This window comes from Panthera leo, chromosome B1 (assembly GCF_018350215.1).
Source record: "Panthera leo isolate Ple1 chromosome B1, P.leo_Ple1_pat1.1, whole genome shotgun sequence".
Lineage (NCBI taxonomy): Eukaryota > Metazoa > Chordata > Mammalia > Carnivora > Felidae > Panthera > Panthera leo.
The window spans coordinates 8203779-8347957 of NC_056682.1; the positions used below are offsets into that span (position 1 = coordinate 8203779).

The window sequence follows — 144179 nt, forward strand, 5'->3', positions numbered from 1 at the left end:
GAGAGGAACAGAGATACCGCATGAGTGGCAGAGGGGCAGAGAGAGAGGGATTCACAGAACCCGAAGCAGGATCCAGGCTCCGAGCTGTCAGCACAGACCCTGACGTGGGGCTCAAACTCACGAGCTGTGAGATCATGACCTGAGCCAAAGTAAGACACTTAACCGACTGAGACCCCCAGGTGCCCTTCCCCCACTTTTTTTTTTTTTTAGAAAAGCTTGTTTTTAAACAATGTGTCAGCCACATAGTTTTATTTAAGGAAGTGTGATGATAATCTCAAATTCCTACTGAATTTAAATATGTAAGTTTGAATAGAAGGAAGATGAAGTTTTAAAAACATTAAGTATAGGTATAGCTGCCTTAAAATGATGAAAAAAATCCACGACTTGAACAGCACGCTACAAATATGGTCAGAAAGTCTTCTAAAGTAGTGTTGAATATACAGGAAACATTTTTAAAAGTATTTATGAAATTATTTCTGGTTGAGACCATTTCCAATTCTTAGGCAGCTAGTTATCATTTGATGGATTTCAAAGAAGTTCTTAATGGCATTTCATCGTCGTGGCTATCGAATGAAAGGCGTGATTGCTGTCTGTGTGGACAGTCGTGTCTTTCAAGCCTGATGTGTCATCAGCCCTGGTGGGCGAGCCCCAGGGTAGCATCTGAGTGTTTTAGCGTGTGTACTTCCAGATCATGTAGATGCCGGGTCCTGATGGTGCGGGCCCCATACCTGATGAGAGCCGATCACCAGAACTCCAGATGGCTCCAACGTTCAGAGTCATCTGTGCTGCAATGGCTTGGCCTGGATAAAAGACAGTGTATGGGCACCTGATTGAGGTTTGCACATGGTGCCCGGGGAGCGTTCCTTTCTGCCTTCTTCGGGAAAGTTACTTGTTTTTTGTTTTTTTTCAAGATAATTACCCTTTGCAACATTTGAAAGAAATTTTCCAGAGTCTCCCTGTGTGACCACCTTTGGTAAGAAATCAGGAAGAACGATGCTGTCGGCTGTCTAAATTAGTTAGCATTGAAGAAATAGAGGCAGAAGGAGAGGAGTTTTCACGTATAATTTCTTAGACAAAACATTTTTAAATGATCGTTCTCTTGATGTGGTCACTGGTTTCAAAGAACAGGGCTTTCTCAACATTTTAAGAAGACTTTAAAAAACATTAAAAACTTTTTTTCCTCTTTGTGGGGTCATTAATCTCAAGAATGGGGCTTCCTTGAACTTCTTAAAAACATTCTCTGTGTGTTTTCCCCCCTTTGCATGTAGTTTAGTACAAACTTTGCAGCTTCAGAGGTGAGATTTGATACACCATTTTCACCCAGCTCTGTCCTTCCACAGAGTAAGAAGTTGAGACTCTGAGGGTTTTGGTGATTTGCTCAGGGGCACAGCAGAAAAGTCAAGATTAAAAAACTGGTGCATAATTCCCGATCCCCTACTCCTTCCACTGTTGTATGCTCTTTAGAGCCGATGAGTTGTGAGCAATTTTTTTGTGAAACTTGGGTTTAAAAAAAATGTCTTCAAGCCGTCAGTCCTCATTTGCCGTTCCACCCATTAACAGATAATTATTCCCCACTTGAAAAATATTCTTAATATACACTAAAACTTCCAACATGAACAGAGAAACTGGGAATTATGTTATAAAACATGTCACTGACTTCCTTCGATTGTTCTCTGGGTGTACTCTGTGCCTTCCTCAGATACTATATTGGATTTATTTAGAACTTTCTAGAATCCATCTCTATAAAAATCAGTTAACACTATTCTGTAGCGAGTGAAATAACTTTTTTTTTTTTTTTTTTTTAATGTCCTTCTCATTTGCGGTTCAAGAGGTAAAGTCCCTAAACATCCTTTGAAAAGTCTGCCAGTGAAAGCTCAGATCTGGGTGGGACAGTGTGGTCACAAAGGTAAGGTGAGGGCAACAGACCCTTGTTCGGCTCTCTGCCCAGCACCTACTGGGTTGGGGAACATGCGAAGTTACCCAAGTAAGGAGTCGCATGCTTTGGGCAGCAAGCTATACAAGGCTGTAGTATAAGCTCTCTCACCTGCTGTGTCTGCCTCACCTGATCGGAGCAGGGACCCCGGAAGAGATGAGAGAAAAGCGTGTGACCCTTTCTCCTTGTGTTTAAGCGCATTCTGGGTAGGCCAGTGAATGCTGCTTACGGTCACCCCTCAAACTTCTGGTGTGAGTTATATGCATGTGGCAGACAAAGGTTATTTTTAGAAAGTCTAATCACGGATCGATTTCTCTCAAGCAGCTAGCAAATTAAAACCCCCTTCCAAAAAAATATCTGGAAGCTAAATGTTACACAACCGCTTTTTTTTTTCCTGAAGTTTTTTATTTTTACATAATCTCTACAGCCAACATGGGGCTTGAACTTACAACCCTGAGATCAAGAGTCACATGCTCTGCTGACTGAGCCAGCCAGGCCCATTAGTCTTTTAAACTGAGAATACAGTATTTAGTTTCTAGACATAAAATTCTATGTATAAACTCTTTAGATTTGAATGTATCAAGTATCCCGGCAAGCTTCCAGTATTTTCTCATCGTTATCCTTGAGATTTGGCTGGGCTGGTATCTTGAGGCTCCTGGAGAGTTTACATTCTCACTGTAATTTTGTTTCAGCGTTTTGTTGAATCATGCTTGCTAACATTCTAAGGAACTCTAAAATCTCTAGTCTAAACTGGCACCACAAAATCTCAATTATTATAATTTAGTGACGTGAGATTTTTATCATCCACATAAAATTGTTTGCAAGTATCTCTGGCAGTATATTGTTTCTGCTCATGTTATTTTAAATTTTGACCAAAATTATTACATCTCCAGGGACAAATTAAGTGTTATTTTTCTGGCATGCTTCATGATTTAAGTTTTGGTCTAGTGATTTCTTTTGGCTTAGCCATATATTCTGAGAAACTAATTGTCAACACATACTTGAGATTTTTTTAAAGCTGATAGTGGTCGTTGTATCAGGTTCTCATATTCTTTATGTGGCCTCGGGGTTAATTTGAAACCTAGAATACACTTTCCCCCCTAAATTAGCTAAAAAATCAATACATTTTAAATGTATCAAAACTAAAAACGATTAACCAGATTGCCATAACATTACATAATGTTTGTTTGCTTACATTCTTGGCTCAAATGCGATGAAAAATGATTGAAGTGAATCTCTGCTGAATTTCACAGACGGTGACGATTTTACGCACTAGGGACCGTCTCATCAGGTGGAAAGATATTATTTATTACTCCACTTTTCCTTTGGTAAAATCATCCCTGAATTTGTGCTTGTGGAGAAATCTTCATAAAACTATAGCTTTTGTCAAATGTAAGCATTTTTTCTTTGGTATTTTTACTATCCTCATTTTCTGCTGTTCACATGTTTGAAAATACCCTAGACCTTGGCTGGAACTTTGAATGTACAGCACATGTATTTTCTGCCTGAAGACTTCAGCCGTCCTCACAAATAAACAGGAAGATGGTCATAAATGTATAATGAGAGAATTTCAGAAGATCATCTTCCCCTAATACAGGAAGAGTCTTAATTTATAAATGAGATGTTAAAGTTATGCACAGCACGTAAGTGGAATTCTGTAAACACTATGGACAACATTATTTTAGAAGTCAGTACTCAAAACACTGAGGGCATGTCTAAGGCATCAGTCTGTTTAAATATTTTTCAAGAAAGCAAATTATTTTATGGCAAAACACAAGTACTACTATTTTGAGCAGTCGCCTACACCATTTAAAGATGTTCTCGTTAAACTTGCAAGGTTTAAGAGACTTATCTTCATATAACTATAGAATTTTCTTCTCCTTTCAGGACTAATTATTTTTATGTATTGCTGTAGCTATGTCATACCAGGAAATAATCCTGTCTATATGCAAACTACTCATCTGGTTACATTTATGTAGCCAAAATATTTGTTCCTAGAGAAAAGCATCTTAGCATAATGCCTTTTTAAAAACGATGGTGCGCCTGGGTGGCTGAGTCAGTTGAGCGTCCGACTTCGGCCCAGGTCATGATCTCACGGTTCGTGAGTTCAAGCCCCGCATCAGCTCTGTTCTGACAGCTCAGAGTCCGGAGCCTGCTTCGGATTCTGTGTCTCCCTCTGTCTCTGTCTCAAAAATAAACATTAAAAAAAAATTTTTTTTAAATGAAATAAACACTTCAATTCTGTTACGAAAATGTTTCCTTTTTAACACAGAAGAGCATTTAAACATGATCTCCAGTGTATTTTAAACGTGCTAGATAGGAGCATTTCTGCTTACACAAAGTGTTTGAGCTGGTCAGAAGAAGTCAAATATCTGGGAAGGATTCTTTTTGAGTGAAATATTTTAAAGCCATTTTAATACATACTGAGGGATATTAAATCACATGAAGAGTCTGAATGAATCATCCCAGTGCACGGCATAACTTTCATCTCGGGGACATACTAAGCAGACGAACTAATACTATGTTCCGTATTGACTCGCTTGGTTATAAATTCAAAAGTGTCACGTGCTACAGTATTTATAATTATTAAATATATTGAGATGAATTTAAATAAAATGGAATAGCAAATGTTGTCTCTCTGAAACTTTGTTTTCTAGAATCACGCTTTTTCAGAGTCATCAAAATCTGACGTCTGGTTAGAGGAAAGGAAAAAGGGCAGGGGGAGGTGCACGTTTTCATATCATCAAGTTTTGCTCATCATGTAAGATAGTAATGGACTGAACTTACCAGTTTATAATACAGCTTTCGTTTTATTTTAAACATATTTGGCATGATATAAAAATATTGATCACAGTGAGCTTTACCAATTGTTATTGCTAGAAAAATGAATGCAGAAACAATCTTTTTAGTGGAAATAAATTATATAGTCATTATTATTTTTTTTTTTTTTTAAATCACAAGAGAAAAACCTCAGCTGTTTGGTCCTTGGTAGAAAACCAGTCATTGAAAAGAGGTCTTTTGCGGGTGAGCTCCAGTCCATTTCTGTAAAGCTGTGCACACAGTCCAGAGAACCCTGACTTGTCTTGGTCCACATGGTCCCACAAAGGTCGCTCTGTTCACGGACAGTTCTAGCGTGGCAACACGGTCTTCCGAGATCGCCAGGTGACAAGTTGGAAAAGAGCGCAGCCTTAGTTCACGTGTGGTCTTTTCCAGTACGAAGGGACACAGCGACACACTTCCTCACTAAATGTAAGTCCTTGTTCACAAGGCTTCAGTCGATTCGTACACGGTCTTCTGTAACAACTAGGAAAACAGAGAGGAAAGCGTTTGTGTTGACGACCAACGCAACGGATTCACGATGCTACAAACGCAGTTGTTTTTCTGCATTTAAAACGAGAACAAAGTTACTCATGTGATCATAGACCTGTTCTTAGGTTTCTGTCTGTCTGAAGTTCGAGGCTGAGAATTAGAAAACCGAGGAGGACCGCAAAAGCCTAAAACCAGCGCTGCTGCTCGAACAGATGTGAGGGGGAGGTGATGTGAGCACTGGTTCTTTTGAAGTGTCCTCTGCTTTGTGGATGAAAGGAGCATAAAAGAGAGACCGGGAAAGTGAGTGTTGAAGTTCTGCAGATAGAGTGTGAGCCCAGAGGCGTGGCGGAGTCCCCAGGAGTCTGGGTGCTTGTGTGGAACCCAGACTTGGAAGGGATGACCGTGCGCCCCAGTGGGGAGCCCCGCCCTCCCTTTGTTTCTCTCCACCCGGCAGGCAGCTGGCTGTGCCACGGGGTCCCTGTCCCTCTCCGCCTGGGCTCCAGGGGAGAAGGTGGTCTGGGGGAGGGGGAGAGGGACGGTGCTTCCCTGGGCCCCCCTCTCTTCCCACCCTGGACTTCCAGTGGGGAAAGGACAGATGCTCCAAAGGCCCTATTGCTCCAGTGAACGGGAGCTGCCTTTGAAGAAGCTTGGGGGGTGTGAGACATGTCCAGTGCAAGAAGGGGATGGGCGTCCAGGGCGTAAGGCAGCGTGGCCTGGCCGGGAGATCAAAAGCACGCTACAGAGACCCTGCACGTGTGAGCTGGAAGTGTCATTTCTTGTGCTCCGGAAAACATACCTAGTTCAAGTGTTACTTTTTTTTTCTCCTCTAAGTGCAAATGCATTATGGTTGGACTACTGGTATTCCTTTACTAAAAAGATGCAATTCTCAATGATCAATGGAAGCTGATGATTAAGGCAGTGGACAAAAAATATATACTCTGCCCCTCTCCGACACTTTTGGAATACCTATTAAGAAATGAGTGTCCACATTTTCAAAATATTATATATTTTTGCTTCGATGTATACATATACACCTGGAAGTATATCCTTAGAAAAATGAACACAGTGTTTCAGTAAACAGAAAGTCTTCATGAAACAACATATACTATTAGGAGAATTACAAAGATCGAAATCTTTTTCTTAGGTTAATATAAGAATTCTGTAGACAAGTATGGTGGCTGGTTTAGTCTTATGGAAACATAAGATCAGGCTTTCCAAGTATAGTAGGGTCCCTTAGAAGGGTTCACTGTGCAAAATGGTTAATAATCTGTAGTAAGACTTAGTATATACAATATTCTGCCTTTTTTGAAGTATCCTTCTGGGAGGCATACACCCAGATAAAATTGGGATACAGTTGTTGCTCAAGATATTCTAAAAAGGAAACACAAGATCCCTATAAGATACTCTGACACAGTAATGGAAGAAAACAATGTCATCCATGAGATACCTAGATTCACTGAAGTTCCTTTATGCAGCACCTAAAATGTTAGTGTGGACAGATCATCGGCGACATAAATTAGAACAGGAACACAAGCCTCACGAGCATCAAAAAGATGGAAATTTTACTTACTGGGAAAAGTAGTAAACATTGATGTAGGTAGGAAATTGTAAATACATGAAATTGAATTTTTTAAACATGTTTGTTTATTTTGAGAGAGTGAGAGAGAGAGAGAGAGAGGAATGAATGAATCCCTAGCAGGCTCAGAGAGAGAGAGAGAGAGAGAGAGAGAGAGAGAATGAATCCCTAGTCCCTGGCAGGCTCCAGGCTGTCAGCACAGAGCCTGACATGGGACTCGATCTTAAGAACCATGAGATCACGACTGGAGCTGAGATCAAGAGTCGGACGCCTAACCGACGTAGCCACCCAAGAGTCTCCCCCAACCCCTCAATTTAAGTTTTAAGTCATGTGAGTGCTCGTCTGTTGCAAGGGCATTATTGCCATCTCTAAAGAGTGTGCCGGAAGAAGAGAAGCCAGTGTTGGTGATGACAAACCGACGGTCTGAGAGCTGAAAGGGCAGCGAGGAGAGTGAAACGTTATGTCAGCCAGGACAAAGAGGGGAGCTTCGAGAAAAAGTACACAAAGGACAGGTTACACGAACACCGACGTGTCCACTGAATTTGGCAGTGGAGTCTACGGATACCTTCCATAGAACTTTCTCATGGAATGCCAGGGCGTAACCTCGGTTACAGCTGGTTAAATATGTGACAGATGCAAGAGGCGAACACAATTGCCAAGTGCCTAGGTCTTGGCGCAAGTTCGAAGAGGACCGAGCTTCGCTGCTAACATACGCTCGGCATCCCAGTAAGATGCTAATGAGATGTAAGTCCGGGAACGCTCATAAGCTGAGGGGAAAGAAAAGTAGTTGACGACGTCAAAAGTATGGGAGAGAGAAGGCCTGTCTGGCGGAGCAAGGTTGAAGAAAATGCCGGAGGCACCGATCTGGCTAAAATGCAGACCACCTCGCCCTCAGGTTAAAGAGGAAGCAGCTCAACCCTGGAAGGGTCTGAGTCCAACGGTCTCATTTTCTTTTTCTTGGTGGAAAAGGGGGCAGAATCCACGTTTCAGGAATGAGTCTTGAATAATCTTGAGCGATATATTGATTTATTTCTCTAACTCCACTATTCAGCTTAACTGTCATTCTTTCTCGATACAACTCTACAATTAGTGGCACTATCCTGTCCTTTGAATATGTTGCATAGACGTTTCTGCACTGAGGACAGGTGTCCGGCCTTATGATGGCATCATAATTTTTGGTGGGGGCAGTTGAGTGTTGTTCGGATGTTCCAGAAACGCTCGTCAAGGGACTGTCCCGCGCCTCTGTCTCCCTACCACTATGACAGCCTCAGCCTCTGGGACAAGGATTAGCGCGTGTTCGGAGCTTGGATCTGGTTTGGGTTCCCAGGGCTCCTGTCTTGTTTTTCTCAGGAGTAAACAGGGTCTCAGCGAAGTTTAACCTTGGTTAGAAAATAACAGAATTCGCCTCCCAGAACTTAACTGGTCTCATTCTAAAAAGCAACTGCTCTTTTGGTTGAGAAAAACTATTCTCAGTAAGACAAGTGAATACGATTTATGAAGATTTCTTACCTGCATGTTTGATGTTGAAATTTCTTTCCTTTTAAGAAGCATTTCTGTGAATTTTCTGTACACTCACAGGCACATTTTCCAGGGTTTAGGGGCTGACTTCTTGGACAGGTTCTTTTACATACGCACTGGCACGTGTTTTCATCAAATTCTCTGTTGGCCCCACATGAGTTGGGTAAAAGTTTGTTTTTACAGACACACTGGCATGAGTTTCTGTCTAGTTCTTTGTGGGGTCCACAGCTGGAAGGCCGGAGCCCCCCTCTGCAGACACACTGACACGTCTCTTCATCAAGCTCCTTGTTGGGTCCACAGATGTCATGGGATCCATCTGTAGAGTCTAGACAAATACAGTCAGACATCTTTACTATACTTTACTTAGCACCAGGTGTGGTGGGAAACAATTAAAAGCATTTAAAAGTGTCTTCGTGTGTTTCATTGAAGGGTTGTGCACAAACATGGGTATGTTCCTTTACAAGGAAACTCAAAATAATCCCACTGCCAAGTAGAAAGTGGCCTGTTTTGTAGTCACTTATTTCAGAGCAAGATGATCTGAATACCATACATGTGCTTTTAATATTAACGTATTTGTTGACCAAAATAGAGACCCTTGGCAGTTAGTCTTTAAAACATCATTCTGCTTACCTTCCCCAGAATTAGAAGGAAAAATAAAATCTTGCTGAGCCAGGCACCTGCACAGGTGATCATTCCAGATGTAGTTTGTGGGGCAAGTCTTGTTTGCAGCCTGGCACCTTGGGGAGAGAGAGACACACACAAATTAATAGTCTAACTGGTACGCAGAAGGGATCGTCTCTATTCTTACCGACGTATCACAAAGCCAATGCATGCTTGTGAAAAAGCTTTACCATGACAGAAGGATGAAGCGAAATGTGAATATTCCTTCTCAGACTACCCTCCTCACCCCCATGTGCGGCCAAATTCTAAGCCCAGCGGGGACCACTCTCGGTGGTGTGGTCTTATATCGCTTCCAGACTTTTATTGGGTTAAGGCAAGTGCATTTACTTGTATAATCACATAGTGGTTTAGCTTGTGTACAAATGGAATAAGCCTCTTCTATCACTCTGGAATTTCTTTCTTCCACTAAACAATATATTGTGGATATCTTCATAGGTTACATCATCATGTGCTGTTACATCCACTGTTTAGTGGTGACACAGCAGTCCATCAAATGGATGTGCTATGAATCTCCGATCGGTAGCTAATGAAATTGCTTCCTACTTTTGGCTTTTTCAAATAATTCGATAGGACACATCTTCATACATTTACGTTTACTGACCTTTCTTTTTTTAATTTTATTTTTTAACGTCTATTCAGTTTCGAGAGAAAGAGACAGAGTGTGAGTGGGGGAGGGGCAGAGAGAGAGGGAGACACAGAATCCCAAGCAGGCTCCAGGCTCTGAGCTGTCAGCGCGGAGCCCGACGCAGGACTTGAACTCACGGACTGTGAGATCATGACCTGAGCTGAAGTCAGATGCTCAACCAACTGAGCCACCCAGGTGCCCCTTTCCTGATGTTTCTGAAATACAGATACCTATAACTATAAAGTGTCCGTTAATACAAATTTCCACTCTACACTCCACCAGGAAGCCATCGAAGTCTTGTTAATGCTGCTGTTCTAGGTTTTCCTCCCTCTCTCTTTCCTTTTCTTCTATTCTCATTATTTCGGTAAAAGTTATGAACATACGGGCTTCAGTCAAGTACACCAAGCACTCTTTTGCTGCAGCTGTCCCACTGTTGGCTAACTGGGCCACCTTCATGTTGACGCCTGTATGAAATGAGCCCTCTAGTTTGAAGCTTCTCTGGCATGAACAGATGTCACAAGCTCATCTTGCCCATTTCCCCCCTACCCCCAGAATCAGCCATTCTTTCAAGGGGCCCTAATGCTGCTTATTGGAAAATGGCATTTGGGATTAGGTTCGTTCAGTGACATCAGGTTACACTGACCTTTGCGGGGCACAGCACTAGAAAATGCGTGTATATCCCATAGAATGTCTCTGTAGGTAATGTTTACCCAATAGAAGGATTCTTGGCTCCTAATATCCTAACTTAGAGTGTATATAAATCTCTTACTACCTAATTGTTCAGCTGAGGTTGGTGCAGGGGAAATAATTATACAATTATATCTTCCACACTCAGTATCGTGAACGACAGGTGATAGGAGAGTGTTGGGTTACATTCCAAACTGTTAGAACATAACATCATCTTCACAGGGCCACTGAGTGTAAACAAACAGGACATGTGCTTTGGATGGTGCTAAGAAAAGTTTCAGAGGCCTACTGTGTGATGAGGTAATGACACATCTTTCGTTAAAAGACAGCCTGATGTCTTGAACAGCACCACAGAAAGGAATTTTTGAAGTGTAAGCACATCTATATTTTGCAACCACTTTTTCCTGGACAACCACTTCTGAGAATTTATGGGAACTCTCCCACCCAGCAGTCTCTACAGGAGCCCCAAGACCCGCAAAATCTCTATTGGTTCCATTCAGTATGATTGTTTCCCTAAAACACCTTCCCCACAGCACTGCGAATGGCAATGACTGTCTTACCCTTACCCCTCCTTCCTTGTGCCTTTCTTCAAGGGTCATGTCTCCAGCTTGAGGAAAAACCATCTGTGATGGAAAGTTTTCTTGAATTTTATTTTCAAGAAATAAAATTTCTTGAATTTGTAACAAGTCTTTGAACGCTGTGTGCTATCTGCTTTCCCGTCTCATAAGCTAATTAATTTCTCATTCAGCATGCAAATAATCCAAGTAACCACATATAAAGCAACTGTGTGTTAACAACTATGATAACTGCTGGATGATCAAGGGAACAGCGTTTGAGCATTTTAGATCCTATCAAGATAGGATGTTCCTTTTCCTACAGATAGTTAAGTTATTTTGTAGGGGATTAGTTATGTTTGGGGTTTCCCTACAATACTTTATAGTTCTTCCCATTTAAAGCAATAAAAGATACGTTTGCAATGTATATTTTTGGAAATAGGTTATTGATTTTAAGTAAAAGATACGTGTACATATCTTTAGGAAAAAACAAACAGTCACAGAGCTATGTCCAAATACAATGTAACATTACTGGGGTTTTAAATGTACTCCTTTGACTTCATGCTAATAACTTCCATTAAAATCTTTGTTACTAACAATCTTTATATTTTCTAAAGTATATATAAGAATATACTTGCCTTATATGCTACATGCCTTTTTATAATTTTATTTTTTGAAACATTTATGTGATTTCAGTTAAAATTATGAGCAAATATATATTCAGAGGATTCATTCTGACCCACGTCCTAAGCATGCTGATACTTTTTGTTGCTTTTTGTTTTCAGTGTTTCTTTCTGTAAATAAAGGAAAAGTACGTACGCATGTATATCTTTTCCTCCATTCTCTTACACAGAAGACAGCCTCTCTTACATGCTGTTCCAAACCTTGCTTTTCTTGTGAACAATATCCCCTGGGGAACATTGTACTTTCCCGATAATTTTACATATTCCCAAGAACAAGTCTCTACCTACCACATATTTTTGTCATTAGAATTTTCTTGGTTAATCATAAACCATTGTTCCACATAACATTTAGACAGTATCAATTTTCTAAAACAATATCGTTTTTTTCCTTTATCTCCTTTCCAAAGTGTTAGTACCCTTCCATCAAATAAGATGCAGCTCTGTTTAGTTACAGAATAATAACACCTAATCCTGGCTGAATGAGCTTAGATTACTCTTCTGTAAGTGAAGAGAAGTCCATTTTGGCTGTATTGCCCTACTCTTGACATATACGTGAGTTAAGTAACACACTCCCATGTTGGTATCAGGAGGGCACGGCGCTGTGGTGGTTGCAGTAGAAGGGAATTTTCATTTTGCCAATATGTGATGTATACTGCCATTACCGAAACCCAGCATTCTCCCAGCTGTTAGCTGTAATCCACCAGTGGATCACAAATCAATTATAAGGGATGGGAAATGCATTCTTAATGTAAAAGAATGACATATAATAAAATACTACTAGAATGCACGCATAAAGATGGTTTCTGCAATTATATGCCACTTATATATATGCATATATATTTGTAATATATGCAATATGCATATATAAACATGTATATATAAATATGCATGTACACACCCTCACACATACAACCTTCCCCCCTCTGCCACATGTGTATATGTGAATATGGTAGCAATGTCAAATGCGTTCTTTTTTTACTTATAGTAGTTGATAAACACGTGACTAAGCTATTTATTTTTTATGGAAAGAAGTATCCAGAGATCTAGAGATCCCCATCACTAGCCAAGTGAGACTGGTCAGTAATGGGTTCTTCAACTGCAGGAGCGTGTGCTAACGTATCCGTGCTGAACTTTCAGTAGGTATACAAGATTGTGCACCCTAAATAGATACGAAAATAAAACATTTCCTGTTTCCCATGAAGTGAGGAAAAAAGTAGAGTTTTCTAATATTTCACATTCTTAAAAATATAAGTTCAAAAATATGGACCACGTATAGAAACCAATGTAGAAATGTATTTCTGAAAATGTCATAACAAGGTATCTACTGTCTAGTTTTACAGAACGGTTTCATATAATCTGGCTACGCTAGCCATTTTGACTCTGCACATTCATGTTGAGTAAAAATATAGTCTTCAGAATAACAATTTCAATTATGTTACCTGAAGTGTTTTTGCTAAAGTAAACTTGATATTAGTAATTATGCTTTGCTAAAGGTGAGCTAAATATTTTAAGTTCTAATATTCTTAAAACTTAAATTTCTAGAAAAATGACTTTAGAAGCTTTGCCAAAAATAAGTAGCTCCTACTTTTCAATGTTAACCTATTTTAATGTTGAAATTTGAAATCCTGCTAGATACCATTTAATTAAAGAAACATGTATCTGCATAGAATACATTTTCATAATTATTAAATGAGGATCCCTACTCTAAAAGTGAATGGCAAGTTGTTAGCATTTAAAGCTTCTCATGTGAGAAAAAAGGAGACACGATTTCCAAAGTATTATTTTAGAATGAAAGAAAATGTTTTTACTGTGGATAGAGGGGTGAGCACAATTTACTTATTTTCTCCATATCTTAATCTCCAAAGCATTTTTATTCTATTGAGATATTTCTTCAAGTTCTGCACATTGATGTGTGTAAACACATTAAAACGTTTAAATAAATTAGTTATTTTGTACATTGTATTTATGATTCCAGGGCACATTTTGTCTCCAAAGCCAACGCTTATGCCATTACTTGTAAAGTAAATCTTGGTGGAAAATCACATGTAAATAAATGAACTTGCCTACTTTTCCTTTCCCCCCGTACACATAACCATAGCCCCGTTTATATTTATGCAGGTAAAAGACGCTTTTCTTAAAAATTCTTTCATTACTTCACTTCACTGGTTTGGTAGCTACTGCTAGTTAAGAGCAGAGAACAAAAATGTAAGGGGATGTGTGTTACAGAATAATGGATTTAATGATCAAAATGGTTCTTATGTTGCCGTTGATCTCTCTCTTGAAATTTTCAAGGACGGATATGTCCTGTGCATACTGGATGAGTTACTGGCTCTTGTGCCTGGGCCACTGCAGCGGACTGTTTTGTGCAAACTGTTGTTTGGGTTCTTTCAACTTCTCTACTTTTTGCCCCTTGAGTTTTTATATACTTGGAAATCTCCTGACCCCCCAAATCCGTATTTAAGGAATGCTGACACATTACCATCTTTTGTTTGGCATTAGTGAGAAGTGAGCTGAATGTATTTCGTAATATATCTCTATGTGAGAAACAATGAACAGCGTCTTGATTTGTATTAAACTACTACTGATCTACTTGACCAAATATCTCTTAAAATATTTCATAGATCATTCAAGATGAGTGTTAACATTAATTGAATACACATTCAACTTGTGGCACTCAATGGCTTTTTGAAATAGCACATTGTCTCTGTGACATGAACTGTGCTATTAATCAAGTACTCTGATTGGCATCTATGTTTGTAAGGTGTCTTCACAACAATGCAACTGATTAAAATTCTGATGAAAGTGTGGTACGTGTAATACAGTTGTGTTCCTTAAGTAGCAATCCTGCCTTAAATCTTATTCAATGTGAAGTGTGATCCAGTAATATTCGTTTGAAAGCATGTGCTGTGGGCTCTCCTACATTTCTTCTGAGCTCTTGATATCATCCAATGAGCTAGCCAATAATATGCTCTGTACTCCATTAAGAAAACACAGAGGGGGCACTCTGACCACGTTAATACTTTGGATAAATACCCAAATACAGGTTTGGTTCCCTAAGTGCCAACTGTTGCTGTCATCTGAACTTCACCCGCTATGATTAGCAATCACTCAGACCTGTAATTATATTTTGAAAGCATATCCACCCAGACCCTCCCAAGATTGCTGTCAGAGTAGCAGCTGCAAGGGCAACTCTTTTCTTTCACTCTCAGAGCCACACAACTCTGGGGAAAAGACTGCAACAGTTTGATTTCCAAAGACTGAATTGTGTTGGTCTTGAGTTCTTTATGCATGGCCCTTGATTACACTTGACTATCTGATGCAAGGTATTAATAATAGGGGAATCTAGGGAATAAGGGTATGGAGTAGATGGGAATTCTTTATACCTTTTTCTCAGTTTTTCTATAAGCCTAAAACTTCTTAAAAAAAAAAAAAAGGCTGTGCTTTCACCTGTTATCGTTCAGAAGACAGAAAGCAGACAGTCCAAAGGTGGGTGCACAGGTCAGCACGGTTAGCTTCCTGTTAGAAAAAATATCCTCCAAGGCCTGGAGACTCTTACCTGAGTTCCATGGCTAAATGGATTCATGTTAATCAGTGCTCATTTGAAGGGGTTAGACAATATTTAGATAATAACGAGTTTTGTAAAAAGAAAAAAAGGATGAGCAGACCTACGAATTAAGGTTTCAGAAATAACTGCATATGATCAGGAGAGTTTTAAACCTATCAAGAGGGGATTTTTCAGGGAAGGACACAGATGCATGTTTTAAAATAGTGGGAAAGTTTCTGGCCAACTGGAGCAAGACTTCGTGTCCCAGTTTCACTGGCAGATGTATTGTTTCTGCATTTCTGTTCTGATGCAGTTTACTAACTGCATCGTGCTACTCTATCTCTATTTTTGGTAAAGCAAGAATGGAATGCATGATCTTGAAATGAAAAGGAAAGAAATAATTAAAAGGAGAAAATCAAAGCCTAATGGATATTCAAGCTTCTAAGCATTCAGACTGAGGATCTGTTATAGATTAATGAAGACACTGAGCCCTCAAGTTCTACATCAAAGGTTGCCAGGGCGATAAATTTGCTCTGTTCCTTGGAGAAGAGAGTCGTTCTCACACGAATGAAATTTTCCTTAATAAGCCCGGGTAACTCTAACTTCTTAGAGGCAAATATGTTTTATTTTGTGTCTTAGTAAACAATGTTGACAACTTCGTAAAAGAAATGAAAACCAGTAAACAAATAAAAATGAATGAGCCTTCAAGCTAGAGTTTTCCATTTTCTCTTTTTTCACCCCTTCTTTTCCTCTGTTACCACATCATGGCTCTCCCCCAAAGACTGGCAGAACCTCTTTATCAGGTTGAAATCATACATATTTCTATTTCGTATTCATTAAAATCCAAGGTACCCTGGCTGTGCTGAGCATGCTCTTGTCACTCCCCTACCAAAAAACTCCGCATGCTCCCCAATACCTCCACAGGAAGGGTGAAACTCTCTAGGCTGGTACCCAAAGCTTCCTAAGCACAGCCTTAGCACTGCCTTCTTAATTGAATCTCCGATGGCCTTCTTCCATTAACACGCAATCCTCGTCGATTCAATTCTCATGGATTTATTGTCCCCAGAATGTGCTATTTCCTTTAGGAACCCTTTAGAAACATTGTCAGTGATAACCAATTAACCAATGAATTTACCACTGGGTAGAATTCATTTCATGGCACTTATGTTTCAGATGTGACATCTCTCTCCTTTGATTTTACTCTCTTCCTAGTATGTAGCATATTGCTTCCCTATAGTCTGTATCGTAGAATAAACATGAATATTCATTCACTCACTCATTCATTCATTCATCCATACAATGGAATACTACACAGGTATTTAATGAACAAAGGGGGCCTAGAGACCTCAAAATGATTACATCTCTAAAACATCATGTTCAGAGAAAAAAGTACTGTCACCATTTTAACATATTTTAAGCAAAGCCGTACTATACATTCTTTTGTCTTATAAAAATGGAAGAGCATGAATGAGGATACAATTTTCAATCAGTGGTTACCTCTGGCAAGGAAGGGTGCTGAATGGTGACCATGGCTTTGGGTTGTTGTCTTGAGTGAGTATGACAGAATTGGGGTGGAGGGATATGTCGTTTTTGCATTTTTTTTGTTCTTTCCTATATGTTTGAAGGGTTTTTTTTTTGTTTTGTTTTTAATGTGAAGAAGTTAAAAATGTAGTCATGACTGCATCCCCAAAGGAATGGATTGACTCCAAATTTAGTCTGAATCTCTGGTTTGCCACTCTTGAGTTGTGTGATGTTGGGGCAAATGACCTAATCCCCCTGATTCAATTTCTCATATGTAACTGGGAATTCCACTCCCTTGTTTCTTCTTCCTCCTTCTCAAAGTGGTTGTGCAAGATAGGGTATTAATAAGTGTTATCTCCGTTTCATGTCCTTCAGATAAGGGAGTCCATCACAGTAACTCATGAGCTTTTTCTAAGACTTGATCTTCTGACCACTTCTTTGTTCCTTGAATTCTTGTTTGGCTTTTGCAATATCCTTTGGATTCTGTAATAACTAGTTTTGAATCCCTGATTTTTCTGACTATTCTCAGTCTCTGCACAGACTATTATTTCTCCCAGTTTCTTAGATATTGGTATTCTGCATAGTGCCAGCTGCTGCTGCTTTTTTTACTGTCTCTATTTTCCTCGGTTGGGCTCATCTCTTCCAACGCTCTATCAGCTTCATGCTGGCAGTGGCCACCTTAGCGCCCTCCCAGCACCAGATCCTACCGCCTTGCAAACATTTCTCTTTGATTTCTTAGAGATGCCACTCTTCCTGTGAACACGTGTTCCCTGTCTTGGTGAATACTGTCCATGCACTGCACCCTCAACTTCTGCCTCTGTTCTCCTGTACATGCCATTCCCAAGTCGTGACTTTCTCAAAATTGTCTCTTCATCTCTTTTCTTTCCATCCCCATTTCCGCCGCCTTGGTTCCTACCCTTGTTGCTTCTCTATGAGACTATTTCAGAAGCTTCTTCTCCAGTTTTTCCACCTCTTGTTTTGGGACTCAGTATACCTACTATGGTGCTATCCATGTTTTTTCTATTATTACACTGCCATCCAGATATTCTTTCTGTAATATGCAATGTAAATATCACGGGTCATACATGTATCTCTTAATGGCTCCTGAGAGACTTGAAGACAAAGTCCATCCTTGGCATGGCAGATGCAGTTCTCTGTACCTCTGCAGACGCGGGCATCTTGTGTGTGACGGGAGGGATGCAGCCCGCGTTCTTCCTCTGCCTCAGCAGCTCATGTCCCGTGGGCATCTTTCTGACTCACGGGATTTCTCTAGAGGAGTGAGCCTGTCTACCTTCCTCTCTCTCTAACCTACCATAATAGCAATACCAAGTAGATACACAATAAGTGTTTGATGAATGACTCAATAAAGCAGAGCACAGTGTACATTTATGTACTTATTATATTAGGAATACTTGTGTTTGTACTCTGGCACAGAGCGGTTTTAGTTAAGGAATTATCCATTTTTTAAAATATCCCTCATCTAGGATGGTGTGACACACATGTAAGACTCAAATATCTCATGAATGGATATTTCATGAATGGATATTTTTACTTCTATCAAGTAAAAAAAAAAAAATCTCTGGCATCACTTCTTAATTACAAATGATTCCCTCCATACCTCCATAGAAAGAGACCCTCCATGTAAGGGGCCATGGGAATCCATGGGGTTCAAGCTGAAGGAAAATATAGGAGGAAGTAATTGGAAGGAAAGAAAATAATCTATGAGAACATCAACATGAATATTGATATCTAACCACTTCTAGAGAGAATATCTTCTACCTCTGGACTTTCTGACGTATCTTGGTATTGATATTGAAGCTTGAAAGTTGTTGGGGTTTTTTTGTTTTTGTTTTTTTAAATACTATAAGATACTGGGGGAGAGGATGGGCTTAAGAGATGAAAAGACTTGAATCTGTATTTTTTTTCTGGCACTTTTCTTAGCTGTTCAGCTTTGTTATGTGCTGATTAACACTTCTAATACTCCGTTTTTCCATTTGTAGAATGTCTGTAAAAATAGCAGCCCAAGTTTATTGAATGCTCACCGTCAGGCATCAGGCACTATGCCAAGACCGGGCAGGTGTCACTGAGTATAAATGTCACTGCATCCCTATGTGTTGGATGTTGTCCTCTTCCTTCTCCTTATTACTCTTATTCTATTTCACTCTTCTACAATATCGGACTAATGAAATGTCACTGAAGAGGTTAATTGTGAGGATTAGGTTATAAATGTGACACTGCATTTTTGAATGTAACATTTGAATTTATGTTTCGTACATGAAGAAAATGAATCACAAAAAGTTGACCGAAGGTAGCGAAACTCACAGCAGAAAATGAGTTTTGTAATTGGGAAGCTGCTTGCAGTGTGCACTATTCCCCCCTGTGCTCTGTGGTGTGGACCATCCATGCGGCCACCTAGCAGGATTAGGATGAGCATGTGGCGGTATGTGGCAGGTGCCTGGTGCATGGTAACGTTTTGTAAAATCATAATGGTGATAATTGTACAGACAGAACACGTGTCGTCCCTCCCTGACTGTGCGCATGCTCGGATCCTCCCTCCTTGAATCCGCGCATGCTCAGATCGTCCCTCCCTGACTGCGCACATGCTGTGAGGTCAGAATCAGCCAAGCCCGTGTCTATCCTCCCTCACACTACCTTGGAGGGTTCTTGGCCGGTTTTAGAGACTCAATAGTTTTTTATGGACAACTCACTTTATGAAAGATTCATTTATTGGGGCGCCTGGGTGGCTCAGTCGGTTAAGCAGCCGACTTTGGCTCAGGTCATGATCTCACGGTCCGTGGGTTCGAGCCCCGCGTCAGGCTCTGTGCTGAAAGCTCAGAGCCTGGAGCCTGTTTCAGATTCTGTGTCTCCCTCTCTCTGACCCTCCCCCATTCATGCTCTGTCTCTCTCTGTCTCAAAAATAAATAAATGTTAAAAAAAAAAAAAAAAGATTCATTTATTTACTGAATTATACTTCTTCATAAATAACCTGGAACAAATGGTCTGCTACTCATTTAATCTCCTAATAATGGGACTTGAGCACCATGCACCTGAGAAAGGCAAGTCTTGTCTTTGTCCCAACAGTGGTTGGTAAGAGCGCAGGGGTTGGGCAGAGCTGGGGCCACTGCTGGAAAATTTCGAACTCTATACAAATGAGGGCTGGGAGGCCCTCCGTGCTGGGGAATCTTGAGAATCTTAAAATATTTGACTTTGTTATCATGAAGATTTTAAGAAATCTACCATTTTAAACCTACGTGAATTTCAAAATTATAGTTAATAAAATAGGTCTGTTGCTTTTGGCTTTTCAAAACTCTTATTTTGTTGAGAAGTAAGGGGCATATGATAAAATGCTTGTATTTTAAGTTCATTTTTTTACACATGTAGGTACCCATGTAACTATTACCATAATCAAAATATGGAACATGTTTATCACCCCAAAGTTTCCTTTTGCTCCTTCCAGTCAATCCCCACCACCTATATCTTGAGGCAACTCCCAAAATGCTTTCTCTCAGTCTAGGTTCTATTTGTCTCCTTTAGGGTTCATGTAAATTGAATCATATAACATGTAGTTTTTAGTCTAGCTTGTCTTACTCAGCTTGATGTTCTGAGACCCATTCATGGTGGGTGTGTCAACAGTTCATTTGTATTATATTGCTCAGTAATGTTCCACTGTATGGATATACCACGGTTTGCTTATGCATTCACCTTTGATGGGTATTTGGGTTGTTTCTAGTTATTGGCTAATGAAGCTTCTGTGGACATTCATGTGCAAGTTATTGTGTGCAAATATGTTTTTAGATGACTTATGGATGATATCAGAAGTGTATTATTTAAGTTGATAAGAATCTGCCAAAATATTTTGTAAAGTGGTTATGCCGTTTAACATTCCCATTAGTGACATATGAACATAGCGCCATGCCCTCTCCACTATTAGCTTTTGTCATTTCTTTTTAATTTTGGCGATTGTGGTGGCAATTCCTGCTATTTTTAACAAATGGTTTTGTCACATGGTTTTATCTCATCATATATAAGTTGCCATGACAGTTTTTAATTAAATTGAAGGCCACAAGTCACAATAAGTGGAGACCGACATTAAAAAAAAGAGAGAAACAGAAAAGAAAGAAGTATCTGTGTACCCCGTGGGTAGTAGCAAGGCATGCATTCACAATGGGGGCAGTATCTTTGGCAAGGGGGTAAAAACTAGTTATTGGAGAGGAGGAATCTTAAATGTTGCAGTGGTTTTTGTGTCTCCAAAACCCAAGAAAAGCGTTTGAACCAGTAATTTCTATTGGGTTTTATGGGTTGTCACGTGAGCAGGATTGGCACCAAAGATATCCAGAGTCTTTGCAAGATAAAGGCTATGAGATTATAGTGAATGGAGGGCTGTCACTGAAGGACTTTCTCTGAATTGAGTGCTCAATCTCAAGGTCACAGAGCAGCAGCTGCCTGTGTGGGCATGTTGGCTGCCTTGGGACTACTGCCAATGGTTGATCCCTGGTGTTTTGTGTGTGACGTGAGCTTAGGGAATTAAGTAAAAGTAGTTTTTATTTTATTATTTAATTCTCCAGAAGTTATTCAAGCCATTAGTGTGTCAAATGCTGAGAAGAAAAAGGTGGTGACACTAAGTAAGCATCCAGCAGTTATAGAAGTTACAAGTTGTTTTCTCACGTGATGTGGAAGTTAAGTTCTCTAAAAAATGTTACATAAATTATTTAAAAAATTATCCTTCTTTTCCTGGAACGATAATTATTGGAATGTTTTCTTTAAACATACATTCGTATCATTATATATTTATATCAATCAGTATTTTCTGTATGTAATATGATATATTATCACTATATTAGTAAATAACTTACCTTAAAGGTTTGTCAGCAAATACTGTGTAATAAAATTATGTTTGATGTTCATGGCTTTTATGTTTTTAATTTAACTTTTAACTATAAATTTTTTTTGTCATTTTTAGTACTACATTGCATTAAAAAGCTTTCTATTGCGAGGCCCTATAGCTCAGGGATTAGAGCACTTGTCTTGTAAAAAGCTTTCTACTTCCTTTTTTTATGTATAAAGCCCAAATATACATATAATACCTAAAGCTATATGAATAGGTCTATGGTATTAAAACTTTATGAGGGAGGTGATTACAAAAAAGGTCTGCAAAAGGATCCTTAGGGGGTGATAATGAAAAAAGAGTTGGCTGCTACTGTAACAAATGAGAGTGTTTTAAAATAATGTTCTGTTTTACTCTTACAGTTATATATAACTACATGTAAGGTTATACAGTTAATTTAAATATATACACTATATATGCTATATGCATATTACATAAACATAGATGTTGCACCCATACAGATTCATGTGTGTACTGACGTGGAATGTGAAATGCATTTTTTTTTATTGTAGACCGTGGTAAAAAAAAAAAAAACCACAACAACAACAACACTAGAAAACATGAGGAGATGGATGAATCAGAGATGGATCTTAACGGTAATGGTAAGTCTGCCTTTTACTGACTATCGCTTAGATGCCAGGCACTGTGCTAAGCACCATAGTCAGTGTTTCATTCATTCCTCTTTACTTTGTGCTTTCACATATAAGCAAACTGAAGTTCAGACACATGAAATAACCCAACCTTAGAAAGTGAGTTGGTGGCCAACCTGAATTCGGGCTCAGACCTGGCTCACTGTGAGGCACAGGCTTGATTTGCTCTTTCTGTCTCTTCTTGCCTTCAACAGCATTTAAGTTATATGAATAAGTTGTATGAATAAGTAATGGTGAAAATCCGAGCGAAACATGCAAATGCTACAAAATTGCAGATACAGAAGTGATTTGATATTAACAAACACTGGCTGATCAGTGGAGTGTATTGTTTCGCTCCTAACTCTGGAGTGTGACGACCTGCTTCATCTGTACAATGAAGCTACTACCACTATCAGCTTCAGAGATGCTTTTTGGGAGGGTTCAGGGAGACAGTGCACGTGAAGGGCTGAAAGTACAGTAATGACTCAGTAATTTTCAAGCATTATTCGCTGGAGACTGTGGAGGGTACAAACCTACCTGAAATGCTCACCATCCAGTTGCTCACATGCCGTATTTATGGAGCCCTACAAACCCATGCGAGGACAAGGCAAATGCAGTAATTGCTATGGGCATTCAGGAAGCAAGGGAGGCTTGCGTTTGGGCAAGACAGACGTAGGACCGAGACCTTTCCCAAACTCTGAGAAGTGGACAGGGCTTTGGGAAGGCAGGAAAAAAAGGGAATTTATTGTAAGCCAGGGCCAGAATAGAAAGGACAAACAAAGCAGGAAATGAGTTTGGTGTTCAGGGAATAAGACTTGGTGAAACCCAGCCTTGGTGAGAAATGAGAAGCGAAACAAGAAAGGAAGGCTGATTACAGGACAAGGAGGTGAGAAATCTGTGCTCAGGTCTTTGAGCAGCTGAGAGCCACCGACAGTTTCTGGTCACATGAAGGAAGTGAGGCCTTCTAAAGCTTACTTGTGACATTACACAGGAGCTGGAAAAGGTTCTGGCATGAGAAAACGGGTATCGACACCGCTGCATTTGATGAAGTCTGCATGCAGGATGATGTGAGCGAGGATGGCAGTCATAGAAAGGAACTACATGTATATAGGTTGGAGCAAATATCTCCCGTCTCCCCCATCCCCCCAGATAAAATCAGGACAAAAAAGCAAATGACAACCGTGTGATTTCAAGGCCTCAAAGAATATGAGAGAAAAGTGCTATGAATAATGTAGAAATAAACAGAATCAGTCTTTGAGTTTTGTACCTATTATATCTGATACAAACAGCAATAGAGGAGATGTAGATATATTTTAAGTCAGTCTTAAACCATAATGTTGGGGACAGCCAGTACGGGGATAATGGCCGAGGTGCTGAGAACGGACAAGTGGCCACAGGGGCTAGGGGTGCGACTTTCTGAGCTGCGTGGGTGAACTCGCACACACGACAGCTTTGGGGGGTACTCGTCCTCCTGTATGGTGGCATCAGTTTATTTACAGAGGCCTGTAAGACCTTTTTGTTCTCACGTGGAGGATAGACTTCACTCTAGATGATGCTATCCTTAGTTTAAGTGTTCCTGGAAAGATCAGGCCTCCTATCTGCCGTACTAAGTAAAGCAGGAATGGGGAAAAAATGCTCTCAGCATCTCACATTTATTGTCACGTCCCCTAAAATGCAAGGCTACACTTTTTTTGGTAATATATATGTTTGCCCATCAATTTATTGAACAGTTTGTTATAGATGTCGAAGTTCAGTAAATTTTATTCCCATGCATTGGATATCCTAAAGATCAAAGAGCCGAATCCTCATTTTGGGGTAGCGAGCTGAAAAGTTCCTAGATTTTTGATGATGATGCATAATGATTCAGTCTACACTATTCATAGAGTCCACACCTGATGCCTCTCCAGCCCCTTCTATGTGATCTAATGCAGCAAATGCTGCCATTTACGAGCCTAAAAAATTTGATGAGAAAGGAATTTGAGTAACAAATGGTACTTTGAATGTTAATTTGGGATAACAGTAAGAGAAAATTCTTTCAGGTAATTCATCAGTATTTCAATATTCAATCCTGGCTGAAATAAACAATACGAACAGATAGAGAAAAACAACTGAGATTGAAAAAAGACAAGTGAATGCTAATAGATGTAAAATAATCTTTTCCTATTTACTTTTTGTTTGGGACCAAAAATCTTACTGAGGCTTAAATGTTTTTAGCTGTAAAAACGTCATTTATGAGTTCGCACACTTGATTTCATGGATGTTAGATCAATTAGGCTAAATTACTTATAAGAGGAATATTGGGGGGATGCGTGTCACTTCATAGAAATACTTGCTTTATACTGTTAACTAGATGGTCTCTACGAAGGGCTTCCTGGTTTGAGTTTGATTTTATTTTCGTGGTGCACTATCCAATTTGTCTTTTGCATTTGATGCAAAGTATATTATAGCAAGTTTCACAAAAGTTCTTTTGATAAACTGTGTTTACTTGAAAATCATTTTATATTAGTAGAGGATGCAGAAAAATAGATTTAATTCATACTCACTGTGGTGGTGTTGCTGGCAGGGAACGTCTAATAATTGAATGAACTTGTCTGTAAACGTCCAGTTTAGACATGCATCGGCAGGAAGTGTGATTGGCAAAACTGATTGTTACTGGTTTGGGGCCTTGAGAGAGAGGCACTGTAATTTCAAACAACTACAAAGAAGGGACAAAAAGAAGAAAAAATTATATAGATGCTAGAAAGCATTTTTATGGTAAATGTCGGAGTCCAAAAAAAGTGAGATAAATTCTTTATGATAGGTAGTGCTTCGTGATATATGCAGGACGCAAAAGTTGTTTCATGATTACGACGTAAAAACTATTTTGCTTCAGATCAGTAAGTATCCTTTATCAGAATAATAAATAGTCCATATGCTTCTCTCATGTCACTACTGTAAAGCATATTAGAATTTTGATAACCGGCTAATGATTATGGAGCAGAGATGCAAGGGACCAGGGTGTTCGGGGGAAAAAGCATTTTTTCGGAGTCCTTGATTATTCCAGGGGTTATGAAAAAGTGGCACAGATATAAATATCTTTGTTTCTATGAGAGTAAACAGCTGTTGGCCACACAACCTAGAGATCTTTGGTTAAGTCTTATTCCAGGTAAACTGAATACAGAGACATAAAATACATAGATGTGAAATCGATTTTCATTCCAAACTAAATTTCCACCTCAAAGTAGTTTTACAATTGTCCAAGATAATCTTATGAATTTATTAGGTTTAAAAGAAAATAAACACATTCATCACTTAGTAGATAAAGCTTTGTTTCTGCTCTTTTGTCACAGGCATTATGAAAATAATAAGCTTAAAATAAGGTAGGACATGATACGTGGTTGTGGGTTAGAGTCTGAAAATTTAAAGTCTCATTCTGAATGCCTTGTTTATGGGAACTTCAATTCATCTCTTCCTTCGCCAAAGTCAATGTTTTAAGTTGAATTTACAAATAAATTAATGGTTAAGTAAAACTGAGTGGATTTAAATTCTTAAGTTTCTTAAATTCTAATTGATCAGGGGCTCCCGGGTGGCTCAGTTGGTTAAGCATCTGACTTCGGCTCAGGTCATGATCTCACTGTTCCCAAGTTCGAGCCCCACGTTGAGCTCTGTGCTGACAGCTCTGAGCCTGGAGCCTGCTTCAGAATCTGTGTCTCCCTCTCTGTCTCTTCCTCTCCCCTCTCGTGCTCTGTCTCTCTCTCTCAAAACTAAATAAACATTTAAAATAATTTTTAAAAATCTAACTTCTCAATAATCATGGTAAAAGTGAAGTCCTGGCCATTATGTGCTTGATAAGATCCGTCTGTAGTAATAGGACGATAGCTGAATGGCTTTGGTGTTACTGTCTTTCTGGCAATCTGAGCAGCTAAAAACGATGACAAACTCCAGAGCCTTGTGATCCGGCCCCTCACTGCCCTTCCAAGCCAACACTTGAAGATCATTGGAATTGAATTAGTTGCCCATTTAGTCCTACAGGGAGATTTATGGACATGCAATTTGAAGGATGAAACACAGAGATACCTAAATTATAAAATGCACATTTTCTACATTTGAAATACATTTATTGTATAGTCATTGAAAAATTCAGCTACTTTGTTAGCACAGGTGCCTTAGGAGGAAGGGGCACAAGGCCACACCCCAACAGGGCAGTTTTATTACCAACCCCACTTGTAAGTTGTGTAAACTTGGAAAAGTCATTTAACTTACCTAAGCTGTATATTTCTTTAAAAATCAGTCAAGTTGAGGAAACATCTGACCCACTGTCCATGGGATGGTTATAAAAATGACATACGTTAATGTCAGTGAGTGTGATATGCATACTGATTGCTATATTTTTTATATTTTGCACATATTCTCAAGATTCTAGATCTCCTCCAGAATACTGCCCATGATACACAGATAAATCTCAACATTTGACCTCAACATATCCCAGTATTATGGCTTTGACCAGTCACTTCTGTAAAAGGACATTCGTTTAGGCAGATTGGAAGACACCTTTTACTAGGTGAAAGGTCACCCTGGTAGAAATCCTTTGCACTAGGTAAAACTATTTTAAGAGACAGACTTCTGCAGTGTCTATATACACTACAGTTTTTCTGCTTCTTATCGCATCTCTGGACCCTAGCATAGAACCAGTGGAACAGAAGAAATGTATGTTTCATAAACTACTTATTCAATTTTTATATGTATAAAATTTAAAAATCATGTAAACCTTGTGTAATGGTAGAAATGGTAGGATTCACAGGCTGGCTGACAAAATCCTGAGAACTTGGGTCTACCAGGCAGTTGGATTTGTGTCTAGAGCCTAGGACAGACACTTCAAAGCCATCGATATGAAAGCCCTTCTTGACATCTTGGACCCCGATGAGATTACTTGGTGAGATCACTCTGAATGAAGGCGAAAATGTCTGACAGAAGCCTGGGGAACAGGTGCATCATGAAGGGGTGGAAAAGGCAAATAGTAACTATGTCTGGGAAGAAGAAAGAATGAAGACGCAGAGCCAGGAGGGCTTACTGGTAGACCAAGAGAAGCCAAAGGAAGACAGGAGAGCTTCAGAAAGGCGTGTGTGGTCACAGGGCCCGATGTCTTGGGGGAATGAAGCTTTAGGACAGGTCGAGGGAAACGGGGTAGCAGAGCAGCTCTGGGCCCTGTGGGGGGCCGGGCTGTGGGACGGGGAGCAGGGCGGGGCAGGGGGTGAAGACAGACCTCTCGGGATCAGAGGGAAAGCACTCAGTGGGCTCAGGCCAGGGTAGCGGTGTTTGCTTATGGAACGCATGGAATCACTTGGGGATCTGGCACTGTCTCCAGTGACAGGCGGCAGCCCGGGGGCCTGAGAGGGACGGGGGAGGTGCGGTTTGAGACCCCGCTGCTGTGCAAGCTTGCCTGATGTTCCCCGCCCTCACGGGCTGCTACCTCCCAGAGGCCACCCTGGCAAGGTTTCCCAAGGGCCAAGAGAGATCTGTCCCCTTCAGCCACTGCTGGGGGATGACGTCCACACTCAGGACCCACCCTGGAGTCCCAAGTGTACACTTAGGAACTGGGGCTTTGAAGAATGTTCTAGTGGGAGGGGAACACTCTTCTGCATTAAGAAAGCATCTTCCTGGAAAAAAAAAGCCTGGCTGTACACTTTCAAGGGGTGGAAGAGATTGGGGTCTGTGAACTCACTGACTAAAGGCACAAAGGGACAGGTAAACAGGCAGTAAAAGAAAATCGCTGTTTAGAGAACTCTTTTTTCCTGCTAAGTATTACAACTACATTCATAAGTATTAAAAGTACAGTAGAACGTGAGAGAAAAATTTACTTGTGAAATCAATAAAACCCCCAAATTTTAATTACTTATGTTTCATTTCTCTTATTTGAGTCTAGGCAGGCAACTGGGCAGCGGAATTCAGTTAATTTGGGTGAAAGGAATAAATAGGCTGAAAAAATAAAGTAAAAAAATAAAAAGTCCCTTCTCTTGAAACACATCTTCCGACTCCAAATTTTTACCTGAGTTTTTCAGATAGTTTTTTTTAATTCTCTACTTGAGTGTGTCAGTGTGGACAAAATTTAAGGGTCCAGAGAAAGATGCCTGACCAATATTAAAAGTAGAAGGTTCTTGATAAATAAGTTTTATTCATCTATCAACTTCCCAAATATAGGGGAGCGTGCCGTATGTGTGTGCATTCAGGCACGATGGTACCTATTGTGGCTCTTGTCATGTATTGAAGAGGCCTCTTTCATTTTCCAGTTTCTTCCTGCACTGGTCTTACGTGTGTGGATTGACTGACTTTTCTCATTTAAAATGATTATAAGGTTTCCACCACCTGTTTAAGAAGTATGATAAATTCCGTTTCCTTCCTTCCAGATCCGTTTGTAAATTTTATATAGCTATATTTAATCCCCACATTATGAAGAGTGTCCACAGGCCCTTTTCCCTAATCAGATAGTATGTGCTTTAGAAACGGTAAACTTGTTTGAACAACAACGAAAAATGAGTAATTTGAATCACTTTATAAACTCACAGCCCCCCCCAATCATTAAATGTAATTTCCAAATAACCAGCAACCTCTCTCCTTTACCAGCGTTAGAATAGTAACCAAGAACCAAGTCTTAGAAACACAGACATTTGAGTCCTGCATCCGCAATTTACTATTTCCATGACTTGGAAGAATTATCCCATTTCCCTTTGCCTCCATTTTGTTATCCATAAAATAGGGATAATACTGGTGGTGATGTCATAGCGGTGTTCTCTGAACAGTGGTTCTCCCTCAAAATTGATCTGAATCTTTGGTAGATGAATCCCAACGATTTGACATTTTACCTTGTTTAGTTTTCAGTAACTCCTTATTGAGAACCAACAAGATGCCGAGTACCAAGTGCCATGACAGCTTCTCATCAATCAGTGGCTCTTGCCCCATGCAACTCTCTCTCCCCTGCCCCCTCCGTCTCTCTCATACAGACACACACATATACACATATAATGATACCATGTTAGAATTTTTAAACTATCAAATCGTTTATCACAAATGCCGTTCGTGAGCAAGAACCTGCAGTTTAACTCTCTTGAAATCTGTGCTTGCCATTATATAAAGATCTGAACCAACACAGTATAATTTTCTCTCAAAAGAGTCAAGGTCTCTCCGGCACATCACTGTTGCAACAACATATAAATTCTTTATATTTCAATAAAACTATCCTCATACCATTGTCAGACTGTTTTGTGCCTTAATGTGTGCACAACGGTATTCTCTACTTTATATTTAAGCTCACAGAGTGCAAAATTTATGTATTATGTTCAGCATTAGCTAACAATTCCATGTATATATGTATACTCAGTCAATCCTAATTGAGGATGATGACATTTATACTTGGATATTTTGAACGTGGTGATTTTCCTAAAATAGTTTTATGCTATAAAGTGAATTGTTCTTGAACAGTACATGATAATAGCTTGTAGCTAAGTTAGGATTTAAGGAGTAATATAATTCATAATGGACCCATACTATCTGCATATGTCTGTTTGAGGAGTTGCTGGTTTTAGAGATCAAAAGGGTTTATATAAAGATGGCATTTAAATAAGCCTGGACATTGGGAAAAAAAATATTTGTGTATTCTGTAAAGCTGCAATAAAAAAGAGGAAACGCCAAGCATTTCCAACTGAATGGTTCCCAGTTGTTATCTACTGGAATTCTTTAATAAGAGTATTTAATAGTCAATTCTCACCAACAAGAATGGACTTCAAATAAAGCCACATTTTGAAACAATAGGCTGTTTATACCAGCCTAGCAACAGTTGTAAAACAACAATTCCTATTTCTACTTATCTTGCAGGCTATTCAAGAAAAAGGTGTAGAACTTCCTTACTGACGAGATCCTGGACTACAGTTTAGTATTACATTTTAAGGGAATGTCTGTGTGGGTACAAATATGAAACAAAAAAATGCTGCCCTTTACGACATCTTTATACCCCCAAAATATAACCAGTTTCTTTTCATAGCATGTCTCGTTGCCATATTTAATTTAAATATTCCAATCTTGAGTCCATTAATTAAGTATAGAGGCAATCTGGAGCTTCTGGAGAGTATAGTTAATGACCGTAAGATGATATAGGGAAACCACACAGCACTTAAGTAAATCCTAAAAATGGGAAAAGTTAAACATTGAGGGTTCACTGTCAGCTTATCAAGTGAGCAGACCAACCACAGGACCACTGTCAAGGGGATATAGAACTTAAATTGGGTCTGGGAAGAACAGATTGCCATTTGGGATGGAATTAATTTTATATAATGTTATACATAAAATGCATAAACAATGCTATAGTTAAAAACCCCAACTGAGGAGTTTTAGAAACACTGAATCAGTTTTGTACACAGGATCACAGTGCCTGGAGTTGGAAAAGAGGTATTTTTAACAGATGCGTTATTTTTTTCCTTCAGGCAAACGTTCTTCTTTCACTTCTGATAACTGGTATGGTAGAGAGCTTTTCCCCACATCTGGACAAAACCTGATTTCCAACAACTGCGCTTGCCAAATATTAATTAGCTAAAGATTCCAAACAAATCACATTCCACTTGTTGAATACATACGAGTGGAATCTTCCGAACTGCTGCAGTACAAAATAATACCTCGCAGTTTGATTCCATAGTTGCACATTTTTACTCGGGTTTAAATAAATTTTTCTGTAAAAGAACATTTTATGAAGCATGCAGTTGAACTCAGATACAATCTGGAATGTTTTTGCCAATATATATGCTTATATTATTTCTTTATGGAATAATTAAAAATGTAATAGTTTTTTTTTTTTTGGATGGCAACACAGAATTTTAAATATTGCTGTCCGTGTCCATCAGCATGGACCAGAGGAGGCCCAGCTTCCAGAGTGAGCGGGCTCCTTCTGCTGGCACTAAAAAACACGGCAAAGAGGGTATAGTCTCTTGAGCTCTAACCCCAGGATTTCCAGAGAAGCCCCATGGGCTCTGTAGTTTTTCTTCTTCATTCCTATCTTTGGAAAAACCATGTAAGGTAAATACTAACACTTAGATAACTTTTTAATCCAAGTGTTTGGCTCCAAAGGAGATGACCTTCTTCTGCTTTTATTTGAGTCATCAAATAATTTATCTCCTGCAAAATTCACTTTCTGGTTTTTGGTCATATCCCTTTAAATATACAACTTTGCGTAAGAAAATAGACTGAAGGCGCATGTTTATGAAGGAGGTCAGAAAGACACCCACCCCGTTTACTTCTCTGAAGCAGATAGCAGGGAGGACTTTGAAAGCGGTTGTGACCTATCAGTTCATGCTGGAATGCTTAGGGCATGTGGTTTCACTTTTCAAATGGCTGGTTTCTCGCACATTCTAGAAACCTGCTCTTCGTTGAGCCCTATTAAAAAGAATTCTAAGGAAGTTTCTATAAAAAACGTTGGGTTTTATATCACCTAAGGTACATTGTCTTTAAAATTTATATGATTCTAGTTGGTGATTTTTGTTGTTAAAAGTTGTGTCTGGAACTCCTTTGACAAAATGACAACTTTTTTTTTTTCATCCCCGTCAGAAAAAACAGCAGTTAGAAACTTCCTTTTATGTTTGAAAGAGATCATCACATGCTCCCATTTATAGTACACTGAAAATATAATAAAAAATACACTTAGGAAAGGTATTAGGTATAAGCCTCTATAAGCTGCAATATTAGTGAAAATGTTAAACCATGCATGAAAACATTGCCTTCAGGAGTTTCACGCCTTGTCCTCCTTGATATGCATTTCCATAAACCCTTGCATTTATTTCTTCTTTACAACACTTAGGCTCCTTTTATTTGCTTGATAAATGCTGATTTTCCCTAAATTGTAAGCTCCGTTAGTGCACGGTCCATACATGACTGTATACCCATTATACAACAGGGTATGAAGCACCCATAGTGGGTACTTCACTACACTTAACTGAATTTAAATGAAAATAATTGTTTTTGCTATTAAAAACTATCTGAGTGGATTCTTTGGGTGGGAGAAGGGATGATATTATAAAATTAGGAAGAGAAACGGGTGGTACTATATGACTGAATGTTGGCTTTCCCTTGGCACTGGCTTTTATATGAATTCTCTCCATAGTAACAAGTACACCATGGCTTCAGACAACATTTATCAATATGATGTTTCCTCTTATAGCTATAGCTAGGGATCCCATCACTGTTATAGAATTCTAGAGTTACCTGCCCAATCTTCTTCCTATCTCCACATAAATATCACTCAGAGTTTTCAAAATCGGCATATTCCCAGCTCTACCCTTGGCCTCAAATCTGTTCTTTTTCCTGTATTCATTCAATTGAGTGCTTAGCGTTTCCTATGTGCCAATGACTGTGCTGTGCTCCAGTGTAATAACCAAACACAATCTTTGCTTTCATGGAGTTTAGGGCTCAGGGACTAAAACAGCCTGACAGAATAGATAACGATGTTATATGGGCAATAAAGGATGCTATGGAGCAGACAACACAATGCCTTGGAAGTGACATTCTTATCACTTAAGATAAAGTGGGTAAAAATTAGCTAAAGATGGGTAGAAATTAGCTAGATGAATGGGGAGGTCAAGGTGGTATATAAGGAGATGTTCAAACACAAAGGACAGTATTGTAGTGACTTCGAGGCTAAGAGATACTGACATAATTGAAGGAGTGAAAGCATTTGGGTTCTTGTGGAAAGCAATATTTGGGGGAAAAAGCAGTGACCACTGAGGCTACAGATTTAGGTGGCAGCCAGATCACGGAGGGCCTAGCGAACCGTGTTGATGGATTTAACCTAAAGAAGACACCTAAAGGAGAGTGCTGCTCAAAATACTTAATGACTTAGAACATTTGCATCGACCAACAAGAACGATGCTAACGTGGGCAATAACTGATTTACCATTTAGCAAAGAGAAAACTTACTGCTATAATGTAGCCAATGGACTAGAGGGAAGTAAGAGTGGAGACATGGGACCAGTTACTAGGCTGGCTGGCCCAGGTGATTGATGTATGTGGCCTAGATCAGAGTGGGATCAGCAGGATGAAGACACCAGATGGATTCTAGCCATGTCTGGAAGACAGATTTAACAGGAATTGATTGGGCTTGTAGTGAAAGGAAGAATAACTTGGATTAACCCACAAGATGAGGGGTGTTATTTACTAAGAGAATACTGGAAGAGGAAAGGGCCTATTGCTTGTCTATTTGTGTAGGTGGGGTGGCTGTGCGGGAACAGGTCGTAAACTCCAGTGGGGCACACACTTTCCATGATTGTCAAAGAGGAAGCGGAGTCACAGGGTTGAGTATGGGAACCGCGAGAGAAGTCTGGGCTGGAGATAAGGATTTTGGAGTCATCCCCATGAAGAGCAAAATAGTGTGGATGAGGAAACCCAAGGAAAGACTGTGGAGTCAGAAAAGAACGTGTCCTGGGGCAGAACTTTGAGGGCTAAGTACCTTGTTTTCAACGCATTTCAAATTTTTAATTCAAACTCTGCAACTCTTCAGCAAACGGAAGTGCAGAGATGAGATCTAGCCTGCTGTTACAGTGATGCATACAACGTTTAAAAACACTACTGCTCTGTAGATCAGAACTTATAAGAATTATGATTACTGCACATATCAAGCCTATCAAAAAGGATCCAAAAAAACTTGAGAAAACAACACAAAACCAACAGCAAGGAACCAGATCTCGAAAATGTTATAGGTAAATTCTTGATTTTTCATAGGAGCAGATGACTGGAGGAGGCAGGTGAAATGATTTGAACATCAAAAATCTGTTATACAAGTAAACCTAAATTCTGTGAAGGCTAGAGGTGCAAGAGGATGAAACACGCTGAGAACTGATTCCATATGATCTAAAGTAGATGTAGTTTTCCTGTAGAAAAATATACTGGACCAAATTCTAGTTCACCTACACATACCTTAAACTTAGCACTAAATGTTCTTCTTAGCCTGGAAGCCTTATAACGTTCTGAAGCCTGCACCCATGTGAGGCTTCCAACTTGACAGAGAAGCATGTGTGCTGTTGTGCATACATATTCATCCTTGAATAAATGCTTTCACTCTGGCACCAATGAGGTCAACATGGGACCTAATCCTGCCACTGCAGGAAAAAAATATGCACTGGTCACAGAAAAACCACCAATGATCAACTGAAGACTACATTTATTGATTTTGTTTACTAACAGTGATGTTATGTTTTCCAAGTTTAGATTTTACTCAAGGCACTCCTGAGATCTATTTGGCACATATTATGTAAAGTAAGCATGTATTTAGTAAGACAGCAGTAAGAGGAATACAATGGTGATTTTTAAGTTTGTTTATTTATTTTGAGAGCGTGAGAGAGGGAGGGAGGGAGAGGGACGGGAAGAGAGAGATAGTGGGAGAGAGAGAGAATCCTAAGTAAGGCTCCACACTGTTAGTGCAGAGCTGATGCAGGGCTCGAACTCAGGAACCAGGAGATCATGACCTGAGCCAAAGTTGGATACTTAACCGACTGAGCCACCAAGGCACCCCTAGAATGGTGACTTTTGCTCTCGCCATCTATGAATGGGAAAAGAAAGTAGGAGAATTTTCTATCTGTTAAAAAACAGACATTTGGGGCGCCTGGGTGGCGCAGTCGGTTAAGCGTCCGACTTCAGCCAGGTCACGATCTCGCGGTCTGTGAGTTCGAGCCCCGCGTCAGGCTCTGGGCTGATGGCTCGGAGCCTGGAGCCTGTTTCTGATTCTGTGTCTCCCTCTCTCTCTGCCCCTCCCCCGTTCATGCTCTGTCTCTCTCTGTCCCAAAAATAAATAAAAAACGTTGAAAAAAAAATTTAAAAAAAAAAACAAAAAAAAAAACAAACAGACATTTAAAAATACTGTTCTAAAATTGACAGCATATACTTTTGTTAGGCAATAGGATCCATTTATTTAAAAGTTACACAAGTGAGTTGGGGCACCTGTGTACCTCAGTTGGTTGAGCCTCTGTCTCTTGATTTCAGCTCAGGTCATGATCTCTCAGTTTGTGGGACTGAACCTTATGTTAGGCTCGGCACTAAAAGCATAGAGCCTCCTTGGGATTCTCTCTCTCTCTCTCTCTCTCTCTCTCTCTCTCTCTCTCCCTGCCCCTTCCCCACTCTTGAGAGCACATGCTCTCTCTCTCTCTCTCTCTCAAAAATAAATAAAATTACACAGGTGAGTTAATCAACTATTTTTTTTTAATGTTTATTTTTGAAGGAGGGAGAGACAAGAACGTGAGTGGGGGGGGGGGCAGAGAGAGAGGGAGACACAGACTCTGAAGCAGGCTTCAGTCTTTGAACTGTCAGCCCCATGTAGAGCTCGAACTCACAAACTGCCAGATCATGATCTGAGCTGAAGTCGGACACTTAACCGACTGAGCCACCCAGGCGCCCCGACTATTTTATTATTATTAACCTTCAAGTTTTAAAATCTGGTTCAATAGATAAGGAGTAGGGTAAGGAAGCCATATCCTTGGAACTCTGGGGTAAATACTGTGGGTATGTCCATATTTTCATTTTTTCTGGTGAGAGGGTCCAGTTTTTATGTGGTTCCAAAAGGGGTGGTATGCTAATTCTGTGGTAGATACTCAGGTAACCCATGAACAACACAGACCTGCTTTTGGCTTTAAGGAGGAGACAGACATTAATCAAATAATAATGGCTATATTGTTACAAATGGATTTCTAAGCTGCAGTTAAGTGCAATGAAAGAAAAGTATGGGAAACTATAAAGAATTTAAAAGAAACAGGATCCGATCAAGGAGGTCAGATAAATCTCCCCCAGGGACTTGTTGAGTCATGTGATGGAGACTGGAAGAACTGGTACCCCAGCAAGGAGGAGACCAGAAGGCCAGGGTATGAGCAAAGATCCTGGGCCAGAGGGGGCACGGTGGAAGGAACTCAAGGAAGCCTAGAGCATTTAGAAGCACAAAAAGTAAGGACAAGGGACACTTCTGGCAGACCATGTTGTAGAGCCAAGCAGACATTCAAGGCTGTGATAAAGAGTTTGGTTGTATTCTAAGAGCAGTGGGAAATCACCGAAGGGTCTTTATGCTGGAAACACCCTTAGACTTGTGTTTTAAAAAATATCGCGTTTGGGGGCAGTTGAGAGAATCAAGGGGAAATGGAAGCAGGAGAACAGAGAGGCTGGTTTTTCATTAGCTGGAAAAAGCATGAAAAGTATGTTGGACTAGAGTGATGGTGGTAGACATGGGGATTCAAGATACTTACGGGATAAAATTAACATCGGACTGGTGACAGGCTGGATGTGTGACAAGAGAAGGGAGAGGTCAAGGACGACCCCTGTGCTCCTGACTAGAGATGAAGACATGCGTCCAGAGGGAAAACCACAAGACCAGGGTGTTGTTTGGGCTGAGCGTGGTACTAGGGAACTAAGAGCTTATCTGAGGAACTATTACATAGAACATCTGAGCATCTGTATCTAAAAAAGATATATTTTGAAATATGTAATTTAAATATGAAAATATTTAATAAATAATATACCATAAAGTCTGAGACTTTTTTTTTTTTTTTTACAGAAACTTCATTTAAGTTTATTTATTTTCAGTGGCGGGGGGAATGCATGTGAGCAGGGGAAGGGCAGAGAGAGGCAGAGGGCAGAGAGAGAGAGAATCCCAAGCAGGCTCCGCACTGTCAGCCCAGAGACCGACGCAGGGCTTGGTCCCACGAAATGGGAAACCATGACCTGAGGCGAGATCAAGAGTCAGACGGTTACCCGACTGAGCCACCCAGGTGCCCCAGAGAAAATTCATTTCAAACTATTTTTTTTTCTGTCAGCTTAACAAGGCATCATAGAAGAATTTGTGGAAGGAATTAATAATGAAAAACAGCATTATTGTCAACTGGCAACTGATTTTCACTGAGAAAATAAATTAACTCTAAAAAGACAGGAATTTCAAGAAATGAACCAACGAAACAACATCCCAATGCTAAAACAGTTATGACTCAACTTTTCACCTTTACAACACGAGCACTTTGATGATAAAGTTTCACCCAACAACCAAATCCAATAAGGCGCTTTTGAAATGACAAATAATGAGCTCTTAGTAGGTAACATTTTATTCCATGAAATCTTCAAAATCTATTTTTTGAGCCTCTTCCATGCCATCCCATTTTTAAACCAGATCTAGCCCTTCGGTCTTTGGAAAATGCAACTGGTTTATCTGGACTTTTTGAAGGTCAACCAAATTGCTATTTGCCTTAAGTCAAACCCCACAATAATAATATAATCTAGGGTAGATATCATATTGCTTAATAGAAATATTTACAAATATATTCTATTAAAGGCATTCCAAAAAGGTAATTTCCCAAATCACCCTCGTGTATTTTCTCTAACTGTGACAACACAGAAGGCCAAAAATCCTTTTATGGGCTTCAGCTAAAATATGAAAGCCAGCAACATTTTTAATTTTAACATCTCTTTAAAAATGAGTGTTATGTCTTAGAGACTATCCCACTGGAATAAGTAGTTCGATATTGTTGAAAAAAGATGTTTAGTGCCAACACCTCTAAAAGGATTTCTAAAATCCTGTTATACTTCAGGGTTATGATGAGCTTAAAGCCCTATTATCCAGTAAAACCTGTGAAATCAGTAGCATTTTATTCCGAACAGTATACGGTAAATGTACGGTTCTCAGCTACCAAATTTCTAATCACTGTTTGATGAAGGAGGGGGATGAGTGAAAAAGAGGTGCTGTGCTCAAACACACGATGATGTGTTGTTCCATTCAAATATCAGAATTTTATCAAGCACTGGAATGTTATGCTATGTTAGGCCCACAAACAAACATTCTACTGATTAAGTTTCTAAATGCGTGACTATATTTAGGAGTATGCTGCTTCATCAAGAATAAATGAAGTCCTTCTGGCTGTGCTTAATTATGATAACAGGGAGGACGCCAGGCCCCAATGCATCACCTTTTCATTTTTGTTTTTAGTCTTTAGAGTTTAGGCAGAGGTAAACTGAATAGAAAATACAGTTTGATAATTTTTGTTTCCTCCTGAAAGTCTTAGTATCTGAAACAGCTGGTTCCTTCAGCAGGTGTATGAGCAATAAAAAGAAATACGATTGTTTTTTTTTTTTTTTTTCAAAAAGGCAATTTAACTTTCATTTCCACTTAGTTCTATCAAAATAAGAGATTTTATTAGTGCGATCCAAACTTCTGAGCAGCAAGGTCTATACGAGAAGAAGCCTCTCTTACACGGGTTCCAAGTAGAGACATTATCTGACTAAAAGCGTGACCCTGTTATCATTCCACACTGTACAAATCACACCGAGCATCCCGTTTTTGAAGTTATTTTTCACTTTAAAAGTCAGAGTACAGTTCTTGGGGTGCCTGGGTGGCTCAGTCGGTTAAGAGCCCGACTCTTAGTTTCGGCTCAGGTCATGATATCACGGTGTGTGAGTTCGAGCCCCGCGTCGGGCTCCGCGCTCAACAGAGCAGAGCCTGCGGGGATTCTCTCTCTCTCCCTCTCTCTCTGCCCCTCCCCCACTCACTCTCTCTGTCTCCCTCTCAAAAATAAATAAATAAAACTGAAAAAAACAAGTCAAAGTACAGTTCTGGATGTAGCCAGGCTGCCTGTGTTATTCCACCTCCCAAAATGGATCAGAAAAGCCTTTTAGGCAAACACGGTTTTGTCGTTCGGGGAGTCTGCCTCGGCCCGGCCCAGGCCCCGGGCTTCTCCAGACATCTCTGTGCAGAGGCCAGTGGCTCACACCCCTTCAGACAACACCCCGTGGCCACCACCAGCGCCCAGACGTGCCCTCTGACGGCCAGCCGCCTCCTCCACGGCCGACCCGCGGTGCAGGTGAGCGCATCCGCTCCCAAGATCCCAGCACCCAACCTTAAGATACGTTTCTGGGCTGTTTGTTCGAAGCCTCCCGTCTCGTGTGATGGGACCTCACAGGTAACTCAGAATCCATGAGACCGAGCGGCAGACCACTTCCTTTGCTTCCTAGACGAACACAATTCAGCTCAGGGTGCTGGCTCGTCTCAGTATTACGCCTGTTGCACAGAACACCCACCCGCATTTCAGCATGTATCTTGAACGTGTAATTCGTGCTGTGTCTCTGTCATCGGAAGACTTACGCACCTGACAGTCGTTTTATTGCCAAAGGAAAGTAGCTGGGTCTCCCTCTCTCAGACACGCACTCGTACGTGTGTTTATTCTCGGATACCGCTACCACGAACAGGGTTCCTCAAGCATCAGTTACTTTCTCTGTGAGATTGTACCATCCAAACCGCGGGGCCCTGAGAAATGAACTTCATTCCCAGCGAGAACGTCGGCGGCTCTGGAGGGCAGAGCCCCGGCACCCACCCACCTACCGTCTTGCTGAGGTAGCTGGTGCTGGTGTTCATGCACTGCTGGCCCTCACTGTTGCAGCAGCCTCCACATCTGTAGGCGGACACACACGGGGGTTTAAAGAAGGTGTTTGTTGCCGCTCCGAACTCCTTCCCCACATCTATACACACCTCACGCGGCAGGCACTGAGTCTTCCTCCACTCGCTGTCAATACCTGCCGGGTCACAGGGAAGGCCGTGAGTCACAACGAAGCCAGCGAGGGCCAGAAGCCTCTGGCAGTCGCCAGCGGCTTTCCATTTCAGAGTTCCAGATTTAAGCGCGAGATGTAACGTTACAAAAATATAAAAGGAGTCGACGGGATCCTAAGCTGCCCCGTGACCTGGAATATGATACGATATTTCACGGGGCGCCTACGGATATTTTCCTTGACACACGGATCTCTCCAGCCGTGTAACAAGCTAAAATTAGGATTATGCTTTCTTGAAACGACACCGATTTTCTACAGCACTTGTGCTCGGTTTTCTTTGCTTAAGAAGATGAAAATTTAATCATTTGCAGGACCCGCGGAGAGGAAGTCACGTTCTTCGGCTATAGCACGGACTATTTTTGTGGTCTCCGAGCAAATATGAACGTGACTTAATTTTTCTTTTTAAACTGAGATATAAATGAGAAAATGGCTATGGGTTTGGACTGCGTTCAGAGATGGTTTTCAGGCAGGCTGCTTGGCAGCTTTGGGTAATGTCATGGCCGTGGCTGCTTGAAACGCAGGGGTATTTTCCATCAAGTGGGGCCTGGATCCTGAACTAAGTGCTTTCGGGAAAGTCTAATTTTTCTGTTCCTTTGATACTTTCTCTTGGAATTCTGTTTACAGTGGGTTAGTGGGTTGGCCATAGCACTGCTGACCTTTTAACTGCTGCATTATAGGTGACGTACTTCTTACATGTTTTAGCTTATTTTTCCCCTATTTGCCCTCAAGTAAAATTTTTAGAAAAAAAGCGTGGAAGCTATTGGTTACTCAACCGTGAAGCCATGCTGTGTGTGTTTGTTTTGGGAATAAATTGCAATCTCAAACCTTGAGAGCGATTCATATCTAACAACCGAAGGGACTTATTTTTTTAAAAGTAGCCCACCAATTTATACCATGCCACTTTACCCGGCATCGTAATTTTTTGTGACTCTTTCTGCTAGATCTTTTAGTAGCTTTCTCAGAGTCCAGCTATCAAGAAACAAGGCAAGAAGAAGTCATTGGAAAGATGATTTGGGGTGATTTAGAAATTCAGCATTTCTGAATCCAAATCAAAGAATTTCTGTGCAATTATTTTGTAAGACATAGAATGCTTAAATGCTTGCAGAGTGTGTAAAATATATCTTCACCTTTTGAAAATTTTGCATTGGGATATCACCTCAATTGAAAAAAAAAAGTGTTGATATGCATCCACATTTCTATTCTTTATATTTCGAGAAATCCTCTTAACCACTCACAGTGAAGTCATAAAACGCTATATTTTGAAAACCTTTATTTCTGTTGTCTGCTTTCAGCCCTAAAGGGCTTTAGTGGTACAAACACTGAAATTAAAAAGAAAGAAAACAGACTAGCAGCTTTCACTGGGCTGACTGAAGCTTATCAAATATTTTTCTTCCCATGCTTACTTTTCAAGATCTCCGCATTATAATGTGCTGCAGCAAATTTTACAGTGTCTTCTGTTCTTGCATTGATGTTGGGCTGTTCTTTATTATGTTGCCAGCCGCCTTTCCTTAACTGACACTTGTACATTTTCCAATATTCTGGGTAGAGTACGGTCATGAGTTCATCGACACTGGACACGGACCGCAGTCGCTCCTCCAGCTCTTTGCCGGCATATGCCTATCAAAGAAACACGCAAGATCGGTCATTTCTCAGATTAGGGGATTTGGAAATAATGCACACAAAAAACCTGTAGGTTTAGTGTTACGTATGCCAGATCCTTATTAAAAATCAGGGTGCCTGGGGCGCCTGGGTGGCTCAGTCGGTTAAGCGGCCGACTTCGGCTCAGGTCACGATCTCGCGGTCCGTGAGTTCGAGCCCCGCGTCGGGCTCTGTGCTGACAGCTCAGAGCCTGGAGCCCGTTTCAGATTCTGTGTCTCCCTCTCTCTCTGACCCTCCCCTGCTCATGCTCTGTCTCTCTCTGTCTCAAAAATAAACTTAAAAAAAATTAAAAAAAAAACAAACCTGGAGAAGACTTTGAGAGGGAATTATAGGGCAATCTCTCTCCTAAACTAAGTGTAAAAATCCTAAACAAAAGAGTAGAGACACGTGTTAATGGATATTAAGATTTAATACTGTGAAGATGTAAAGTGCCTCAAAATTAATCTACAGATTTAATACAGTGTAATTAACAAGTTAACCTAAAATTTAGATGGATGTGTCAATGGCCAAGAATAGTCAAGGCAGTCTTGAAGGTGACAAAGCTGAAAGTTTACACTATCAGCTATCATTACTTCTTATAAAGCTACAATAATTAAGACAGTGTAGTACTGATATAAAGATACAAAAACCCACTAATGGAACACAATGAATCCAGAATAAACCCCTTCATGGGCTGTTAACTGATTTATGATGAAGGTGATAATGCTGTATGGTGAGCAAAGAACAGACCTTTAAATAACTAGTTGTGGGTCAACTGAATACCCTTAGAGAAAAATACAAAGAAATCTTCACCCCAATCTTATAGAATACCAGGAAAAAAGCACCAATACCAGAGAGACTGGAAATCTAAATATGTAAAGTAGAACAATAAAGCTTTCCAAGAAAACTAATAAGAATATATAGTCTTTGGAGTAGAAAAAGATTTACTAAACAAGACACACCCAAAAAGCACAAAACCACAAAGGAAAACAATTGACATATTACATTAAAATCACAAACTTATGGGGGCACCTGGGTGGCTCAGTCAGTTAAGCGTCCAACTTCAGCTCAGGTCATGATCTCACTAATGGTGAGTTTGAGCCCCACGTCGGGCTCTGTGCTGACAGCTCAGAGCCTGGAGCCCACTTCGAGTTCTGTCTCTCCCTCTGTCTCTGTTACTGACCTGCCCCTGCTCACACACTCTCTCTCTCTCAAAAATCAATAAACATTAAAAAAAATTTAAAAAAATCAGGGCGCCTGGGTGGCTCAGTCAGTTAAGTGTCTGACTCTTGGTTTCAGCTCAGGTCACGATCTCATGGTTCGTGGGATCCAACCTCATGTTGGGCTCTGCGCTGACAGCACAGAGGCTGCTTTGGATTCTCTCTCTCCCCACTTCCCCTCCCCCCTCCTCACTCTCTCAAAATAAATTTAAAAAATTTAAAAAATATATTATCAATTATCCCTGAGTTTTAACTTTTCTTGGTAAAATTATATTCATATTTTAATTTGAATCAATACCACAATTAAAAATGAAATTAAGTACCACAACCAAATTTGGAAAATATATATTTGGGTCTTAAGACAAAAATTTTGTGAGACATAATTTTAAAAACAATTTCTAAAGTAGCCTGTTCGATATACAGTTTTACCTAATTGGCAAACTTTAAGTTGGAAAATTTATTCAAGCTCGTATTAGCCTTCAGCACATATAAACCGTAGTCCGCTGTAATCCTTTGCTTCACTTTTAATTACCAGCATCAATATAATATAATTAAGCAGGATGCTTGGAATTAGGAATCTAATTTTACAGAAGTTACTTTAGAATAAATAATCCCATGAAGAAAGGGATTTCAACAAAAGTATCACATTTAGGCATGTATTTTGGTAGAACCTCCAAGTATTCCCAAAAATGTTGACACTGAAGATTTATTTTGCTACGAAAAAGACATGAAACAATCCAGAGAAGGTGAATTCTGCTTATACGTGATTGTCTACATTAGTGTATCCAATTAAGTTGAACTTTCCAAGTTATATTCAGGTAGTTACTGGGGCATCTGAGTGGCTCAGCTGGTTAAGTGTCCTATTTGGGCTCAGGTCATAATCTCACAGTTTGTGGGTTTGAGCCCTGCACTGGGATCTGTGCTGGTGATGTGGAGCCTGCTTGGGATTCTCTCTCCGCCCCCCTCTCTCTCGCACACACAATCTCTCTCTCTCACAAAATAAATAAATAAACTGAAAACAATTATATTCAGGTATTTACCATAGCTATGAAAAACAACAGTTTTCTAAATCATACTTTGAAATTTGGGGAAAATGGGGCATTATTTAACTTTGTATACAAAGTGAACTACAACATCAGAAGTTTAGTTTATGCTTTCATAAATATGGAGGTCTAAATATGGAAGTAAACACTTCGGACATTGGTTCTTCAAGTGGGGCGTGCACAGGGGTCAGCCGGAGAGCTGTTCAATGCAGGAACTGCCCCGCCTGTCTCAGATGGAGGTCAACAGTCCACATTCTAGCAGGTTACAGGTTTCTCCTTTCTAATTTCTGATGTACAAAATTGAAATATTTGCTTTGAAAAATCAAAATACTATTTAATTGAAAATCTTTTCACCGGGGCACCTGGGTGGCTCAGTCGGTTGGGCGGCCGACTTCGGCTCAGGTCACGATCTCGCGGTGTGCGAGTTCGAGCCCCGCGTCGGGCTCTGTGCTGACAGCTCAGAGCCTGGAGCCTGTTTCAGATTCTGTGTCTCCCTCTCTCTCTGCCCCTCCCCCGTTCATGCTCTGTCTCTCTCTGTCTCAAAAATAAATAAACGTTAAAAAAAAAAATTAAAAAAAAAAAAAAAGAAAATCTTTTCACCATTACTTTGAATAATCAAAGTTATTCTGATGTAGGAGCTATTTGTACTGTGTTTTGAGAAACAGCATCTAACATGATTTCCTTTTATCATTATAGAGCCTCCTAAGCAGTAGATTATGAAATGTGTTCCTTTCTTTTAGATAATAAAATTGGCTATTAATTTCAGGATTTTCCCTTTCTTCATTAATTGTGTAATTGGGGCATATCACTTAATGTCTTTAGGTCTTTGTTTTAAAAATACCGATATTAATCCATTACCTTCTGGAATATGTAGGGTGATTGCTGACATGCCAGGCAGCTGTACCCAGAGTAATTCCATTGGCAACATGGCGGGTGGGGATGGACAGATCCCAGCTTAAGCGAAAGTGACCACATATCCTCACACAGTCTCTCAACTCTTAATGAAATATTTGTCTCAAGAAAATCTCACACATGACACGGCATTCAAGACTCAAAATGTGTCGTAATGGAAAAGGATTGCAACTGGAAGGAAAGTTTGCAGAAGTACATGGGCCAATGTAGGGTCATTGCTACCAGAAGTGAAATGCTATGGATGGGTTTCTGGCTGCCTCTGCTTGCTTGAATAGCCCTTGAACCAACAGAAGCAGCATGGGTCTGTGTGACTGGTGGGTCCCCGGGATTCTTTTCTCCATAATTCGGCCAGAAATAAAGTCAGGATGTGACCTCAGCTGATCACATGAATCTCACAGGCACAGGCATGAGTGTGCACTCTGCCAGGAAGGGCTGTGGGACCACACTCCAGTGTTACACGCCACAATGAAATGTGCACCCCAGGCCATTAAGATAAAAGGTAGTGGCAAGGAGGGACTTCCAATTAAGTTATTATTTTAAGTTTTAATTTGTACTTCAAATTAAGAAGGGAAAATAACAGGGATGCCTGGGTGGCTCATTCAGTTAAGCGTCTGATTCCTGATTTCAGCTCAGGTCATGATCTCCTGGTTTGGGAGTTCGAGCCCCGTGTCGGGCTCTGCACTGGCAGTGTGGAGCCTGCTTGGGATTGTCACTCTCCCCTCTCTCTCTCTGCCTCTCCCCTGCCTGCGCTTTCTTTCACTCTCAAAATAAATAAAAAGAAGGGAAAATAACAATACTTGTATCTATGACAGAAAACACTGTCACTCAGTAGACAAATAGGAGAAAAATATAAGCATAGCATTCCAAATAGAAAAAATGCAATATAAAAAAAATTGAGAAAAGAACCTAAAACCGAACCACAACAAAGGACTAGAAAATGAAAGTTATATTTAAGCTCTTAGGCTGAAAAAAGGCCTTTCTGAAGGTGAATATAAAAATAAAATGTAAACTATCTGTATGGTAGCAAATGCTGTAAACTAAATAAAAGACAGTAAAGTAGAAAAACTATTTGCAATACACAGGACAGATGGAGAAGGACTAGTATTCTTAAAATATCGCGTGAACATGTTAATGACAAAAAAGTAAACAGGTACTTCAGTAGAAAAATGGGCAAAGATGTAAAATGGAATATTCACTAAGAACATATTAATTTGTTTTTGGTGACGGTAAAAAGCAGGAAGCTATAGTTTTTTTCAATCCTGGTGGGGGTATAAATTTGTACAGCTATTTAAGGCAAATGTATTATTTCAAATTGAAAGGATTTAAAAAATAGCTTCATTTTATACAGCACATTCACTTTGGAATTAAAATTTCCGACCGACAGAAGTGAGAATATAATTATGCCAGATGTATGTACAACTTCATCATGGGGCTATCATTATGAATGTGAAAAATAATCTATACAGATAATAATAAAAGGATATATTAAATAACATATAGCACAAACAGAAATTAGCACAGAAATGTAATAAAATGACATTATAAAATGATACATAACTGAGACATGTAAAGAGGTTCATAAATACTTTATGAAGAAGTACAGTATACAGTTTATACACAGTACGCACATTGTTTATACCTGTAGTACAGTCTTGTTTATAAAACCAAATTTATGTAGAGATAGTATGCATACGTGTGTGTTTATAGACAAGAGTAAAAAATGCAGCAAAAATAGATCTATCTTTCCATCTATCTATACATATCCTCTCCAAATTACAGGATGTAAGGTATTATGTCCTTCTTCATATATTTACGTACTTTAAATTAAAAAAAAATGTACATATATAACTTTTACTAGCAGAATGAAAATTTAAAAGTAATCATCTTGGGGCGCCTGGGTGGCTCAGTCAGTTAAGCGTCCGACTTCAGCCCGAGTCATGATCTCGCGGTGAGTTCAAGCCCCGCATCGGGCTCTGTGCTGACAGCTCAGAGCCTGGAGCCTGCTTCTGATTCTGTGTCTCCCTCTCTTTCTGCCCCTCCCCTACTCATGTTCTGTCTCTCTCTGTCTCAGAAATAAATAAACATTAAAAAAAAAATTAAAAAAAAAGTAATCATCTTGGGGCATCTGGGTGGTTCAGTCGGTTAAGCGTCTGACTCTTGATTTTGGCTCAGGTCATGATCCCATGGTCATGAGATATGGTGCCCTGGGTCAGGCGCCATGGAGCCTGCTTAATATGGTCTCCCTCCCTCTCTCTGCCCTCCCCTGCTTGTACTCTCTTTCTTTAAAAAAAAAATAATAGGAGCCTCTGGGCAGCTCAGTCACTTAACCATCTGACTTTGACTCAGGTCATGATCTTGCTGTTGGTGGGTTTGAGCCCTGTGTTGGGCTCTGCTCTAACAGTTCACAGCCTACTTGGGATTCTTTCTCTCTCCCTTTCTCTCTGCTTCTCCCCCACTTGCGCTTTCTCTCTCTTTCAAAATAAATAAATAAACTTAATTTTTTAAAATAATAACAATAATAAAGAAAATAAAAATAATCATCTTTAAGTGTACTGGCAGGGCACAGTATCAGCAGTTAGTTCAGCCTTCATTGGCTTTACTCTTTTGTCTCCACAGAGCGTGCCTTTCAAATATTACCTAATGTATAGCAACCACTGCCAAAAGCAGAAGCTATGACAGACAAAATGGTATAAAAATAGCTTGATACTGAGCAATTAATTGACTTATTCCCATTAGACTTCAGTCATTGTATCTGTGTAAGAAAAAGAAGCTATCCAGATTTCCATCCTGGCTAAAGACCTTACTTAATGGAGTATCATTAGATTTCATTTGAGTCTCCCTTTGCTCTGTAAAATGGGAATGATGATACCTTCTTCACAGAATTTTTATGATGATCCAAACAGACATTTGATATAGAAGTATCAAATCTTACAGTTAAGGGTGGAATTACTTGTCATTATAACATCATTAGAGATGAAACAGTACAGAAACTGTTTTTTAGATAAATTGAAATTTTTACTCAGTTTTGGACTATAACTCTCAGTATTGTACCAGTTCTGGGACGATATTTCTTTTCCTCTGTCTTCTCCATTTTTGTTCTAAATAAGCAGCAACCTAGGAATTCAGCATCGTCAGCTAAGTGACAGGGCTATTGAGTGAATCTAGAGAAGACCCAAATATTAAGATTAGATAATACCAGCTCACCATGGTATCTTCATATTCTACTTTCAATGAATTAGAAGGGGGCCCAGTAACCTAGAATGAGTTCTGAACCTGGGACGCATTCAAATCTTTCAAGTAGAAGTCAAGTAAAAGTCAAGTTCTTTCTCAAAGCTAGCTTTCTTTCTTTCTTTCTTTCTTTCTTTCTTTCTTTCTTTCTTTCTTTCTTTCTTTCCTTCCTTCCTTCCTTTCCTTTCTTTCCTTCCTTCCTTCCTTCCTTCCTTCCTTCCTTCCTTCCTTTAAATGTTTCTTAATTTTTGAGAGAGGGAGAGAGTGAACAGGGGAGGAGCAGAGAGATAGGGAGACAGAATCTGAAGCAGGCTCCAGGCTCTGAGCTGTCAACACTGAGCCCAACGTGGGGCTCAAACTCACAAGCCGCGAGATCATGACCTGAGATGAAGTCAGATGCTTAACCAACTGAACCACCCAGGCGCCCCTCAAAGCTTTCTTTTTTTTGGGGGGGGGGAGGAGCCTGGGTGGCTCAGTTGGTCAAGCGTCCGACTCTTGATATGGGCTCAGGTCATGATCTCTTTGTTTATAGGATTGAGCCCCCGGCTCTGTGTTGGCATTGCGCAGCCTGCTTGGGATTCTCTCTCTCCCTCTCTCTCTGCCCCTACCCTGCTTGTACTCTCTCTCTCTCAAAATAAATAAATATTTTTTAAAAACTAAAAACTTTTTTTTTTTAAATTGCAATATAATTAACATACAATGTTATATTAGTTTCAGGAGTGCAACATAGTGATTCAACAGTTCTTTCCATTACTCATTGGTCACCACAGTAAGTGTAGTCACCATCTGTCACCAGATAATGTTATCACAGTATTACTGACTATATTCCCATGTGTTGTTTCAATCTCCATGACTTATTTATTTTATAACTGAAAGTTTGTATCGCTTAATCTTCTTTATCTGTTTCAACCATCCCCACACCCACCTCCCCTCTGGCAACTACCAGTTTGTTCTCTGTATTTAAGAGTGCTTGTTTTGTTTTTTAGGTCCCACATTTCCATATAAGTGAAATCATATGGTATTTGTCTTTCTCTGTCTGACTTACTGCACTCAGCATAATACCCTCTCGGTCCATCCATGTTATTGCAAATGGAAAGTTCTCATTCTTTTTTATGGCTAAGGAATACTCCGTTAAGTGTGTGTACCTCCACACATCACATCTTTATCCACTCATCTTTTGATGGACACTTGGGTTACTTCCTTATCTTGGCTATTGTAATATTTTTTAAAAATGTTTACTTATTTCTGAGAGAGACACAGAGACAGGGCATAAGAGGGGGTGGGGCAGAGAGAGAGGGAGATACAGAATCTGAAGCAGGCTCCAGGCTCTGAGCTATCAGCACAGAGTCCGACGCAGGACTCAAATCCACAAACTGTGAGATCATGACTTGGGCCAAAGTTGGACACTTAACCAGCTGAGACACCCAGGCGCCCCTCTTGGCTGTTGTAAATAATGCTGTAATAAACACAGGAGTACATGTATCTTTTGAAATTAGTGTTTTCATATTCTTGGGTAAAGTCCTAGAATTACTGGATTGTATGGCATTTCTCATTATTTGAGGAACCTCCATACTGTTTTCCACAGTGGTTGTACACATTTACATTCCCACCAACAGCTCACGAGGGTTCCTGTTTCTCCACATCCTCACCAACAGTTGTTATTTGTCTTTTTGATACTAGCAATCCTGACTGGTACGAGTAGTATGTCATTGTGGTTTTAATTTGCATTTCTTTGATGACTAGTGATGTCGAGCACCTTTTCATGTGTCTGTTGGCCATTTGTATGTCTTTAGAAAAATGTCTATTCAGGTCCTCTTTCCATTTTATTAATCAGATTGATTTTTTATGGTATTGAGTTGTATAAGGTGTTCATATATATTGGATATTAATCCCTTATCAAATATATCATTTGCAACTATCTTCTCCCACTCAGAAAGTTGCATTTTCATTTTGTTGATGATTTCTTTTGCTGTGCAAAATCTTTATTTTGGTGTAGTTCCAATAGTTCCCTTTTTGCTTTTGTTTCTCTTGCCTGAGGAGACGTATCCATAAATATGTGGCTATGGCTGACGTCCAAGAGATTACTGCCTAGGTTTTCTTTTTGGAGTTTGACGGTTTTAGGTCTTACGCTTAAATCTCTAATCCATTTTGAATTTGTTTTTGTATATGGCATAAGAAAGGGGTCCGATTTCATTCTTTTGCAGGTAGCTCTTCAGTTTTCCCAACACCACTTTTTGAAGAGACTTTTTCTCCATTGCATATTTTTGCCTACTTTGTCATAAATGAATTGACCATATAACTGTGGGTTTATTTCTGGATTCTCTATTCTGTTCCATTGGTCTATGGGTCTATTTTTGTGCCAGTACTGCACTGTTTTGATTAGGTTACTATAGCTCTGTGGTACATCTTGAAGCCTGGGATTGTGATACCTCCAGGTTTGTTATTTCTCAAGATTGCTTTAGCTATTTGAATTCTTTTGTGGTTCCATACAAATTTTAGGACAAATTTATTTGTCATAGTTCTGTGAAAAATGCTATTGGTGTTTTGATAGAAATTGAACTGAACATGTAGATTTCTGGGTAGTATAGACATTTTAACAATATTAATTCTTCCAACCAATGAATATGGAATGTCTTTCCATTTGTTTGTGTCATCTTCAATTTCTTTCATTGATATTGTAGTTGTCAGAATATAGATAGGTCTCTCTCCTCCTTGGTTACATTCATACCTAGGTATCTTATTCTTTTTGGTGCCATTTTAAATGGGATTATTTTCTTAATTTCTCTTTCTGCTATTTTGTTACTAGTGTATAGAAATGAAACACATTTTTGTATATTAATTTTGTATTCTGTGACTTTTCTGAATTCATTTATCAGTTTTAATAGTTTTTTGGTGGAGTCTTCAGGGTTTTCTATATATAATATGTCATCTGCAAATTGTGATTATTTCTTCCTTACCAATGTGGATAGCTTTGTTTCTTTTTCTTATCTGATTGTGTTGGCTAGGATTTCCATTACTATGTAGAATAAAAATATTGAGAGTGGGCATTCTTGTCTTGTTTTTGATTTTAGAGGAAATGCTCTCAGTTTTTCACCACTGAGTATGATGTTAGCTGTGGGTTTTATATATACAGCCTTTATTATGTTGAGGTATGTTCCCTCTAAACCAATTTTGTTGAGAATTTTTATCATGAATTGAATGCTGTATTTTGTCATAGGCTTTTCCTACATCTATTGAGATGATCATAAAGTTTTAACCTTTCCTCTTGTTAATGTGACATATCACATTGATTGACTTATGAATACTGAACCACCCTTGTATCCCTGGAATAAATCATACCTGACCATGGTGAATTATCCTTTTAATGTGTTGTTGAATTTTGTTTGCTATTTTGTTGGGAATTTTGCATCAGAGATATTGGCCTGTAGTTCTGTTGTTTGTTTGTTTGTTTGTTTTTGGAGTGTCTTTATAATCAGGGTAATACTGACCTTGTAGAATACATTTGGAAGTTTTCCTTCCCCTTATATTTTTTGGAATAGTTTGAGAAGAACAAATGTTAACTCTTCTCCAAAATTTGGAAGCATTAATCTGTGAAGCCATCTGGTCCTGGACTTTCATTTATTGGGAGCTTTTTGATTACCAATTTAATTTCATTACTAGCAATCTGTATCAAAGTTTCTACTTCTTATTCATTTCTAGAAAATGCATATTTCTAGGAATGTATCCATTTCTTCCTGGTTGTCCAGTTTATTGATAAATAATTTTTCATAATATTCTCTTGTAATTCTTTGTATTTCCGTGGAGTTTGTTCTTATTTCTCCTTCTTCAATTCTGATTTTATTTATTTGAGTCCTCTCTCTTTTTCTCTTGATGAATCTGGCTAAATATTTTCAATTTTGCTTATCTTTTCAAAGAATCAGTTCTTAGTTTCACTGATTATTATTGTTTTGTCTTTTCTTCTTTTGCTTCTCCTTTAATCTTTAAAACTTCACTCCTACTAGCATTGAGCTTTGTTCCTCTTGTTCTGGCTCCTTCAGGTGTAAGGTTAGGTTGTTTATTTGAGAATTTTCTTGTTTCTCAAGGTAGGCCTGCATTGCTATATGTAAATGCTTTCTTGAGTGTTTATGTTCACCAGTGTTCTCCAGCATTTTGAAGTCATTTGCTTGAATGGTTGACATATTCCTTTTATTTTCCAAAGCAATGTGGTATGTCTTAAAATAGAAAGTGTTTTAAAAACGGATATTCAACTGTAATAAAAAGCTTCAAGTAATCTAAAGATAAATCTGGTTTTGTATTCTGTTCTGGAGGGCTCAATTAGGAGGTTCTAGTGATGACTCTTATCTAACGTTCAGCATGTATACATTTGCAAAGAGCAACCTATGTGACAATCAGTGGAGGATATTGAGGTGCTGTGGAAGTCAAGCTGAGTGTGCAGTGTCAAAGGCACGTACCTAAAACACATTCCCTTCTTAATGTGACAGGAGAATGATGATTCCAGAAGTGACACGATGAGAACAAACTTTGGGGGTTTACCTGCAATCTGTAAACCCACTTCATTATAAAGAATCATAACATGAAGTGAACACTTGAGGTAGCATCGGCTGTGGACCCTAATTGACTTTACATTGTACACATATGGCTTACAAAATCTAGATTTCCTCCTGCTTCTCTGTGTTGACTAGGGGTTGTTCAGATGTCTGTTTGGGAGAAATCATGAGGGCACAGAGGTTGTCCTTCCTTCCCCCAAATGTAACAACCCAGAGAGTCAATGATAAGTACGAAGTCACCTAGGATTGTCAGTAATGGCCTGGCATTTGTCAATGAGTAGAAATAAGTTAAAAAAAAAATCCCACCAATCCAATGTCAATAATCCCTTCAAACAACAATCTTAAGTTATTGCTACACTATATATAAATTTGGTACTCATTTGATTTATGAAGCTGAAAATTCATGAGGAAATGGACATATTTTAATTATGGAAAATTTTCTTTCGCTTAAAAGGATATACTCTTATCAAATCGTAATCATCAGAACTGAAAGAGTGGGCACGGGTCCATCCATCAAAGATAGGTTTGGTCACACTAGTGTATTTTCATGAAGCAGCTAAAATGGTCATAGGCAATTTGTTTAGTTGTCCAATATATTTATATTTGGGGGGAGAGGAGATAACTTACTATGCAAACTGGAAAATAAGAGATACTTACATTTTTTTCTTTAAATGTATTATCTTTAAAAAAGTCTGGCTTAAGTAATATATTTTTTAAAATGTACATTTTCATGGATAATTTCATAAAACAAAGTAAAAAGGAAATCATTTGGTCAATTATCAGTTTATTAAGACAAGAAATTTACTAAAAAAGTTTAAAAGAAAGTATTTTTCATGTTATTCATCACAGGCATCATTCCTTTGTCCTGAGAAACCAAATTATCAGTAAGGATCAATCTATTGTAAGGCAATTATCGAGATCAGTAACTCTACACTACCATTGGTCTTTCTTTCTTTCTTTCTTTCTTTCTTTCTTTCTTTCCTTCCTTCCTTCCTTCCTCCCTCCTTCCCTCCCTCCCTCCCTTTCTTTCTTTCTTTCTTTGGAAATAAGGTCAGATCCAATCATTAGAATAAGTAGTTGTTGAAATCATTCTTCCCCTAACATAACAAAGGAACTTGCTTATTCAGTCCTTCTTAACAGTGGCGGTTGCAGGACACGTGAACTATGAGTTGTTCTGTTTCCTTCAGATAACTATCCACGCTAGGCAAATTTGGAAGTCTTAAAATTATATTTCGATTAATGAAAAATACCTTTTTAAAGCAAAATCTGGGCAAGGTGCTGGAATGTAGAAGGTTTTAGATTTGAAAAATCATCTAATACATAGTTGTAAAATTTCTTTTTTAAAATCCCCCCTTTAGTAGAGAGTCATAAATAAATATATAAAATCAAATGATATCCTTCTAAGGAACAGAAACTTTTAAATGTTCTAAATGACCTTAGCAAATCATTTCACCTAATGTTTCAGTGAAGGTGTCAGAGTCAGGTTCTTTCCCCCACAGGTCACCCATCATCCATGTCTACACCAACCTGATGTGCCACAGATAGGTAACCCTGGAAGCAGACATTTAAATTTTAGTTTAATATTGGAAGTTTTTAATTGGGAGTTTTAGGTTTTAATTTTTTGCCTAATCCTCTGAAAATGTTTTGTTACAAATTTTGAAAATAAAGCCATAATAAAAAATGGAATCTTTTTATATCTATTATTGATAGCATAAATTGTTTTTTCAAAAAAGAAAAGGCATCCGGGCCAGAGAACTTCTTACTAGACTCATCGCTGAAGACAAAGGAAACAAAAGCAAACATGAACTACTGGGACCTCATCAAGATAACAAACTTCTGCACAGTGAAGGAAATAATCAACTAAAAGGCAGCCTACAGAATGGGAGAAGATATTTGCAAATGGCATATCTGATAAAGGGTATCCCAAATCTATAAAGAACTTATCAAACTCAATACCCCAAAACAAACAACCCAGTTAAGAAATGGACAGAAGACACGAATAGACACTTTTCCAAGGAAGACATCCAGATGGCTAACAGACACATGAAAATATACTCAACATCACTCATCAGCAGAGAAACACAAATCAAAATTACAATGAGATACCACCTCATACAATGAGATACACCTCATACCTGTCAGAATGGCTAAAATTAACAACACAAGAAATAACAGGTGTTGGCAAGGATGCAGAGAAAGGGGAACCTTCTTGCACTTGTTGATGAGAATGCAAACTAATGCATCCACTCTGGAGGACAGTATGGAGGTTCCTCAAAAAACTAAAAATAGAACTACCCCACAATCTAGCAATTGCTTTAGGTATTTACCCAAAGGATACAAAAATACAGATTTGAAGGGGTACATGCACCCTGATGTTTACAGCAACAGTATCAACAATAGCCACACTACGGAGAGAGCCAAAATGTCCATCAGCTAATGAATGGATAAAGAAGTCGTGGTATACATATGTGATGGAATATTACTCAGCCACCAAAAAAATGAAATCTTGCCATTTGCAACAACATGGATGGAGCTAGAATGTGTTACTGTAAGTGAAATAAGTCAATCAGAGAAAGACAAACACTATATGATTTCACGCATATGTGGAATATAAAAAACAAAACAGATGAACATATGAGGAGTGGGGGAAAAAAGAGAAGAGAGGGAAACAAACCATAAGAAACTCTTAATGATAGAGAACCAGCTGAGGATTGACAGAGGAAGAGGGGGGAGACGGGATAGATACGTGAAGGGTATTAAGGAGGATGCTTATGATGAGCACCTGGCGTTGTATGGAACTGATATCACTGAATTCTACTCCTGAAACCAATATTGCACTGTAAGAAAAGTATGTGTGGAAGCATTTAAAAAGTCACTCCTTTAGTTTATCACATACATGAGTTAAATTAAAAAATCAAATACTGGTTTCATCATCTAAGTAGACTCTTAGAAAATATTTTAAATCTTCATTTCCCCTGTTACAGCTGAGACAACTTTCTAATTTAATGCCAAAGTAGGCAGTCACATCTGCATAATGCACACACTGGATACGATCACTCTGTATACACTACTTTCCTACACACACCTTGAGAAACCTACACACACTGAGAACCACTCCTTGCCAATTATTTACAAACAGAATTGGTTTTCCTTCCTTGTAGAATGACAAAACCATTTTAGAGCTGTTAATTGCAACCTGTGTCCATATATATATATGATGGCAAAGATATCACCAGATGGATGAAGCCAAAGATAATGTTTTTACTGACAACAGGGTAATTCCAAGGAACTAAAACTTAGGACTCTAGCATTCCAATATATGCATATTGTAGAACAGTGGCTCTCCACCAGTAGGGTCATTTGGCAACATCATCTGCAGACATTTTCATTTTCAGAACTATGGGGTGATGCTCCTGGCTGTAGTTAAGAGTGCCACCAACCATTCTACAATGTACGATCCCTACAAGAAAAGGATAATCCAGGCCAACACTCACTGGTGCTGCTGTTGGTAAACTCTGCAGCTGCGTAAGAGTGGGCTTTGTCATTTATTAGCCTCTTAAGAACATGTCAGAAGGCTGAAAATTTGCATGAATTTTACCTTTTAAAATCCCTACAGACATCAGAATGAGTAAATGAATGGATCTAAAACACCACCAGCAGGTGGACTTAGTAACATTCTTAGTGAGATTTATTTATCATTCAGGGTAACATCTCATTTTTCTTTTTGCATAAGCATTTCTCAACACCATTCCTTTGTTTCATAAAGAGAAGAGAATGTACCAGTTCAGACACAGTCTTTCTAGGTAAGGAAATTCAAAACATTTCATAATTATTTTCCTTTGATTGCTTTCATTTTTTTGAAGACTAAACTAATTTCAAGAACATCTGATACATTTAATTTTGAAATTAAAAAATGTAATAGGTTATTATAATATCCCTTTCCAGTACATTTTTTCTTTGCTATTTTAAAGGCCAATTTATGTTAATGCTATTTAATCTTGGAAGTAATACTAATAATGCTTTAAAAAATCTTTAATGAAGAACATTCACACAGGAGAGTGAACAAATGACACAGTTTTGCTAAATTTTTACCAACTGAACATACATGTGTAATCACGCCCAGATCAAGATACAGAGCATCGACCACATTCCAGATACTTCCTTTATTCTCCTCAGTGACAATTCTCCTCCAAATATTGCCATTTTGTTATCTTTAGGCATTTCTGTTTTCTACCAACATAGTTTTTTGTCTTTTTCAACTTTACATAAATGGTATCCAGTAACATAAAATATTTTCTGTCAGGTCCTTTTTCTCACCCTTATGTTTGTGACATTGATCTCCATTGTTTGAAGCAGCTGGTTTTCCTGCTGTGTCTTTTCTCATTGTCTGCACTGCAAGTTATTAATCTAGTCTACCCTCAGCATGTCTTGTGATGACCATAATATGCATGGGGGGGGGGTCTATAAATAGAAACAGGAATGGTGGTTCATGAGGTATGCATATATGTAGCTTATAGTAATGGCCGTTTTCCAAAATAATCTTACCAATTTACACTCTTGCAGGCTGTATATCAGAATTCCTGGTTCCATATGTTTGCCAATGACTAACGGTGTTTGGTGTTTAATTTTAGCTATTTCCATGAGGTTGTGATAATATTCTGTTGTGGTTTTAATGTGTAGCACACCTCGATGAATATGTTGACCACTCTCATATTATTTGGATATTAGGTAATCCTCTTTTAAAAAGTACCAATTAAAAGTTTTTTATTCATTTCTGTTGGCTGTCTTATTTGTCACTGATTTGTAAGAGCTCTTAATGACCATGGATACAAATCCTTTGTTGAATATGTGTATTGTTAACATCTTCTTCCAATACAAAACTTGTATTCTCATGCTCTCAGTGGTGTTTGCTAAGAAAAATTAAAGAAAATCCAAATAAAGGAAGAGACCTACCATGTTCACAGATTGGAACATTCAGTATCACCAATTGATAATCCTCCCCATGCCGATCTACAGTACATTAATGCAATCCCAGCAGAATTTCTTGTAGAAATTTCAAGCTGACCTCAAAGTGTGTGCAAAGAGTCAGAATAACTAATTTTATTTGGAAAAAGAACAAAGTTGGAAGACTCCTATGATCAGGTCTCAAACTCTGTAGGGTAATCAGGACAGTGTGATACTGGCTTAAGAAATGACTGATAAGTTAGAATAGAGAGGGCAGAAACAAATAAAAAATCTCTGTACTGATGATCGAAAGATGTTAGACTAAAGTGCCAAGGCAAATAAACGCAGAAGGGGTAGTCCTAGGCGGTGCTAGGACAATCTGTTAATCATATGCCAATACGAAAACAGAGCAAAACCACAACCCCCAAACCCCCAAAGCAGAAAACAAAACCACTTCCTTCTCACTAGTCTCATAAGTTAATACAAAATAGATCACGTATGTCAGGGTAAGCGTTAAAACTGCAAAATGTTTAGAACAAAATGTAGTTTCACCTTTGCAAAGTTGGATTAGGCCACAGTACCTTGGATATGATATCAAAAACATAATTTATAAAAGAAAATATGGTAGATTGGACTTTATCAAAATGGAGACTTTTGTTCTTCAAAAGATACCATTAAGAACATCAGAACACAAGCCAAACATGGAGATAAAATGTCTGAACATCACGTTGCTGATAAAGAACTTGCATCCAGAATATACATAAGAAATTTTCCAAATAAAAAAAGACAACCCAAGTTTAAAAAGGTGGGAGGCAAAAGACGTGAATAGATGTTTCTCCTAAAAAGATATTCAGATAGATAATAGGCATGTGAAACGATGGTAAGCATCATTAGTTACTAAGGTAAGTTATGCAGATCAAACCACAAACCACTAGAATGGCTATAATCCAAAAGAATCACATACCAGTACTGGTGAGGATGTGGAGAAATGACAACCCATATATTGTTCATATGAATGTACAATATGCACCCTGGAAGTTAGTTTGACAGTTTCTTAAAGAACTGAACAAATACTTATCATATGGCCCAGAAATTCCACTGCTAGTGGAGTGTCCACACAAACACCTGTATGTGAATTGTTCACTGTCACATGATGCATAATACACCCAAACTGGAAAAAAAACGTTACAAACCCGTCACCTGGCTAAATATGAGAAAAAATGTGTTATACTGATATAATGGGACAACTTTCAGTTGAAAAGAATAGACTATGGATACATACTACATAACTGATGCACCTCAAAAACATTATGCTAACTGAAAAGAGCCAGACACAAAAGACTATGCAGTATATAATCCCATTTATAAGGAATTTCTGGAAATTGCAAAACTGTAGAAAGTGAACACGAATTGGTGATTACCTGAGCCTGGGTGTGGGGGCAGGGATTGACTAAACACAAGGGTGCTTTTTGGGGCAGTAAAGATAGAAAACTGGATGGTGATGGTCGCTGTAGGTCTATAAATCATGATCTACTTACAGTGAGTACATTTTATGGTATGCAAATTATTCTGCAATAAAGCTGTTAAAAAATGAGATTCTTCTCAATCTCCCCTTGTGCGGAGCACCGGGTGTTGGCAGTGGGGAATCACTATACTGCACACCTGAACCTAGTATTACACTGTATGCTAACTAAGTAGAATTTAAATACAAACTTTAAAAAATGAGATTCTTCAACAAAATGAGGGAAGAAGCCAAGAAAAAGACATACGGCCCCGGAGATTAGCAGTCGCATACTGGAAAGGCACAAAGAACTGTACAAACTGAAAATAGTGGCAGAGAGAAGCCTCCAGGAGAGAAAAAAAAGAGAGTGAGAGAAAAATATATAATTTCTAAATTAACTTCTATGTTTTGTTACCAATTTTCAGTAGACTTTTATAATTATTTTAGAATATCTGGAGAAAATTTGTGGCAGGGACAAGCAACCTATGAAATAATTATTGTACAAGAAGAAAAACTACTCAACAGTGAATAGTACAGTGCATGAAAAAGTAAACAATGTATGTTCCACCCCAAATTTAGATGTACTGTAGCTCCTTTAAGATGATGGATGGGTAAGGGGTGCCCGGGTGGCTCAGTCCCTTAAGCGTCTGACTTCAGCTTAGGTCACAATCTCAGGGTTTATGAGTTTGAGCCCTGAATCTGGTCAGATCCTCTGTCTCCCTCTCTCTCCTCCCCTCCCCCATTTGTGCTCGCTTGCTCTCTCTCTCTCACTCTCAAAATAAACATTAAAAAATCCCTACCACTTAAAAAAAGATGATGGATGGATAAGAAGTGTGTTTATTTAATACAGAGAATAATCAGTGGCAGGTGTATAAAAGGGATAAAAGGAGGGATACAGACCAGATCCTTATATTCTTTAATAACAAGCCAATAGAGGAAACACAAATACAAAAAATCAAGAGAGAGTGCCAAAATATGGAGGTAACGGCCAATAGCAACCATTAAAAGGAAAGAGACTGTATCTGGAGAACAGGATTAAGAACAAGAGAGGCTGTGGCAATAGTTTTTTCATTAGTAGAGCTATGAAACTATTTTACCTTTAACTTTCCTAATGTATCACTTAATCAAAAGTTAAATTTTCAATCATTGAAGAATCTGGTTGAAATGTATAGCCCAACATTTTAGCCTATGAATCACACAACAGTCAGTGGGTTTTAAAATCCTCCATAATTCATATCCAACTTTCTACACACCTTCCCCCCCCATTCCCCGACATGATTCTGTACCAAATGATTCTCATCGTGCCCATGTGTAATTTGCTTCTTAATGCAACCCCTCTTCAAACTACTTCTTTCCTTTTCTCATCCATCAAAAAGGTACCAATTATTCAAGGCCATGTTTATGTATTAATTTCATCTTGAGTTTTTCTTCAGCCATTCTGAAGTTCAGTGAACTTCACATCTTGGCTCTTGATTATTCACTCTTTTAATGTGGGGCAACTGTAGTCATCATTATTCAACAATTACTTGCTGAATTCTCCCTGTGTGTGAAAAACCATTCTTTTTGTGGACATGGACATTGGAAAACAGATTTGAGGGCTACTGAGTTCTAAAATGTAGAATACGTGGTTTATATTAGCAAAGTGAGGGAGAGGGAGATGTCCGTGTGAGCACAGAGATTCTGGAATGAGTGCCAAAAGGTGAAAAGAAGAATGCTGTGGGAGGACCAGATTTGGCTGGGGGCAAATAATGATTCACCTGGGACATTCCAGGTGAGAAGCATTTAAGACATTCATGTGCCAACTCTGAGTTGGCAATAGAACAGTGACTCTACCAATCAGAAGAAGCCTATCCTGTGAATATAAATATGACAGCTGTCTTTGTGTCTAGTTGGTACATGAAGCCACGTGTGTGGCTGAGATTCCCTCAGAAAAGGATACAGAGTGAGCAGAGCCACAGAGAACCCAGGCTGGGAGCTCCGAGACCCGACTGTTCAGATTCCAGAGAGTGAACCAGTGAAACACCAAAAGGAGAGGTAGGAGGAGGTGGTGTCATAAAATTTAAGGTAGAAGAAAGTTTCTGAAAGGAGGGAATGGTTTAAAACGAAAGTTACATTTGTCTGCATCCATTGTAAGATGACAGCTGGAACCATCAGAAGGACTAGAACAAAGGTGGTGATTTCATCCGTGGAGTGCAGGTCAGAGCCAGACAAAATAAAAAGGGGTCGATTCGTTGAAGGATGAATTACCCAGGAGAATGGGAATTTCCCTAACCAGTTCTTGCTGATTTGTTAAAAGAATAAACTTAAGTTTGCGGTGGGGGGGGGGGGGGGGCGTCTAGGTTGGTTTGAGGGACTCTTAGTAGGTTCTTAGGGGAGCCAAATGACATCACTCAAAAAACATGTGACTCGCCAGTTTTTGAGGATAGATTTCAAAACCACCTCATCTTTCTGGAGAATCTATGAAAGTAGAATGCCTCAGCATTGCTCAGATAGCCAGGAGGTGAAGTACAGAGAGAATAAACACAAAACGCATATATTAAAAAAAAAAAAAAAAAAAAAAAAGTTCTCAGAGACCTAAATGTAAAACCCCATCAAAATTTCTAGAAGAAAATCTTTGTGCTCTTAGGTGAAGCAAAGTGTTTTTAATACCAAGAGAAGGAAACCTAAAATAAAGTAAGATAAAATACAAATACAAATTGTATTTCAAGAAAACTGGAATGTCTACTTCTGGAAAGTCACACAAGCCACAAACTGAGAGAAGATATTCACAGAGCACAAATCTGATAAAGACTTGTTTCCAAAATAGAAAGGAACTCTCAAAACCCAATGATGAAAAAATAACCAAAAGGGCAAAAGATATTATCAGATATTTCACCAAAGATAGATCAAGATAGCAAATGAAACAATGCTCCACATTATTATTAGGGAAATGCTCACTATAAACTTGATGAGATACCACTCTATATCAGTGAGAAAGGATGAAATAAAAAAAATACGATACTAAATGCTAATAAGGGATATTATTATGATACTTATAATAATTAAACTTTATTACAAAGAATGGATCCCAAGTCTAACTAAAGTGCAAACATATAAACACTGAAGACTAAATATAATTTTATCTTTCATCTAAATATTTGTACCAATAAAAACTAAAAGGCCAATTTAAAAGGGAAACACAACCTTAACACTATCGATTTTTTTAGCAATAAAAAGAATTTAAACAAAAAATATAATTTAGGTGTTCATCTAGAAATAAATTTTTTGGTATGCATAGGACTTATGAGATTTCTTTTTCTTTTTTTTTCCTTTGCAAATGGTATGATCTTATATTCTGAGTGAGTTGGAAGCAATATTATGTTGAAGGTGGTAATCTGGGGTCAAATATGGGCTTTGTTTCTAGTTAATGGCTAAGTAACTTTGGAACAGTGACCTGAATTCTCTGGGTCTCAGTTTCCTATTAAAAAGATACTGATTTTAGCACCTGTGTAAAAAGCTTTTCTATTGTTTTATGTTTTGTAGTGTGCAAAGTACAATAAATAAAATTTGAATAAGATAGTCAAATCTACTTTAAGTAGATCCACAGGGTGGTCTGCTCTGTCATTATCTGTAATTGTAGCAAACATTTTATCATTAAAAACACATTTAAAAAACACATTCAACAGTTATTGTAATAAATTATACAGGTGGTCAATACACAGAAGGGATTATCACATTTTTATGTTAGAAAACTCATCTTTAGGGGCACCTGGGTGGCTCAGTTGGTTAAGTCTCTGACTTCAATTCAGGTCATGATCTCACGGTTCTTGGGTTCGAGCCTTACGTTGGGCTCTGTACTGACAGCTCAGAGCCTGGAGCCTGCTTCAGATTCTGTGTCTCCCTCTCTCTGCCTTTCCCCTACTTGTGCTCTCTTTCTCTCTCCCAAAAATAAATAAACATTAAAAAAACCCATCTTTAGACGGATAAGAGAAAAAAATACAAAATAGTTTTTAAAACAAACATATTGTTTATGTTTTTAACTAAAAATAACCACTTTTATAGGTAACCAAAGCCTAGTAAAGCCAGCACTGACTAATTGCTTTTAGGAAAATGGTGTGAAAGAAACTTGTAGACTATAAGAAACCGGTAAAACTGGCAAAAGTTAAGTGACAGAAACCTAAAAGTGTGTGAGAGTACCAGAAAAGAAAATGTTTAGAATGGATATGTGTGTTTATGGGTATACATATTTATTACTCATTTGCAAAGAAGGATTTCATTTATACAATGTCAGTGGAGAAATGTTCACCCAACTTCTGTGTACGTGGTTTTAGAATAATGATTTTAGGAGAAGTAATTAAAGACAGTGACAATTTTTATGACTGTATTCAGGGAGAAATTTAATAAATGTTAATTTGAAAACAGTCAATTAAACATTTTTTTGTTGAAGTATAATTAACATGTAGTGTTATATTAGCTTTAGGTGTATAACATAACAATTCAGTTCTGTACATTACATTACTTATCACCGTAAGTGGACTCTTAATGCCCTTTATCTCTTTCACCTATCCCCACACCTACCTGCCTTCTGGCAACCATCAGTTTGTTCTCTGTATTTAACAGCATGCTTTTTGGTCTTTTGTTTCTTTATTTCTGTGTTTTAGTTCTTAAATTCCACATATGAGTGAAATCATATGGTACTTGTCTTTGTCTGACTTACTTCACTTAACATTACACTCTCCAGGTCCATCCACATTGTTGCAAATGGTAAGATCTCATTCTTTTTTTTATGTCTGAGTAATATTCCATTGTGTGTGTGTGTGTGTATACATGTATACACATATATATGTATACACATACATATACGTAAATACACCACTTTCTCTTTATCCATTCATTTATTGATGGATACTTGGACGGCTCCCATATCTTGACTATTACTGTAAATAATGCTGCAATAAACATATGGGTACATTTATCTTTTCAAATTGTTTTCATTTTATTTGGGTAAATGCTCAGTAATAGAATACCTGGATCATATGGTAGTCCAATTTTTAATCATTTGAGGGACCTTCGTACTGTTTTCAACCATGGCTGTACCAACTTGCATTCCCACCATCAGTGTACAAAGTTTCCTTTTTCTCCACATCCTCGCTAACACTTGTTATTTCTTATCTTTATAATTTTAGCCATTCTGACTGGTGTGGGGTGATATCTCATTGTGGTTTTGATTTGTATTTCGCTGATGATTAGTGATGTTGAGCATCTTTTCATGTGTCTGTTAGCCATGTGTATGTCCTCTTTGAAAAAAAAATGTCTATTCAGATCCTCTGCCCATTTTTTCAAATGGATTATTTATTTTTTTGGCATCGAGTTGTAGAAGTTCTCTATATATTGTGGGTATTAAGCCCTTATTGCATATATCATACAGTAGGTATGCCTACTCTTACACAGTAGATTGGCTTTTATATCATTTTACTGATGGTTCCTTTTGCTGTGCAAAAACTTTTTATTTTGGTGTAGTACCAGTAGTTTAGTTTTGCTTTTGTTTCCCCTGCCAGAGGATACATTATCTGGAAAAATGTTTCTATGGTTGATACCAAAGAAATGATTGCCTATGTTTTCTTCTGGGAGTTTTATGATTTCAGGTCTCAAATTTAAGTCTATAATCTATTTAGAATTTATTTATGTGCATGGTGTAAGAAAAATGGCCCACTGTTGTTCTTTTGCATGTAGTTGTCTAGTTTCTCAACACCATTTGTCGAAGAGACCATGTTTCCCCCATTGTGTATCGTTGCTTCTTTTGTTGCAGATTAATTGACCATGTAGGCATTGGTTTATTTCTGAGCTCTGTCTTATGTTCCATTGATCTATGTGTTTATTTTTTTTCTGCCACTACTATACTATTTTGATTACTTCAGCTTTGTAGTATATCTTGAAATTCTGGATTGTTCTTTCTCAAGATTGCTTTGGCTATTTGGGGTCTTTTGTGGTTCCATACCAATTTTAGTATTAGTTGTTCTAGCTTGTGAAAAATGTTCGTACTTGATAGGCACTGCATCAAATCTGTAGACTCCTTTGGGCAGTATGAACATTTTAACAATATTGATTCTTCCAATCTATGAGAATGGAATATCTTTCCATTTATTTATGTTGTCTTCAGTTTTTTTTATTGATGTTTTATAGTTTTTAGAGCACAGGTCTTTCACGTCCTTGGTTAAGTTTTCCCTAGGTATTCTGTTTTTTGGTGCAACTGGAATGAAATTGTTTTCTTAATTTCTTTTTCTGCTACTTCATTTTTAGTGAAAAGAAATGCAACATATTTCTATATATTAATTTTGTATTCTGTGACTTCACTGCATTCACTTATCAGTTCTAGCAGTTTTTTGGAGGAGTCTTTAGGGTTTTCTATATATAGTATAATGTTATCCACAAATGGTGAGTTTTACTTCTTCTTTACCAATTAAAATGGCTTTTATTTCTTTTTTGTCTGATTGTTGTGGCTAGCAGAATGGAAATTCTTGTCTTGTTCCTGATCTTATAGTAAAAGCTCCCAGCTTTTCACAATTGAGTATGGTGTTAGCTGTGGGTTTCTCATATATGGGCCTTATTATGTTAAGGTATGTTCCCTCTAAACCTACTTGGTTAAGAATTTTTAACATGAATGTCAAATGCTTTTTTTGCATCTTTTGAGATGATAATATTTATAAGTGTGATACATCACACTGATTTGCAAACGTTAATCCACTCTTGCATCACTGGAATAAATGGCACTTGATCATGGTTCCAACATTTTCTTTTGAACTTAAATGACTGGCAAGGCAACTATTTCTGATTTTGCTAAAGATGTTATCTCTTGTTGTTGAAAGATTCATTCCCTGGTTTCAATAAAAGGTATTTCCAGTGGATTTCTCTGTAATGGAATTTTGTTTATTCTCAATCTCCTGGGAATCTTTATTCTTCTTGCAGTATTCAGTTCTCTCTCCCCTTGGAGCTCCTTCCTACATGACTTACTGATGGCAAATAGATTCAAAAACACCTTTTAAATCCTCACAATCTAGTAACATTTCCCAAAATCAGCCTTTCAGGTACAAATGAAAATTTGTTTTCTATTCTTTATCCTCAGATATTTTTCAAGCATCATTTTCTTTTATCCAGCCCTTTTACATATACTTTTAGGATCAAATACAAGATTGTGAAACACCACGGTAAGATTAGTCATTATGTGTTTTTACTTTAATAAGTTAAATACCGACAGTATAGAATAACTCTGTTCAGAAAAGTGCAGATTTGTCAACCTTTTGGATCTAGACAGATAGAATTCTTATTCACAAGCCTTTCACCCAGTTCTTTTCTTTACACAGGAAAGAAAAGGAAAAAGCAAAACAAAACAAAATAATAGTGGCTAGCTATAACAAAACAAAACAAAATAATAGTGGCTAGCTATTGCCACTATCTTTGCTTTTTCAGCACTGGATGTTTTGGACAGAGGCTCTTAGAGGAAATCTTCCCAGAAATGAAATTCTCATCTTTTTCTATTTGGTTGTATAGGAAGAATTCAATGGAGTAAGTGACTCTGAAATGTCATATTCAAGAACTTGCAAAAGCACGCTTCCAAATAGTGACACTTTGAATAGAACACTGCAGAGTTTAATCTTGGAGGCCCTAATGCTGACCTTCCAAGTGTGAGGAGACTCTGGACCAAATCGCATCACACTACTTCAGAGGGGTGTCTGCCATTTGGATCGTTTTCAAATGGCTATTTGAAAGGACTATGAAATTGTTTCAGTGATGTATGTAAAATTCTCATAACCTTTTGAAATCTTATATAAGTTGACACATTTAAATAGCCTTTTATAGCATCTAAAATGGCAAAGACTTTGGCCTTAATTGTGACACATGTACCTGTTCATCTAAAAATGGACTTTTAGCCCCTCTTTCCTGCTAGAGAAAGACACTATCTCCAGCTTGGAGCATCTCCTCCATGGAGACTCTTCCTTCATTTTTATAACCAGAGAAATTCTATAAGGGCTCTAGGCTTGAAAATTATTTCTTGAATAAGACAGAAAATATTGGAATAATGTGCACCTAAATTACCAATAGAAAACTAAAAGGTTGCATGCTTTTGGGCAATAATGGCTAAGTACCCTACAGTCACATTTTGTGGTGTTTTCCTCTTGATTTATAATTTTAAGTAACAATAAATCTTTCTACACATTCAATATAGAAGTTAAGAACCTAGTTTTTAGGTCTAGCCTCGGAGGTTACAAACTCAGCTGCATATACATTATTTAGTATCTTTGTGCCTCAACTAATTCTATTATAAAGAAGGTATAACAAACTTGGCTGCCTCACTATTTCTTACAATGATTCAAAGAGATGATGTGTGATTTCAACCATTCTCACAGTTTTGAGGTGGTATCTCACTGTGGTTTTGATTTGCATTTTCCCGACGATGAGTGATGTTGAGCATCTTTTCAGGTGTCTTTTGGCCACTGGTGTGTCTTCTTTGGAAAAAAAAAATGTCGGTTCAGGTCCTCTGCCCATTTTTAATCAGATTATTTGATTCTTTTGGTGTTGAGTTGTATAAGCTCTTTATGTATTTTGGATGTAAATCCCTTATTGGATATATCATTTGGAAATATCTTCTCCCATTCATTAGGTTGTCTTTTTGTTTTGTGGATGATTTCCTTTGCTGTGCAGAAGCTTTTTATTTTGACGCAGAGGGTATTGTGCAAAGTAAAATAAGGCAGACTAGGAAAGACCCTATGATTTCATTCGTGAATGGAATCTAGAAAAATTAATAAACAAAACGCAGAATTAAATCTATACATATAGAAAATAAAGTGATGGTTGCCAGAGGAGAAGGGAGGTGGGGGGTTGAGCAAAATGAGTTAAGGAGAGAGGGAAAAACAGGCTTCCATATTGGCATGAATAAATCATGGGCATAAGGCACAGCATGAGGAATATAGCCTATGATATTATAACAGTGATGTGTTGGAACAGAAAGTAGTTTACACTTGTAAGGAGCATAGCATAATGCGTAATCTTGTCCAATCACTACGTTGCACACCTGAAACTAATATAACACTGTGTGTTGACCATACTCATAAATAAATAAATAAACAGAAGAGATAATATGTGTATAGAATTCAGTATAATTCTGAATGTGTCAATAGATACTACATAGTGTGAAGCTACTTCCTCTAAGGCTCCAAGAGAAGTATGCATTTTAAAGTTAAATTCATGCACATATAAGGAAAGAAAGACTCCATCTTGGATATAAGTATTCATTTCAATGAGAATTCCTCTTGTGGTGATTTTTTAAAATGTTTCTTCTTTTATAAAATCGTTAAGTATTTTGTAACTGCTCCAACATTTCTCATATTCCTAAATAGGGTACTATTCACCAAATGAAAAACAATTCTTAGCTAAACACATACAGATAGAAGAAAACTATGGAGTAAATATTTATTAATGAGCTACACAGTGAACGTAACATGTTTTATTTTTAAGGATTCATATTAAAATATTGATCCTCCTAGTTCAACAAATGTTAATAATTATTTTTTTGTAAACCATTCTTAAACAAAATATCTAATGTGTCAGTGTATAAATTCTAAATGGTCATAGAAAACATGCACTATTTACAAACCTGAGTGATAATATTAATTAAGAGACCACCCAATATGTTGAATTAACTAATAAACATCCTAAAATAAAATGTAAACAATGAAAAAGAAATGTAAACTACCATAAAAATTTATTAATTCAAAGAAGAGGGAATTGTTGTTTGTTTGAAAATATTATAAAAATGTTTTGTAATTATTAACATATGTTAAATTTGAGATGTTTTTCAGAAAAAACTACAGATTAATGCAGAATTTATTCAATGTTTCTTAAAAACATTTATCGTTCAGTGTTCATACAGTTCATATCTAAAAATTATTTGAAAAGGAGAAATATCTTCTTCTTTCACTTTATGAAAAGAGCCCCAAATAATGATATAAATTACTGTTTTAAACAGAATAATTATACAGATAGTCTAGTTATAGAACTTTCATTGTATAACTTTAATTTTTTCCCAATAAAACTCTCCTTGGAAAATCACATCAATTCTTCATAATTTATCATATTTTATTCCTTAGTGGCTATTTAAAAATAATCCATGATTCTCATTACATATAATTTCAAATTTAGTTTAAAATATAAGCTGCAGATGCAAAGCACAAAACGAGCAGAATGTTTTTGCAAACTTTGAGAGGTACTACTCCACATTTCTTTAGTTGTTGAATAAAAGTTTATTTGTTCGGGAGATGATAATAAATTGAAGAAAACTCTGGGGTGCCTGCGTGGCTCAGTCGATTAAGTGTCCGACTTTGGCTCAGGTCAGGATCTCGCAGTTGAGTTCCAGCCCCGTGTCGGGCTCTGTGCTGACAGCTCAGAGCCTGGAGCCTGCTTCGGATTCTGTGTCTCCCTCTCTCTCTGCCCGTCCCTGGCTTGGGTGCTCTCTCTCTCTCTCTCTCTCAAAAAATGAATACCCATTAAACAAATTTAAATTGAAGAAGAATCTTTCTAATATCAACTTGACAGAATAAGATGCTGGATCTGGGCAAAAGGTAGGAATAAACTACAGCTTGAAATTGTGAGAAAAAGGCTTTGAAATTTTTTAAGAAACAAAACAAGGTAGGTAATGGGTTGAAGCTTTTAAAAATGGATGCTGGGCCAAAGTGAGGTTACGTTTTATAATTTTAGCAACTTTTGATGAACCGGGAACATAGGAGAGACTTTGCACAAAGCATGCTCTGGACCAAAGCGCATCAGTATGTAGTTGAAATCAGACCTTTGCGAGTTTGAAGTCACTTTTTGGATCACCTTATCAAAGCAAATCAGACACGAGACTTTTGGTAAACGCCACATTTAAATTACACGGTGATTTGGTAGTTTCCAAACTGAATTTTGGTATTAACCGTATTTTTATAGCTTGATGATGGTAAGGCTGGTCCTCAAAGAAATAAACCTCAAGCCTAATTAATCAAGTTTAGGAAAATGTAAGTGAGCTGTAGGCTGGGATCTGTGTTTCTCTGCTTATTATCTGCTTGGGGGGTTTTGTCTTCAGAGGCTGTAGAAAGGGTTAGGAACATGCCCAAACCATCAATTTCAAATTTGAAACTGTTTCTCAACACACACACACACACACACACACCACCACCACCACCACCACCACCACCAACGACAACAACAAACACCTTATACAGATATTGTGATCACAACAAGCCTTCTCTAATGATTGGAATACTCACATGGTTTACAGAACTTGGCCTCAAATGATTTTGGCTGTTTTTATATTTGGCATTATTTAGATTATTCCAAAGAAAAATAACTGCTACAGATGATGGAGACATTTTCAAAAGTCAATAGTTCAAAAACATCTTAAGCAAAAGCAAACTTCTCCTTTGTCCCAAGTTCAGGTAACTTTTGTCCAATGCCCCTCAAACAGTTCTTTACACACAGTATGACCTCAGTAAATACTTACTGATTGAAACGAATGCAAGTACTCAACAAATGTTTGTTGTATAAAGTTGTTAATCTGATAATTAAGGAGGTCAATGAGAACTCACTAAATTTGAGAGATAAAACAACAAAAAACCTGAGGAGTCAATATTTAGTTTCACATTCTTCATTTATCAATGACACTGCCCAATATCTCTTATGTACTTGGCCTTTTGTGTGTGTGCACGCCACATGAAGCACATTAAGTGCTCGTTAAAAATATTGTTTTTAATGTTTATTTAGAGATAGAGAGAGGGAGCGAGTGGGGGAGGGAGAGAGAGAAAGAGAGACTGAGGATCTGAAGCAGACTCTGTGCTGAAAGCAGACAGCCTGATGCGGGGCTTGAACCATGAAACCATGAGATCATGACCTGAGCCAAAGTCGGATGCTCAACCAACTGAGCCACACAGGGGCCCCAAGTGCTCATTTTTAAAGCTAAAGCTCCATTTTGATGGTTTATCTTTATGTAAAATCATCATTTATAGTAAACTGGAAAGTTAGAGAACACAGGAAACGTGTTTGTTCCACATAAATCCTTACATTGTAGCATGGAAGCATTCTTAATATAAGAAACAAGCAAAAAGGCTATGCTAATTTCAGCTGGTTTAGTTGTTGGAATAATGACTTATTTTATGTAAACCACATGTGTGCCCAGGGCTGTGACAGCTGGACAATCAACACTGATGAAGATTATACTGGGGTGGGGCGTCTGGGTGGCTCAGTCGGTTGGGCGACCGACTTTGGCTCAGCTCATGATCTCGCAGTTTGTGAGTTCGAGCCCCGCATCGGGTTCTGTGCTGACAGTTCAGAGCCTGGAGTCTGCTTTGGATTCTGTGTCTCCCCCTCTCTCTGCCCCTCCCCTGCTCACGCTCTGTGTCTCTCTCTCTCTCAATAATAAATGTTAAAAAATTTTTTTTTTTAAATATGATATTGGGATACTCTGCAGGCATATTAAAAAGTGAGAAATCCAGGACAGAGTCTACTTTGGGGCTTGATTTATCTGGGACGGTTATCTCTAGTATTGTAGCAACTGGGAAACTGCCAGATTGCTACTGAATTATGCTGTGTATATGATGTCTAATACCTCTGGTTCCTCATTTTAAACTGAGAGTACACAGGGTCCCATACATCCTAAAACACATTATGCTGTGAATGATAAAAAAAAAAGAAAAAAAAAAGTGTAACCTCTAGTTGAAAAAACCATTTAATGAGGATTTTAAATTGAACTGTTTGGTGCAACTGTTACTGATTGTGCTGTTCATTAAGAAAAACTATTCTGGACTATATCCAAGACCTACGTAAGGGAAAGGGAAGGGGTGCAAGATGGGCTATTACGCTTTTTCTTGTCAGTTATGACATTTAAGAAGAAAAGCCATAAATCATATAGTATTAAATCAATTCTCTTATTCAGTTCAATGTTGTTCTTCTCTTTCTTCATATGGTTCAAGTGTATGGCTTAAGGGGAGATCACGAGTTTGGGACCAGACAGACCTTGGTTCAAATCCTAGTTCTTCTATGTACTTTTTGGCTTACCTTCAAATAATTATTCATAATAATTCTGAGTCTCAATTTAATTATGTTTAAACATGTTTCTTAGTAACTATCTTTCGGGTTGTTCTGAAGATTAAAATGCTCAACCTGTTCAACAACTACATATCACCGTCTTCATGTATTTTGTTGGTACTAATTTTTAAGTTGTACTATTCTAAAAACAACTCTATTCTTAATTAATTCTTTTCAAACTATTCTATGATTGGTGGTGTAGCTTTTGTCCATAATGATGTGAAAGGTCATAAACTAAATTTATTCCCTCCCAAAATATTTATTTGGCAAGAATGTCCCAGGTGCTGGAGATGGCAGGTGGAAAATGTCTCCTAATTTGAGACAGTGATAATGTCAATACCAAAGTATTGGTATTGACCACGGTCAGCTAGCCACACAAAGGAGCCCATGTGGGTGTTGGATGAAGGGAAAAGGAAGGATACTGAAGTCAGATATATTCAAGGAAGGCCTAGCAACCCACGGAAACAAGAACAGTAAGAGGGAACTCAAGAAGGAAGTCAAAAGGTAGACATGGGCCATGGGCAAACACCCTTGTTGAGCATTCCTGCTCATTACGATTGCACATTGTCTCCTTCCTGTCCCTGGGAAGGCCGTGTGGATTCAAAGACTCAGGACAGAGCATACAATAAGAGCTTGTTTTCAAAGCATTTTCATATTAATAGAATACAAATGCTGAAAATATTTGGGGCAAGAAAATCTGTAATAAACTATGTATGTAGCTATTTGGTATGCCCTGCTTATTTAAGTAAATGAAATGATATCCAATAAAGAGATCACACAGTAGAACCATAAAGTGAGGATAAATGATGAAAAGCCTTCTATGACAGTAGACTAGAAACAGGATGTAGCATGCACAATTGTGTAGTCACTGTATATATTCTATATAACATATATGTATAAATATATAATATATAAGGCAATATATTATAACATGTAAATAATATATGTTATATAACAGAGCTTATGATTCTATATTTGTATAAATATGCTGCTCCAGGGTTGAGGATGCTTAGTACAATCTTTTCAGCAGCAATGGAATGTTATCTTGTATTTCTCTATTGTTTTATTCATATGAATGACAAATGTGTATAGAAAGTTAATAATATATATTATTTACTGATTTTAAAACATCTACTCTGCAAGCTGTTACTTAGCTGTTACGGTCTACACTTCATAACATAGCAACGTTGTAAATGTGGAATAACTACTGTTTCTGACCAATGGTTCCAAGTCTCCGCCCCATAGTTAGGGCCACGCAAACGTATCAAAATTTTGATTTCCAAAAATGCTGGTCAGCATCCAGAAAGGAAAAAACGGCCACAATTTCAAGAAACCTTTGTTATTCTATTTTACGTCCAGGTATCCTTTCTCAAAGCCGTTATCGGACTCAAAACTTGTCATGCTTAGGGCATTAATAAAACTTGAATGTAGTAAAATTCTCATCTTAAGAAAGAAAAATCACTTCACGTTCAAAATGTTTGGCAGTGATTAGTCCTGGATACTCGTTCCTGTGAATTCATGGACTCTGTCTGGCCGCAATGTCGCTGGTTACATAAGTATTTCAGTGAACGGAGTTGGACAATACTAGCCTCTACTTTATAAACATACTTAATTTACTTTGAATGGAATCTGTGATGGGTGAGATTTTGAGCTAGAGTATAGAGAATGCTCAGAACAGCTAGGGAATCCTGGGCAGCCTATACACAATTTAAGTAGAAAGAAATACCGAATTTTCTTAGCAAGCCTGAAGTGCCCAGGGCAAACATTTCCTTAAGAAATATCAAAGTCCTTTCCCAAATGATAAAGTAACTCTCCATTCCCTTTACAATTTAGGGTCCATCTGGGATGGGCCTATAGATGCAATGTTGCATAAGATGTTACCTGTTTCTTTAGGGACTTCGGGTTAATTATGATGTTCACAGGAGAGATTTCAGCATGTGAACCCCAATATTTTGGTAATACTCTTGTAATGATATAGTTGTTGATGAGAAGGAGGATAATCAAGATATATAAGCTCATTATATGGGGCGCCTGGGTGGCTCAGTCAGTTAAGCATCTGACTTCAGCTCATGTCCTGATCTTACCGCTTGTGAGTTCGAGCCCCGCGGGGGGCTCTGTGCTCACAGCTCAGAGCCTGGAGCCTGCTTCACATTCTGTGCCTCCCTCTCTCTCTGTCCCTCTCCTGCTCATGCTCTTTCTGTCAAAAATAAATAAACGTTAAAAACAAAAATTAAAAAAAATCTATAAGCTCATTATAATTGCAATAATTATTGAAATTTTTATTGTTAACTAGAATCTGTGCTAGCTTTTTAAAACATACATTATTGCTTCTCCTGTAACAGTACTTCAAGGTAGGTAATATCAACCTCATTTCACAGATGAGGAAACTAGGGTTTAGAGAAGTTAAATCACTTGCCAAGGATATGCAGCCAATAAGCAGGGAAGACAGGATTCAAATCTACATTCCTGTGACTTCACAGCCGGTGCTATTTGCACTACATTTCCGCATTTCTATGTAATTCTAGAAATCTGTGACTTTTATTTTACTTATTTTAAAAAATCTAAACATTTATTTTTGAGAGAAAGAGATAGAGCGTGAGCAGGGGAGGGGCGGAGAGAGAGGGAGACACAGAATCCGAAGCGGGCTCCAGGCTCCGAGCCATCAGCACAGAGCCCGACTCGGGGCTCAGATTCATGAACCGTGAGATCGTGACCTGAGCCGAAGTCGGACGCTTAATAGACCGAGCCACCCAGGTGCCCCTAGAAATCTGTGAAGTTTATGATTTCACACTCCCCAGGCGTAGTGCAGCTTTGACAACCGGGTGTGTCTTACCCTTTCGGTCTCACTCCTTTCCGACAGCTAGCTTTTCTCCCCATCCAGCTGGTGGAAAAGCTGGAGACTCTGACGAGCGCTGGTAACAAGGACCGAGGTTTCAAAGACAGGCTGCCCTGACTCCGACCACCGGCCACGTATCCTTGCAGGTTGCCGAATGTCACCTTTTCTGGGAGTGCTCTGGGACGCTTTATCCTTCCTTGTGGTCACACAGTTGCTCATCGCTTGCCCGAACATCCACTGCTTGTACCTTTACCATACCGCTGATTCCAAAGCTTTTGTTAAAGAACATACAAATACAGCGCGCCTGGGTGGCTCACTTAGGTGAGCATCCGACTCTTGGTTTAGGCTCGGGTCACGATCTCATGGTTTCCTGAGTTCGAGCCGTGCGTCGGGCTCTCTGCCGGCAGCACCGAGCCTGCTTGGGATTCTCTCTCTCTCCCTCTCTCTACCCCTCCCCCACTCACACTGTCTCTCTCAAATTTAAAAAAAAAATTTTTAAAGAATATTAAAAAATATATATATATATTACTTTCTGTTAAAAATAGAAGTCCCTGGGTCTGCCTCCTATAGATACTGATGTATTCTTGATCACTGGGAATCACTCGGCATGGGATTCAGATCTGCAGACCACTCTCACAGATCACCCAGTCTGCACCTGCCAGGACTGTGGGGTTAGCCGACTTCTCCACTGCCTGCCTACAGAAGTTGCTAGATCGGGTTCCAGGACCTATCACGTCAGACCATGTCTCAAATAATGTAGAAAACATCCTGGCCTAACAGCTCGTGTGAAAAAGTCTGGGTATTTTAGGGGTTTATAAACTGATCCCAATCCCAAACTGTGATGTCCGGCTAAAGTCGCACCGAGGCCTGCTTGGGTCTGTTCTGGGCAGACCACAGCTGAAGCGTTGTGTCCAACCATAGGCACCTCATTTCAAGACAGAAGAGGATGATCCACAGCAGGACAAGAGGGACAATAAAAATACTAAAAGGCCACAGCAGGGCGCCTGGGTGGCGCAGTCGGTTAAGCGTCCGACTTCAGCCAGGTCACGATCTCGCGGTCCGTGAGTTCGAGCCCCGCGTCAGGCTCTGGGCTGATGGCTCGGAGCCTGGAGCCTGTTTCCGATTCTGTGTCTCCCTCTCTCTCTGCCCCTCCCCTGTTCATGCTCTGTCTCTCTCTGTCCCAAAAATAAATAAAAAACGTTGAAAAAAAAATTAAAAGGCCACAGCAAGTGTTATTAGGAGCACAAGAGATACAAAGTGTAGGAAGTACAAATTCAAAGGAAAATATATCTATTTCCAAATCCTTACTGGGTTCGGATTTGGAGGACATTTTCTGTTACTCAGGGGACAGAGCTGAAACCAGTGTACAAAGGCAAATTTTTGGTTCATCCTGAACATTTTCTAAGTGCTAGAGCTTTCCCATAACATAAGGGAGTGAGGCCAACATCATACAGAAGCCAAGTAACTTGTGATGGATGGTATGGGAGATACTTGGCCAGAGATGGTGCAGAAGATACACCAGAAGATGATGCTGTAGGGCATTTTCTGTTTATTAGTCACTAGTTTTTGTTCATCATTTATATACAAAGACAAGCAGCATATGTCTTTAGCTCACAAAGTTAACATCACCCCCCAGGCTAATGTTTGTGCTAGTCCTTCTGCACCTAGAGAAAACCCATGCTGCGTTAATGATGTTCATCCTTTTGGGAATTCCAAGGTCCTAAGATACAGACGGAGATGATCTTTGGAACTAAACACCTGAATGTACATATGTCTGAGAGATGTGAAATTTACTGCTGAGATCCAGGAGTAGCCAGAAACCTTCCAGAGTCTTGGCTGTGCAGTCTTTACTTGGCATTCCGCACTAAAATGGTATCATTGTTTAAAATAAAAAAGTCCCTTTCAATGAGCAGCTTGTAGGAGTCAGTGTCTGTTACTTGCTAGTAATATACTTTTGAAAATCTCCCTCCCTCCCTTTTTAAAATTTTTTTAAAACATTTATTTATCTTTGAGAGACAGTATGCATGTGGGGGAGGGGCAGAGAGGGAGACACAGAATCCGAAGCAGGCTCCAGGCTCGGAGCTGTCATCACAGAGCCCGACGCAGGGCTCCAACCCATAAACCTATGAGATCATGACTTGAGCCGACATCAGATGCTCAACCTACTGAGCCACCCAGGTGCCCCTCTCTCCCTCCTTCCCTTATAAAATAGAATTCTTAAATATTTTTCCTCTTGTGCTTGTATGTTGTAAAGTTCTTCAAGGGGAGGTATATGTCACCCAAACTGACGGCTATACAGACTCTCGTTGGCTGACCCTGTGATTTCTAGGAAGTGTAAAGCAGCCAAGAGAGAGCCGGTTACGATGTGAACATTGACAAGAGCACACAAACATCAAACCACTACTGAAATTCCAAGCAACCACAAAAATTATCAAAGGCCACCAGGCATCAGTGACTCATGTAAAGCCACTAAAGGAAGGCAGATGCCAGATGTTGATAAACTCTTGTTTGCTTAATTTATTAACCAGATGCAGAAACCTGCCTATTGTTCGAGTGCTTTGGTACCATGGAGGCATGCGCTCTAGAAATCTGTGGCCAGAGGGAGAAACAGCATCCTCTGAACATCACGCTGCATGACCGTGCACGGTGAGTGAGAGGTGTGCTTCTGTTCATGGCGCCCGTCTCACAATTCGGAGATCTGACGTCATGAGACTATGGCAGGGGACTGCATCCTGTGACTCTGTGTAGAAAATGTAACAGCACGGTTGTATAAGCTTTAAAACGGGAAGCCCAGGGAAATGAGAGGCACTTAACGACCCATCAAGATGGACACAAACTGAAGTCATGAACTGAGTATGTTCTTCTTTTAGGACCCTGTGTTAAAGTAAGCTGACTTGAATTATTTATACAATACAGGATGATGCTGATCTATTTTGAATAATTAATAGTAAAAATACAGGCAGAGATAAATTAGATAAAAACAAATCCACTATCTTTAACCGAAATATCACCGTCAGTACTTACTCAGAACTATAATGAGCATAATCGTGGGCTGTGGCCCAGAAGCAGAGATTGGACAGGTACAGTACTCAAGGAATGACCAAGTTCTGCCTCATTAAATAGCTTATGATAACAAAGGGGGACATGAGGTCCAGAAGGAAGGGAGATGCTGGTGTAGACCGAGTGTTATGCACTTTGGACACACCATGAGTTTAACCTTATTTTAATTTTTTAAATTAGTTTTCTTTATTTTGGAGAGATGGAGAGAAACAGAGCGTGAGTTGGGGAGGGGCAGAGAGAGAGGGAGACACAGAATCCGAAGCAGGCTCCAAGCTCTGAGCTGTCAGCACAGAGCCCAATGTGGGGCCCGAACTCACAAACCGTGAGATCATGACCTGAGCCAAAGTCGGATGCTCAACTGACTGAGCCACCAGGTGCCCCTAGCCTTATTTAAAAAAAAAAAATTTAAATTAATTCCTTTGGGATTGGCAAACGCTTTTTAAATATGTGTTGAGGCATTTAATATGTGAACCAAAAGTCCTGAAAGTTTTAGACTACACTAAGCCTGCACCAGGCTGATCTTGTATGGATCCATTTATTATGTGATGCATCACATTATTATGCGATCACATAGGTAAAACTCATTTTAATGTAAGAGAAGATCTTTTTGTGTTTTAGTAACAGCTCATAGAGAATTGTTGAGGTGATGAATTATTACTTTATATTAAAAAAACAAGGCAAATCAACATAGAAGTTAGAGCATGATTCTGAAATAAACAAATATCTGAACCCATATTTGAGCTTTACAAGGTCATGTGCTGTAAAATCTATACTTGACGGCTACTAACTTCATTAAGTCTCAGTTTCTTCAGTTCAAACATGTGAACCATAATATCCATATATTTGGATGGTTTGCAAATTAAATGTAAAAAAGCAAATTGTACAGTGCCTGGATATGCAGCTACTAGCTAAGTGACACAGGTATAGACTGAAGGAAAGAAAAGAGAGAGGAGGTGAAAGAGAGTGAGAAACCAACTAGGTGAACAACCTCACATTCACGTTACGTCCTTCTGCTTCCATTTCCTCATCTACAACAGACTGACAAGATAAGCCCTATTCAATTTACCTTCTATAAAGTTTGATGCAAAAATGATTATGTTACTTTGTTCAAAATTTGCATCAAATTGCATTGAAACTTTTGAAGCGGTTCTTCCCCGGCAAGGTGCCAGGAACACGCAGGGCACAATTTGTACGGAAAACAGAGGTTGTGGAGTAAATCCTCTCCTGGGCACTCGTAGCGGCCTCCTGACTTTCCGTAATCTGAGTGCACAAGAGGCCAGAGCTTCTGGCTCCGAGGGCACTGGTAACACCACCGACAGCAACTGAAAATCACCTGACACCATGACAGCACAGGAGGCATTTAGACAGGAAGGGGTGATAATGCGAAAAGAACCACTCCTTCCACTCACTATTAAAATGGGAATTTCCTCTGAGCCCCAAGTGGCAGTTCAATAGTCTTGCAAGGACGAGCACATCCTCTAAGGCAAGTTCTCCTCGTAAGATGTACCGTGTGCTCGTCACACAAGCATAAGCACGTACACAAGCCAAAAAGGGTGCTCCTGACACCCAGCGAGGGGACGTGGCTTTCCCACAGAAGCGGAACGTGGCCAAAGCAAGACAGCTTAGGTTCCCCAGCCCAACGGCCCAGCCAACTCCCAGCTGGCTGGGGGACTTCTCAGACTCAGCCCTCTCATTTCTAAAATGAGAACGTCAGTCCCTCCATCTGATGTTATTTTAAAGACCCAAACTACAGTCCGTGGCATGCAGTTTGTCCATTGACGGAGGGCGGGACCTGAAGGCACGGAAACAGGTCCGGAACAGCTCGCCGGCATTGAGGGCGATGAACTGAAAAACCGCATAGGAAGAGAAACGGTGACACAGCCGGCCCTCCCTGCCTCCCTCTCCCACCTCCGGGCTTTCCCGAGGCAACATCAAGTGACAGGCTGCAGCTGTGGCATTCAGGGCTGTCTGATGGCTGGGGAGTCTGAAAATCAAAAAGCAAACTGTTTATTGTTGTTTTGCTTTGAGCTTGTTTTTGGAAGGGGCAGGAGAAGGCAGGAGGTGATACAGAGGCCGCAGGGGAAAAACCCCACGCACCAGTGCCTCGGGTCTGGGGCTTAAGAAGAGAGAAGCCAGCAGCCACACCTTCTGGAGCTCATTAGCCGTGTAGGTTCCTCACCCGGGAGCCCACGGCCAACCTGGAGCCCTGCAGGCGGCCCCTTTGGTCGCAGGAAGGGTGACCCCTTTCATCAGAGACGGTCGGTCCTTTTCTGTGCCCCCAAACGATCTTTGCTGATGTTAAGACAGATGCAAAGGGAGGCTCCGAACAATATTTGTGCCAAAGTTTTCGAAAAGCTAGAGCAAGAGCACAGTTTCATAAACCGGCTGAAGGAGAGGAGGCTGGGTTCAAGATCTGATAGTCCGCTGCGATGTTTTATTCCCACGTCAGTGAAGTATTTTAAAATACTTTTTTTCTTGTTAAAATGTCTCTTTTTATTTTTGAGAGAGAGACACACAGAGAGCAGGAGAGGGAGAGGGGCAGAGAGAGAGGGAGACACAGAATCCAGAACAGGCTCTGAGCTGTCAACACAGAGCCCGATGCGGGGCCCGAACTCACAAACCGCGAAGTCATGACCCGAGCCGAAGTCAGATGCTTAACCGACTGAGCCACCCAGGCGGCTCTAAAATATTTCTAATTAAGGGCTAGAAAATGCACCTTAAAATGTATGACAGAAAAATAACGATGTAAATATTCGTGGTTTAACATGGACTTATGACTTGTTGACCGGACATATGATATATACCTGCTCATTGATTCAGAAACACTTAAAACGTCTATAAATGGACCAGAATTATGTGGCTTCATTTGTATATTTTGAATATTTGATTTCTGAGATTAACTCTTTGGCACTAACATTTATTGAGAAAGCCAAGTAACCTGCATATACTATTTTGCAGTCTAGAAAGTACTTTTACGTGGATTCTCTAAACCGATCTTTCCATAAACTCCTGAAAGAAGCAAGAGTGTTATTACTCTTCCTGTGTTCCAGAGCACAAACATAGAGCTAAGAGAAATGAAATGTTAACTGAGATGAAATAGAGGATAATTAGGCAGAATTCCAAACCAGTTCTGCTTTTTTTCAAATTCCAAAATCTGTTCAGTGTTCCAAACGGTATTCACTACACTCATCTATCCATCTACCTATATGAAAATTGCTATGATTTACAAAATACAGGTCGACCTTTTTTTTTTTTTTTTTTTTTTCACTTGAGGTGACCTCACATCTCTGTGTTTGATTAGGTAGTATAGGAGTTTCCTATTGCTGCTGGGGCAAAGTGCTCCAATGCAAATTGCCACAATGTAACTGCATTATTTTGGAGATAGCAAGTCCAAAGTGGTTCTCACAAGTGCTGTGGTCATTTTTAAGGGGCTCTAAAAGGGAATTCACTTTCTTGCCTTTTCCAGCTTCTAGAAGCTGCCCACATTCCTTGGCTCATGTCCCCATTCCACCTTCAAAGCCCGGAATGGCCACGAGAGTCTTTTCCACACCGTGTCACTGTGAACCTGACTCTCCTGCCACCTCTTGTTTCACTTCTAAGGACTACTGGGATTACATTGGACCTGCTCACATAATCCAGGGTAATAGTCTTCCCAAACTTCCTAAACTTCATCCAATCTGCAAGGTCCCCTCTGCCATGTAAAGTAAAATTCCACACATTAGGATGCAGGCATCTTTGGAAGGCAATATTCTGCCTACCACAGGTAGGTCTGAGTTATCTAAACACTGTGTAGTTATACCGATGGGGTTGGAGGTGTTTTAACATAGAGACACGCTGTTAAATTTGTTAGGATTATCTACTGAGATCATATCCTAAAGAGGATGGTTATATATTATATAAAGATGTAGCTTTCTGAAATATACCAACAATCCCTAAAATGCAGACTGTCATACGGTTCCCATCAGTATATACATTCAGACAGAAACCAATTTACATAGAGTATTATCCGTATATTCTGTCTCAGCAATTGCATCTAAGTAATTCCTATATTCTCGTTTTCAGTCAGCTACTTTTCTTTGGTTGGCCCCAATTCATACAGACATATACACACACAAGAAACTACCATGTGCATATGGGTGGTTTAGAAGCCCCTGTCAATACCCTAAATGTCTATGTTCTCACTGTTTCAGTAAATACCAGTACCCCAGCTGCCTTGCTCCTTGGCTGGGATAACTCTGAGTTGCACATTCTACGCCGATTCCCAGAGTAACCCAGTGGAATTAAACTTCAGATGCTCTCAGCAGTAGCTCGCTTGATAAGGGACTGGCTCTTCTCCCATCCAGTCTCAGTTGTTGATCACCTCCTCATAAGTGTACCCTTGCATCGTCTCCCAAATAAACTCCTTGCCTCAAAATCCCCATCTCAAAGTCTACTTCTAGGAAACCGCAACTAATGACCCCATTGGTATACGTATATTCATAGTCACATAGCTATCAATGTGTTATCAATGTGTCCATGAGTTTGTATCTTTAACATGAATGCATTACTGCATTACTGTAAGGCCAGTCTGGTATTTTTAGTTAGGCAATTCAAGTCAACAGGTGTATTATGTGTCCAGTTAATTTTTGCACGATGTGTTATGCAAAGACTATATTCCTCTGCCAAAGATTATTTTGTAGATACCTTCTTTGATATCGTAACTTAATGAAATAATTTGTCACAAGGGGATAACATGGCATAGAGACTGAAGAATCCAGGTAAGTTCTAATGTCTGACAAAGCTGAGTTCAAATTCTGCCTCTACCACTGAACATACTCACTGGCTTTGGGCAAGGTAATTAACCTCTCAAATCTCTGATTTTGACAAATGCTAAATAACAGTAACAGCATTAAACTCATAATGATGTCCTCAGAGTTATGTGAGATTATATTTTCTTATTTAACAAAATGTACTCGACGCTTCTAGATATTCTTTGAATGCCAGACATTATTCTAGGTTCTGGGCATTTGACTGTGAACCAAACACTCCAAGCCCTTAGAGTTTCTGGTGGAGAGACAGAATCAATTAAGAAATAAAGCAATAAATCAAAAAGAAAATGAAGAATCGTGCTGAAGCTGAAACCAGAACAACAACACAAGAGCCAGCCATGCTCCTCTAGGGAAGAACATTCCAGGCTCTATGGAAAGAATGTGTTTACATGGTAGACAAAAAAATGTGGGGATGTAGTCTTTTGAGAAAAGGGATGGTGTGGCACAGTGTCATGGGGGTGAAGTCAAAGAGGGTCAGAGGCCAGGTCTTAGCGTCTATGGTTGGGAGTCTGGATTTTAGTCTGGATGTGATGGAAAGAAGCCACTGGTGGGCTGGGATTTAGGAATGGTATCATCTCATTTACAATCTTAGAAACACCTCAGCTGTCATGGTTAGATTAGATTCAAAGAGGGTGAAGCGTGGAAATAGGACAATTTGGTTCTGTTACAATCATCTAAGCAAGGGATAACAATGGCCTAAGTTAGGACAGAGGTACAGTGAAATTAAGTGGATTTGGGATTCATTTGAAAGGAAGAGAAGCCTTGAGTTGCTGATAGATGGCTGGAGGTTTAGGCAAAGAATAGAAAAGATCTTGGATGTTTCCCAGATTCATTATACACATTACACAGAAGGCTAGGCTTCTAGGCTTGCTGAATGCCTAGAACATATTAAGCTCTCAGTATATGATAGCGACATGATAAACCTTGGTGGAAAGAGAATTTAAACGCAGACCAGTAAAATGAGGAATATAAATGAAGCCAGTATGTTAACAGGCAGCAGAAATAAATATATGGATAGAACAATTATTCATTACCAATACGTATATTTTTTTCTGAGCACCGTTTATAATCCACACATATCTATTGAATGTTAAGGGCTGTAAAGGGACATACATATGGTACCAGTCTTTTTTTTTTAAATTTTTAATGTTTATTTATTTCTGAGAGAGAGACAGCACGAGCGGGAGAGGGGCAGAGAGAGGGAGACACGGAATCTGAAGCAGGCTCCAGGCTCTGAGCCGTTAGCACAGAACCCGCCGCGGGGCTCAAGCTCATAAACTGTGAGATCATGACCTGAGCCTAAGTCAGACACTCAACCAACTGAGCCACCCAGGGGCCCCCATATGGTACCAGTCTTGGTGTTAATACATATTAAATGCCAAATGAATGGAATAGGCAGTGATGGCCACACAGGAGTTCAGAAGACAGAGGATCACTGGATCTGTGACATAAACTTAGAATTTCAATATAGAAATTACATTATCTACTTCTAACCTAAGCCATGCAATACTGTGCACTGGAAATTCAATCGAAATAGTCTGATCTGTTAGAAACTATTTCAAACAGACAATAGCAGAGAGCAAGACACTGCTTCCACAGTTAAATCACAGATATTACATTCTAATGTCAATTCTAAGGCACGCATTACCAACTCAGAGACTTAAAGGAATATCAAACAGACCAAAAATTTCTCTTTTAATACTGTACATTTTATGGTCTTTCTTAACATTTCTTATGATTAGTCATCTTTTGAGTTCAGTTTTTAAATTCTTTTTTCTACCTGAACATACATTCTGCCAGCTCTCTTCACAATTTTCATCAGCTTTCAATTCTTTTTCCATACACCTCATTCTCGTATAATTAGTCCTGTGTTTAAACAGCAACAGTCCTCTTTAATCTCCTTGAAAATTAACCTCATTATAGATGCAATATCATTTTGGGAAATAATAATTTATTATATTCAATATATTGCCTTGTCCTAAATTTCCATAAAAGTGAAAGCATAATTTCGCTGGGCATTTTCTGTATTTCATGAAATTATGTATCCTAGATCTTAGTACTATCTTGTGTAAATTTCTCACTTGTTCATTCAATAACACACATTTGTTGGTCATTCAATTATGTGCAAAAACTCTTTGTTTTTAACTTGTAGAAGGGAAGAAAATGATTTAGGCATGGTCCTGTTAGAGTGAGAGATGAAAAATATTCCCAAATAATAGTCATTAGTAAAAGGAAGGAAACATTGGTTACCAGCAGCAAATAAAACCCCATTATAGATCTGAGGCTTCATTTTTAGAGGACAGACATAAGCTTAATTGCTTCTGCTTTTCTCACTAAGGTTTATTCCTCACCATTCAGAGAGGCCACACTCAGTTACCTTGCTGATCTGAAATACTGAAGGAAGATCCTGAAGTTAGATATACTTCCCAGTAGTAAATTCACATTTAGGTGAACAAGTACAAGCATCAGTCACACCAGACACTTTGTAGTGCTAGGACATGCACATCCTTTTAATCTTGGCAGCCGGCACTAGAAAACCTCCTTGCTGTTCACTACCGTTGAATTAAATGTGGTTATCTATCCGGATCCGTGCCAGGGAGGATATAAAGTCCATCAGTAGGTAGCTTCCCAAATGGGACACCAACCATTCTGGACTTGCTGCTTTTTCTCGCTTTGTGTAACTTTTCCCCGGAAAATGAGCTCTTCCTCAAGCCCTGGTTATTAGCAGAACAGCTTCTGTCTTGTATCCAAAGTCTGAAACCTTCCCATGACGTCCACCTCAGGGCCCATGATTGCGTTCAGATACCAGACGTTATACCCCAGCTGCCAATCTCTTGGCTCCTGAGATGCTCAGGTTCTAACTCTTGTCTGCACTTACACTATCACACGGCCATTCCTAGAACAGTCCCCTGATGTCTTCCACATATTTAGTCTTGAGTGGCATTTGCTCGGTGCTACGCCAGCCTTCCTGTGCTTGTCCCACTGCACCCGCATCCAGGGACAGCACAGCCAGGATCACTTACCTTCTGGTCCACTGCTAGCTACTGAGCTCCATTTTAAAGGCACTAGGAGAGTTTCCCATTAAAAGAACCAGGAGACTTTCTGAAATACTAAGAAACTCTCACCGGAGGGATAATTATGTCATTAAAAGTATCTGCCTTCCTAAAAGAGAACCTGTAAAGTCACAAATGAATTGGAAAAATTCACAAATACAAAAGAAGCTAAAATAGCATCTGACCAAAGTAAAAACTCAGTTAACTGCACTACCTACTGAAATTTATAATTGTCAGGATAAATTTTGCTTAATTTATGCTTAGAGATTACATTTAACAGGCTTCCCTTTGAAAAGACTTCTTAGATGTGGCATTTCTGGGTTGAGCCAATTCATTTAGGAGAACAGAGGGAGAAGGTACTTGTGTATTTATCATACAGAAAAATGAAAATAGTTAACAGCCAGGAGGACACAAAACAAATAAAAAATGAAGTAATGCAGTCATTCAAATCACATTCTTGTGGAACAGAATATGAAAAATAGAGAATATTCTATTTTAAAATTGTGCTATGAAACAGTATTTTAAGCATGGTTTAATTTTTCCAACTGTAGCCTGGAAAAATATAGGGCAAAACATGGTAAGCACTTATAGTAATGTTACAGATGGTCATTTTAATATATTTCTGACTTTTAAAAATTACCTATCAAGATCTAACACATGTTTAGACAAGCAATTCAAAACAAGGCTATTAAAAACATTTTTTTCTTAATGTTTATTTATTTTTGACAGAGAGCAAGAGCAAGCGTGAGCTGGGGAAGGGCAGAGAGAGAGGGACAGAGGATCTGAAGTGGGCTCCAGATGGATAGCAGTGAGCCCGATGTGGGGCTCAGGCTCATGAACTGTGAGATCATGACCTGAGCCAAAGTCAGACACGCAACAGACTGAGCCACCCAGGTGCTCCCCAAAAAGGCTATTTCTAATTGACTTTTATGCATATGTTTTGACTAGATTACTAAGCAACAGTCTTTCCTTATATAGCTATCTCCGACAAATAAAAAATAATTCTCCAAGGAAAACTATCTTTTAGTGGTTGCTGGGTTTAATCAGACTCAGTTAAGACCAGCTACAATGTCTTCAGATGTCTACTTTTTGTAATACGTATATATCCACCTGTTGACTGACGGCTCTCTAGGGCAGCAGGTAAGGAGGAAATGTAATAAGAATTCTATGCTGTAACAAGCTTTCAGTGTTTCCTTTTCTTATCCAACAGCCCCCCTCAGCAGTCTACTCCAGACCTTTTTTCATACAACCTCAAGTTCTCTGTGAAACACAGAATGAAAGAATCATTTTCTCTGGCCAATTTTTTCCCATGCATAGGGTTTGAAAAAGTCCTATTTATTCCCCCAGAAATATGCCATTCATTAATAATCTGCGGATTCCAAAACAAAGAATTATTTTTTAAAGAACTGAACAAACACCACATTGAGGCGGCTCCAGATGGCATCAATCTCAGTTAGGATGTTGTCTAAGCTTATTACTACTCATCGTATCAGCAATCGTTTTGCTCCCGGTAAAATCACTCAAAGTCAGCATAAACAAGTTTGGCGTGCTGTGTGTCTGGCCCAGTGAGCAAGGCTAGGCCTCCCAGGAATTTAAAATGGTCTGTTCCCTAAAGTGAAAAAGTTCTGTGTTTTCCTGCTACTGATCTAACAAAAGCAAGTGACAGTTTTTGAAAAATAAAAATTAGTGCATGATCACAGTGCTTTTATGGAAGTGTCCTAAAACTTCTATGAAATTAAATACCACAATTGAGAAGCAAATGTATTTATTTCCTCTTGCTGGACATTTTCCCTCAAATATCAGTGAATACTCTAATATAAACTATCTTTAACCTAGTATCGGTGAATATAAAAACAGCTGCTATCATTTGTAGTGACTATATACATATGGAGGTTTTCTGGGGAACAAACACATAGTTTTTATAGATGATCCCTAAAACAAAAACAAAACTAAGTATGCCACAGAGTTACTAAGGTTGTAGAAATTGATAAAGTTGAATACTACATCCAGGACAACAATGAATTGATATAAATTGTCAGACAGATTCCCTGTGCACATTATATACATGCCCATATAACATTAGAAAAATAAACACATACTTAGCACCTAGGCTAATTATATCTTATGGTACACACAAATAATACAGAGGGAGGGGCATGCAGGCTCATCACACACAGATGGAAGGATCAACGGGGAGAAAGGCATGGAGTATAAATGGGGTGAAAGAAAGTACTAGAATTCAGAGTTGGAGGACATCATCAGTCTGAGAAGAAAATATGGGCAGAGAGACAAAGGTAAGAGAGGGATAGTGAGTAAAGTCCAGCTGTCTCTGACCTGTGTATTAATTTTATTTAGAATAATCACTTTATTCAGCATAACCAAGCAATGTCCCATGCGTTTGTACCAACTAAGCTTAGGAAGGAAGTGGAAATTGTCTATCTCACCCTGCACCTATGACTAGAGATGCCCATGGCTGTGCAGCTGGCACTGCTGAGAATTGGTATCAGAAGCAGACACAGAACACAAGTCCTTAAAATCACCGAGTCTTAAGGACAATCCTAAAATCTCTTATAAAAATGAATTAGTTACTTCTAACCATTTGGTAGAAGAGATTTTTTCTAAAAAGGTATCTATCAACCGACCGACCGACCGACCTACGTACATATAAAAGTGTCCGTGTGTGTGCATCCCATATACAGTGAAAGTCTGGTAAGAAAGTAAAGATTCCTAGGAAGCCAAAAATGAAGTGAAAGAGGGAAATCACAGACGAAGGAAGCACTCAAGTCATATTCACTCTGGAATGAGAAACGGGTGCTTTGGCTGGTGAACTTGGGCTTTGAGATTGATCGTGCAGAGAAGACAGAGCCAAGAACTGCCCTGGATTTGGGAGTCTGATAGAATATTCCTGTATTAAGCTAGAACACCCAAAGTCTACAGTGTCCCCTTAGTACAAGGGCAAACTAGAAGAAAGCCGCAGGAGACAGCAGGAATTGCCACCTCAACATTTCTTCCAGGTGAAAGAGGGGAAGAACTCTCTTCCTTGTGAGGTGATCATAAAAGAGCTCTCCTCGTGGTCTGTGTTCTGAAAAAATCTACCTGTGCAGTTCAAGCAGACTTTAACCAAATCTACCTTTGAAAGTGGTCTCTATTTATGATGTCCACAGGTGCCTAACACAGCAAACACAAATCTGCTCTACAGAAATTCATCCTCAATCCACCTAGATATAGTTCCAAAAAAAAAAAAAAAAGTCCAAAATGAAAAACCAGAAAACATATTTCCATTCATAGAAAAATACATATTTGGGGGATATTTTTACAATAAAATCTCGCTACGTTGAAAAATGGGGGGGGGGAGGGGGATGAAAGAACTACAGATACAAAATGTTACCACGGATGAATTACAGAGACTTGGTGTTAAGGGGACAAGTATCTTATGAAAAAGCTCTGATTTTCTGATTACAGGTGATAAAACTGAGCTCTCACTAGGTAGGTATTTCACACAGTAAGTGGAATTCAAATCACAAACCTATCCAAAACTTTGTTCCCTTAGTCACCAAGCCATCCTAACCAGATAATTATTAAGATGGCTTGTTTAGTGAAATGTCACTTGTAACCATCATGGGTGCAGCTTCTGCTCAGGACTAGAACATACAAGATAAAATTGAAGACAGCATACACATATTGGAATATCTAACTGCAGAGGTGGCCAAGGCTTCAGGAGTCAGGATGATGGATAGAAAAAACTCAGAAAGCTGGGCTGACATTTTCAGCACTACCCTTGGATAATATGCCAGTCCTCGCATGGGTAAGAGGCTGAACATTCGGGCAAAAAGCAACATAGAAGTTAAAAGTGGGGACTTCTGGCAATCTGCTGGGTTGAAAAGAGGGAACATTGAAGTTTGGGCCTGCAGGGAAAGTCAGGCTTGGAGGGGCTCACATCCTGAGAGACGGTAAGACAAGAGAAGCAATCTGACATTTCTAGTTTTCCTTTTGGGGCACTGGATAAGATTTTCAAACTGTCCAGGGCAAGAAGCAAAGTAACCAAGCAAAAATCTGAAAAGTATGGGGTGTTTTCAGCGGTATCACAGTGCTCAGAAACCACAGTTGGAGTTCAGGACCCACCAAGGAGCAACGATGGCTCCCAGATAAATCCCCTGAGTGTACTCCCTTGGAGCATGGGCGAACCACAGCAGCCTGACCCACACCCAGACTGCAGACAAGCCTCTAGGCACGCCACCCTCTGACTGAACTGGGGTGGCCTGTCCCCATCTTAGCTGACTAGCAGAGGACAAAGTAAACCCTCTCTGAAAGAACAAGCCTAATTCAGTTTTAACTCTTCATATCCGATGCCAGGCACTTAATCAATAATGTTCAACCACACTTGCAAATTAGATGAAGAAAACAAAATCACAGAAAAAGTATGCAATAAAAATAAAACCACAGATAAGCCAGATATTGAAACAGGTATTGCAATATGTGTGACTAGTATGGGTAAGAACATAGAAGGCAAGATGAAGAATGTTATCAGGGAAACTGAATTTATCAAAGAAAAAACAGCAATTTGAGAACTGTAAAACATACTAACTGAAAACACAGGGATCTCAGTACAATGGATTAACAGTATTAGGACAAAGGGAGGATCAGTGAACTGGAAGATAGGTCAGTAGAAAACCCCCACAGGAAACTAGAGGAAAAGCCTAATAGACACAGACAACACAAAAATTTGATGCAGAAATAGAGGGCACAGTGAGGATGTCTAACATACATTCAATTGGAGGATGGAGACTACAGGACAGAAGAAATATTTGACGAAATGATTTAGAATTTTCCAAAATAATAATAAAAACAGTCAAGCTACAGACTGAAGAATTTCTATGAACTCCAAGCATATTAAATACAAAGGAAGCTAGACCTAAAAGTGTAACAGAACTACTGAAATCCAAAAACAGAAAACCCCAAAAGCCAACAAGGAAGCTCATTTCTTGTTCAAAGGAGTAATAACATTGACAGTGGAAACAATGAAATCAGAACAAGGGCCGGGGGAGAAAAATCTTTAAAACAGGGATAGGAGCGCCTGAGTGGCTCAGTCAGGTAAGTGTCAGACTCTTCATACCAGCTCCGGTCATGATCTCATAGTCATGAGATCAAGGCCCACACTGAGCTCCATGTGCAGCATGGAGTCTGCTTGGGGTTCTCTCTCCCTCTCTCTCTGCTGCTCTCCCCTCTCCCTCAAAATAAACAAATGCTAAAAAATAAAATAGGTAAAGAAAAAAAATGCCAATGTAGAATACTATACCCGGAAAAGATAGGCAATGGAATGCAAAGGCAAATCCCCTTTGCAGTGGCATCAAAATGTCAAATACCCGGGCACCAACGAGGCAGTCGTGCAAAACCTCTACACAAAAAGAAAAAAAGGTTTTGTACAACTGAAAGAAATTTTTAAAAACCTAAATAGAAGGCTCAATATTGCTAGATATGCCAGTTTTCCTTAATTCATCTTCAGATTCAATGCAATTCCAACATATGTAGTCAAGGCAACATCCAAAACAAACTGGAAATATTTGTACCATATATCGAGTCTTTCCAGGAAACAAACAAACAAAAAATGCACACAACACTAACACAAGACAAATAGAGTGAAATAATAAACAGACAATCCGGAAAGGAACTGCGTATGTATAGAGAGAACACTTTTACAAGGGTAACACCAAGGATCAGTGGTAAAACACACGGAGGTAATTAGATATCTAAGTAGAAAATATTTGTCCCGACTCATACTCCTCTTGCTGTACAAATAATTCCAGGTTCATTATAAATCTGTGGAAGGTAAAAACACTAAAGCTTCTTGAAGAATACCTTCATGACACTGGGTAGACAAAGATTCCTTAAAATTTTTAAGAAAAAGTTTATTCTTTTTAAGATATAAAAGTCATTAATCATAAAAGGAAGGAAAATCACGCTACGATTAAAATTTGAAAACTGTGGCCATTGAATAAAATAAAAAAGCAAGGCCAGTAGTAGGTGGAAGAAAATACTTGAAATATATATCTTAAAAAAGTCTGGTATCCAGTCACATATATTTATTTTAAAAATCAACTGAGGGGTGCCTGGGTGGCTCTGTCGGTTAAACGTCCAATTTCGGCTCAGGTCATTATCTCACGGTTCATGAGTTCAAGCCCCTCTTAGGGCTCCATGCTGACAACTTGGAGCCTGGAGCCTGCTTGGGATTCTGTGTCTCCCTCTCTCTCTGCCCCTCCCCTGCTCTCACACTCTGTCTGTCTGTCTCTCTAAAATAAACAATAGAAAAAACAATTGCAAAGAAAGATATACAGCCAAACAGAAAAATGAGCAAAATATATGAGCAGGCATTTTTATAATGAAGATATCCAAAATGGGCAAAAAAAAAAAAAAAAAACAAAAACCCGTATAAAAACGTGTCCAGCTTCATTACAGTCACCATGGGAAGGCAAAATGAAACCACGATGAAATAGGATTACGTAATGACCAGAATGGCTAAAATGGAAAAGGGTGACAGAATCAAGCGTTTGACCAGGATGTGAACAAAAACTGGGTTGGGACATTTACTCTCCTCCTGCACGTCCCTGCCTCACCACAGATATGAGCCTGTGTGCATGCCACACACCAGATCCTGCTGGAGATCGAGTCCCTCCGTCACTTCCAGGACCACCCCCTCACCCTGCTCTTACAGGACTCAGGTGCTTAGGGCTTCCCACGGCTGCTAAGGCCCTGGGTACTTCCTGAACACCCACACCTCCTTAAACATATCCTCATTAAATTCTCTTCGATTAAAACATTTCTAGAATCCTGGTTGCTATTCCCTTGCAGAGATTTTGGTTTTTGCTCTGTGTGAAATAGGGAGCTATTCTAGGGCCTTCAATAGAAGAGGGCTGTGATGTGACTTGCGTTCTAAAAGGATTATTCTGTTTGCTCCGTTGCGAATACTCTATGAAGGGGTTAAGGATACAACCAGAGAGACCAGAGAACACAGCACTGTCTCACTGTGATCCCCGTGAGACACAACCGTGGCTCAGAACGGGACAGGTCACAGTAGATGTGGTGAGACGTGGTTAGATTCGGGATATACTTTGAAGGCTTAGCCAAGCAGGCTCGATTCCCATATTTGGATTTGGGGCAGGAAAGAAGGAAGGAAGGAAGTCAGGGATGACTCCCTACATTTTGACTTGTCCATCTTGAAGCACTTTGGTGCCACTGACTGAGTTAGGGAAAAGCTGTGGATAAGGCAGTCTGATCAGGAGTGAATATGTCTCATCAGTCTGATCAGTCTTTGAATATGTTAAACTTGGAATGTCTCTCACCTGTCCGAGTGGAAATGTCAAACAGGGAGATGAGAAGAGAGTTGGTTACATTCTGAAGTTCAGAAGAGGGATCTGGGCTGAAGACACTATTGGGGGACATTGAGAACCACAGGCCTGGGTTGCGTCACCAAGAGAGAGTGGACACCAGAACAGAGGGCATGGGTGGAGCTGGGGGCACTTGGGTATTAAAAATCCAGGAAGAAGAACGGCCAGTAGTTCAGGCTCTCTTGTCCGCACCGGCGCTGGCTGGCAGGGACAGACCGCCCCTCCCAGGCTGGCCAATTCTTAGAGGTTCAAGGGCTGCAGCTGGGAGCATGCTTTTGACAAGCAAACTCACCAGTCCAGAGGCGCACCTGCTCTAGCTGGCCCTTACACCCCAAGGCACTACTTCTTTGCCTTCATCGTCCCCCACGCCCCCAGGCCAGTTACCAGGCAACCTGGGACCACCCCTCCAGTGTAGAGCCCGCTGACATTTTTCAGACCAGCCAATCCTAACCCCTAACCGGTTCACCATGCCTTGCTATGCCTTTCCTGTGGAAACTCTGCTTTTGCCTCACTCCTGCTCTCTGCCTCCTCACCAAAATCTTCCCCTGTGGCCACGCATGGCTTGTGGGGAGCTCTTCCTGTGAGTATTATAGACTTTGTTTTCTTGCGTCTCTCTTGTGACTCCTCTCGTGGCCACATCTGACTGACCATCCCAGAAAAGAACACAGAACACAAAGTTCTGATGATGGTTCGCTGGCTTCAGCAACATGGAGATCACTGGTATCTTGCAAAGAGCAATGTATTATTTATATTTAATTAATAGTATTTAGCCAGTAGATATTCCATTAATAAATGGATGTTTAGATGAACTTTATTCCATCTGTGGGCCTTTGATCACAAAACATTAATTAAGGACTCTGAAGGCAAGAGTGTGAATCACACGGATGGAGTTAAATATTTTTCCAGGGCCTGGAGAGAGAACTAGGGCTTTATCAGTAGTTAACATGAGGCACTGCTTTACATGAGCTCTCTTACAGTGCTGTAAGGAATACACTATTTCCCCCAATTTATAGTGGAGAACCTGACTCAGGAGTCTTAAGATCTCACAGCTATTAAAGTGCAGTGCTAATTTCAAATTCAATTCTGACCCCAAAGTCCAAGTGGTTTCAACTACCCTATGTTCTCTGAGAGTAAAACAGAATGAAAGGATTATAAAAGGCTTACTTGAATTAACTGGGAATCAAATCTGGGTCCCTGTACTCCCCCAAATTACTATCTTATGCTAACCTATGCTAAAAGAAAATTTTATATGTTTACAAAATATATAAAACATATTCCTACAAGGCTTGGGAAGAAACATCTACTTACTAGAAAATAAGTTTTCAGGCAACTTAAAAAATATAATTACATATGATCTTAGAAACAGTCATTCTGAAAAACAAAATTCACCTAGCTTAAACATTCAAACTTCCAATTGTAAGTACATCTTATTCCTTTTTTCTCATCAAACTGAAAATATTTAGAACTACACTAACAAAACCAGAGTAACTCCTACCCCTGGCTACCCAAAGACTTCAATCAGTATTATTGCTTGAAATTAATCAGCTATTAAAAAAAAACAAAAACAGAAACAAAACTGTTAGTAAAAACCTTTTTTTTAAATGTTTATTTTTTGAGAGAGAGAGAGAGACAGAGAGCAAGCAGGGGAGGGGCAAAGAGAGGGAGAAACAGAATCCGAAGCAGGCTTCAGGGCCTGAGCTGTCAGTACAGAGCCCGATGCAGGGCTTGAACCCACAAATTGTGAGATCATGACCTGAGCCGAAGTCAGACGCTTAACCGACTGAGCCAGTCGGGTGCCCATAGTAAAAATCTTTTCTAAACACATTTAGCAAGTATATTTAGCTACCCATAAAGTCTCTTTCCAGATGTGACAAGTCATTCCATTGAAAAGGATAAATCCTAACATCACCAACATTATTATTGTGGAAACATTCTAATATATTAGTCACTAGAATGACTTTCTAAACATATTTACCCAGTTTATTTGGCTATGTATGAAGTCTCTTTTCAAACCTGACATGTTATTTCCAGTGACCTGAATAGGGTATTTCCCTGAGACAGCACAATGGCAGAAAGTCTCCAGGCAGACTTTCCAAACAGAGAATAAGAATGTATCTAATGTATTTTCAGCTTTGGAATTATCTATTCCTATTATCGTGTCCTCTGGACCACTGCCCCTGAAAAACAACTGAGCTCCTATTTTCGCCAACAGACATTCTCCTGAGTTGGTTTAAAGCAATCGGGACAGACAGTTCAATAAAAGCGGTGAGAATTCCACTAAGGCCTATTACATCATCTTGTTTTTCCATGTGGTGAGCGCCTTCTCCCTGCCTGGCCGCCATCCACAGGGTGGCATCGTAGAACACACGGGAAGATGCTCACATCTGGTAGTCATGCCGTGCACACCCCACCTGGTCCTGTGTGAGGACAACACAGCCGGATCCGTACCAGGCGTTTTACTGGGTGGGTGAGGCCACTGACTCCGTCCCCGTCTCAGGGCTAGTTTCCGTCCTTATCTCGGGGGTGTGATCTGTAAATCAACACAGTGAAGTCGGGATGATGGTACTCTGTTGGAGTGGGCTGCGATCTGACAGCAGCCGTGCCCCACTCTTCCAGCAGAACCGTGTGAGGGAAGGAGACAGGGGACGTCTCCATCAGTACCAAGCTGGCCTCACAAACAATACAGCTCCACGGAGAGGAAAGACTGAGCTCGTTAAGTTCATGCCTTAAGCAATGGTGATGACTCCATTGTCAGAAAGAAGCCACGTCAAATCTGAAATGTTTCCGTGTCCAACCTCACAGCGAATATAGAGTAAAAGAAAAATCGACACCAATATATTACTGAAAAAATTTTAAATGAAGTGGGTTATATTTACTTGGGGTGGTAGTATTGTCCTATACTGAAATCCACACCCCTCGAGTATTTTTCAAGAACACTAGATTTTTCCGGTCTTTCCCTTCTCTGTTACTGCACTTACTTTTGACACAATACAATTAGCAAGTTTAAATTCTCATGTTCTATAAATGTTTCATAAAGGCACTATCTCTCCAAACTAGATTTTTTTTTAAATGTTTATTTGTGAGACAGAGAGAGAGAGACAGAGCATGAACGGGGGAGGGTCAGAGAGAAAGGGAGACACAGAATCCGAAGCAAGCTCCAGGCTCTGAGCTGTCAGCACAGAGCCCGACGCGGGGCTCGAACTCAGACCCCGAGATCATGACCTGAGCTGAAGTCGGACGCTTAACCGACTGAGCCACCCAGGCGCCCCTCCAAACTGGATTTTTAAATCTTTTGAAGAGTCGAAAGGTCTCGTGTGATACATTCATATTGCTTAAAAATCAACGCTTCAGTGACATTAATCTTTCAGATAAGTATTTAAGGGACACAGCGATGTTGCAGGCGTGAGGAAAAACATGAGAAATTTCAGGGGGAAAGCTACAAATCATACTGATACCACGCTACAAACACTGCTACTCAAAATCCATTCTCCTTTTCTTCCTTAGGGAGCGAGTTCCAATATTGCTTGAAGGTGCATAGATTTTATTTCTTAGCCTCTCTTGCAGCTAGAGATGGCCACAGGACGGCTGTGGGAAGTTTAAGTTCCAATCTACCAGGGATTTCTGAGCAAGCTGCTGCTTTCCTGTTAGGACGTCCGCTTCCCGTCTCCGTATCCTTCCTTCCTCCAGACCAGGCATAAGGCTGGGAGGAGGCAGCTTTGCTGCAGCCCTGAGAGGGGAAGCGCACAGGGGCTGACACGCGGACAGCCCCGTGGAGCTCCTGGCTGCGCGAGCCCTTAACTGCCCGCTGGGGAGAGAAGGAAACTCAAATTCGCTTAAGCCGCTGAGCTAGAGTTTTGGTACAAATGGCCCGATCCCACTTTAACTGATATTCTCAGAGTAGTTGGCGAGATCACCAGAGGCTGAAATAGAATTCTTTGATGGTATGGCACTAATAATAATAATAATAATAATAATAATAATAATAAAGAACCCAAAGCTAAAAACCAAAAAATCTCTCTCTTCCATCAAAGAACAGACGTACAGAAGCATTAGGGAAAGGAAACAAAAAAGACAAGTATAAAAACAAATTTTTAAAAGGTGCAAAGGACCCTGCAAACAGAAGTGGTAAATAACAGTGGTAGGAAGAAAAATGGGAAGTAGCAGTAATTTTTATTTTATAGCCGAATTCTTTTTTTAATGTAATTTTTTTTAATGTTTATTTATTTTTGAGACAGAGGGAGACAGAGCGCGAGTGGGGGAGGGGCAGAGAGAGAGAGGGAGACACAGAATCTGAAACAGGCTCCAGGCTCTGAGCTGTCAGCACAGAGCCCGACGCGGGGCTCGAACCCACGAACCGTGAGATCGTGACATGAGCCAAAGTCGGACATTCAACCGACTGAGCCACCCAGGCGCCCCTTTATAGCCCAATTATTAAAACGAGGTTATGTTTAACTTGCTTCAATCAACACAATATAAATATGATGTATTATACTTAAAAGTGCTAATTTGCAGGAGTCCAGAAAATTCACTTAAGACAACCTCACTTCTTTAGAAAGACTGAATAATGATAAGCACGTATCCTTTGCTTGTGGAATAGCCTTGTTCCCAGCACACTGCTCAGAAAAAAGAAAATAAAAAAATCAGTCCTCCACAATACGCAGTTGATTTACAACATGCAATTGACTAAAACTCTTGAATAATGTATCGCATAGGACTATTTAAGGTATAGTTAAGCAAACGATTTTTAATTAAGGAGAAATTGTTAAATACGAATTCTCATCGATACTTTGAATTACTACATTCAGTGATCATTGTGAAAATTAACTTTATGAGCTTTAGGTTTTAAATGTGACAGAAAGTAATAGGTAGTGAATAACTTGAGAAACAAAAAAAAAATCAAAGAATCACTTTTGCTTGCGACTCAGTCCCTGTATTGAGTTATTCCGGTAGTCTACATGTGTGGGGTGTGTCAAACACTTATTTTTGTGGCAACAAAAATGATCTTTCCAGATATAAAACGGCTACCGCATGTAACATGGAAGAATACAAAACTGAAAATTTAGACATCAGAGAAGTGAGAAATGGAAAAGTATGACCACTTCTAGAAATTAAAATAATATCCCAATAAGAAACTTAGTAAGTAAAAATACACGTCATGGTCCATACTGCGTTTTAAGGGAAAAGCATTAGAACACATGCTTTATTTCGTGTTGCTTCCTGCATATGACTGTCTTGATTTGTATTCTCTAGATTGCCAGGTAAAAGGATCTAGCCATCAACTGGTTTAGCCTCAGACTAGAACCACGACTGATCAGATTTTAATGACCAGATATGGTCAAAGTGCCTTGAGCATAGATAGGGAGTCCACCGTACGATTCTGGCTGACCCACCGATAGCCTAACAGTCCCCTAGATGGCAAATAACGTGGCAGAAGTGAATTTAGGACACTTACCCACCCTGGAGTGGAAGTTAATAAGTCCACAGCTCCAAGAGGGAGCCAGTAATTTTCAGGGAGAAGGGCTAGTCAAGTATGAAATCCTTAATCATTGCAGATTACTACAACTGGCCTGTGAGCTCCAGATCCAAAATCTTTCAGCTGAGGGAAAAAAAAATCTAACTGAAAGAGAACTGTGTTGTGCTTATAAATAAACTTTTATTAGAAAAAGTAAACTAAGGGGCGCCTGGGTGGCTGAGTCGGGTAAGCATCTGACTCTTGGTTTTGGCTCAGGTCATGATCTCATGGTTTGTGAGTTTAAACCCCACATCAGGCTCTGTGCTGACAGTGTGCAGCCTGCTTGGGATTCTCTCTCTCTTTCTCTGCTCCTCCCCTGCTTGTGCTCTGTCTCTCTCTCTCAAAATAAATAAATAAACTTAAAACACAAAGAAAAGTCAACTAACATATCTCTTATTATTTGATGTTTTTCCCCCAAACATTAAGCTGAAACTGTATATCACTATAGGAGGGATTGTACACATTTCAAATTTGTCTTGGACAGAGCTTTTCCTAGGAATGAGTACCCTGTACGTTGGCCAATCACATTCTTGGAGGCACCTCTGAACATTCCATTGGGTTTTATAATTGCACTTAAAGCCATTCATGTGGCATCTGTAAGCACTTGTTGACAGATGTGAAGATGGGCCTCTATGCCATGTACTGTATTTCCAGCTGCTTTAAATTTAAATTAGCATGCTTTCCTAATTTCCCATCTTGATGCTCCGATGACACATTCGGGCTTGTAAAGGCCTGGAATCAAACACAAGTTTTGCACAGCCCAGGTGTTTATTCATTAATCTGAATGAAGATATGAAAATACTTCCTTGTTTGCACATTTTTTCCTCATATTTGAGACTTCTCATCCAGTCTTCTCTCTCTCTAAATCCCATGAGAATTTTCTCTCTAGCTGCCATTTTCTAAACAATTAGAGTTGGTCCAGAGTCACTCTCAAGCTACTAATACTTCTAACGGTGAGAAGGGACAGGAGGTGTACATGTCTTCATAGACACAATTGTTATTTATTTCAGATGTGGCTGGCTTAAAGTATTTACAAAATATGAACATAAATATCATCTTAAGAGAATCCATCAGTCATGCAAAAAATGTTGGATATAAAGATACAAATTATTATAAGTCTAGGGGCAACAGATTGAGGACGTCGTACAAATTTAGAAAGTCACTACACAGTCACATGCTTACATTAATAATTTAAAAAATTTTAGTCCAAAAGTGTTCTTTGTTAAGTATGAAGTATTTTTAAATTTAAGCGACTTTTCTTATTTCCAGGGAAGAAAACAAGAAGAAAAGCAGTGTTTTATCAGAAAAGTGAAAGTTTTCCCATAAATCTTAGATTCTGCCTTATACTTCATTGGCCAGAATATCCTATGCCAGTGCCACCTACAAAGAACACTAGAAAAGAAGTTTATAAATTTTAACCGAGTACATGAAAACTGTTCCATAAAAAAAAGTCACTATTATATATGAAACTTTTAAGCACATAAAAGCTTACATCTTGGAATCTTATAGAATTGTTTTCCTCAGATTTTACTTAATACCATAAATGCTGACACATAGAAGGCAATAACTACTTAGTGAACCAAGTAATCAATTTTATAAAGTAACAGATACGGATATATGATTTATTCTTGGTATATGTAAGGTATCCATTTTATAGTCAGAATGTGCCTAGAAATCTAATTCTTTGACTTCTCTCAGCTCAAAGTTATACTCAAATTCTAATTCTTCAAGTCAAAGAACTTGATGTCTTTTCTGTTTACAATTCAAAATGAAATACATTTTTATTCGGCCCACAATTATAATCACCAAAATACTGAACTTTAGCCAGAACAGTACATAAAAAGGGGAAAAAAATGCATGAGCAACAGGGGACAATATGACTTCACATGCTAATGGTCTAGTTGTGGCCGACTGTATTCTCAGGGTAAATACATTTGCTGGTGAGCTTCGATAACTAATCCATACTGGGTTACATGGAATTTCTACTGATATTTGTTCACAATTATAATTGGAAGCAAGGAAGAGAATGCCCCCCCCCCACACACACACAAAGAAAGTAAGTGAACGGTCCCCTTCTAGAAAAGAATGCTACCAGAGGGAAAAGTGTTCCTTAAGGTGCCCTACATCAAAGTAAACAAGGGGCGCCTGGGTGATTCAGTTGGTTGAGCGTCAGACTCTTGATTTCAGCTCAGGTCATGAACTCAAGATTCCTGACTATGAGCTGGGATTCTCTCTCTATCCCTCTCCCTCTGCTCCTCCCCCATTTGCACTCTCTCTCAAAATAAATAAACTTAAAAAAAACACAAAGAAAACAAGTATTTGTTCTTCAACAATCATTAAGCTAGCAATCCCAAATTACTTAGCGCTATGACATCTATTACGATCAAATGCGGATTCAAGTAAGAACGACTAATTAAATAATTCTGACTAAATCACCTGGCCCTGCAAGCAAGTTACTTTGTTGAACTGAAGACTTATAAGGGTGAATCTAAACTATACTCATCTTTAATTCCCAGTCTCAGTGAAGTCGGGTTTTGATAGCTACATATGACCCAGATATACTTTAACCGTGCTCTCACTCCCTGCTGCGAAAACATCTGGTCTCACCCAAAACACTGTCTGTTCTACATTCTACATGTGTAGCAACTTACCTTCCCAATTTCCTGAGAGTGTTTCGTCTTCAAATATTCCTGCTGTCCTCATAAACTCCAGATATATCCTGGAAAATTTTCTGATTGCACATTGCAGCAACAGCATAAACCAGTTTAACAAAATTATAAATTTATATATATTGCCACAAGAAAAAGCACCCAAAGTTGGGAAGGAATTCTGGTTCCTCATGTTAAATGCACCCTAGATGCACATACGACCTACATACTATGTGTACTTCTGTAGTCATGGAAGAAGTGTATGTGCTAAGTTTTCCAAGCCACAACCAGCTACTATTACATTAAAATGGAAGCAACTGTGATATAAAAGCATCATTTATGCACCAAAATAGTGGGAAGATGTGTTGAGGTGCAAAGATGGCAGAGCCTGGAGCCTAATTTTCCAAAAAGAAATTAAGTTCAAATTTAAATGTACTGTAAGAAATTCTGCTCTCACTAAATTGTTGACCTTCTTTGTAGAATGCTATATATAGACTGAAGTACAAGGCGGTATAAACAATGACTCTTGGCGGTGGTAGACATAGTTATTCTGTAATGAGCTGAAGTTGTTTAAAGCGTGTTGAAAAATAGTTAATGGCAAAATATACTAGAGTAAAAAGATGGAATATAGGAAAAGGAAAGATTATGTAATTTATCAGGAAGACTATTATGTGTCTGTAATTTTGGTTTATGAAAGAATGGTCCCATGTCTGTCAGCACCCAAGGGCATGTTATCAAGAGGGATACGTTGCTTTAGAGTGAAGCATTACTCTCTAATCAGGAGTCTTTGTAACCTTCAAGGGAGCCCATGATCCTGGAATTACAACATGTTCTTTCTGCCCTTGGGACAGACCAACTCGTGTCAGGGGGTCCAGCAAAGGACCCAGAGAAAAAAACAAAACAAAACAGAATTTAGTTAACTAAAATGGTAATCGTTTAGGCTTAGGGTTAGAAAGGCAGAAACTGTTCTGGAAAAGACTGAACTTAAATACGGGTAGAAACAATGCACCAGGGTGCTCACGAAATCACACAGCTTCAGAGATTCGCGTACCATTAGGTCTAAACGACACTCTTCCTCACGGGTGTGGAAGTCCTTGTTTGATGACAGGTTGGTGACATTTCGTTAAAAAGGGAAAGGTTTTAAACTTCACTATTTAACTGGAACTCCTAAAGTTCAGACTAACGGCACCTGAGTGCTTGGCATTGCACAGACGTAGCTGTTACAACTCGTTTATAACCCATTGGCTAAGCAAGTGTTGAACGCTTACGTGCAACACACAGTGCATATGGTGTGCCATACAGCTCATCTGAATGTCACAGATTCAATTTTAGCACATGGATATCTTAGTGTTTAAGTTACCATTTTAATTTGGGGGCAGAAGGTCCAATTTATAATTATCTAAAACACTCCTGGGAGGAGAAAACCCACAGTCAGTCGTAAGAGGGGATTTAAGGCAAATCAGGCATATTTGTTCTCCTTCCTACCACACCGCAAACACCTTACAGAGGTGCAATAAAGTCAAAATCAATGTCAAGAACACCTTTATTTAAAAACAACAACGACGACGACAGCAAACCTTGGTACCTGCGACGGCAAAATTTCAGGTATTTTCTGCTGGAGGAAGCTTGAGGCAGTCACACTAACATTGGCCCCGGTTTAAGAATCCAGAAGAAACTGCAGGCTGCACTGACAGATAAGCGTGACACAGAAAGGGAACGCCAATTTTAAATCTTTTCATCTTCCATTCACGAAGGCGGGTGTCACCGTATGCTAGGTTACAGTAATATCATTATGCTACGCTCCTGTGGCCATGACACAAAGGTGCGTTTTTCTAAAGTAAAACAGAATGGGTCTCAACAGAGCAGCCCCCCACCCCGGCTACCAATATTTAGGAGGAAAAAAATCATTTGTGCTACAATTTATGACATCATTATTTGCTTAATCTGTGTATCTAAAGCAGCTTCAAATTACTCAATTTTAAGTGTAATGGTCATGACTCACGAGTAATTTTGACCTTGGTAAAATTCTAATTTGGCATGGATGGACACCAATTCTTTTTTTTTAAGCCCTAGGATTCAAAGAGAACAAACAATGATTCACTATCATCCCAAAACGTAAATCTGGCTCTGAGACAAAAGGATTAGTTTGTGTTTTAGGGAAGTCTTAAGTGTCATGACCCATAAGCAAACATGAACCTCCATAAGTGTTCCATTTTTCAAAACATAAACTTGGAAGAGGCCTTTAAGAAGGATAAAGTAACGAAATATACACAGCAGATGCAAACATAAAGAAAGAATCAAAAATATTCCATGGAGGCAATGCTAACCGTAGTAAAGTAAACCACAGTGGTTTAAAACAGCATCACATCTGGTATTTGATATTAACCGGCTACTTCCAAGGAACTCTGAGTGAAAGGAAAAAACAACCCCTTTCACAGATTATAGGAATTCAGTCCTAAGATTCATGGCAGATGTGTGGTCACTCTGGTTACAAGAGAATCAGGACTATTTTCTTTCAGATTTCAGTCTGATTTAATTTGTCAAGTTTACCCACCCACCATTTGTTTTGGGGGGGGGTGGGGAGGTGAGCATTGGAAGAAAAGGCTCCATGTAAGTGTAAACAAAGAAAAGAAAATGCGCTATTTTCTTGAGGAAAGGTTATAGGGCTCTTACCAACACATCTTTTTTAGTAAGGTAATGATTTTTGCCATTTCAGAAAAAAAGACATTAAACCTTTGACCGCTAGCTGGCTGAGGAGGTGATAAGGAGTCAGTTTCCCTGCTCCCAGCCAGTTCCCAGGAGTGTGGCTCCCCATGCATATATATGTAAGACTTTTCCTAAACAACTACAATATCAAAGTCTGCTCTTTCTTCTCAGAAAGTTTTCATCTGTTTCAAGTACTTCAGCAAGTTGGAAGCGAAAGTATTACTAATCACACAACATATCCTCTACATATAAAGGAATATTAAATATGCAATGCTATTTTAATCTTGTTTCTTACCAAAAATATAAGCCACAGCCCTTTTAACAGGGAAAAAAAATTGTATAAAAGTTACTGTGAAGAAAATTACATTAAAATTTAAATTTGCAAAATTTAAAATTGAAAATAGGGAATGTAATGGCACTTACATATGAAGCTGCATTTTATATCATGACACATAGTTCTGATCCTGAAATAAAAATATGAAACTCACTTTATTTTTTATTATTATTATTTTTAATGTTTTTATTTATTTTTGAGAGAGAGAGAGACAGAGCATGAACAGGGGAGGGTCAGAGAGAGAGAGGGAGACACAGAATCCGAAACAGGCTCCGGGCTCCAAGCCGTCAGCACAGAGCCCGATGCGGGGCTCGAACCCACGGACCGCGAGATCATGACCTGGGCTGAAGTCGGACGCTCAACCGACTGAGCCACCCAGGTGCCCCTGCAACTCACTTTAAAAGAGGGGGATACCCGTACCTGCATAAAGACTTGAATGGCTAATCTACATAGATATGCACGGATTTCTATAGCTAATATGTCATCTAATTCTTTATTCGGTTACAAGGAGGCTGAGTGCCTAATTAGCGTCTATTCTTTTGGTCCGGACTGGGTCAGGACAACATTCTCAGTTTAGAAATACGGGATCTGGTCAGAAGTTCCTAAAATACTTCCACTAACGTCTCTACTGGAATCCTAAGGAAGTGTACTTTCAAGATGTTAATGAAGAACAAATACAGCATTAGCTCTTGAGGAGCTAGGAGCTGTGTACCCCACTTATTTTGAATTTCCTCTTCCTTACTTGCTCGTGCACTTCCAACACTCCTCACCCCCATCCGCACCAAGAGGCTGCACCAAGAACTTCAGTGTCTACTGACTGGCAGGCCAGCAAACAGAACCATCGAACAAAATCAGCTACCGCGAGCAAGCCAGGGTCCTCAGGTAAACCACGCTTACTCCCGAAGTGAAGTGTCTACTCCCCGGTTCATCTCCATGACAGCACAGACCGGACAGACTTTGCCGGTCTGGAAGGTTGCCCCAGAGAGGCAGGGCTAGTACATTTTCCTAAACAAATTTACACAAGCTTCCCTCTTGCAGGTAACATGCTGGCATGACATTTTCTTTATGTTTTATTCGTGGACACTCCGCTTTTAATATTTTAGGTATTCTGGAAAGGTTTCCCTATAAATTTAGAACGTGTATTTTTATTTCTCTCATGCCAGGTAATAATATAAAGACTTGAGAGGTTTACACACTAAAGTGGCAACATTAGTCTGTTTCTTTAACAGAGATTTGAACTTTAAAGTACTTAAGCCTTGAAAGTATTCAGGATGAGGTCATGTGAAATGATACGGCATTGTAAAAGTCTTGTGTGTATCAAAATCCTTTTCACCAAATGACTTAAGTGCAGGGCACTTCAGACGATGACCATCGTCCCCTATTCCTGGACTCAGTGGTCTCAAAATCAAATATCAATATTATCTCCTCTTCCCATATTTTAGAAATCAGGAAAATTGTAAGCTTATAATAAAAATGTAATAAACTAGGTGGAAGGTGCTGGAGAATCACTGGGAAGAATATCACAGTTACTTCCTATGCCTAGGACCACAGCCTTTATGTCTATGATGTGTTTCTGACGATGAAACCCATCTATTTAACAAGAAGTTATAGAATTTGATAGCTTATGGCTGTCCCCTCTAGTCTTACTGTTGGCAGGAATACTTGTAAGCAGGTTAAAAACATTTGTTTAATGTTTATTTATTTTTGAAAGAGAGAGAGAGAGACAGACAGTATGAGTGGGGGAGAGGCAGAGAGAGAGAGGGAGAATCCAAAGCAGGCTCCAGGCTCTGAGTTGTCAGCACAGAGCCCGATGCCAGACTTGAACCCATGAACCACGAGATCACGACCTGAGCCAGTCAGACACTTAACCGACTGAGCCACCCAGGCACCCAAAGCAGATTTTAAAAAGTGGGAATTGCTGGGGCGCCTGGCTGGCTTAGTTGGTAGAGCATGTGACTCTTGATCTCAGATTGGGAGTTCAAGCCCCACAGTGGGCACAGAGCCATCTTAAAAAAAGGGTGGGGGGGGGTAGGAATTGCTGGGACACTTAAGAGTTATCAGTCTCTCTCTCTTGCTCTCCCTTTCTTGCTCTTTGTCAGCTGAACTACAAATCAGTATATAAACTGTGGAGAATATAATATCATATACTCTGATTTTTTTTATATTCTCTTTCAATGGATTGTCCGAAAATATTTAGCTAGGCAAGAAAAAATACAGAAGCCATGGCTGGCAGTTTGAAGAATGATTAAAGGGAGGGGAGTGGTGACAGAAAGGGACAAGGGTGGGGGGTAGTGTGTGTGTGTGTGTGTGTGTGTATCTAAGCATGACCATTGTTTACACTACTTGCTCTGTTTGGAATGTGAGCCATAATAGAGAAAATGTCTGTTATTAATATACTTTATAAATGTTTCCAGATAGCGCAGGGGTGGGTGCTTACATAAATCTGCAGTGGTCATCACTATCATCATCAGAAATAACCAGGAACATATAGTGGAGTTCAAATTCCATATATGGGTGGCCCACAGAATGAGAACAGCAATCGTTGACAGACACTGCAAGGAAGTCTGCAGTTGGTAACGGCTTCGGGGAACCTTGCAGCCACCTTCTAGTCTTCTTCTTTTAGATACTTCTGCACAATGATGCCAAATTAAGTTCCTTAAGACACCAATTTCAGCCTATCACTCAAGAATCTTCAGTGGCTCCTGTTGTGTCAACCGAGATCCAAACTTAGGTCCTGCTCCTTGGTTTTTTATACCTTCTACAAGATTCCCCTCTGTTTCCCTTAAAGCTCTGGACAGTCTACTCCCTTCTCCCCAAACACCCTGCTGACTAGACTGACTTGTACTTTGCACTCACACTTCAATATGTGAAATCCCCTCCTTTGTTTCTGTAACCACCATCGACTTGCTTTGCACAGCTGACCTCTTACCAGTCCAGCCTTCCCATGCTTGTCCATGCAGCCTCCAGGGCTCACTCGACAACTTCTGGTAAATCAGGAGACTTCCTTACAATAGCTCTTCCACTGTCTGCATTTCCAGTGTAACCCACTTCTGGTATTTTTAATGAGTAAGCTTCTTGTTCCTTACACAAGATCACATGCTTGTTATAGACAAGAATCACTCACTCTAAGTTGTGTGATCACTCACCACATTGTAATTTCCTGCCTAGAACTGAAGCTGCTACTAGTGAGAATTAATTAAAATGCCCCTGAATTGAAGTCAATCTAAATAGGAGAATCTGGAGGAAGAAATCCATAAACCTGATACTAACGGGCAAGCGGAGTTAGCAGCATCACCGTGGCCTCCTTCCTGAGTACCTCAGTATCCCCTCCAGGTGATCACTGGGGTGATCAGGGGACTAGGGGAAGCCTTTGGAAAAGAATCATTCGACAATCCAATCCCTTCCCCTTGTCCTGGAGCCTGCGCAAACTTCAGATCCCAGAATTCTTCAGCAAACCCGGGGTATATGTATACACATCTCGTAAGTGAACACCTTACTATTTCTTTAATGAAATTTAGAAATATTCAAACCCAGAGGATAAATACTATACATAGCCTTATGTTATATCAGGGTCATAGCACCAAATAATTTATGAAAATGCTTTTGGATTCCAGAACTTCATGAAAGCCTCCTAACACTTTGAAAGACACTAGCTCACGATCAGTACCAGAAAACAGTAAGAATCTACCGGCAAAAGGCATTTCCAGGCATCCATTTGACTGACTCTTGCGATGAATGCCAAGAAAGACAATGTCTTCTTCTAACAGTTAAACTACAAATTCTGAAAAAGAGTAAATCAACTAAAGATAGGAACCACCTGAATATACACGAGTAAATTTCAGAAGAAACAATTATCCAGACAAACCTATAATTTTTACTGAAAATTTTAAACACTTTTTTAAAGTTTACTTATTTACTTTGAAAGAGAGAGAGAGAGAGACAGCTTGAGCAAGGGAGGCGCAGAGAGAGAAGGAGAGACAGAGATTCCCAAGCAGGCTCCGCACTGTCAGCACAGAGCCCGATGTGGGGCTCAAACTCATGAAAGTGTGAGATCATGACCTGAGCCGAAACCAAGAGTCAGACGCTTAACCAAATGAGCCACCCAGGCGCCCCTTTAATGTAAATTGTAGAATTACGTTATAAGTTAACTGAACTATCATCCCTTCTTTGAAGCTCTCTGCTACATCTGTTATTTCTAATGTGAAAACTCAATGAGACTTAAGTCAAAATGTGCACAAGTCTGCACTTACAAATGTGCGTTCTGCAACAAAACGTAGGACCAGGTAGTATTTGACTGCACCTCTACCAGAAATAATGTAACTGGTACAGGATAAGACAATGGGTGCCCAGAAGTCAGAGGGCCTGTAATGCTTCCACCAACCACAGTTTGTTCTCTCCAAATCCAATGATTCCTGGAAAGGTCACTTGGCATAGGTAAGACCATAATCCTTCACTGAAGTCAGAGCAGTGCAACTTTGAAAAACTGTGTGATTATTGTCAGGAATTCTGGTGAAGATTCTTGTTACGCAGTCATTCTTACGAGCCTATTATGGATTAGGCCATCTGTGATGGCTCTTTGGTCAGAGGGGCACCATATGGTAAGGCCTGGAAGAAAGTACAGGTTTATTTCAGATTTGTCTAACTGCAGGGAATCAGGACTTAAATAAAAGTAACTGGGTAGGCAGAGTACCTCTTCTCTCTGCCTTCCTGCACCCAGCTGCAACAAGAAAGGAATATATATATGATCATGGGTCTTTCATAAGGCCCAAACCCCTTATGACACTTTTCTAAAACATATGCCGTGTAAGTATTTTTTAAACGAGAAATGCGGGTCCCTGGGTGGCTCAATCGGGTAAGCATCTGACTTTGGCTCAGGTCATGATCTCATGGTTCGTGGGTTGGAGCCCCGCATTGGGTTCTGTGCTGACAGCTCAGAGCCTGGAGCCTGCTTCAGAGTCTGTGTCTCCCCCTCTCTTTGTTCCTTCCCCACTCATGTTCTATCTCTCTCTGCCTCTCAAAACTAAATAAACGTAAAAATAATTAAAAAGTAAGTAAAACGAGAAATGAAACAAAAAAGCTCTATCCTTGCTCCTGGCTAAGTCAGAATAACATCCATCTCATAAAGATGTAGTGAAAAACAGGGGCGCCTGGGTGGCTCAGTCGGTTAAGCGGCCGACTTCGGCTCAGGTCATGATCTCGCGGTCCATGAGTTCGAGCCCCGCGTCGGGCTCTGTGCTGACAGCTCAGAGCCTGGAGCCTGTTTCAGATTCTGTGTCTCCCTCTCTCTGACCCTCCCCCGTTCATGCTCTGTCTCTCTCTGTCTCAAAAATAAATAAACGTTAAAAAAAAAATTTAAAAGATGTGTGAAAAACAAACTTGTAAAGCTCTCAGCACAGTGCATGGCACAGATAGATAGATACCGAGGATGTCGTAGAGGAAAGCGAATTATGATGTAAACATCTATGCAATATTCAGACATATGTATGGTACCCAGGCGGCAATTAGAACCTGTGAATACCACTATAGCTGCCAAAGACAAAAGCGATGCCAGGGGCACAGGAAACCATCTTTCCTCTCCCACCACCCCTGTGTCCCAAAACACCCTAGAAAGAGCTATGAGACAGAGCTCCTGGTTGGTCCCATGTTGATAGGAGGCCAAGACCTCCATATCAAGAGCTCCAGAACTGGAAGGCCAGAAAGACATCTCCCCAGTCCGCCACCCTCCACCTTCTCAGATCAACTCAGAAGGACAAGAATAGAGACCCACTGGTCTGGAAGCCATGCCACCAATATCGGTAACTGCTTCCTATGAAGCAATTTTGATGATAACTGATTCTCGAACAAATGACTGCCAATCAGGTGTTCACAATTCAGAAGAAAGACTACACAGAAGTGGAAACCAAAATGAAGGATGAATTGAGTTTCTTATGCCCCAAACCATAGATCCCCAGCATCACTCAGAGTTTGGCCAAAAATCTCTCGTAAGGCAGGAAGCTTGCAACAACCCAATCCAGTCCTTCCATTATGTATTCCTTTGCCCTCCTCAGAAAGGGACTCCAGGGAGTGAAACTCCAGGCACCCGCCATAAACTGATGCAGAGTGAAGTGAAGACAAGAGAATTCATAGGTTTCCACTTTCACAAATGTATTTCCTTACTACCGAACCTCCTTTCTAAAGATTGCTGCCAGAAAGTATGGACATTTGCAGTACATCAGAAAATGTCATGGGTACTGAGGCATGAAGCCCAGAGAAGGCTGCAAGTCCATGACTACATATTATAGTTGCATTTATGGCCTAATTCAGTGGAATAAAATTTGCCTCTTTATTTTGAATGCAGGGCAGTAGACTATGCATACTGTTAATTTTCCTTTTGGGATTGTAATAGTACTTGTCAAATGCTCAAATACTTTACGGATATTACACCATTTAAGTCCTGTTGATCCCAGGCAATTATTTTCCTTTAATAGGATGTAAATGTGTAAAGCTTATTTTGCTTCTCCAAAGAGTCTGAAGTCTAGTAAAATCTTAAGTGATTTACAGAATAATGCCGTCATCCTCCATCAACGGTCCATGAAAACCAGCCTCTGCTCTTCTCTGCGACGCCCTAATCCTGCATGTAGGACCAACATTGTCCTATGATGAAAACACTGACGCCAAGGTCCATTTCTTCCACTTCCTAAGCTTTCTTGTAAATCAGTCACCAAAGCTATGGGTTCTTCCTCCGTGACAGCTTTGGCTGCTAGTCTCACTGCCTCCACTCTGCCCTATTCATCACTTCCCCTTCTAGAGTATTGCTGGTCACTAGACCACGTCCCCAGAAGTCTTTGTGATCTCTAATAACATCCCACAAATGGTTCCAATACTTTTCTTGCTCCCTGTGTCTTTCGGGAGCTCAGTGCACGAATCACCCTCCATGACCCACCTTCAACTGGCGTGGGCCCTATGCAGTGCAGCCCCAGTCACCTCTAAAAACGTATTCGTAGTTACGATTCTTCGCTGTTACGCTATATAATCCCCTTGCCTTCTCACCTTCTCAAGCCATCCACAACACGAAGGGATTCCTGTGCTTGATGTAGTCTAGTCATCTGTTAGAAATTCTCACCCGAGTTGTTAGCCCAAGTCCAGCCTTACGTCAAAGCACTCGGACCAACCAGGCCACATGCCTGAGTGTCTTGTGCCAACTTCGGGACACAGACAATGCTTTGGTACCATTCCCCTGGTATCTCACAGTATTTTTGTGCTTAAGATTTTCTTTTTTCTACCTGAGTTGTAAGCTCCTTGAAGAGAGGAAAATGTCTTATGTCTTTTAAGATGCTCAATCCCTAACACATTACCTTGCAAACTCAACAGTTATATAATGAAGATGGTAAAACCAACGAATCTAAAACTGTCATTGTGTATGAGAGTAATCTAGAATGTTCACTAAAAATGTATATTCCTAGACCCAAACCGAGAGATTTGGCTGGTCTCAGGTAAGAGGAAAAAATTAAAGACTTCTAGGGAATTCTCATGCGAGTAACATACAGATAGTATTTTGAAAAACATCATCACTGATTAATTTGAAACCGTAAATGCAAATAAAACAAGTACAAAAGTACGCAGAATTATAAATAATAGAGACAGAAAACCTGGCATGTTACAAACCAGTTGCCAATATTAGGAAGTTTTTTTTGTGATAGACACCATAAACCATATATGCTTCCAGTATTTGAATTTAAAATAGCAATTCTCATTAAAGCAATTCATGTTAATATTAAGCTAATCTTGTTTTTTTCATTTAAACTAGAAAGTAGGGATACTTAAAGTTATGTAAAACAGAAGTTATATTTTGACACCAAGAATAACAGATCTTCTAGATTATTCACTTAATTGATACAAGATTATAAATCTTTAAGCTTTCTTTTGTTGATTTTGACCTTTAACAAAGGCATGTGCAACATAAGACGTGCTCTCCTTGAATTCATTACTCTAAAAATATATAAGGATCTAGGTACTTATACTCCCAGTCCAACACTTTTTGGAATAAAAGTATACTTCACATAACTCTTCCTTTATTATTATAAAGTTTTTCCTTTGAACATCAAAATCCTGAACTTGATCCAACCAGAGTGAACTCTGTGCAATGTCATGTTGGCAAATAATTTCATTTAGCAATCTAGTTGCTCTTTCTAGGCTTTGCAGTTTTTTATTTTTAGTTGGACGATAATTCTATATATTTCCTTTTTCCCATCACGCCTAGTTAATTTTAATTATATAATAGGCAAAACTGTGTTTGCCTCACTTTTCTGATGTTGGCTTGCTTGCACTACTGTCCTTCAGGGAAACATTTTGGGATCTTTTAGTAAGTCCTGTACCACGGATAATTACAAAGAGGAACCTAATAAATGCAAATATAAGTCAAGTAACAAGGAGATCTCATTTGTCTTTGTGATTTTACCTCCCGATTTTTGTGTGCTTTTGTGGGTGGGGTGAAGGACTGGATGGCTAAGCTTTGTTTATAGTTTGTGAGCTATTTTGTATTTTTTAAACATTACAAAAGTACTTCCTAAATGTGAATTAACCAAAACCCTGCATTTGTTGGAGATTTTGTATACTCAGTGTTCCTTATTTACCTCCTGAAATCTCTTCTTGGGATATAGGTATTTCACAGGAAATTAACAATCAGTTCCCTCTCCACGGTTTCCATCCCTGTGAGTCACTTGTTTAGGCCACTAGGGAGAGACATGGAGTCTTTGGACCAGGTCTTCTGGGAGTTTCATGGCAGGGACACAGCAGTTCACTGAAGGCATTCATGACACACGCCCTGTCAAGCCTCTACTCGACCAATGAGGAACACTTTAGTGCATGCATAATATACTGCCCTGTGGTCCGTGGAACTCAAGAGACCTCAAATGATGTTTCACCAAGTGACAAAGGGTCCGTATCACATACAGAATGTCAACTCACGTGCACCATACAGGATATAAAAGATGGTTAAGTATGAAAAGCAAATAAAAATGCATAAAGATTTTCTTCACAGTAAAGAAAAAGTTGATTACATCACCAGCGAAGATGATTTGAAGACTAACAACAAGTTTAACCTCCAACGGGACGCCCACGTATAACACACACGCATGCGCACACAGGGGCATGTTCATTCACGACTGACCCACCGGTGAGTGACTCTCATATAGGCTTCTGGCTTATCGGGCAAGACTTCTCATTTTACCTCCTTCTTCACACTTTCTTACTGTAAACTCAAGAAAGTAATCACAGGCAATAACCTGCTCTGGAACAGGTTACGTGGTCTCTTTCACCAGCCACCTCTCCGGGTGTTGCCTTACTAAATGATACTTTTAATGGCTTGACTTTGCAGAAACAGAAAGTGAGTCGATATCATGAAACTCCAGGCATTCCAATTACAGGAAGTGTTAGTGGGTCTAATGCTACATTTTTGTGGCATTTAAGCACAGGAAGACATTCTCACGATAATAGTTCTACCACTGTTAAGTGGGAATTTCACAAGTCCTAGAATACACTCTGTTCGGCAATTTAACAGTTTTTTTATTCGCAAGGTTGTTTTCCTTGACTTCTATATTGAATGACAGATTCCGGTTTTTTTTTTCAATTCCCCCCCACCCCGAAATTTAAAATTTAAAGGTAGTTTTTTTTTTTTTTTTAATTAGTCTTCTCAATCTTAAAACGTATTGCAAAATAACTGTGAAGGCAATTCAATTTTTGCACATTCAACATATGTCATTCAATCAAGTCAACTCACAGTTGATAGTCACACACCATGGGCACCTCTCCACTTGCCATCGGTTGAAATAAAGCTCCGCATTCTGTACCCAGCCAGGGGTACTGCGCATGTTTGAACGGGGACGTCCCAGAGTATGTGTAATATAAAAAGTTCTTCAGGACTTCCCAACTCTATTACGAATACTATCCATCCTTAATGTCAGATCTGAACGTTTTTTAGGCGCACATTTTGGAAAAGCAAGTGGAGAAGCGGGCACACCTACGGTCACTCCTTTTTGAAAATCAGAATGTCTCCAAAGTGTCTTGGCAACATTTTCCGGCAAAGGGTTAAACCGCTATTTCATAAACCCAACAAAACAACAATCCACCTTACTGTTCAGGACTTTCAGGACCAGATTTCAGCAACGCAGAGGTTGAAGTTGAAAAGTCATGCCTGATCGTGATCTACGGGAGATCCTGTTGCAGCTCAAGTTTGGCCAACTTCTCCAAGTGACTCTGAAGTCTTGAGCCCTCAAGCCCCGGTGACTAAATCCCTTCCACATTATCCTAAAATCGCCTGGTGCTCCGCCTAAGGGGAACACTCCGGGAAAATGAACCTCGGTTGACCGGTCGTCCTGGCCCCAGGAGCCGAGGGGACTCCCACTAATCTGCTCCGGAGGGAAAAGAGCAGTGCGGACCCGGACGAGCCGCGCTCCCGGGGAGGGTTCCAGCCCGCTGGGCGCACCCGCGGGGGACGACTGCTCCCCAGCAGGTTCCGCGATCTCTACCACCGCCCCCCCCCCCACCTCAGCGGCTGCGTCTACCAGGCTTTCTGGCTTTCCTACTTAGTAACAACTTTATGCAAAAACAAAAACAAAACTTTTCTCCCAGGAAGCGTGCAGTCTGCTCGGTATAACTTTGGAGGCAACGTTCCGAAGGTGAAACAGCAACACACGGTCGGCGCGGCTTCTGGGTCCGCAGCGCCCCGCGGTCGCCCCCCACCGCCGGCCCGGCCCCGCACCTACCTGGGCCTCGTCCGCGTCGGGCTCCGCGTCGGAGAAGCCGAGTCCCGACTCGAAGGCGGCGGCGGCGGCGGGCGCGTCGCGCGGACCCCGCAGCAGCGCAGCGGCGAGCAGGGAACACGCCAGGGACCAGAAGCCCAGCAAGTGCATGGTGGAAGGACCCGGAGCGCGGCGGCCCGGCCGCGGTGGGGGCGGGGTGGGCGCGTGGCGCCCCCGCGACGCTGCGCTCCCTGCGCGCGGAGCCGCCGGCGACCCCCCGAGGGCGGCCGGAGGCGGCGGCAGCGGTCCGCGGCTGGGCGCTCCCGACGCCTCGCGTCGCGGTGCTGGCCGGGGCCGGGGAGGGGCGCGGGGTCAGGTAGAAGCCTCACAGGAAACCGGACGTCCGAGCTCCCCGCATTCGGAGCCGGCGAGGTGAGGCGAGGGCGAGGGCGAGGGGGGGGGGTGGGGGACGGCGCCTCGGTCCGCCTTTCTGTTTTCGCTTTCTGGCTAGAGGGGGGCAAAGCCGACCCCCTCGGCGCCGCTCGGCCCCTGCGGCCCCCCCACCCCCCCGAGCCCGCGGCCCCCTCCTCCCTCCCCTCCCCTTCCCCCGGTGCAGCGAGCGGCGGCCGGGAGGAGGGCGGCGGGGCGCCGCGCGGCCAGGCCGGGGAAGCTCGGCGGCGCGGGCGGCTCCGGAGCGCGGGGCGAGCGGCGGCGGCTGCGGCGGGCGCAGGGGCAGGGCATGGCTGACGCGCCCTCTGCCTGCGCTTATGTGAGAGAAAGCGGCCGAGGGAGGGAGCGTGCCGAGCCCGGCCGCCCTCCCCTCTCACTTTCCCTCGGAAGCGCTCCGCGCGCTCCCCGCGGCCCCGCGCCTCCGCCCCGGCGCCCCGCGCGTCCCCTCCCCCCGCCCCCCTCCCGGGAGCGCGGCCCGTGGGGCGAGTCCAGCCGGGGCCGGCGGGCCGCGCGGGGCGGAGGGGGAGCGCGACCGAGTCGGCGTGGTGGGGAAGGCAGGCCGACCCTTTGTCCTCGGCAGGCGGCTCCCGGGCTCCTGCCCCTAGCCCACCGGCACGCCTCGCCCTCCGCGCCCCCCCGCCCTCCTGCTCCAGGTTTGCAAAGTGCCCCCGGGGGGCTCCGGAAGGTCCGAGAGAGAGAGAGTCGTCACAATGGCTGAGACCCCGCCGGGACCTCGGAGCCCGCCGCCGCCCCCTCGCTCCCCTCCTCTGGGCAACTTTCATGTGCAGCAAGAGCTCAGAGTGCAGGACAGGCTACGGGGGTGAATGCTAATGATCCCCTTGGAATCCCAAACTTGGGGCGGGTGGGGATGGAGGGCCACAGTCTTCGCGGAGAGCAAAGTCACGAGGCGTCAGTTTCTGCAGGGAAGTTGGGTTTAAATGGGAAAGGGAGCGATAAAGAGCCGCGTGTGTTGATCCTATTGTAGGAAGTGACCTGTGCGGAGAAGTCACTGCGTGCCCCCATTGGGAAAATCACGTTGTGGGGCTGATTGCCCTGGTGTCTTCCTCCTCGGGGCAGAGTGGACGGGTTGCTGATGACCAAGCTACTGGGTTTCAACAGTGTTCAGAACAGAAGCCCGAGCTACTTTTCAGTACACTGATCCTAAAATCTTAGATGGAGGACGCGCTGTTATCTCATGCAATTCTCTGCAAGTTCGGAAACCGCCCTCACCCATTGCATACTTGAAGGTTCAAATAGCTCCAGGGACAGGGAGTCCTCTGTGCCTTTGCAAAACCAACACTGCCGAAAAGCATTTCCTTCCATCTAGCCATTGCTTTCGACTTCTGGACTTTACGCAATAAATCTAATCTAACTTCCACATGTGAGTTCTTTGAATATTTTGAAAACATCTGTCATGTTTTCCCTATGCTAGCTTTCCTCCCAGCAAAATATCCTTTTTGTGAAGATGACAGTTCCAAGTTCCCTCATCAACCTTAATCTCATTCTCCATGTTCTTCATATAGTATGCTGCTCAGAACATGACTCAGTACTTAAAGTGTTCCCGTAAGCACGTACAGAGTCTTCTCTGTCCAGACGTTATACATTTATTGATCCAGCCTCCGGTGGAGTTAATTTGCTGGCAGCCAAATGACTACTGACTCACACTACACTTAAAATCGACTAAATTCGGGGCACCTGGGTGGCTCAGACGGTTGTGTGTCCGACTTCGGCTCAGGTCATGATCTCACGGCTTGTGGGTTTGAGCCCCACATCCGGCTCTGTCCTGACAGCTCAGAGCCTGGAGCATGCTTCGGATGCTGTGTTTCCCTCTCTTCCTCTGACCCTTCCCCACTCACACTTTGTCTCTGTTTCTCAAAAATACATAAACAGGGGTGCCTCTGTGGCTCAGTCGGTTAAGCATCTGACTTTGGCTCAGGTCATGATCTCACGGTCCGTGAGTTCGAGCCCCGTGTCGGGCTCTGTGCTGACAGCTCAGAGCCTGGAGCCTGCTTCGGATTCCGTGTCTCCCTCTCTCTCTGCCCCTCCCCTGCTCATGCTCTGTCTCTCTCCGTCTCAAAAATAAATAAAACATTAAAAAATTTTTTAAAATAAACATTAAAAAAATCAACTAAATTCCTCAAGAATTTTTCATGTGCACTGGTGTTAGTCACATGCACATTACCCATTATTTGTGAAGCTGGTTTCCTGTGCCCAAGATCCGAGCTTTGTTATTTATCTCTATTATGATGGGAACACTCGGGGAGTCAGCCCAAGATCATGGCATAGTGGGATGTTTTGGGATATTCTTCTTGCTGTCTTTCTACTCCTATTTCATCAGTTTGCTCTCTTTGTCTTCAGATACTGATGAAGCTGTGGGAAAGGAGGAGGCAAGGTCAGACCGGGAGTAGGATCGAAGTCCTAGCTGGAGCTTTCTCTTGACCGTTCTCTCTGAGAGCCTTTCTCCGCTTCGCACTTGAAATACCTATCAGAGGTTTCGAAAACATGCTTGAGTGTACCCTTGAGAGTTTCTGGTTTAATTGGTTTGGGGTAGGATGTGGACTGAGGACCCTAATGGGCCACCACATTGAGACTCTCAGGCATTTAGGACACTCCTAGGGCAGGGCATAGTGTGGAGACTGCAAATCAACGATGAAAACATATTTTAAAAATGTATCATATTAACGGTATGATCTATTTTATATGAAATACAGCAGGAAGCACATACAGACTTTTTTCCTCTCAAAAATGTTATCTTCTTACCCCTGTTATTATTTCAAGTAAAAGAAATGCTGGCAAAAAGTACACTTGAAAGAAAGACCAGTCTTAGAAGACCAGCGTGCATTAGGTGTTGAAGAGTGCCTTGAAGGTCGAAGGGGACAATGGCTGTTTTACCTTTTCCTGCTGCATTTGGCTCTTGCTTTCTGTGGTGAGCTGTAAATTTACCATAATTTTCTTTCGACTTTTTTTCTTTGAGAAGTTATTAAATTTTTTTTGTCATTGGAAAAAGACGTGAAGTTTTTGTTAGTAGTTTTTAATTTTATTATACTTAGTTGTACTATAGATGATGTTGACCTTACAGCTGCATTGAGGTGTTTTTTTTTTTTTTCAACGTTTTTTATTTATTTTTGGGACAGAGAGAGACAGAGCATGAACGGGGGAGGGGCAGAGAGAGAGGGAGACACAGAATCGGAAACAGGCTCCAGGCTCCGAGCCGTCAGCCCAGAGCCCGACGCGGGGCTCGAACTCACGGACCGCGAGATCGTGACCTGGCTGAAGTCGGACGCTTAACCGACTGCGCCACCCAGGCGCCCCAGCATTGAGGTTTTCTATGTGACTTGGGGAACTAATTCTCTGTGCCCCCTTCTTGCTGGATATTAAGTTTGAGCTTATTGTAATATTCTGTTCTCGAGAGCGAATTTTAAAATGAAATGTGTTGGGGGGGCTGCCTGTGTGGCTCAGTTGAGCATCTGACTCTTGGTTTCAGCTCAGGTCACGATCTGACAGTTTGTGGGATTGAGCCCCCATGGGGCTTTCTCTCTCTCTCTCCCTCTCTCTCTTCCTCTCTCTCTCTCTCTCTCCTCCCCGCCGCTCCTGTCCCTCGCTCGTGCTCTCACTCTCTCTAAAGTAAATAAAAATAAAAATAAAATAAGTGAAATGTGGGGCGCTGGGTGGCTCAGTTCATTGAGTTTCCAACTTTAGATTCTGGCTTAGGTCATGACCCCAAGGTCATAATATTGAGCCCCGTGTTGAGCCCCATATTAGAGCCTGCTTAAGATTCTTTCTCTTTCTCCCTCTGCCGCTCTCCCTTGCTCTCTCTCTCTCAAACACATAAAATGAATAAATAAATAAAATGAAATGCTCATAATGTGTTTTTTAATCAAATTGTTTTCTTTTACTGGTGTATGTCCTTTTTTGTAATATCTGATGTTTTCGTTTGACATTCTGCTTTTACTGGCATTAAAATCAGAGTCTTTGAGAATTGAGGCCATCTGTAAACCTGACTTGGAGACAACGATAAACACACTTATGTCAATGCGACTTAGTTATTCCTTCTAGGAAACTTTAGCCTAGGAAAGAGAAGATTGCAAACTAGCGATTAAATCCACAGTTTGCTGCAGTAAAAGCCGACCAATCAGTGTATCGAAGACAGTAATCTCACTCTGGCAACAGCCTTCTTGTCAGTAACAGCTTCCTTATCAAGACCCTCCCCTTCATGTGTCAACCAGTCCTGAACGGTGACATCACAGACTGCCCAGTCCTACACCATCTTAACCTACTGAGTGCAGACCCCAAAGTCCTACAGTTATTCTGCTTCTGACTGACCTCTCCTGGGACACTGCTAAAACTGTCACAATGGTGCTGTCCCTTAATGCAGTAAGTTCTAAATATGACTTTTGTTTATTAAAAAAAAAATTTTTAATGTTTATTTTTGAGACAGAGAGAAAGAGCGGGGGAGGGGCAGAGAGAGAGGGAGACACAGCATCCGAAGCAGGCTCCAGGCTCCGGGCTGTCAGCACAGAGCCTGACGCGGGGCTCGAGCCCATGAACCGCGAGACTATGATCTGAGCCGAAGCTGGACACTTTAACGGACTGAGCCACCCAGGCGCCCGAGACTTTTGTTTATTGAAGGGTTATCCGGTGATACTTTGGTGAGCTAAACAACCTGGAAGTCCCGGCGAGACCCTATTTAAAGTCCCCTTTGTGCTGAAGCCCAAGTCCCTTAATTCAGAAATGGGGGGCCCCGCTGAGGCCTGCAATGAGGTAAGTGTCCCCATTAGGTCTCAGTTCCAGTCTTCATCAAGCTCCGAAGTGCTAAGTGTATTTTGTCCTGTGAGGTTGCCTTTCAGGGACTCTTTGGTGATTCGATCCTATCTGTAGACACACATCCCTGGCGGAAAGCTGTCTCAGTACTAACAACGTTGGTTTGGGTCACTGTGCTTTTCGTGGTCTTCTGTCGCTCTCGGATGGCTGGGAGTTCATGTCTAAACCTCGTGTCTTCCGAGATCTGTCAGGTCTTCCAGGGGAGACCACCAAGCCAATAGGTTGGGGAGCCCAGGACATAGGTGAACAAGCCACTGGATTGACGGCCCGTTGCCAGACTGTCACACGTTTGTCCCAGACTAAACCCAGGTGTGTGTCTCCTGAAGGCCTCTTGCGTGTATTTATACCGTAACGAATAAACGTGAGTTGTGTCCAAAATGGCACAGTTTTACCAACGGTAGTTTAACTTTAGTGGCCATTTGGGGAAACCTTTCATTGGAACAAAATTGTTCATTTGAGAAGTGTTTTTGTTTGTTTGTTTTTAGAATGGAAAGGGACTAAAAATGCAAATATTCAATGACCTGTGTTTTTTTTTTTTATTGGTATGAGAAAGCTTGCAAGAGAAATTCAGATTCTCCGATTGCCTCTCTAAATATTCTGTGAAGGAGACAAATGAACAATGTGAAAGACTGTCTTTCTGATCTGCCCAAACCATAACTTGAACCTAAAAGTTCTGATCTTACCCTCCCTCTTCTTCTATCCTGTGGTCCTCCCTTGTCCCCTACCTCCAACACTCTTTCTGACCAGCTCTCCTTTCCTGCTGGCCAGCCAACCACTCTGAAAGCTGAATTGGCTCTTAAAGGTATCCAGGTCAGAAAAAGCCCCTTATGGTGGAACTTGAGCCCCGATTGTGGTCTGAAAGTGATTTTCAAAGGCTTTCCAAAGCCTATGCAGGGTAGGCGGAGATTTACAGCAATTTGCTGTGGTTCTAAGGGCATTTAATTGAGAGTTCCCAGATCTACATCAATTGATTTATATGTTATTAGGAACCTCATATGTGATAAAATTCAATGGAAAAGGTACTGTGAATATTCTGATTGTGGCTTTAAAGATGTCAAATTCTATAATAAAACCAGAGGAATTTAGAAACACTATAAATATTAGAAATTTTGGAGACCATGGTCACAGACAAATAGAAAGATGAATATATTGGAGACCTTAACACCTTTGGAAAACATTCAGGTGTAGATCTTGGAGCAGCTATGACCACAGCTCCTTCCTCACTGAATGGCCTTAAGTCAGAAATCAGGGATTTCATATGCAAGCAAAAACTGGAATGGAAAACAGTCCTGTTGCTGGACCTCTAAACTCTCGCCAAGTGAAACTGAAGGGAAAAAAGGAAAGGGAAAATCAATGAAGCTGCCACAAATGACTGTCAAGGGCTCCATATCTCATTTCCTCTTAAAGTCCCCAAGAGTCTGACTGAGGAATATTTTTTGTGACACAATACCTGTTTTAGAGTATGCAGATTAAAAAAAAAAAACACTTGGGGAAGATAATCTCTGTCACCTTGGCTGCTTGGCATCACCAGAAGAAGTCTTCAGTTGGAAACTTGGCAAACATTTAAGAAGAAATCACCTGCTTCAAGGAAGACAAATTGACAAATACTTTGTCAGCATTGGTGAGAAAATTTTATTAAGGTTGCTGAGCTTGTCTCTCTCTGGTTGCATGTCTCATCTGCACCAGATTAATTCTGGTGAAGCTGTACAGATGGAATGTAGACAAGAACCGTAATTTTCGGGTGCCCTAGAACACTTACAAATGCGTCCAAACTCCACTTGCAATGGAGTTTGAATATCCTAGTCAATATTTGCTAATTTTCAAGGTGGAATGAAACTTTTGTTTGCTGGAAAGGTATAGTTCTAGTCATGGCAAAAAAGTTGCTTGACCTTGTGTTTTCAATCTGGAGAATTTCCAAACTATTTCTCTGGTAATGGAGGTACTCAGTGTACTGGGATGGTTACTAAAGAACTTTGCAAAGCCTCGATGTTTACTCCGAAATTTTATTGTCCCTATTACTCACAGTGATCATGAAGAATAGAGAAGGTGAGTGGTGTTTTTACACTCAAATGAACACTCGTTGCCTCTTACCATAAGAGTATGTCACAGGCCTCCCTTTCAGGGTGCTCATTTCGACCCCAATTCTGGCTCTACTTTGCTTTGGGCAGAGACTAAAAGAGACTCAGGCAATCTGACCAGGCTTAGTACTAACAGGGATGAGTGGCATTTCCTTCGTGTTCTCCCACGTGGCCTCTCCACGACCTAAAAAACTCAGACTTTGTCAGCTGGAAAAGACACCATAAAAAAATGCTGGGCTAATTTCTGATCACTAGAACAGCGGTTACACTTGAGAAAGAAAATACTTAGATTCATGTATCCAGCTGAAAAGGCAAGGTTTGTCCCACTGACAGCAGGATTGAGACATTTTAAAATTAGGAATTCTTAAGAATTGTTTTAGAAGCAGTTGGTCTTTGGGTGGAGAGAACTTCCACTTCAGAGCCTTGTGCCAAGACTACAGGACGGCCACTGCAGGCCAGCTTCCAGAAGAGGCCTACGGTACTAGACTTGGAGGACTGGAACCATGCTCAGATCCATAAGCTTTTGTTCTTTTCCCTCTTGGCAAGTTTCCTCCATGATTATAGGCTTAGGGGACTCGGTAGGTAACCAACGATTGTTATTTCTTAACCAGTGAAAAGTCAAGGCCTCTAACTTTCATGTTGCTTTCTCTGTCTTTAGTCATTTCTTGCTCTGACTCAAATACTGGGAGAAATGTGTGCAAGATTTGTCCAAAAAAAACAGTAGAGCTCTGTGTTTTGCACACATTTGCATACGCGTGCCAACCGGCTAGTGCCAGTCCTTTGTTATGAAATATTTGGTTTCATCCATAATTGGACTCAACCACAGACTGGCTTTTTATGCGGATGAGAACACAACAGGACAGGTAACCAAAATGCAAACTCCTTAGAAAGAAAGGTTTCTGCCTCCACCGAAACCACACTCAAGGACCATTTCTTAGAGATAACGTCTGTAAACAAGCTTTCATGGAGGAAAGACTCAGAAAGGGAACAAGGAACAGATGGTTTGTATTTAAGATCTGTCTCACATTTACAGACCTACAAAGGAGGCTTAGTATGGAGATACTCCTGATTGCCTATCAGACCTACCCTGAGTGACCTCTGGGGAACCTTTCTTCACCACATGGGGTTCATGTGAATACTAAATTTGTTAATTTATGTAAAGAACTTAAAATAATACGTGGCATTTCACGTTCTCAATAAATTTTGGATAAAGCATGACTAATAATTATTAATAATTGTATGCTGTTAATAATATATTGATATATTAATCTTCATTTCTTCCTTACATGTATTATATTTTTTCCGTTTTTTCACCCTTGTAATTAAATGATCGTCCCAATGGATATAAAATTCTCACATTGACTGTTTTTTCTTAAGCATTTAAAAAAATGTTATTTTATTGTATTTCTCCGTGAAATATTGCTACCAAGAAATCTGAAAACAAGAATAGTTTACAGCCATATAAGGCCTATTATGTGTTTGCTGTGTTTTTATGGGTTTTACATATTGTAATGTATTTAGTAGTCGCCACAATCTTATGACGTGGAAATTACTGTGATCTGTATTGTGTAAATGAGGAAACTGAGCTACAGAGAAGTTAAATATCCTGTTTAATGTTAAAGCTAGTGCTAGTGTTTGACAGATCCTGGATTCAAAGCAGGTGGCTCCAGACCAGGAGATTAAGCACTGCCCATTTACTGTCACTTGACGAGTACTGCTGTGGTGCTTTTCCTTCTCAGATGATCTGCCATTTCTTGTCAGAAAATTTAGAATGGTCCATTTGTCTTTGCTGTTATTAAATTTCCCTGTAAGTGTCCATAGTGATTTATTTGTAACTACTTTGGCGCGCTTTGGGTTTTCTTGATCTGAGTTCATGTTTGTATGTAAGGGGGGGTAATTTTTGCTGAATAATGGGTCATATGTCTTCAAATAATTTATACAAGCTGTTTTTCCCCTTGTTTTTCTAGAACATGTTGTACACAGATGTTGACATTCTACCTTTATTTTCATTTGTGTTAACTTTTCTTGTTATTCATTCCATCTATTCATCCTTTCCTGATGTGTCTTAGAATTTTTCTACCTGATTTTGAACTTGCCCCCCATTGTTGATCCCAGTGATTCCTCTTTCTCTTTATGCGTATGTATATATTCACACATGTGATTGTCCAGCTGTGATACCCGTGTGCATAGTTCACTTTTGTGACACTTTCCTGTGATTCCTAAAGATTATTGAAATTCCACCACCCAGCAATTGTGATTGCACATCCAACCCTCATGCTTGTCAAAGAATTTTAGAAAGCTAGTTGCTAAGTATGATTTATCAGTGGGAAAATAATGATTGACTTTTTAAAACTATTGTTTACAAACATGAGTGATATGATCATTATAATTAACAGATTACTTGTGAACCATCTCAGTTGATTAGAACAATTGGTCGTCATGCTGTCATTTTTAAATAGCCACATGCTTACAGAATTGATTCCAAAGTGCTTACTGTGGGATGCGGTTTTTTTCACAATATCATGACAGCCCCACATTTCTAGCTTAATTTCCTGTTTCTTTTCTGTTGTGGGTCCTATTTGCCAACCATACTAGATGGATTTTCATTTCTCAGTCACACCAGAGAAACTGTCTCACCAAAGCACATTTTTCCTCTTATTTCCATAAGAGGAGCAATGTTTTCCAGTCTTAACGCTCACCGAAATGTTTTTATTTTTATTTGTTTATTTCTTCATCGTCGTGGTCATGGTCAGACATTCCTATCTAAGCCATCAGAATGAATTCTTTCTTTCCTCTTTTGTGTGCCATTATTTTTGTAAATTTCATGATCTAAATGTGTGTTTATCTCATACATTTTACTTAGTGAGGGTATTTTCTTAGTGATGAGCACGGTGCCTGGAATATTATAAATACTTAGTATATGCTTGAACAATAAGTGAGCCTCGTGTTACCCTGGGTAATCAAAGCACAGATGCTTCTTCTTCTCCTGCTCATTCTCCTTCTTCCCTTCTCTACCTCCTTCCCATTCTTCCTTTCTAACCTCCTCCAAATCACAATCTGATAAAAATTGTATCTGCCGCTGCCTTGGCCCTCACGTTTAATGCTAACCAGCTTCTATGTAGAGACTGAATCTCATTCATCAGTGTCTTTATTGTATCATCTAGCGCACGAGTTTATTGAATTTAAGTAAGTGAGCAAGGAATTTGAGACAGAAACTTATCTATTCATTTATTATTTTAACTGCCTTATAAAGATGTAACTGACATACAATAAACTGCACATATCTAAAACATGGAATTTGATAAATTTTGGCCTATGTGCACATCCATGCAACAATCACCATGATCAATGTCGTGAACATACCTATCACCCTTGTAGGTTTCCTCATGTCGCCTCCTTCTATCTCCAGGCAACTATTGAACTGTTTCCTGTTATATATATATATATATGTTAGTTTGAATTTTCTGGAATTTTATATAACTGAAGCCATATAGTATGTACACTTTAGGTCTGACCGCTTTTATCCAGCATAATAATTTTTAAATTCATCCATGTTGTTGAGTACATGAAAAGTTTATTCCTTTTTCTTTTTCTTTTTCTTTTTCTCTTTCTTTCTTTCTTTTTTTTTTTTTTTGCTGATTAGTATTCCATTGTACAGATGTACCATAATTGTTTATCCATTCGCCTCTTGATGAATTTGTGTTGTTCCAGTTTTTGGCTATTACAAACAAAGTTTTTATGAACATTCTTGTCAAGATCTTGATGTGACAAGGGACAAAAACTTGCATGAGCTTTCTTTCTCAGCTGCTTAATATGATGAATTAAACTGATTGATTTTCAAATATTAAATCAACCTGTTTTGTGCTGGAATAATTCCAAGTGTTTGCATACAGTTGGTCTTATTTTTTTTCTTAATTTTTATTTGTGTTAGTTTCGGGTGCACAACATACATGTGGGATTTAAGAAGCAAAACAAATGAGTAAAAGTATTGTTTCTTTTTTAAAGATTTGATAGAATTCACTGTTGATTCCATCTGGACCTTGAATCTTCTTTGTGGTAAGACTTTTTAACTGTAAATTCCATTTATGTAATATATGTCTCCTTAGTTTATTGACTTATTCTTGAATGAGCTTTGGTAGTTGTACCTTTCGTGGATTTCTTTCATTTTAAGTTGTTGCATTTATTGACATAAAATTTTCACATTTCCTTATTCCTTTGAGTATGTGTAGAGTCTGTCCTGATGTTACCTCTCTTGTTCCTGATATCAGTGGTTGTGTCTTCCCCCTCTCTGTTTCCCTTTCTTTTGTGATCAGTCTGGGTACAGGCTAATCAATTTCATTGATCTCTCGAAGAAGCAACTTTTTATTTTTAATTGATTTTTCTAAAATTTTTGTTTTCTACTTCATTGATTCTACTCTTCATTATTTTCTTATGTGTGGGTTGGGTTTATTGTATTTTTTTAAGTTCCTAAGATAAAATATGTCATTGATTTCAGACATTTTGTCTTTTATAATATAGCTTTAGTGCTATAAATTTCTAAGTGCATACTTCTTTAGCAGCATACCACAAATTTTGGTACATGTACTTTTATTTTTATTCAGGGAAAAGCACTTTCTAGTTTGCTTTTTGGTTTCTTCTTTGGCTCATAGGTTATTTATAATTGTGTCATGTAAGTTTCAAATACAGGTACTCCAGAAATTTTTCTGTTATCGCTAATTTATACTGTGAACACAGAAAGTAGTTTGTATGGCTTGATTTTTTAAAATTTATTAACCTTTGTTTTCTTGCGTGGAATATGCTCTAAGTTGCTAAATGTTCCACGTGCCCTTGAAAATAATGTATATTCTGTGGCATGGTGAATTTTCTATGAATGTCAATTAGGTCAAACCGATTGACAGTGTTGTTCAGTTTTCCTATGTCCCTTCTGACTTTCTGTCTACCTGTTCTGAGTTATCACAAGAGGGACAAGGGTGCCTCCATCTGGGTTTGTCCATCTCTCCTTACACTTATATTAGTTTTTGTTCCACGCATCGTTAATCTCTGTTACGTGTGTCATGTATATTGTCTAAGAAATAAGACCCCTTTGAGAACAAAACAGGTTCTAGCAACAATTACACTGTAACAATGAATGTAAACCTATATTTTCCTGGAAAGACTGGTATGTGTATCAATCTACTTAAAAAATGGAAGATATATGTGCAAACATGCATACATTTTCTTATGAAATATGGGCCTATAGGGGAGAAAAATAGGGCTGTTGTGGTGGCAGTACATTCATCAGGGCCATGGAGTCAGTCAGTCTTTCCTCTTTGCTATTGATCTCAAGGCTTCTATCTCAAGGTCGTCCAATTGGTCACAAGACAGGTGCTGGACCTGCAACTTCCACGTCCACGGTTCCTGATTCCTCCTGTTCACTTGCCGCTCAGTCACTAAGTTCTGCATATTTTATCTCCCTGGACTGGTGCATCGAACGGGAAAGATTCATCGTGTATAATTAGAAAAGAACCTGAGGTTTTTCATGATGACATTCTTAAACTGACTCCTGCCAGTTGCATGAAAATTAAGTCAGGCCCAATAAGTTTTCTGATCTTTTTAGGTAATAAAAAGCCTTCCAGCTTCTTCTAGACATAGAAGCAGTCTGCATGCTGTAATTCATTACTCCAATTCAGAGAATTTCTGTCTTTATTAGAAATTGCAGCCCTCCCTCCTCGTCTTGTTACACAGTCTTACTGCCAATAGAGAGAAAGAGGTGAGTGCAGTTGCTTTCGGTGGCTGGTCCCCTGCCTTCTTCTTGCAAGCTGCAGTTCTGATGCTTCTGAGTATAAGGGAAGGGGAAGAAGATAAGAAGATAAAAGGAGGAAACGTATTTCTCGATTTGTGCCCTGATGGTCTACCTTCACTATTCTCTGAGCTTGGAGAACGTTAAGAGTTAACTTTCTTTGGCTGTTGTGGATCTTTTTTCCCCTCGATGTTCTTAGCTTTATTCCATAGTCACAAAACAAAACTAGAAAATAATTCAAACTTCCATCAAAAGTAGAAATGATAGATAAATTATAGGTCTCCAGAAAATGGAGTTCTATATAGCAGTTAAAATGGATGGATTACAAATATGTACATCAATATGCACAAACCTTGCAAACATAATATTGAGCGAGAAAAGCAACTCACAAGAGAATACCTAATAATTCATTTTTTATAAACTTCAGAAATGTGAGTATACAAATTGTATTTTGGGGGTACAGTATATACATGGCAATTGTTTATTGAGGTATAATTGACATACAATATTCTAGCTCAAGGGTACATCTTAGTGATTGGATATTTTTATGCATTCTAGAATGGTCCCTGTGATAAGTGTAGTTACCATCTGTCACCATACAAAGACATTACAATATTACTGACTATATTCCCTATGGTATACATTAAAAAGAGAGAATTCTCTTTGGCTATTGTGGTTCTTTTGAAACTCCTTTATCAGTGGGGGTATTATACCTGCAGTTTCTTTTGAACTGCATGGATTCATTACTTTCCAGCAGATGGCTTATGACTTCTCAGCCAGATCTCATAATGCCGATTTGGGCTTCATGATGATATAGTGACATCATCAGCCTTCTACTTTTAAATTAATATCCTTACTACAGTGCTAAAAATGGAATGGGAGTGTTTATGAACAGATAAGAGGGTACAGGGTATAATTATGACAGTTCAGTCAAGAAAAGGCCAGAAGTTGAACTAGGATAGTCGCAGCACAACCAGAAATAGGTGGATGAATTCACAAGAGCTTTACTGATTCAAAAGAGTTTCTGTTTTAGTGAGCATTAGAATGAACCAGAGAAGAGTTTGAGGGCTGGATCTCAGGTTTTGGTTTTCACCATTGGGTTGATGATGGATCCTTCAGCAAGATAGGAAAGCTGAATAGGACCAGGTGTAAGGAGTGTGAGGGGTGGCCTATAAATTAGAAAGCTAGGCGACTGGGTTGTCAGATCAAGAGAGGAGAGTATGTTGACATAGAGGTGTCCATGAGCAGCGTCAGTCCTGCCAAGAAAGAAAGACGGGGCGCCTGGGTGACTCAGTCGGTTAAGTGTCCGACTCCTGATTTCCATTCCAGTCGTCCTCACAGTTCAGGGGATCAAGCCCCGTGTTGGGCTCTATGCTGACAGTGTGGACCCTGGTTGGGAGTCTCTGTCTCTTCTCTCCTCTCCCCTGCTTGCTCTTGCTCTCTCTCTCTCTCTCTTTCAAAATAAATAAATAAACTTAAAAAAAAAAAGACAGTAAGAAGAGTTCTGAGGAACACTCACTGGACCCTCCGCTGGCCTGACTAAAATATTTTGGTGACCTGTTGGAAGCATAGGTCATATTGCACAGTCGGTTGAGGAGAGAGGGGGAAACCAGGCAATAGGGACAAGTGTAGAAAAATGCTTCTGGATGATGTGGATGGCCCAGAGAAGAGAGAGTTCACAGGTAGCTAGATGGAGATGTGTATAGAGGGAAAGTAAGAGGGCCTGTCAGAATGGGAGGGTGGGGAGACCAGATTGGAGTTGGCCGAAATGGAAAACACATCTGAGATGAAATGTAAATTTTATTCACCTGGTTGCAGTGACCACCCACTGACAGGCTTTACACAGAAACGCTTGACGCTGTGAGAAGGGCGTTGGGGAGAATGAATTATTACCATTATTCAGCTAGGGTAAAGGCGTGTTGAGAGGTAGACAGAACGAGATTGAGGTAGAGAAACAGGATAATAAATTTTTCCAGCAACGTAGGTGACTGATGACAAGGAATTACATTCTGTAGTTTTGAAGTTAAAAAACAATAGGCTTGTGACTGTAACAGGAAGTAAAGACACTTTTATTTGCTGAACAGCTCCTGTGTGAAAGGCAGGGAAATAGAGTTTTCACAAGTATTATCTCATTTTATCCTAGCAATCTAGTGAGGAAACTGGGTGAGAAATGGTAATTTGCCTGAATTTACTCTGTTCTTCAAAACTCCTATGACGGTCTTCAAAATATTTTGCATTATTCTAATCATCTCATTATATGGGGTACAGTGAGGACAGAAGAACCAGACGAAAAAATAGGGAAGTAGGGAAAATAAGTTAAATTTTGGATCTGCTGAGAATTGAGGATAAGAGGGCGAGCAGTACTTTTGGTTCCTGCCCAAGTTTGTTTGTTGCAACAATAAACTAAGGTATTAGACACACAACTCGTTGATCTTTTAGATGGCATTTCTTGAATCCAGTCCAAAGGTTTTATTACCCCAAGTGACTGATGGAAATCTTTTCTTTCCTTCTCTCCTTCAGCTTTCCTTTCTCCCTCCTTCTCTTCCTCTTCCCTCCTCCCTTGCTTCCTCCTTTTCCCCTCTCCCCTCTTGTATGACTCACCATTTCTTATCTGTAGTAGGACCATCCATCTGGACAGACCTCCATCTGTCCACCCGTAATTTATTTTCTCACCTTTTTTTCTAATGGAATTTATGTCACTTGATAATTTAGAAACAGAAGGTAAATTAAAGTCAGTTAATAAGAAAATAAACTTAGGGAAGTAAGATGAAAAAAATGACTAAGCAGGTGACAATAAAAATTGTGCGAAATAAATGTCAGGACCGAGTGAATGACTTTATCAACGGGCAGTACTGGTAACCCATCAAGTGGTTCCTTGTGTTGAACTACAACCTCCAGTTTGTTAGGATACACGTACCTATCCATTCTCTAGCAGTTTATTTTTGAGGTTTTAGTTGTAAAGAAAACAATGAGGTGTAGATAGGAATGTCATTATAACAAAATGGCATACATACAGATATATACTTGTTTTAAGTTAGAATGGCTTCACCTATACTTAGTATGTTTTAGGATACAGATAAACTGCCAAAGAAATAACAGGAAATGCTTCTTTCCTGAAAGAACACTATAAAAAAACTATGGATAAAAATCACTTGCCATTTGTGTTTGAATAGGTCTTTGAGAGTTGACAACATACATGAATAATTATAGTTTCTCTTATATGTTTTCCATTGTTATCTGTTTATTAAAATAGTATTTATTTTGAGAGAAATCCACAGACTGTTGTGTTTAAAAATGATAGTCATATCTAAGAAGGCACTACTAATTCTGGATGTCTGTTAATTAGTTATGACAAAAATTGTACTGATAAATAAAAATTCCTTTCAAGTTATTGATTGGCAGAAAAATATAGCATGGATTTTATAATTTTGAAATAATTTTCCCAGCTTTTGCCTTCTCACTCCTTTTCTCTATATAATCTGAGCTCCTAAATTCATTTATTTTTTAATTTTAAAAAATTAAATTTTTTTGTTTGAGTACAGTTGACACGCAGTTACATTAGTTGCAGATGTACAACCTAGCGATTCAACTTCTCCGCACGTCATGCTGTGCTCGCCACAAGCGTAGCTAATATCTGTCACCATACAACGCTATTATGATATCATTGACTATATTCCCTATGCCGTGACTTTTATTCTTGTGACTTATTCATTCCATAACTAGAGGCCTGTGTCTCCTACTCCCCTTCACCCATTTTGGCCATCCCCCCACACCCTTCCTCTCTGGCAGCCATCAGTTTCTTCCACGTATTTATACATCTGATTCTACTTTTTGCTGTTTATTCGTTTGTTTGTTTTTTAGATTCCACACGTGAGTGAAATCATGTGGGATTTGCCATTCGTGATCTGACTTGGCACCTTCTAGCTTCATCCATGTTGTCGTAGATGGCACAATCTCATTTCTTTTTATGGCTATGGAATGTCACATTATACGTATGTTATATATTATGTTATACATACATATGCCACTTTTCTGTGTATATATACCACTTCTTCCTTAGTGATTCATCTACCAATGGGCACTTGTTTCTGTATCTTAGCTGTTATGATTAATGCTGTAGAAAACATAGGGCTGCATATATCTTTCTGAATTAGTGTCTTCTCCTACTGGGTACATACCCAGTAGTACAATTATTGGATCATATGGTATTTATATTTTTAATTTTTTAAGGAGCCTCTATACTGTTTTCTACAGTGGCTGCACCAATTACATTCCTTCCAACATTACACAAAAATTCCTTTTCTCCACATCCTCGCCAGCACCTGTTATTTCTTTGTTTGTTTGTTTTTTGTTTTTGTCAGTCTGACAAGTGTAAGGTGATATCTCATTGTGGTTTTTATTTGCATTTCCCTGTGGTTGAGTGATGAGCTTCCTTTCATGTGTCTGTTGGCCATCTTTACGTCGTCTTTGAAAAAATGTCTGTTCAACTCCTCGACCCGTTTTTAATCAGATTTTGTTGTTGTTGTTGTTGTTGTTGTTGTTGTTTTTGGTGTTGAGTTGAATAAGTTCCTTATGTATTTTGGATATTAACCCCTTATTAGATATGTCATTTCCAATTATCTTCTTCCATTCAGCAGATTGCCTTTTTATTTTGATGTTGGTTAGCTTCACTGTGCAAAAGCTTTTTGTTTTAGTGTAGTTCCAATACTTTATTTTTGCTTTTGTTTTTCTTGCCTTAGAGATATATTTAGAAAAATTTTGCTATGGCCAGTGTCAGAGAAGTTACTGCCTGTATTCTTTTCTGGGACTTTTTTGGTTTCACAACACACATTTAGGTCTTCATGTTGTGTGTGGTGTGTGTGTGTGTGTGTGTGTGGCATTAGAAAGTGGTCTAGTTCCATTCCTTTACAGGTAGCTATCCACTTTTCCCAGCACCATTTATTGGAGAGAAAGTCTTTTCCCCATTGTGTGTTCTTTATCTCCATTGACATAGATTAATTGACCATATAAGAATGGGTTTATTTCCGGGCTCTCTATTCTGTTCTCTTGATTTGTGTGTCTGTTTTTATGCCAGTACCATACTGTTTTGACTACTACAGCTCTGTAGTATATCTTGAAATATGGAATTGTGGTACGTCCAGCCTTGTTTTTCTTTCTCAAGATTTCTTTGGCTATTCGAGGTCTTTTGTGCTTCCACACAAATTCAATATTATTTGTTCTGGTTCTGTGAAAAATGCTGCTGGTATTTTGATGGAATCTGTAGAGTGCTTTTGGTAGTCTGAACATTTTATCAATATTAATTCTTCTAACATGTGGGCATAGTATATCTTTCCATTTGTTTGTGTCATCTTTAATTTCTTTCATCAGTATTTTATAGTTTTCAGAGTACAGGTGTTTTACCTCCTTGGTTAAGTTTTTGTTTGTTTGTTTGTTTAGAAAATTTTTAAAAATTTTCTTTAATGTTTACTTCTGAGAGAGACAAAGTGTGAGCAAGGGAAGGGCAGAGAGAGAGGGAGACATAGAATCTGAAGCAGCTCCAGGATCTGAGCTGTCAGCACAGAGCCTGACGTGGGGCTGGAACTAACAAACTGCAAGATCATGACCGTGCCTAACTGCCTGAGCCACCCAGGTGCCCTTACTAAGTTTTATTTTTAATGTTTATTTATTTTTGAGGGACAGAGAGAGAAAGAGAGAGAGGGGAATGCAAGTGGTAGAGGGCAGAGAGAGGGGAAAAGAGAATCCCAGGCAGGTTCCACAATGTCAGCACAATGTGGGGTTCTAACTCATGAACTGTGAGATCATGACCTGAGTAGAAATCAAGTCAGATGCTTAACCTACTGAACCACCCAGGTACCTTCTTTTACCTCCTTTGTTAAGATTATTCCAGTATATTTTATTCTTTTTATGAAATTGGAAATGGAATTATTTTCTTTAATTTCTCTTTCACCTCTTTATTGTTAGTGTATTGGTAGTCACCTCTGTATTGTTAGAGAAACACTACCAATATGCGTTTATTAATTTTGTATCCTGCAGCTTTACTGGGTTCATTTATCAGGCCTAATAGTTTTTGGGTACTCTAAGGCTTTCCATATGTAGTATCATGTCATCTGCAAAAAGTATAGTTGAGCTTCCTTTTTACCAGTATGGATGCCTCTAATTTCTTTTTCTTGGGTGAATGCTTTCGCTAGGACTTCTGGTACTGGGTTGAATAAAAGTGGCAAGAATGGACATCATTGTCTTGTCTTTGATCATAAAGATAAAGCTCTCAGTTTTCAACATTGAATATGTTAGCTCTGGTTTTTTTCATATATGATCTTTCTTATGTTGAAACCTATTTTTTCTAAACCCACTTCGTTGAGAGTGTTTATCATGAACAGATGTTGACTTTTGTGACATGCTTTTTTCGTGCATTTATTGAGATGATCATATGATTGTTGTCCTTTGTTTTGTTGATGTGGTATATCATGTTTATTGATGTGCAAATAGTAAGCCATCCTTGAATACTCAGAATAGATTCTACTTGATCTTGGTGAATGGTCCTTTTAATGTGTAGTTGAATTCACTTTGCTAATATTTTGAGGATTTTTGCATCAGTGCTCATCAGGGATATTGGCCTGAGGCTTTCTTCAGTGTGTGTGTGTGTGTGTGTGTGTGTGTGTGTGTGTGTGTGTGTTGTGTGTCTTTGTCGGGTTTGGTGTAACCAGGGTAACTTATATAATGAATTTGGAAGCTTTCCTTTCTTATTTATTTATTTAAAAAAATGTTTATTTACTTGGAGAGAGAGAGAAGGGAAGGGGCAGAGATGGAGAGAGAGAATCCCAAGCAGTCTCCATGCCAGCCACTGGAGTAGAGCCCGACGCAGGGCTCAAACTCATGAACTGTGAGATCATGACCTGAGCCTAAACCAAGAGTCAGATGCTTAAGGAACTAAGCCACCCAGCTGCCCCTTATTTTTTTGTGTGTGTGTGATATTTTTAGGAGACTAGGTATTAACTTTTCTTTCAATGTTGGGCAGAATTCACCTGTGAATCCATGTGGTGTTGGACTTCTTTTTTGGGGGAGTTTTTTGATTACTAATTCAGTTTTGTTATTAGTACCCAGTCTGTTCAAATTCTCTATTTCTTCCTAGATTTAGTTTTGGAACATTGTATGTTTCTAATAATTTATTTCTTCTAGATTGTCCAATTTGTTGGCATATAATTTTTGCAGTATTCTCTGATAATCCTTTTTATTTCTGTGGTGTCTGTTATTTCTCTTTTCTTTCTGATTTTATTTATGTGGACCCTTTTACTCTTTTTCTAGATGAGTCTGGTTAAGAGTGTATCAATTTTGTTCATGTTTTCAAAGAACAAGCACTTGGTTTCATTGATTTTTTTTTCTATTGATTTTTTTATTCTCAGTGTCATTCACTTCTGCTCTCATCTTTTTTCTTTCTTTCTTTCTTTCTTTCTTTCTTTCTTTCTTTCTTTCTTTCTACTGATCTTGGGTTTTGTTTGTTCTGGGTGAAAGTTTGGATTGTTTATTTGAGCTTTTTCTTATTTTTTGAGGTAAGCCTGTATTTCTATATATTTCCCTCTTACAACTGCTTTTGCTGTTTCCCAAAGAGTTTGGATCCCTGTGTTTTCATTTTCATTTGTCTCCATGTATTTTTTAAAATTTATTCTTGATTTCTTTGGTGATCCATTTTGTTGTTTAGTGTCATGTTGTTTAGTCTCTGCATGTTTTTATTTTTTTTATGATTTATTTCTAATTTAATACTGTTGTAGTCAGGAAAGATGCATGTTATGATTTCAGTCTTAAAATTTCTTGAGACTTGTTTTGTGATATAACATATGATCTATTCTGGAGAATGTTTCATGTGCACATTAAAAGAACGTGTATTTTGTTGTTTGGGGCTTCAGTGTTCTGTATATATCTTATACATCTGGTAGACCATGTCATTCAAAGACATTGTTTCTTGGTTGATTTTATGTCTGTGTGATCTATCCATTGATGTAAGTGGGGTGTCAATGTCCCCTACTATTATTGTATTACCATTGGTTTCTCTTGTTATGTCCATTAATATTTGTTGTGTGTAGTTAGGTGCTGCGATGTTGGATGCATTAATGTTTGTAATTGCTATATCCTTTTGTTGGATTTATCCTTTTATCATTATGTAACACTCTTCTTTGTCTGCTATAGTCTTTGTTTTAAAGTTTATTTTGTGTGGTATAAGTATTGCTATCCTAGCTTTTTGTTGTTGTTGTTGCACCGTTTTCAGGGTTAATATTTTTCCATCCCTTTACTTTCAGTCTGTATTTGTCTATAGGTCTGAGATGAATTTCCTGTAGGCAGCATATAGATGTGTCTTGGTGTTTTTTTGTTTTGTTTTGTTTTTTTAATCTATTCCCTGTGTCTTTGATTGGATTATGTAGGCCATTTACATTTAAAGTAATTATTGATAGGTATTGACTTGCCATTTTGTTCATTGTTTCTGCTTGTTCTTCTGGTTCTTCTGTGTTCCTTTCTTTGCCTTTTGCTCTCTTTCTTTGTGATTGATGAGTTTCTGTAGTGTTATGTTTGGTTTTCCTTTTCTTTAAGTTTTGTGTATCTATTACAGATTTTGAGTTTGTGGTTATCATGAGGCTCATATATAACATCCTAAGAATATAGCAATCTATAATACTAAGTTGATGGTCATTTACATTAAACATATTTAAAGGGGGGCACCTGGGTGGCTCAGTCGGTTGAGCATCCCACTTCAGCTTAGGTCATGATCTCATGGTTCGTGAGTTCAAGCCCTGTGTCGGGCTCTGTGCTGACAGCTCAAAGCCCGGAGCCTACTTCAGATTCTGTGTCCCACCCCCCCTTTGTCTGCCCCACCCCTGCTTGTGCTCTGTCTCTCTCTTTCAAAAATGAATAAATGTAAAAAAAAAACATATTTAAAGGCTATTAATTTATTTTGAGAGAGAGTGAGAGAATCCCAAGTAGGCTCTGCACAGTCAGTGCAGATCCTGGCACGAGGCTCAAACTCATGAACTGTGAGACATGACGTGAGCTGAAACTAAGGGTAGGATGCTTAACTGACTAAGCCACCCAGGCACCCCTAAACACTAAAAAATACCTTTTTTCATTTTTTTTACTCCCTCCACATATCATATACATGCTATCATGTTTTACATCTTTTTATTCATAATTTTCTTATATCTAATTATGGCCAATTCTTTTCCACTTAAAGAAGCCCTTTTAATATTTCTTGTAAGGCTGATTTAGTGTTGATAAACTCCACTGAAGTTGAAGTGGGCACAAGCCACTGTGATCCCTGGCCTCTCCATGCAGGATGTGGATGTGCTGGCAGGACAGCTAAAGCTAAAGTGGGTGCAGGCTGGGGTGTTCCGACACCCTACTTGGAGAAGGAATCTTGGTAGGATAGTTGAAGCTGAAGTAAGTGCCATCCAAGGTTTCCTGGGGCTCTCCATGCAGAGGGCACCCTGGCAGGGTGGCTGGAGCTGAAGTGTGGTGTGGCTGTGGTGTCCTGGGGTTCAGCAGGATAGCTGAAGATGAAGTGGGTGAAAGCCAGGAGATCCCGTAGCTCTCCGTGCAATAGGTGCCCTGCCAGAAGGACTAAAACTGAAGCTGATATAGACCGGGGTATCCTGGGCTTCTGCGTCCTGAGCGCATCCTGACAGGACAGCTGGAGCTGAAAGGGGTGCGAGCTGGGGTGTCCTGGGTACTCTGTGCAGGGTGTGCCCTGATGGGGTATCTGGGGTTGAGGTGGTATGCCAGCCGGGACGTCCTGGGGCTCTCTCTGGAGAGGGTGCCCTGGCAGGATAACTGAAACTAACGTGGATGCAAGCCAGAGGGACGCAGGGTTCTCTGCAGAGAGGATGTCCTGGAGGGGAGGCTAGAGCCAAAGCAGGGTATAGGGTGAGGTGTCCTGGGGTGCTGTGTACAGGGGTCGTCCCGCAGGACAGCTGAAGCTAAAGTGGATGTGGGCCAGTGTGGTTCCTGGGCTCTCTGCACAAAACGTGCCCTGAAGCTGAAGTGGTTGCAGGCTGGGGTTTCCCAGGACTCTTCCAGCAGAGGCTGATCTGGTGGGACAGCTAAAGCTGAAGTGAGTGCAAGTTGGGCTGTCCCGGGGCACTCAGTGCAGGGGTCGTCCTGTCAGAGTGGCTGGATTTGGAGCAGAGAGTCAGGATGATTTGTTTGAAGTCCAAATTCTGGAATCATCTGTGCTAACAGTGCCCTAGCAAGCCGTCTGAAGTCAACGTGGTGTGGGCCTCGAGTGCTCTAAGGTGGTTTGCACCTGTGTCCCCTTGGCACAACGGCTGGAACTGTAGTGAGCGCTACCACGGGATGTTTGGGTGTGTGTACCACTTCCTGGCCACCTTGGTGGGACTGCTAGGGCTGGTGCAGGCTAGGGGCCCAGGGCCCACTGAAGCAGCAGGCTGGGTAGAGCACCCAGGTGGTGTGCTTTCAAGGTGGGTCAAAACCCTGTGTGTTAGGCCCTCCCATGTAGAGAGAGTTCCAGCAGCTCCCCTGCCATTTGGCGGAGTTCTAGGGCTGGCTTTTTTGTATGCTAGTTGATCTCCTCAGGAGGCTTTGTTTTCCTGTGCTTAAGGGTGGAGGAATAGTTCTCTCAGTACTGTCCCTCCCTAGGGCAGTTTGTGGAGTTGGTCCTGGGGGTTCCCTTTGTTACCGTCTCTGCCTCTCCTGCTGTTCTCTTTGCCATTCTGTCTGTCTTTTGTTGTGCAGAAGCTGTTCAGTGAGCCCTCAGTTCTTCCTCAGGAAGAATTGCTCTGTAAATAGGTGTAATTTCATGTGTTCTGTGAAGGAGAGTTCAGGGTATTCCAACATCACCATCTTGGACCCAATCCCCGAATCGTGTAGACAGAACAAAAGGGCAAGCAGTGGGCAACAATGAAGGTAGAAAATGCAGATGTCACAGGCACACATTCTGGGAAAAAACTATATTCAACTCATTCTAGAATTAAGATACATAAATACCCTACCCCAGAAGCAATCTTGGTAAGCTTTGTTTAATTACCATCCTTGAGAAAAAATATTGATCTAATAATTTATCAGCATCTCAGAATAAATTTCACTTTGAATTGCTCTCTGTAGAAGATAAGAGCACTTAGTATCATTCTTTTAAAGATCGTTTATACAATTCTCTCTTAATCACCTAGACAGGTAACATCCAACTCTTTAAAATTATGGGCTCTTGAATTTTATATTATTTAACCAATCCTTCTGTACCTTTATTGGGCATTTTGTAATCCTCTTGGTTTATATCACTTAAACTTTTACCCAATGGAGTGGAAAACTTTTTTCTATTTATTTTCCTATCGATCAAAGCAATCTTTATTCCTAACATGGTATGTGTGCCATTATGGAATTTTAGCTGCTCTTTGGGAAGTTCTCTAAGACGGTGGTTCTCAAAATGTGGACCCCAGATCAGCAGCACCTGAGAATTTTCTAGAAATAATAATTCTCAGGCCCTGCTCTAAGCCTGCTAAATCAGAAACTCTGGGAGTGGGGCCTAGGCATCTTTGTTTGAACAAGTTCTCCAGGTGATTGTAATGCCCAGTGAGGTTTGACAACCACTGGTTTAAAAATTCCAATACCCAAGCCAAGCCACGGAACAGTTACTTCAGCCTCTCTGGGTGGGACTTAGATATCAGGCTTTTTAAAAACTCTCTTGGTGTTTATGTGCATCCTGATTAAGAACCACTACTCCAGGAAAACATTCCTAATGTCTGAGATACTGGGCTTCTGATCTTACGAGATGTCTGAGTCCCTGCTTGCTTCGTGTCTTCTGCACACAGCAGATGACAGGAACTGTTGTTAGATATGTCAGGGAAATGCACTACCATGTTTAGACCACTGTATCAGTAAGGCTTAGCAGAAACAGATATTCAGAATTTAAGTTAGTTCTTTTAAGTTAATTTTTTTAATGACCAAACTTGGGATCAGTACCTTCTGTCACATCACTTTTGTATACTCTCAGTATCCAAATCAGTCCCCAAATTCTGCCTTCTGCTTTTCTGGTTTTCTCTCCTTCTCTTTAAATCCACATGAATTCCTTAAGGATTCCAATTGATCTTTTTACCCATAGGCTTTGCTCTATAAATTTCTTTATCCATACCATTGGTCTTTCAAAAACCCCCTATCTGCTTGTATTTCTCTTTTGTTTAAATTCTATCCACAGATCCTTATAACCTACAAGGTAGAATACATGTATGTTTACATGGCTATTTTTATCACAGACTGCTCTCCACTCTCCCCAATTTGCCCTCTTTTCTAATCATATCAAGTCACTTGGAATTCTATGTATAAAGCTTTACTTTTGTTAATGTCCAGCACATTTTAAAGTCTGAATAAGTGTTTCTTTAATGAATGACTAGGACTACTATTTAGCGTATTAAAACATAAACCATAGGGAGTTTAGCTTCTGCTGATGCTGGAGGGGCTTGATCCAACTAAGCCAGCTACGGGTAACAATTATCAAATCTGCCCCATTCCACAATGCCCTCAAAGCCCCCAACAATTTGAAGTCACTGAGAGAGTTGCCAAAATCAGACAGAAAATGGAGGAGTATGTACTCTTGAAGATTAAACAGAAACAGACAAGAAATGGTAATAGAAGCTTGTCAGACTGGAAAGAAATTACACAGAGGATAGTTACTTGGATCTATAGGAAGGCATGAAGATCACCAAAAATGTAAACATGTAGTCAAACATTTAAAAATTTCAAAATATGTAAATACACACACATATAATTTATTTTCTTAATTTCTTTAACAAACCAATAATTGTAACATGTTGAAGGATTTATAATGGGAATAGTTGTAGCATATATAGCAAGAATAGCACAAAGAACAAATGTAAATATAACCATACTGTAGCAACATAAATTAGTGTGAAATAGTACAGAGTTAACACTAAGTAGATTATGTCCATTTAAAGATTCATAATGTAAACTTTTGAGTAACTACTTGAAAAATAGCACAAAGCACTGAAATTCTAATAGAGAAATCAAAACAAAATACTAAAAAAGAATTGAATTATCCTAAATGAAACCAGAAAGCCAAAAAAGGAACAAAAAACCATTAAAGCCAAATGAAAACAAATAGTAAAATAGTGGCCCTAATTGAAATATATTAATAATTGCATTAAATATAAATGACTAAATGCTACAATTAAAAGGCAAAGATTTTTAATCTGATGAATGAAGCAAGGCCCACCTATATATAGTCTGTAAGAGACATAACATTAATTACAAAGATACAAACAAGTTGAAAGTTAGAATTCACTAAAAATATATGTCATGAAGACTGTACTAATAAAAAGCTACAAGGGCTGTATTATATGTCGTGGAAAACCTACTTCTAAACAGCAAATTTTATCAAAAATGCAAAGAGGGACATTGAAAATGATAAAAGTGTTAATACATCAAGAAAACAAAGTTTACAAAATGTATGGTCCTAGTAACAGAGTTTCAAACTACATGAAAGAAAAACTGAAAGGACAAAATAAAAATAGACAAATCCAAAAGTCCTGTTGGAAACTCCAACACGGTCTTCTCAGCAGAACAAGTAGACAAAAATAATCAGTAATGATGTACAAAATGTGAATGACACCATTAATCGTGTTGGCCTCTAACGATATGGTCGACAATTACAAGATCAGACATTTTTTTCAAGTGAATATGGAACATTCACCAAGACAGACCATATGCTGACCTCTAAAAAACGTCTTGATACACAAATTTCAAGAGATTGAAATACTGTAAGATATGTTCTCTAACCATGATGAAATGAGGTTAGAAATCATCAGCATTTGTTAATATAAAAAAGTGGAAAAATCCAAAATATTTAGAAATAAAAAAATACATTTCAGACTAATTAATAGGTCAAAAGAGGTTAAAGGAGTAATTAGGAAGTTATTTGTCATGAAGAGAATAGATAAACAAATTATGGTATATCCATACCGTGGAATTCTGATTAGCAGTAAAATTAATTACTGATACACGGCACAGCATGAATGATTGTCTCAGGCATGGTTTGAAGAAAAGAGGCTGGTGCAAAATATTTTGAAAAAATAAATTCTGTGATTATAAGAAATTCTACAACAGGCAAAACTACTTTAAGGAGAAAAATGAGAACAGTGTCTTTGGGAGTGAGGGACTTGTAATTGTGAAGGGAAACAAGGATGTTTTCTGGGGAGAAGGAGATGTTCTGTATCACAATGGATATGGGTTACATAGCTGTATCCATTTGTCACCATTTTTCAGCTGACATTTCAATGCCTTTTAATGTGTGGAACTTATACCCCAAATGAAGGCCAATAATGGTAATACTACTAGTCATTATTCTTACCCATGAAGTAGTTGTCATTATCATTATTGTCGGTAGTATTATTGAGTGGGAAGTGGGAAACCAGCCGAGGTATAGACACTATAAGAATGGCACAATGTTTATAATTATTGAAACTGAGTAATGGTAGGTGGAGATTCTTTATATTGTTCTGTTTTCTTTGTATGTATATGATATTTTTGGTGATTAAAAGATAAGACAACATAAAAATAGTGACCATCTCAGATTTCCTTTTTAAAAAAATTTTTAAAAATGTTTATTTTTTGAGAGAGAGACAGAGCGTGAGCAGGGGAGGGGCAGGGAGAGAGGGAGACACAGAATCCGAAGCAGTCAGAGCCCAAAGCGGGGCTTGAAACCACCAACTGTGAGATCATGACCTTGAGCCAGAGTCAGACACTTAACCGACTTAGCCACCCAGGCACCCCTCAGACTTTCTTTTTTTTTTTTAAATCTTTTTTTTTTTAACGTTATTTATTTTTGAGACAGAGAGAGACAGAGCATGAACAGGGGAGGAGCTCTAGAGAGGGAGACACAGAATCTCAAACAGGCTCCAGGCTCCGAGCTGTCAGCACAGAGCCCAACGCGGGGCTCGAACTCGCGGACCGTGAGATCATGACCTGAGCCGAAGTCGGACGCCCAACCGACCGAGCCACCCAGGCGCCCCTCAGACTTTCTTTTTAACACCATTTAGTAATTGGATCATGAGAAAGGTATTCTCAAAATTAACGCAAGCAAACAATAATGGCCCCTTTTCTCTAAATTCCTTCTGTGGGTCAAGGTATTTTCAAAGGAACCTTTTTTATTGCTAGTGATTTCAGGTAAAAATGTTGACAATAACAACAACAAAAAACAAAATTATAAATCTAAAGATTAACTGTTCAAAATTCGTTTGATGAGATATCCTAGAGAAGAGCACGTCCACATTATCTACAAATCTACCTGTGAGTCACTTAATATTTCGTGAAGCTAACCTGACCCTTGGGAAAGTTCTGAAGTAAGCTATTTTTATTTCATTTTTTCCCATCTTACAGAGGCTACCGTATATGACACAGAAATGTGGCCATTGTGAATGGCTGCATCTAGAATTATTACATTGATCACTATCACTCAAACCCCTGGCTGCTTCGTTTTATTATAAAAGTGAATTTGATTACCCTGACTTTCTTGTTCCTCACAAATCATTATGATTGCTGCCCAGTGTATAATTCTATCAAAGATGATGCCAAATTGAGTCTATAATTCCAGTTTGCAGAATTTAAGAGTATGTTTTATGGTCTTTGATTTCTAATCGTTCTTATACTTCAGCCACGATCACTACTTGATACCTTATAACTAAGGACTGAATTGTAACATTTCCTGCCAATGACCCACCTGAAATAAAAGAGTAGAGGCACGAGATAGAGTCCAAAAATAAATTGGCATATAGTAGAACCAGAAAAAATTAATGGGGTGTTACTTGCGCAATACATCGTGAGTCGTGACCATCATTTATAGCTTCCTCCTTCTCTCTGCATTTCACGTTTGCTTTGCCTTCGGGTAGCAACCCAGCTGGGCAGGATTGAATACCAGACAGTACAACCTGAACCTTCATTCCAGCAAATCCCGAGCACTCTGGCCATGCCCGTATGGGGTTGTAATTGTCATCAATGAACTTCTTCTTTCTTTCTTTTTAAAAGACTTTAATTTTTACAATGGTTTCAGGCTTACAATAAAATTAAAAGGGAGGTACAGAGACTTTCCCAAACCTCCTGCACCCATACATATATAGTCCCCCCCATTATCAACATCAGT

The 144179-nt window shown here is 39.8% G+C and overlaps 2 protein-coding genes across 2 annotated transcripts; one reads left to right on the forward strand and one right to left on the reverse strand.

Annotated features, from left to right (window-relative positions):
• Nucleotides 1-4737: 4737 nt before the first annotated feature.
• VEGFC (vascular endothelial growth factor C) lies at nucleotides 4738-115139 on the reverse strand. The gene is made up of 7 exons (XM_042934219.1): nucleotides 114929-115139; nucleotides 41126-41339; nucleotides 39499-39689; nucleotides 24689-24840; nucleotides 8967-9073; nucleotides 8328-8661; nucleotides 4738-5236 (listed from the first exon to the last, which is right to left on the reverse strand). Exons 1-7 carry the CDS (start codon nucleotides 115073-115075, stop codon nucleotides 5122-5124), a joined length of 1260 nt encoding a protein of 419 aa, XP_042790153.1. The 5' UTR covers nucleotides 115076-115139; the 3' UTR covers nucleotides 4738-5121.
• On the forward strand, nucleotides 115074-117011 carry LOC122217290 (translation initiation factor IF-2-like). Its single transcript, XM_042934095.1, has 3 exons — nucleotides 115074-115336; nucleotides 116008-116174; nucleotides 116340-117011. Exons 1-3 carry the CDS (start codon nucleotides 115074-115076, stop codon nucleotides 116525-116527), a joined length of 618 nt encoding a protein of 205 aa, XP_042790029.1. The 3' UTR covers nucleotides 116528-117011.
• Nucleotides 117012-144179: the final 27168 nt, after the last annotated feature.

What these genes read in the sequence shown, in the direction of transcription:
- VEGFC (XM_042934219.1), bottom strand. Translation starts at nt 115,075, where the DNA reads ATGCACTTGCTGGGCTTCTGGTCCCTGGCGTGTTCCCTGCTCGCCGCT. An exon ending in CCAGCTACCTCAGCAAGACG is followed by an intron (nt 24,841 to 39,498) that starts GTAGGTGGGTGG and finishes CCTTCTTTGTAG; the next exon opens with TTGTTTGAAATTACAGTGCC. An exon ending in TCCTTCTAATTCTGGGGAAG is followed by an intron (nt 8,662 to 8,966) that starts GTAAGCAGAATG and finishes GTATTTGTCTAG; the next exon opens with ACTCTACAGATGGATCCCAT.
- LOC122217290 (XM_042934095.1), top strand. Translation starts at nt 115,074, where the DNA reads ATGGTGGAAGGACCCGGAGCGCGGCGGCCCGGCCGCGGTGGGGGCGGG. An exon ending in CCGCATTCGGAGCCGGCGAG is followed by an intron (nt 115,337 to 116,007) that starts GTGAGGCGAGGG and finishes CTCCTGCTCCAG; the next exon opens with GTTTGCAAAGTGCCCCCGGG. An exon ending in GTGCAGGACAGGCTACGGGG is followed by an intron (nt 116,175 to 116,339) that starts GTGAATGCTAAT and finishes ATCCTATTGTAG; the next exon opens with GAAGTGACCTGTGCGGAGAA.